The sequence below is a fragment of the Juglans regia genome, chromosome 12 (genome assembly GCF_001411555.2).
Source record: "Juglans regia cultivar Chandler chromosome 12, Walnut 2.0, whole genome shotgun sequence".
Taxonomy (NCBI): domain Eukaryota; kingdom Viridiplantae; phylum Streptophyta; class Magnoliopsida; order Fagales; family Juglandaceae; genus Juglans; species Juglans regia.
In genome coordinates, this window is record NC_049912.1 from 21,916,589 (window position 1) to 22,059,179 (window position 142,591).

At 34.5% G+C, this 142,591-nt stretch overlaps 14 protein-coding genes and 2 pseudogenes across 20 annotated transcripts; 10 read left to right on the forward strand and 6 right to left on the reverse strand.

Annotated features, from left to right (window-relative positions):
* Nucleotides 1-13,720: 13,720 nt before the first annotated feature.
* Nucleotides 13,721-15,980, reverse strand: LOC109005780 (annotated as a pseudogene).
* A 4,799-nt stretch (nt 15,981-20,779) lies between these two features.
* LOC109005885 (signal peptidase complex subunit 3B-like) lies at nt 20,780-25,784 on the forward strand. Its single transcript, XM_018984971.2, has 6 exons — nt 20,780-21,170; nt 21,287-21,334; nt 21,675-21,737; nt 22,799-22,852; nt 24,998-25,084; nt 25,562-25,784. Exons 1-6 carry the CDS (start codon nt 21,045-21,047, stop codon nt 25,685-25,687), a joined length of 504 nt encoding a protein of 167 aa, XP_018840516.1. The 5' UTR covers nt 20,780-21,044; the 3' UTR covers nt 25,688-25,784.
* A 6,198-nt stretch (nt 25,785-31,982) lies between these two features.
* LOC109005884 (stem-specific protein TSJT1-like) lies at nt 31,983-37,175 on the forward strand. The gene is made up of 5 exons (XM_018984970.2): nt 31,983-32,282; nt 35,747-35,987; nt 36,098-36,218; nt 36,550-36,659; nt 36,801-37,175. Exons 1-5 carry the CDS (start codon nt 32,080-32,082, stop codon nt 36,834-36,836), a joined length of 711 nt encoding a protein of 236 aa, XP_018840515.1. The 5' UTR covers nt 31,983-32,079; the 3' UTR covers nt 36,837-37,175.
* A 1,502-nt stretch (nt 37,176-38,677) lies between these two features.
* Nucleotides 38,678-41,198, forward strand: LOC109005883 (nuclear transcription factor Y subunit C-3-like). Its single transcript, XM_018984969.2, has 2 exons — nt 38,678-38,872; nt 40,134-41,198. The coding sequence occupies exon 2, from the start codon at nt 40,184-40,186 to the stop codon at nt 40,964-40,966; it is 783 nt and encodes a 260-aa protein (XP_018840514.1). The 5' UTR covers nt 38,678-38,872; nt 40,134-40,183; the 3' UTR covers nt 40,967-41,198.
* Nucleotides 41,199-42,489: 1,291 nt separating this feature from the next.
* Nucleotides 42,490-50,293, reverse strand: LOC109005882 (ATP-dependent (S)-NAD(P)H-hydrate dehydratase). Of its 4 annotated transcripts, XM_018984968.2 has the most exons (13): nt 50,184-50,272; nt 49,530-49,638; nt 49,164-49,445; nt 48,302-48,378; nt 48,012-48,121; nt 47,797-47,911; nt 47,435-47,497; nt 47,144-47,307; nt 46,445-46,506; nt 43,622-43,688; nt 43,092-43,157; nt 42,830-42,958; nt 42,490-42,753 (listed from the first exon to the last, which is right to left on the reverse strand). In XM_018984968.2, exons 3-13 carry the CDS (start codon nt 49,417-49,419, stop codon nt 42,726-42,728), a joined length of 1,137 nt encoding a protein of 378 aa, XP_018840513.1. In that variant the 5' UTR covers nt 49,420-49,445; nt 49,530-49,638; nt 50,184-50,272; the 3' UTR covers nt 42,490-42,725. The 4 variants fall into 4 exon arrangements, with proteins under 4 accessions (XP_018840513.1, XP_035539322.1, XP_035539321.1 ...); XM_035683429.1 differs by lacking the exon at nt 49,530-49,638 and having other exon boundaries at nt 49,164-49,333; nt 50,184-50,293; XM_035683428.1 differs by having other exon boundaries at nt 49,164-49,638; nt 50,184-50,293.
* A 3,419-nt stretch (nt 50,294-53,712) lies between these two features.
* On the forward strand, nt 53,713-58,380 carry LOC109005881 (protein trichome birefringence-like 10). Its single transcript, XM_018984966.2, has 4 exons — nt 53,713-54,613; nt 55,719-56,108; nt 57,242-57,400; nt 57,536-58,380. Exons 1-4 carry the CDS (start codon nt 54,174-54,176, stop codon nt 57,891-57,893), a joined length of 1,347 nt encoding a protein of 448 aa, XP_018840511.1. The 5' UTR covers nt 53,713-54,173; the 3' UTR covers nt 57,894-58,380.
* Nucleotides 58,381-59,227: 847 nt separating this feature from the next.
* On the forward strand, nt 59,228-61,700 carry LOC109005779 (annotated as a pseudogene).
* A 1,917-nt stretch (nt 61,701-63,617) lies between these two features.
* LOC109005880 lies at nt 63,618-65,081 on the forward strand. The gene is made up of 2 exons (XM_035683430.1): nt 63,618-64,122; nt 64,234-65,081. The coding sequence occupies exons 1-2, from the start codon at nt 64,000-64,002 to the stop codon at nt 64,477-64,479; spliced, it is 369 nt and encodes a 122-aa protein (XP_035539323.1). The 5' UTR covers nt 63,618-63,999; the 3' UTR covers nt 64,480-65,081.
* A 1,439-nt stretch (nt 65,082-66,520) lies between these two features.
* LOC109005878 (3-dehydrosphinganine reductase TSC10A-like) lies at nt 66,521-69,533 on the forward strand. The gene is made up of 4 exons (XM_018984961.2): nt 66,521-67,182; nt 67,302-67,449; nt 67,928-68,215; nt 69,217-69,533. The coding sequence occupies exons 1-4, from the start codon at nt 66,646-66,648 to the stop codon at nt 69,222-69,224; spliced, it is 981 nt and encodes a 326-aa protein (XP_018840506.1). The 5' UTR covers nt 66,521-66,645; the 3' UTR covers nt 69,225-69,533.
* Nucleotides 69,534-70,056: 523 nt separating this feature from the next.
* On the forward strand, nt 70,057-73,255 carry LOC109005879 (peroxiredoxin-2F, mitochondrial-like). Its single transcript, XM_018984962.2, has 5 exons — nt 70,057-70,397; nt 70,592-70,621; nt 71,631-71,789; nt 72,354-72,448; nt 72,815-73,255. Exons 1-5 carry the CDS (start codon nt 70,176-70,178, stop codon nt 72,918-72,920), a joined length of 612 nt encoding a protein of 203 aa, XP_018840507.1. The 5' UTR covers nt 70,057-70,175; the 3' UTR covers nt 72,921-73,255.
* A 1,012-nt stretch (nt 73,256-74,267) lies between these two features.
* Nucleotides 74,268-78,254, reverse strand: LOC109005876 (E3 ubiquitin-protein ligase RHF1A-like). Of its 4 annotated transcripts, none has more exons than XM_018984957.2 (9): nt 77,845-77,960; nt 77,379-77,744; nt 76,872-76,918; nt 76,699-76,761; nt 76,480-76,591; nt 76,027-76,364; nt 75,821-75,928; nt 75,221-75,578; nt 74,268-74,736 (listed from the first exon to the last, which is right to left on the reverse strand). In XM_018984957.2, exons 2-9 carry the CDS (start codon nt 77,409-77,411, stop codon nt 74,725-74,727), a joined length of 1,071 nt encoding a protein of 356 aa, XP_018840502.1. In that variant the 5' UTR covers nt 77,412-77,744; nt 77,845-77,960; the 3' UTR covers nt 74,268-74,724. The 4 variants fall into 4 exon arrangements, with proteins under 4 accessions (XP_018840502.1, XP_018840503.1, XP_018840504.1 ...); XM_018984958.2 differs by having other exon boundaries at nt 77,379-77,481; nt 77,845-77,955; XM_018984959.2 differs by having other exon boundaries at nt 77,379-77,455; nt 77,845-77,927.
* A 1,982-nt stretch (nt 78,255-80,236) lies between these two features.
* LOC109005875 (probable RNA-binding protein EIF1AD) lies at nt 80,237-83,303 on the reverse strand. The gene is made up of 4 exons (XM_018984955.2): nt 83,003-83,303; nt 82,221-82,296; nt 81,269-81,395; nt 80,237-80,596 (listed from the first exon to the last, which is right to left on the reverse strand). Exons 1-4 carry the CDS (start codon nt 83,114-83,116, stop codon nt 80,398-80,400), a joined length of 516 nt encoding a protein of 171 aa, XP_018840500.1. The 5' UTR covers nt 83,117-83,303; the 3' UTR covers nt 80,237-80,397.
* A 7,024-nt stretch (nt 83,304-90,327) lies between these two features.
* LOC109005874 (uncharacterized GPI-anchored protein At3g06035-like) lies at nt 90,328-93,605 on the forward strand. Its single transcript, XM_018984954.2, has 2 exons — nt 90,328-90,642; nt 92,817-93,605. Exons 1-2 carry the CDS (start codon nt 90,552-90,554, stop codon nt 93,320-93,322), a joined length of 597 nt encoding a protein of 198 aa, XP_018840499.1. The 5' UTR covers nt 90,328-90,551; the 3' UTR covers nt 93,323-93,605.
* Nucleotides 93,606-93,833: 228 nt separating this feature from the next.
* On the reverse strand, nt 93,834-98,607 carry LOC109005873 (peroxisomal adenine nucleotide carrier 1-like). Its single transcript, XM_018984953.2, has 5 exons — nt 98,242-98,607; nt 95,507-95,738; nt 94,950-95,096; nt 94,497-94,657; nt 93,834-94,294 (listed from the first exon to the last, which is right to left on the reverse strand). The coding sequence occupies exons 1-5, from the start codon at nt 98,382-98,384 to the stop codon at nt 94,015-94,017; spliced, it is 963 nt and encodes a 320-aa protein (XP_018840498.1). The 5' UTR covers nt 98,385-98,607; the 3' UTR covers nt 93,834-94,014.
* Nucleotides 98,608-100,170: 1,563 nt separating this feature from the next.
* Nucleotides 100,171-105,677, forward strand: LOC109005872 (mitogen-activated protein kinase kinase kinase NPK1). The gene is made up of 17 exons (XM_018984952.2): nt 100,171-100,654; nt 100,752-100,793; nt 101,053-101,118; nt 101,199-101,309; nt 101,431-101,511; nt 101,594-101,671; nt 101,763-101,845; nt 102,377-102,458; nt 102,576-102,676; nt 102,862-102,901; nt 103,103-103,159; nt 103,245-103,291; nt 103,373-103,598; nt 103,693-103,932; nt 104,078-104,415; nt 104,508-104,569; nt 105,201-105,677. The coding sequence occupies exons 1-17, from the start codon at nt 100,370-100,372 to the stop codon at nt 105,302-105,304; spliced, it is 2,043 nt and encodes a 680-aa protein (XP_018840497.1). The 5' UTR covers nt 100,171-100,369; the 3' UTR covers nt 105,305-105,677.
* Nucleotides 105,678-133,710: 28,033 nt separating this feature from the next.
* Nucleotides 133,711-135,325, reverse strand: LOC109005871 (protein FANTASTIC FOUR 3-like). The gene has a single exon (XM_018984950.2). The coding sequence runs from the start codon at nt 135,023-135,025 to the stop codon at nt 133,970-133,972; it is 1,056 nt and encodes a 351-aa protein (XP_018840495.1). The 5' UTR covers nt 135,026-135,325; the 3' UTR covers nt 133,711-133,969.
* Between the last annotated feature and the right edge of the window lie 7,266 nt (nt 135,326-142,591).

Sequence of the window (142,591 nt, forward strand, 5' to 3'; positions counted from 1 at the left end):
GTTCCTTCTGAGTTAATTTGAGGGAAGAGGCATGGAGAGATCGGTGAAGCTACTAGCTAGCAGGTTAATCATGAGGAAGAGAACAGAAACTGGTCCTTGTGTTTCACTTTTTTCTTTCTTTTTTTGGGGCCCTACACTTGCCCTAATGTTTTCGGCTCCGCTTCATCGAGCTGCCCTGGACCTGGAATTCGCATCCCTCCACTGCCATGCATGAATGTCGAGCTGAAAAGGATGCATGCGCGCATACCATCTAATTCTGATGTCACGTTAATTTGGACACACTCATATATTATAGGTTTCTGTTTTGATGTTTTCAGGCATGCATCGTTGAAGGCTAGCTAGGAGTACACAAGTCTCATGTTGAAAAGATAAAAGGTTTCTCCCAACCATCCTAAATTTAGGTGGGCGGTTTTAGTCTCCCATGCATAAATCCAGTTGGGTTAAAAGCTTGATGATGATCATCAGGATGCCATATAATTTGGCACTTTTCTCCACCGAATGAAAATCTTGTAAATATTCCATATTGAAAAAATTTTAAAACTTCAAACTACATTCATATTAGTCAGCTCTTGTCGGGTCAAAGATATGGACACTCCACATCCACTAACTTAAATAGCTTATAATTATAAAAATTTGAATCTTGACTTTCGAAAGCTAGTTAGACATTTTTTCTTAAATATTAAATAAATAATAATAATAAATCTATCTTCTTTTTATTAGTTTAAATTTTTTAAACAAGTAATGATTTCAGCATGCAAAGGTTTTAAATTTAAATTTTGACTCTATACTTTACTCTATTTAGTTAAATATACTACGTTTGCATTTAACCTACTTATTGAGTGAGTCTAATCCATGTGAGCAGGGTGTTAAGATATAAATAAATAATTAAATCTATCATGTAAAATTATCAGTTATCTCAAAAACTTAAACGGATAAGAATATATAAATAGATTTAATTATTTGTGCCGTACGCTTAACAACTAATATCATGAGCAAGAGACTGGTGGTGTCCCCTTAATGGGGGATTAAAAATGTTATTCCTAACATGATTTTTTAACATCTCAATCTTAATCAAGAGCATGCATTAACAAAGTTGATTAAGAAAACGAGAATATAAATTGTATATTATGAAGTACTTTACCAGCTGGTTCATCAAGATAATATTAATGCAAAATCCATCTAATGCAGCGCTAGACTTTGGAAGAAGTTTGAGTTCCCGGCCTTGATGTCGTACGTTTTATTCATGATCTTCTAAACATTTAAATATTTCATCATCAATTAAATCCATATATATATATATATATATATATATGTGCTAGTAAGCTTATATTCTCCACAAATACCAATGATGGAATCGTCCTGATCATAACTCAAAACAAATTGAAATGCGCAGATCCATGCAAATTGGTCAGAAATTTGAAGGTTTTGAAGCGCCAAAAACATATAAAGAGACAAATATGCTGTAATCATGTATATAGTAACAGCTAGCTATCCGCAACTTGAAATATTCTACCTACTTAAAAAATTCACATATCAATGATACAATTATTTCGAAAATCTTGATTTTTTTTTTTTTTTCCAAAGTCCGCTCCAATATTGAGAGATTTTAAGCATCGAGTACTGGGGATCTGTATTTCAATTTAAAATTTTTTATACATCAGTTACTATTTATATTATATTTTATACGTTTTTTTTTTAATGAGATGTGAAGTGTGAGTAATAAATAGTAATCGACAACTTTCAAATTTAATTGCTAAAAATCCTTCGAATATTTTATACTAAATTATATTATTCATAATTTCTATCGATATTCTTTATTTATCACCTCGCAATAATTATTAGATGATGTCTATAATTTAATTTTAATAATAATAATAATAGAGGTGCCGAGAAAAGTTAAAAGAAATAATGCAAAATCACGGGGATTATTCAGCAATTTGAGGTCTTGCTATAATGGCTCCAAATAATATGCGATGGCCGAGGTTTAGTAGGTCCCACTTTTTCTTTTGTTCGGCTTGCTGACCAGAACGATCCATCCGGTCGGATGGGACCCATTTAATTGTCTGAGAAATATTTATTTATTATTTTTTAAAGACAGACAAGTGAACCGTCAACAAAGACAGCAAACGGCGTTAACTCCGATGGATGAGTCGATGAAATTAGGCGGTAGCCGTAATGATTACGGGGTTAGGACGGAAAGGGCGTAAGGAACGTGGAGTCGTATAGGTCGTACCATCGAACGATTAAAATAAATCCTACACCACACATCGAACGGCGGGAAGGAGATGATTCTTCTCTGTTCCCACGCCCACGGGTTTTGCTTTGTCCCCTTTTCCCTCCAATTTTGTCCTCTGCATGTATGGTGGTACTTTGCTAGGAATTAAGAAGATCGAGAAACATTATATTTTCCAAAAAATTTAATTAAATCTCTTTTTTAGATGGATGAATAAAAATGGGTTCCATTTTTTAAAAAAATTAAAATTGGTGAAAGGATGAAAATTAAATGACTTATCATTTAGGGACCTTTTTGAGAAATGAATGGTAATTGTTTTCCCTATTTACGTGAGGTATTGGGGATGTGATCATGACGTGGGTCTCTCAGGTGGGAGATTTTTTCCCTGTTTTAGTATAAATCCTATATAAATAGAGAAATGATACTTGCAGTCGTGAGCGTGCAGTCACCGTGCAGTCGTTTTGAAAAAAGTGAATAAATAAGAGACCCACCTGAAAAGAAATTAATTTTTTAATAGTGGACTCCACTCTTTTTCAAAGCGACTGCACGGCATTTGCGCATTCCACGACTGTATGTAGCATTGCTCATATAAATATATCTATCTATATATGCACTACGTTGCTTTCAAAATTCAACTTAATTTGTTTTTGAAAAGTGACACTACCCCCCTACTTAATACGAGATTCCTCCTGCAGAATTAAACCATTGTTGGTATGTTTACCCTTTGGTGTTTTAGACTTTTGGAAACATTTGGTTCATATATCATTCTAGAAATCATTTAAGACACAGCGAGAAAAATAAGTATTTATAATAAAATTAACTACTTATAGTTATAAAAATAAAAGTAATATTAGATACGATTGATATATATAGTTTGCAAGTCTACCATACTTCTTTCGAAAAAGATGGAGATTTTATTATTCAAAAAATGATTTTAAACGGATCTCAGATTTATTCACTTTTTATGGAAATTAATTGCACATCTATAACTATAAATATTATTTCTTTAAAAATAAACTCATTTTAATAATAAATTAATATTTTCCGTAACAAATAATTGGCCATTATTCTTGTAAAGACCCGAAGAGGAAGAGAGAGCTGATGGATGAGAGAGTCGTAGACAAGAGAGAGAAAGGTGGATGAGGCCTGGTGAGTTTTGCATATAATAATAATAATAATAATAATAAAGGGATTGCCACTTAAGGTGTGTAAAATGCTACAATGGTTTATCCATATCAAAACTCGAATTGGAAATACTACTAGAGTTATGAGAGAGAGAGAGAGAGACCCAAGGAGCGAGAGTGAGAGATCTGATGAGAGAGAGAGAGGGGTGATGAGAGAGAGAGAACATTTGAAAGAAATAAAAAATAAAATACATTTAGAGAGAAAAAAATAATGCCAGCTAAGGTGTTCTACGAATCAACCATAAACAATAATTGATTTGTAGCAACACTCTCTACTTTTGGAAACATTTGGTTGATATATCATTCTAAGAATCTTTTAAGGCACGGCAAGAAAATGATTATTTATAATAAAATTAACTATTTATAATTATAAAAATAAAAGTAATGTTAGATACATCTAATTTATGGTTTGCAAGTCTACCATACTTATTTTGAAAAAAAAGTGAAGTTCATTATTCAAAAAATAATTTTAAGCGGATCTTAGATTTACCCACTTATTTCAAAAAAGAGTGCGTGAAAACTAATTAAAAACTCTATAACTATAAATATTATTTCTCTAAAAATAAACTTATTTTAATAAAAAATTATTATTTTCATAACAAATAATTGACCATTATTCTTGTAGCCCACATGGGCTATTAATTATCATAATGCTTGGGATATTAGTAGTATAGTACAACTTTTCGTAAAATTCGTTTGAGTACTGTTTATTTTATTTTTAGGAAAAATATTTGCATCAGCCCCACACCAGTACACACTCAACCTATTGAGTGTAAAAAAAAAAAAAGTGATGTGAAGTGTGTGCTGGTGTGAGACTGATGCATAGCATTTCCCTTATTTTTAACGTTGAATTTGATGATTTCATGGGGGCAATAGCAACCTTAGTGGCGAGAGCGCATTGAGGTTGAAACATACACTTTGGTTGTCACTTGTCAGATATATATGAAATCACATTATATATCCAAAACAATATGTTCCCCACCAAAAAAAATAGTAACACTGTATATCATGTGGGCCATTAGTACCATAAGGTTAGGTATTAATAATGCAAAGCTGGCTAGCAGATAAATTATAGTTGACTGTGGGCACAGTTGATGTCAATTATGTTGCAAAAAATATGGCAATATGTCTGCAGTCGACTGACATTTGAGAGTCAGTCCAGTCCAATATTATTGAAGATCATGAAATTAATATATATATATTCTATATATGATCACTTAGTTTTTAATATATATATATATATAGAAAAAAGATATTTGTAACTGTGAATTATGCAACAGCTGCGTACTCATTTTGAAAAAAATGAATAAAACATAGGACATACATGAAAAAAATAAATTTTTAATAATAGATTATATTATTTTTTAAAGTGATTATGCGACGTTTATATATTTCATGATTATATATAAAATTACTCATATATATATATATATATATATATATAGCATATAGTATAATAGCCATTTATTATTCTATTCATCCACCCCATCAAATGCATGAATGATGCTCTTAGTACTGCAGAAATGTTGATGTTGTTGATGTGGACGGACCTTGGAGAAACATTTGTATATATATATATCTTCTTGTGTTTGGACTTTTCAAGAAAGAAAAAAGGGTTATTTAATTATTGGTACCAAATTAATATGATGGTGATGCCGTGGATCACGGACCCAGAATTCTCGATCCGTACAGTGAGATCGACTGACATTGAGAATCTGAGATATTAAAACGAATAAACTATTTGTACCGCTCAATTTAGAGCTTGATAATTTTATTTATTTTTATTTAATTATTAAAAAAAGAGAAAATATATTTAAAGTTGTGAATTATATTTTAATAGTGGATTCTATTTTTTTTTAAATGATATGTTGTGTTTATGAATTTTATGATTGTATGTAGAATTATTTTTAAAAAAATAATTTTAAGTGTATTGAAGTATTTTTTTATTTTTTAAATATTTATATATTAAAAAATGTGAAAATAATAAAAAAAAAACCAAAAAACAAACGTCAACTTGAGGGATTTTTAGTTTTTATTTTTTTTTCCCATTGGATAAATAATATTCATTCCCCGAGGATCTCAGCTGTTAATAATTAAGGGCTTAGATTTGCATAATGTCCTTCTGCTGCTTTATAGCAACAAGACATGCAGACTCTTTTTTTTTTTTTTTAAATCTAATTGCAATTGATTTTACGTATTAAGATGTCTATTCGTTTAATATGATTAATCAGAAAATAAATTTTATTAAATATAATGTTAATTTAAATTTAAAATACGAAGATAATAATATTAATATGCAGATTGATATGCAAACTTATTTATACATAATAAAACTCTTTTTTATTTTTAATTATTGATCAACATGTGCTAATTTTTTAATAGGGATAGCTTGGATTTTACTCAAAGGAAGGGCTTTTCAAGACTTGACATTATATTATAAAATTATTTTTATTATAAAATAAATGTAACGCTATCTTTAGACTGTATAAAACGGCAAAAGTAGTTTAAACTTTAGTGATAAAGTGAAGAATTAGGAGACGGCGAACAAGCTTACCAGAGGCTCTATCAGAAAAAGGTGATGATCAGGTGATGCGCTGCTAAACATGCAGCCTTATAATTATTATTATGATTATTATCAATATTCAAAGGGAAGATTTGTAGCGAATCCATTCCCTTTATTAGATTTCATGTCTCAAGACTTTGATTAATCTCGAAGGAAAACAAATCACAAAAGCTAGCTAGCTTATGATTATAATCAAGCTGTTCATTTCCTGACTTTTTTTTTTTTTTTTTGCTTTTAATCTCTCTGTAATCTGGGGTGAATGTTTATTCACGTGCCTTTGGATTTTGGGAGATACCATATAATCTTAAAACACATAATCATTGCTTGCTTTGATAAAGCAGCTCACTGCCAACTAAAAACTCTAATCAACAAGAATGGAATCATCATTCATGTCTACTTTTTCTTTCTTTATTTTTGCTTTTTCTTCTTTTTTTCTTCCGTTGCAGAGGAATTAAGCAACTCATGAATAGTTACTCCTTCCCATAAAATCATGAAACAAACGATCGACTACTGCCTTGATCTTTTGTTTTTGATCGACTACTTCCCAGAAAAGCTTAGATCACGCACTTCCATCTAACTGACATTTTATTTATTATTTTTGTCATTATATTTAAATACATACATACATATTTAAATATTAAAATAGAAATATAAAAATGACAAATTATGTATTAATTAAATATTAGAAATATATGGTATAAGACTTTATTATAACATTTATGATCATATCATATACTTACAAAAAACCAATATTTTAGGTTTTGCAACTATATCACATGAAGTCGAAATTACCCATCGAACGGAAGGATATCAATGGCATGTTCATGACTTCATGCCTATATTTCACGGAAGAAAAAAATTAATACGCTGTCTCAAAGTTATCGCTTCATTTGATTGTTGAGTAAAATTATTATTTTTTTTTCAATGATGAAGAAATTAATTTAAAATGTATTAATGTAATTTTTTTTATTTTTTTAAAATATTTAAAAAATATAAATAATAAAAAAAATTTACAAAATCAATTATCGGTAACGGAAAAGTAAGCTCTTGGCAATCATGCAAAGAGCTCTATGTATGATGTTGATATGTGATCACTCTTCAAAGATGTTGATTGACATGACTATCCAATCATGCACCCTTATAATTTGCGATAGAACCAATTTAAATAGTTGAAAAGTAGTATATTCGTAAATATATTTTATAAAAATAAATTTATAAATTAACATAATTTTATATTACATATTAAATATATTTTTTAATAAAAATAAATTTATAATCTAATATTTTATATCAAATTATTTAATTTATGAATTTATTTTTATAATGTTAATAATTTAATGTACGTTAAGCTAGCAAACAGGCTCAGAAAAAAATAAAAAAATAAAAAAGATGAAGGAAATGTTAAGAAGAAAATAGGAGTGCGCATTTAGGATAGAGATTTGCTACACAACCTCCACCACACTCCACACTCCACACTTTTTTAAATTTTTTAAATTTTTAATATTTTTTTAAAATTTTTTTTTGAGTTTATTTTTTTAAAATTATTTTAAATTTTTTATTCATTATTTATATAATAAATATTTAATAAAAAAAATAATAAAAATTAAAAATAATGTGGAGTGTGGAGGTTGTATGAATAGTAGGAGGTTGAGTAGATTTTTTGTTTAGGATAAGGTCAAGTTTGATAAACTAAGCACCACACATTAAAAAGTTCGTATATAAATGCATGTTGTCTTTGTTGGACATGCGTACAGATCAGTTCACTCCGAGAAGCTTGTCGTCTCTCGTGATATTTTTGCTTTTGGGGGTACCCTATTTGGTTTACCGACACTGGAAGTGAATAAATTAAAATGACATCCATCCTTAAACCTTAATTAATGGAATGCTACACAACCTCCCATCCTCTATACATCATATTTTTAAAATTTTTTTTTTTGAATTTTTTTTTTAAACTAATTTAATTTTTTTATTCATTATTCATATATTAAATATTTGATTAAAGAAAAAACTAATAAAAATTAAAAAAAGTGTGATGTGTAAAAATTATGTGAATAGTAAGAAGTTGTGTAGATTTTTTGATAATTAATTATCGGGAAGAAATCGGAGTATTAATTTTATAATGTTCCTTAATATAATTTTCGTATAATTACAAGAGTTAGTCTATATACAATTTTCAAATAAAGGCGGTTTATGTAAATCTATATAGTTATATTTAAAAAAAATTTAAAATTATAATAATATCTTTTTTAAAATGATATTTTTTTTTTCTTTAGACTTACATAGGATTGTAAATAAAATTTTTCTAATTTTATAATATATATATAGTTTATTATATATACTTTTGATTCAAAGAAAAATGAACGAATATTTTATTTTTTTTAAAATTAAATAAAATAAAAATTATCATGTTTTTTTGAATATATAACAATATATAGTCAAATTTAATTGAGAAATTAAAACTATCATTAACTATTTCATTTCTCGACCTTAAAATCTATTTTATATTGAAAATTAACAAAGCTTAATTCACATTTTAAAGATGATAGAACAGTTTTTTTTCTTTTTGCTTTTTTTTTTTTTTTTTAAGTTATGTGATAAACACAAAAGAAAAGGTAAAGTCAATACATATAGGATCAAGAATGTAGGGCTGCGTGCATATATGCATGCCATTTTGAGGTTCAGTTTTTCAACTTTTATTTTACTGACTCATACGACCTACTTCCTATTAATTACTAAATAAGTAAATATTCTACAGCTTAAGAACCCAGATGTTCTTTTTTTTTGTGTGTGTGTGTAGATTAAAGAGTAATAAAATATAAATATTAAGGTAGAAAGTCAAAGCGAGGAATGCATGCATGCGAGTTTCAAAGCTCTGGAAACAAGGAATATTAGCAGTAAAATCACATGGGAGGCCATGCATGCTAGCTAGGTAGCAGCAGACCACTGGCTAATCCAGTGCACCCAACCCCAAACCAAAAACGTACCCAAACAATCCAGGACATGTTCACACGTTATCTTTGGTCTTGGATTTCGGTCGCCAGTGTTGGGCATGCATGCTGCAATGGCATGGCCGCGAGCTCGGTTTTATAATTATGCTCCCTAATAATTATATATATATATATATATATATTCCTATGTAATATTCTGACAATTAATTCCCTCTGTTTGGTTTGCTTCCCAAGGCGTCGCGTACTATATTAAAAAACAAATAAAAGAAAAAGTCATTCATGGATTAAGAATTTTCTGAGATTAGGTTCAGTCATGAGATGCAGCTATAAATTAGAAAATCTTTTTTTCTTTTCACTATTTATAGAAAATCTATATCTTCGTAAGGATGTATGTGTATATATATATATATATATATATATATATATGAAATAATATTGTGAGCATTTTGAGTCATCCGATTCACACCTTACGTGTCCTCAAGTAAAATGACCAAAAATACTCCATAAGAAAATTCACTTATCTCTCATTTCACACATTTGATTTTTCTCTATCTCTATGTGTTGCTCGAGCCCCTCATCCCTGTCCCCACCCCTCGCCCATCCTCTCCCCTCACCACCACCACCCGCCTGCGTTGGCATCCTCATCCCCACCCTGCATCGGTATCCTCTCCCCCACCCGCAACCCGCATCGCCATCCTCTCCCCCAACCGTATCCGCCGTAGGCCAAATGAGAGGCAAGACTGAGCATGGAGGGCTAAGGGAGGTGTGATGGAGCTGGTGGTGGCTGAGAGAGGCTCGAGGTGGCAGCTGGAACCGTGTGTGGCGACGTACGGCTCGGTAAGGGGCAGAACCCGTATGGGTGAAACCCATTTCGAGAATGAGAGGGAGAGGGATAGGGCTGCCGTGCTCAACGGGGCTAGAGGGAGGTGCTCGATGGTGGGGATTAGTCATAAACAGGGACTGATTTGTAGCATTACTATATATATATACACACACACACATTAATGTTCATCCATAAACTTTACACAGAGAATATACATGACTGATACAGCTCTAGCTAGGAAGCAGCCGGCCAGCTAGTTGCGATCGAGCCGAAACGGGGGGAAAAACGAGAAAAGTAAAGTCGGGGAGGCAAAATTATAAGGGTGGTTTAGTTTTTAGATTTTTTTCTTAACGGCTAAATCGTGTCTTAACAGGTTAATCCATTTTGATCCGAATCTATTTATATCAAATCTAAATCCATTAATTTAATGTCGTATTCGTATTACATATTGACACCAAGCATCTAATACACAGAACATTAAGTGGTTGTGTTTGGTTGTTGAACCAAATTCAACTTATCTCAACTCATCCTAAATTAATCATTGATGCGACTTACTAATTTTTTAACTTCCTAATTTTAACTTCCTATAAAAAAAAATTAAACTTATCTCAACCTAAAGAAATTTAAACTCATCCAAATGCGATCCACAAAATACTAGTATTCACAACTCAACCCATCTCAACATCGAAACATAGTCTAAACGTGTTTGTCCGTGATAGGACACGGATATGATATATATTCATAGTAGCTGGTTACTGCTTATTTGGCTTTCCAACGCTAAAAAAAACAAGGGAAATGATATTCCCACCGAGAGTCTCCACAAATTAAATTTTTTTTTTTACTTAATTAAGTATTTTGTAATGGGTTTACGATTTTTTTTCAAAAAGTACTTAAATACTTCAAAAAATATTTTTAAAAAAATTAGTCGTCGGTGTAAACTCTCGGTGGGTGTAGCAACACCCAAAAAACAATACCCATTAAAGAGATAACATCTCCCTTCTCTCTAAAACTCTTCCAAAGACAAAAACTGCTAAAGTGGATGGGAGCTTCGACTCCTCCTCCCACCCTCCCTCCCTTCACTTATGCCTAACTCTTGCTTTCTATTTAGTGTTTTATTTTTTTATTTTATTTTTTTTAAGGTCAAACAAGGGAAATGATATTTCCACCGAAAGTCTCCACCGATTGGTTTTTTTTATTTAATAGTTAATTAAGTATTTTTAATGAGTTTACGATTTTTTTTTCAAAAAATACTTAAATGCTTGAAAAAATATTTAAAAAAAAATTAGCCGTCGATGTAAATTCTCGGTGAGTGTTGCAGCACTCAAAAAAAATACCCAAAACATTTCATTTCTCTCTAAAACTCTCCTAAAGAGAGAGAGGGGGGGGAGGGGGGGAGAGCTTCAGCTCCTCCTCCCACCTTCCCTCCCTTCACTCCTGCCCAACTTTTGCTTTCTATGTTGTGCTATGTTTTGTATTTTTCTCAGGTCAAATAAGGGTGAAATGCCGATCTGGGATTTTTTGGCGACCAAAAGCCTACATGCACCTCATCCTGGTATTCCCCAGCCACCGATCTTCAAGACTACCGAACGCAGCACCAAACAGAGCTGCATGTAGCAAGCACGTGCAAGTTGAAGGTGAGAGCGCGTGGCTCTCACGTGCCACTGTGAGAAGCTTTCTGCCAACACCACTCGCGGCATTTCTGAGGCCAGTGACTCCAGTACTTTCAAGATAGATCGTTGGGCATACTTCCAGAGTGGCGCGTGTCCTTCACACGCTACTACAACTAGGGGTGTAACCGATCCGATCTGGTCCGGTTTTGGATAAAATTTAGGACCGAGCCGATATGTACCGGTTTTGTATTTTTCAAAACCGATTACGCACCCGTTACCCTCCTAAACCGGTACTTCTAGTTTTACCGATTTTCGATCCGGTCTGGTCCGATTTTTCAGTTTTTTTAAAATGTAAGTTTCACAATTTGTCATTAAAAATTTGTTTATAAAAAAATTTTTTGATTTAAAAAAAACTGTTTTATACTTTTATTAATATATTAGACTATATAATAGTATTTATATTAGACTATTGGTATATTTATAAGTTATATATTAGTATTAGTTATAAACTTTTAGTGATTTAATATTAACATTTTATGTAATAATTTATAAATTATAATAAGAAATTATTTCATATATGAATATATATATTATATATAAAATTTAACATAAAAATTTATAATTATACATTATATATAAAACTTATATATATTAATATTAAATATATATAAAATATTTTGTATAAAACTTATATATAAAAATATTATTTTTTATTTTTTTTAATCAACTGTTCCGGTCTGGTTCAGTCCGAGCCAAAAAATTCCAAAACCGGAACCGGCCGGTTTTTACATTTTAAAAACCGGTTCCGGACCGGACCGGTTCAAAATCGGTATAACTGGTCCGGTCCGGTCTGGACCGGTTTTCCGATTTGAGTTTACACCCCTAACTACAACCCATTTCGCAGTGTTGTTTTAAGTCCAAGTGTTTCTTTTGTTCGTAGATCTTGGATAAATTTCTATGTATTTGCGGTTTTGTTTTAGGTGAAAAAAATAGGTAGGTTATTTAAGTTGGTGTCCATAATAGAAGAATCCCGCTCCTCCAAAGGAGGATGATGGGTGATAGTACCCCTCCTCCTTAGGAGAACGGAGTGTGATAATACTTCTCTTTCTTTAAAAGAATGATTGTTTAGTTCTATTTTTATAAAACGCTTTCTCAGTGTTAAGAGAGAGTTTATATAAGTTAAACTCTATAGTCACAACTAAAAAAAAAAAAAAATAATAATAAAGACAACGTTTGGATTCGAAGATAAATTGAGATTAGTTGAGATAGATTGTGAATAGTAATGAGATGAGTTGTGAATAGTAGTGAGATTTATGAGTTAAAGTTGCTGAAAAGTAATGAATAATAGTGAGATGAGCTAAGATAAACTGAGATGTCCTGCAAATCCAAACGTCTCCTAATTTTTCTAAGATTACCATCCAAAACTTACAAAAAAACAACGTGTGATCACGTGGATATGTTATTTATAGATTTTTAGATAACTCGTGGATTTAAAATTTAAATCCCATTTCCTACACGAAAATTAAGAAAAAAAGAGGCGGGAATTAATAGTTGTACTATCAGATATTATGGATAGATAGAGATCATTGAAAATGAAAAGCTGTTTGCCACCAAACTTCCTTTAAAATGAAATTAAAAACTCCGGTGGGGGGGAGAGAAGGAGATTGATCTTGAGTTCGTGTAATTATGAGTACTCACAGGTAATAATGGCATGTGAGATATATTTTATAAGGAAAATTATAAACAACGCTAGCTTCTGTTGCAGTATGAAATTTTCATTAGGGAATGAGGAATGATGGGAGGGATGGATGATCTGGATCCCCATAACTTTCCAAAAATGGGCCAGACTCCAAAATAATGCTGGCAAAGGGAAGACAGAGTCACAGATAATATGTATTAATATGATGATATGTGGGTGCTATGCTACCACCTTTTTTTAATATGTATAATATGTGGTCAAAAAGGCAACCAATTGCGGCTGTGTTTTCCTGATCCTTAAAAGAAGAAAAATCGGATGTGGAGTTTTCAAGGCAGGAATAAATGAAGAAAATGTTGGGCTCTCTTACCTTTAATAATGGTGGATCCTTTCATGTGCATCTCCTAATTGGGCCAATGTTAGGCATTGATTTTCATCCTCCGCTACAAATGAAGGCCAATGTTAGGCCCATGTAGTTTCTACTGGGTTTTTGCTTCTCCTAATTGGGTGACCAACATTTCCAAGGGCAAACAACTAGAATTATGTAAATCATTTGTGTACAACCAGCCTATCTTGCATCAAGTCGTTTCGATTTGCATTTTATTTCAAATTTTAATCAATAACTGACACAATTCTCTACAAAGAAGATTACATCTCATTCAGTTCAACCACCAAAAAGCAGTCTATCTTGCTTGGCCTCTTATGCATTTCATCATGTATTCTTTGAATCTTCATTTGACGCATTATAAAGGTCATGCAAAACAGATATAATTTGAAGTAAATTCAAAATATAAACAAGAAAAAGAAAACAAAAAGATGTTTGCTTCAGACAAAGACTCAAGTGAACCATCCACTAAATGCAAACATAAATTACTCACCATTCTTCTTTTTAAGTAAGAAATCTTCACCATTCTTACAGACTACTTCTCAAAAAACGATATTACTTTCCATTATACTTTTATGGCATGCTTCTAACAACATACACCGATTTGCAAGTAATTAGAGGATATACCAATTTGCAAGAAATTAGAGGGTGTGTTAAGTATAGCATATTATAAACCGAGAAATACTCTAGCCACAAAGTGATTACATAAAAATAATCCCACAAACTAATGTGTCTTGATGTGATCTGTCAAATTGTAAAGTTACTTTTATTGTATTGCAGATCAAGAACCAGATCTCCATATAACCCCATTGAAATTAGAGAATAATTCATCCTTTATAAGTAATAATTTATCCTTCACTAAAAAGCGCAAGGTTTTTTAAATGATAAAACAACAATCTATGTTTGGTTTTAAAAGGTTCAACGGGTTAAGGACAAACTTCTTGAGAAAAATAAAAGTATTCTCAGAAAGTTCCACAGCTAAACTACATTGTTTACCTTGATCTCTTCAAAACTTCGTGCACGTGCCAAGCAAGATGAGGTTCTAATTAAGATATGCAAATAAATCCAAATTCTTATACAAAACAAACAACACACCTTGAAGAGATTTTTCGAATTTCCTTAGTTGTGAAATAAAACCAAAATTAGGAGCTGCCTGTGGCCGTCTGCTCTTCACATGCTCCAGAGCTTGAAATAGGCTCATTCCATGCTTTTTCATCAGATAGGCAACGACAATAGTCACACTGAAACCCAAATATGCAAAATAAGAAGTTCAAATATTACCCATTTTTGGAGGAAGGCAAAAGTTCAAACATGATCAAAGACTGAGTACAGCTGTACAGGCCAATTCAATGCATACACGATATTCTTCAAAAGTCCACTTATTTTGTGAAGCAATATATGTTTCCTTTTGAAGCATCGAGTTTCTTTCTGAAAAGTGGACTTTAAGACAAGAGATAAGGCTTCAATTAAGAAAAAAGTTATTCTGTAATCACTAAAACTAGCTACGCATATGAAAAACTGTAAAATCGGAAAAGAAGAGCATATAACGAATAGAAAAGAGCAAAATCATGACACAATTGCAATTCTGTGTGTTTTTTTATGAGAGGAGAAGCCTTATAATCCAAAGAACATTGGCAAGAAGAAGATCCTAGAAAGCATATAACCTAGATGGGGAAGGAAAAATCAACCTTCTGGATTTTCCCACAAAGCAATGAACCAAAACGCCACCGCCCAATCCTTTAGCTTCATCAATAAAATTGAAACACTCATTGAAGTGCTGTTTCATGTCCGTGTCTTTTCTGTCAGTGACTACCTCGAATTGCAAAAATGGTGAAATATTATAATTTCAGTTCTAGAAGCTCAACAAGGTCAAAACCAATGATAAGCATCATCATACTCATATATTCAAGGCATTAAAAACATATTAGGTGTTAGCAAAACAAATGTAACACGGCACTGTGAGATAAATCCACAGAAAAAGAGAGATTAGTGAAATTAATTCATTTGAGAAACTATTACCAGGGTGTATGAATTTATGATTAGACATGACAAACACAAATGGAAATCACCTTAAATAAAAAAAATAGAGTTAAAAGATAATTTTAGCTGACCCAAAACAGTTAAGTTAGATGCAAGAAGCAGATAATGGAGTGCTGTGGTCAAAGAACTCTAGATTAAAGGAGAAACATAAGATATAGAAACAGAGGAATAAACTCTAGAACCTGAAGGAAATCTTCATTACTGTGCGCGTGGCTACACACACACACATATATATACTTGAAGATTTTGAAAATTACATATTCCACAAGAATGAAGTTTCATACCATTGATGACTTTATATACAAAATCATTTGGATGTGCGAGTGGCAATGAACTAGCCACAGTCAGTACGTGTAACATTCAAGCTTTTCAGTGCGGTCTTGTTCTTTGCAGCTCCAATGGAAAGAGTATATAGTATGATAAACCAAAGAGTCCTATTCAATCAACACCACCAAGAATGTAATAGCAGACTGACGTGTTCTTCGTCCTTTGATGCATGATGCTGAAAATAATCCACTTCCGTAAAATTGTTCGATTAAGCCAAATAATAGATATACATCTAAACGTCGCGTGATTGCACACAAAAGATTGCAAAAGATTGACAGCACATTGAATTACCATGGAGAATTGATATCTTCTTAAGATTTAGATTCAAGAAAAAAAAAAATGACACCAGAAAATAACCCAGAAAATCCAAAACGAAGTTTTACTTTACCACTACTGTATACCTAGGATAGGATTCATCAAATACCTAACAAGAATCAACAGATTACGAAAATATAATTGAGAAGGAAAACAGGGGAAAGAAAAGAAAGACAACAGACATACAGAAGAAGCTTTAAATCAAAGCGGGATCGGGGTCTGAGAAAGTCTGAACGTTTATCGCGGGAATTCTAAGATATTTATAGGGACTTTTGTTTTTTGCCTCCACAAAAATATTTAGAGTTAGGAGTTTTAAATAGCTTTAAAAGGTGAAAAAATAAAATTGTTTTGGTGTTATATTAAAGCACTTTTTAATTTTAAATTAAGTTAAAAAATTCGTTTGAAGATGCTTTTCAAACGTGCATTTTTAAATAATATGAAATATAATTTAAATTTTAAAAAATTATCAATGTGTGAAAATGTCCATATAACTTTTAAATAGTTATAACTTTTAAACTTTTAAAAATATGATCATAACTTTTAAAAATAATTAAATAATCATCATTTTTATCTCTAAATTATTTTTTTAATTTGTTTCCAATAAATGTAATATGTTTGAAATTCTTTTAAATATATAATTACTAAACAATAAATAAATTTTTAATAGTAAAACTTATTACTTAAGTTATAAGCTATAACTCTTAAAATTATAAGTTATATTTTTCACTTCAATTAGTGCGGATTCCAAATTTATTATTGAGCTTAACCTCCTCACCAAAGACCAGTTTTTTTCCCTTTTTTTTTAGAGAAATTTATTAAAAAAAATGTGCGCGCCCTTGCAAATAAAAAATACATTTTAAAATTATAAAATAATTTTATAGTACTTTTTTGTCATTCTTTTTATAGATATAATATATATATCAGTTAAGTGGTTAAGGAATTGTAGATCAGTTGATTAGGAAAAAAAAAAGTAATTTTTAGATCAGTTGGCAGAGTATCATTATTCATCTTCCAATTGATAAATAGTTATACTAAGATTGGTGTCAATATTACTGCTTTTCTTTTATTTTTTTCTGAACAAGTGGTGTGTTCCAAACTTCCAAATTATTTTTGTGGAATACGTACGGAGATGAAGTACTTTACGTACTATTGAGTTTTTTAGAATATGAATAAAGATGAAGATGAGAATTTAGTTAGGGACCTAACTATGATTGGTGCGTGGAGAACAATTAGCAAAATGTGTCGCATGAATAGTAATCGACATTTAAGATAACAAAGTGTTATCGATATTTAATATTAATCATATAAGATTACTATGTAGGGATAAATTAAATTATTAAAGCTATTAATCTAAATCTCTCACTTGAGTTCTATCGGACCCAAATGAACAATACAAATTACAATAGAAATAATCATATAAGATTTTTTGAAGTAAATGATAAAAATTAAATAAAATAATTTTTTTTTTTAATCTAAGATTGAATATTTTAAAATCTCTATAATATAGATAGAAATAGTGAAATTTGTTACATTCACTCATAGTTGTTAACTCGATAGTAGTATATATGTACTTACTAACAAAAGTAATCCAAACAAGTTAGTTAGTGGAAGACTTGAAATTAAAAGTATAAATAAATGAAAAAAATGAGGTTGTAAATTTAACAAATAACTTATAAAAAGAGACCGAAATATTTTATTACCTTTTATGAGATGTAAAAAAAAAAAAAAGATTTTATTAATGATAAAAAATAGGGGTAAGTATGAAAAAATTATTAAAAAAACTAAAAAAAATCTAGACAACTAAGTATTCAATGAGATTTTTGAAAATGTTTTAGGAGGTAAATTATCTTTATATTATGATATTTTAAAAAAAATCATATCCTAAAGTAAGTTTTTGAAAATTTTTGGGGGGCCAATCCATTTCCAACGTAGGTCGGCCCCCAAATTTAAGTATTATTGAGTTTTAATTTACCCTACAAATCAAATTCGCACCCTTCACACCAACTTGCAAAAAGGATTTTTCCGCTCAAATGTATGCCAGTTTTGTAGAACGAAGATGTGACAGATGTCTCAACATTTGTTAAATCAATATTTTGATTAATTTCCAGTTGGTTTTTTTGGTATAATGGATTTCTAGAAGTGTATTTTGAAAGTAAGAGAAATGTTGTATGAGTTGTAATTAGTTATTGTATTTAATATTGAAATTCACCCACTATGAATAATATTGTACAGTATGTATATATGTCTCTTCAAATTAAAAATAGAGAAAATGTCAGAACCGATCTGGTGTGTAGCACTCTTTTATACCAACCAATAAGATCTCAATAAATATGAAACTTATGTGATTTATAATGTGCGTCAGTGTGCTGAATTAATCATCTTTCATTTCTCTCTCATCTCCCCATCTCCTCTCCCCACTTTTCTTATCTTTCTCTCCAATGCCATCTATTTATTAATGGTGATGCAGGTTCTGTTTCTTGAATTTACTAGTCTGATGATACTTTTTCTAAAAAGTTTACATGTATGGTGCATGCTTTCCAAATTTGTGAATTAGAGGTGAGTTTTTTCTATTCTACTAACATGACTCCAATTGATGAGTTTTTTGCCCAAGTTTGACGGAAAGCTTTTTTATTTTTTATTTTTGCCTTATTTTTATTTGTTTGGTTTTATTTTTCTACTTATGTTGTTTTCAAAATTCCTTCAACGCCAAGTTTTTTCTTTAAACATGTTGTCCTACTTCTTTCTTCTTCGCTCGCAGATCTCTCTATCCCATCAATTTCAACTTTAATGGCAAAATCAAAGGGGTACATTTCTCAGGAAGAGCTTCGGAAACACGACCATGCAGAAGATATGTGGATCTCAATCCAAGGCAAGATTTACGATGTTTCAGTTTGGCTTAAGGACTACCCAGGTGGTGAGCTTCCATTGCTCAGTCTCACTGGCCGAGATGCCACGGACGCGTTCGTTGCATACCATCCGAGTACTACATGGCAGTATCTTCACAAGTTCTTTTTTGGGTATTACGTCCGTGACTACTATGTTTCAAAAGCTTCTAAATATTACAACAAACTTGTCTCGGAATTCTCCAAGATGGGTCTATTTGAAAAGAAGGGACACGGGGTGTTCTTTACGCTTTGCTTGATGACAATATTGTTTGTTGCGAGTAGGGATGACAATATGTGACGCGACACGATAAAAGCATGTTATGGTTTAGTCTTAACGAGTTCGGGTCAAAACATATTGGTCCGTTAAGACATGATTGTTTAACGGGTTACTAACGAGTCAATACGTTATGATTCGTTAAAAAAATTAAATTTACATTTATACTCTTAGACCTAAAGGGCAATGAGGATGCTTAACTTCCTTATTCAATTTCTAAATTTGTTTAGGTCCTGTGTTTTTTGTTTTTTATTATATTTGAGATTATAACATTAATATATTTATATTGTATGTTTTGTTTATTATATTTGAGATGTAATTTTAATAATGAATATTATTAGAAATTGTGTGGATCCTATTTGTTTGGATTGTAATTTTAGATTTGTAGTTAGTTTTTTTTTTTATAGATATTATTTATATTTAAATATTTATATAAAATTAATAAAGTCAAACGGGTCGTGCCGTGTCTTATCGTGTATGTTCAACCCATTAACGTAAACGAGTTGAAACGGAACGAGTCGTGTCATATTATGTCAATTTATTTCTTATTCATTAACGAGTCATAATAGGTCGTGTCATGTCAATCCGTTATCTTACCGCGTCGTGTTCGAGTTTGAAACTTTGACACGAAATTTTTAACGGGTCTTATTCGTGTTGACCCATTACGTATAATATACATATCTTGACACGACCTGTTAACACGATTTGACACTCTTAATTGCAAGTGTTATAGTATTTTGTACTCTTATAACATGTTAGAGAGTATTTTAGAGAGTGGGGGTGAAGAAGAGAACATAAGGAGAAAAAAAAAAAAAAAATAGATGCAATCATCTGCATGCGAGTGTAAACTCGATTTTGCTGCAACTCTTACATAGCATCTCCTCATTCACGGTGTAAAAGAAGATTACACACTCAATCGAATGTGAGCTTCACCCTTAAAAAATAAAATAAAATTAGTAGTCTAATTGTGCAATATATGGGAATAATTAAAGTAGAATAATAAAAAAGTGGGGAAGCCAAAGATGTAAATAACGAAAAGTTAGAAGATACAACCAGATGGATAGCTTTTTTCTTTATAATAAAAATAAAAAATAAGTGATGGAAGAACCAAAGAGACAAGTACGGAGAAATCAGTAAACACTAGAAGATGAAGTCATTTATTTTCCTCTCTATTAAATTAGTAATCATAATTGATTAGAAACTTTTCGGTATGTTTGATAATAAGCGTTTCATCTCATTTAATTATAATAATTTTTTTAAATATAATAATAATAATAATAATAAATAATATTCTTATAATTTTTTATTCAATTTTAATTTTTATCTCAACTCATCTCATTATTTAAAATTTCAAATGGCACCACGATCAGCTCAATAGAATACAAAAATATTACTCAAGAAATTAGATAATTAATAGATATTAAATAAAAAAATGCAAAAAGATATTCAAAATATGTATGTAACGTGTAGATTTAAAAGACTATAGAATAGAGACGAAACAAAACAAAACTGAAAAAAGAAGAAGAAAGAAATGGGAAAAACGACGTAGTGTTGTTGAAATCGCAACCCACAGGCACAGAAGTACCTGTGCTCCCAGCTCTGGAATGGTGGATGTGGCCAAAACGTCCTATTGTCAAAACTCTTGAGTTGTCGGAGAAGATTCAATTCTCCGACCTAATCATAGGCGCAGGCAGAGAGAGAGAGAGAGAGAGAGGTTTTGTTTTGTGTTTATTCAAGTAAGGTTGATAGATTAAAAAAAAAATGCACTCATTAGGGTTCAGAGTGAACGCTCTGCTCACGTTGGGGGTAACAGTACTGGCCCTAATGTGCGTCATGGCCTCTCTCTCTGATAACCTCAGTGTCCCCTCTCCCTCTGCTAATGTCCAGGTCAACTCCTTTCTCTCGCATCCATCGATTTCTTTTTTCTTTTTTTTTTTGGGGGGGGTGGGGGGGCGATTTCTGAAATTATGTCTGATCCTCCACATTTTACGTGTAAATTTTAGGTGCTAAACTTTAACTGGTTTCAGAAGCAATCCGAGGGAAACGAAGAGGTATTATTTTAACATTTCTACATAATTTTATTGTGTGTCATGCATAACTTAATTTTTATCGCTATTTCTGGATAGACTAGTTGAATGGTGAAATGATGTTACGATTTATTTGCAGTAATTTCACTGTTCTTTACTCATTAAAAAAATTTAATTTCACTGCTTCGAAGCTGCACATAGTCAGTAACCATTCCGGATGAGTACATATTGCTTCTAGTAATGCTGTATCTATTACTTCTGTTATTACGTTGGAATTTTACATAAGTGTGTATCCTGTGAGAACCATGGTGGGTGGGTGTATTTGTTATCTTTATGACCAACTCTGATCTTTCATCTGTTACAGGTCAGCTTGACATTTAAAATTTCAGCTGACTTGCAATCAATGTTCACTTGGAACACGAAACAGGTTTTTCTATGAACTATTATCTATTCTTGCTGGTTATTTTTTTACTACTTCTAGTTTGAATTGAAATTTTGAGTGTAGTTATTTCCATGCAGCTTATATAAGCTCCATTGTTAGTATTTGAGGTGCTGTTGGAAATTACCCTTTTTTTAATTATTATTTTTTGGCATCATGCTCTTCACCCGTAGCCATGGGTAACTCAATGCGAGAATGACAGTGATTCCATGTTAGATGGCCCATTTAACAACATTATTTCACTGGCTGTAGACAAAAAAAATATGTTTTGAATGTTCCTCCTAATATAGTCCACTCTCCAGAAAGCTTTTACTATTGAAGGTTTCTTTAACAAGTCCTAAACAGTAGATTCTCCTACTGTACGCTTGATACTCTTGTGCATGTTGATTTGCACCAATTCACTTTTCTTATCTGTTGCTCAATATTCCTCCCGTTTCTCATGGATTTACTTACTGCCATCCATCTTTGTTGGACAACTAATGCCGGTAGAACTCTCTACTGGCTTTATTGCAATGTAGGTCTAAATCATCCCATTTTCAAATTCTACATTATTCTATCAGACTTTCTATGTGGCAAATACGATATAATATTTAAATACAATGTCTATGCCTTTGCTGCAATTTTTCCAAGCAAAACCATTATAACCGTTTAAGTGTGAGTTTTCATCATAAATAAATTTTGGACTAAAATTAATAAAGAAATAAATTTTAGACTCTAACCGAGAAGATACGTTACGTGTTCTTTTTTTCTTGCTAACTGTTAATCAAGTTAAACATATACTTATTGTTTGTGGAATACGCATTATATTGATTCTAGATTCCCTGATATGCAGTTGATTTTCAGTGCATTACGTATAGAATTTTTTTTTCCGCTAATGCTTAAGTAACGATTCAGTGTCCTATATACTTTAATTGATCATGCTGGTCATATCACACCACTTCTTCTCAATGTTTCTATTTTGCTGCAAGTCTTTTTTTCATGCTACTGCTCAATACCTGGTGAGTTTGAATCCATGCCAGTCACATCTTACGTTTACTTATAAACTTCAGGTATTTGTCTTCCTAGCAGCTGAGTATGAAACCCCAAAAAATTCTCTGAATCAGGTATGCACTAGTGCATTGTAATGAATGCAAACACAGAGCGTATTTTAACTGAGTCAGTATTACTTACCAAAAAATAAAGTGTTGTATAGATTAGGTCAAAATGATACTTCAGATAGTATTATTCTGTTGCTATTATTGCACTTTTTAATCATATCTTTTGAAAATTTGTTTATTATGTCCACTTTCTGAAAATCCTGTCTCCCCACTGGATGCATGCAGCTACAATAGCACCATTTTTATATTCTGAGCTTATTTTCTTAGCATGTATATTGGGGCTAGGCAACTGGGGCCCGTTCCCTGACCTGCCCAGCCCAATCTGCCTGCCCGTAAGGGTAACAAGTGAAAAATCCACCCGTTAATCCGGGTGGGCAGATACATTCATTATATTTCTTAAAGATGAATGCTATGCATCAGCCACTATTCACTCTCACACCCCACACTTATACCTTTTTCACAGGGAGTGGGGTGGTGAAAAGTGGCTGATGAGAAGAATTTTTCATTTCTTACAATTGGCGGGTGACGGATTGGTTAAAAATCTGCTCGCCTGCCCATATTATAACCTCAAGTCCCTACGTATATAAACATATATTCTAAAGTCTAAACCCTAATTTGGCGCCCCACGTTTTATCTTCTCCTTCTTTTATCTTCTTTCTTTTTCTCTTTTTCTTCCTTTTCTTTCAACTGGCGCAGCTTCCTTTTTCTCTTGTTTTATTTTCTTCCTTCTTTTTTATTCTTTCAGTCATCCCACTCTTTCTTTTTTCTTTCTTTCTTTCTTCTCTCTTCTTCGTTTTCTTTTCTTCTCCGTATTATCTCTCCTCCCCCTCTCTTCTTCTCTTTTACAGAAAGATCTTTGTTTCAAGAAAACAGAGACCCTGAATTTCTGGATGTTGATTTTTTTAAAAAAAAAATTAGGTGACTTTTGAGTTTTTTTGGTTTTGATGTTGATTTTGGATGAATATGGGGATGGTAGGATGAAAAATCCATCCACCAGGTCAACGAGGACGAATGGAGTGTGCAAAAGACGGGGATGGATGGCGGGGGGCTAAATGGCCTCCCCTCCCAAGCGGGGCCGGGGTGCAGGGAGGGCAGACCCGCCTGTATTAGGCGGGTACAGCCCTAATGTATTATCTCCTGATAAATATCACTAGGAAAACACTAGAACAGATTTATGAATTAATTTTATATTTATCCATGTCATCTTTATTTGGATCGGGTTTTTGTACTTGTTTGGTTCTGCTAGTATTTACTAATTTGGGTTTTGAATGGAGACTTATAGCAGTATTCTGTAGGGTACTTTTTCTGGCAATTACTTTTGCCCTGGTTTTGCAAAATCAGCTGATGTTAACATGAGCACTGAATTCCAAGTTGCCTAAGAGATTTTCAGTTGAATATGGGATTTTGGATGGCTCCCACGGGAGGAAAACTTCCCTACTGATTTTGCATCTATTTGCTGGCGTCACATCCTCTGCAAGTCTTACATTTCCTTCTGATCAAGTGATCTGCCATGGACGCTGGTCTATAAGTCTTGCATGTCCTCCTGATCAAGTGATATGTGGCTAAATATTAATCGATAAATGCAGGTCCAGAGGGAAGTTTCACTTGGGCTGGAGAAACCCAAACTCCCCCTACCAAAGAGAGTGTGAAACCTTGTTGTTGACCAGAGAAGGTTTTGACAGTTTGCGGTCTAATTCATCCCTCCTTTCTGCCCATTCCCCTTAGATCTTCACCAGTGGGTCTCAGTCACAATATTTTCTTGCTTCCAGTGCTCACTCTTCATAGCCTTCTTTGCACGCTTTAATATATCACAACTTTCCACTGACACCATTCAAGTGGTATTGCACCCTGCCATGGGGTGCGTTTTCATCTCCAAATCTAGACAATTTTCCACTCAAAAAAGCTTAACTCTATCAGTTGTACCTGTAAGCAATGACTGTAGTAATAAGTCTTAACGGGCAAAATGGTTCCTGTCCTCGTACGAATGCAACATATAGGACTGGACTGGATATATATAATACACACACACGCACACACGCACACACAATGCTTTGAAATGATTTATTGTCCATACTTCGTTGACAATTGGCTGAAAACCTAGCCCCTGGGACAAATTTGACAGATTAACTAGATTTAATTGTTGTGGAACAGGTTTCCCTTTGGGATGGCATTATACCATCTAAAGAACATGCAAAATTTTCGATTCATACCACGAACAAGTACCGCTTTGTTGATCAGGTGGGCCTTCTCTCTGAAATAGATCTGCATCGTTTCCTGGTATATAGTAGTACTCACACGTATAGACTAACTGGCCAATGGCCTTAGGGCCGAATGGCACCCTACCCCTAGTACTTAGGGACCATGGGGTTCATGGTTGGGGGGGTCCGATCCCCCAACTACTAGGGCTGTTGCCTAGCAAAAAAAAATGTATAGACTAACTAGCCTACGTACTAGCATGCTTTGACTCTCCTTGTATACATGCCAAATACTCATTTCTGAATTCATTGTAACTGTGCATTTGGTTTGGTGGCAGCATTGATTGTACATATGGTCCATTTTTGCCAATGAACTTCTTGTCCAAATGTCCCCCATATAACCCCCAACCCTCTTCTACATATAGTACATTTTTGCACCTGTTGTTAATATAAAAATTCTGGCATTGGGTCTTAAAGGGCATGACAAGTGATGTTGTCTTCTTTGTTCTTTTACTTTCAGGGAAGCAATCTCAGGGGTAAAGAGTTTAACTTGACCATGCACTGGCATGTCATGCCCAAAACTGGCAAGATGTTTGCTGACAAAATAGTTATGACAGGATACCGAATGCCAAAGGAATATAGATAAGGATGTCATTCTCAATAGTTTTTATGTAACTTTAATATCATCAAGGATGCTTGTGGTTGGCTTAACTGAAGATGATGAAGGACGAAGAGTTGTGATTTTTTTTTTTTTTTCCCTTCGAGGGACTTATTCTTAGGCCTATTAGTTGAGATAAAAGATATTTGCAACAGCGAATTGTGCAACTGTCGCGTAATCGTTTTGAAAAAAATAAAAAATATATATACATAAGATTCATATGAAAAAAATTAATTTTTTAATAATAAATCTTATTTTTTTTAAAATAATTACATGACGATTATGTATTTCACGTATATAGAATTAATTAAATAGTTAATGGGTCTACAATGTTGAGAGATTCATTTTCAAGAAGAATAAATATAGATAGAAGTCACTATTGGGAGTATCTATTTTGCACACATGATGTGGCATTATTTAGACTATACATTTCTCCAAATAAGTGTTGGAAACAATCAACTAGAAGTAGCCACACAGTGAGTATAAAATGTACACTGTTATAGTAGTTTCTTTCTAGCATTACTCTTCTAAGAAAGGAACTTCTCGTGTTTTAAGGGGAGATTTTATCAGATGCCGAAGAGTGCAATGACTTGCTATGGACCATCGGGTAGTTTATCCAACAATGCTGATGAATGATGGATTTATCACGTGGCCTAAGAAAAGAGATGAGGGGCCTCGTGTTACTAATTTAACAAGCCAACTTTTTATCCCATGAAGCATCCTCGCTAATTTCATATGTTCAAACATCAATGCATATTTATCTTACTCCAAAACAAAAATGCACATTTATCTTACAATGTTGACATGGCATTAGTAATCAAGCATCCAAGTGAATTAAATAGAGAACGAAATCCATGATTTCCATGTCAGATAAGTCAATTAAGCGGGCTTCCTCCTTGTACAATCAGACTTCCATGATAAACATATCCTATTTATTTATTTTTTTTTTTTTGTGAAATATATTACTCTCAATAATACGTACAGTTGTGAAATGTGCAAGCGTTGCATAATTATTTTAATTTTTTTTTTCATGCAGATTTCGTATTTATTCATTTTTTTCAAAAGAATTGTACGGCACATAAACATTTTAAGATTACAAATATCATTTCTCATTACACACTCATCTCATTATTTAAAATATAGCATTTTTTATTACATTTAAACAATTATTTATTTTTAAAAAAAGAAAAACTAAAAAATTGATGGATAAAGCCACCTTATCATAATAGGATACGAGTGTGGTTCATCTGAGTCTTTTAAACAAAGTCGAAAGTTTTTCTATGATAAACTTGGGTTTCAAAGGAATTTACACCAAACACAAACACACCCAAGACAAGGAACACTCCATCCATTTTCCTCCGTACACCTTGAGTCCTCTCTACTTGATTTCTTTTATCTTGCTATCATCTTCTCTATCTACTATCTGATTAATAAAAGTTAAAGCGGTGATGAAAAAATCACAGGTTTAAATGATTTTATTTTCCCTCAGAAATATTAAAGAAATAGTTATTTCAAATCTATCCCCCATCCCAAAGAAAAAGAAAAAAAAGAAGTGGATAATGGACATATCAAATGCACAGCAATGATAGGGACTCATCCAATAGAATCAAATAAATCCATATGGGTATTGATGTTTACAGGGGCCCCATTAAATTCACTAAATAATAATGGCGTCGCTAACACAACAATAGGCCAAAGTTGGTGTGTGTGTGTGAGAAGAATAATGTTATTAGATACGAGTTTTAAATGTATAAGTTTTGTATAAATATTTTGTAAAAAGACGTTGCTAGAGGAATCAGTGAAGGATCGATAAAATCTGATCGATAAGTTTAAATGCATTATTTGTTATTTTTTTTATTTCAATTATTTTTTTTATATATTTAAATATTTTTAAAAAATAAAAAATATTATTTTCTTAATTATTATTTTCTTAATCATTAAATAAAAAAATAAAAAAATCAATCGGTTACTTTTAGCATATTCTTTTATAAAAATGTGGCCCCAACTATTATATTTAGCAATTCCCTTGGTGAAATGGCTTCTTCCTCGTCGAATTCAAACACGAAACTTTCCTTTTCTATCTTTGCAATAAGGCATCTTCGCACAATGCCATCTGGTCCCATACCTCATCCAACCACCAGTCCACTCCTTTTGTTCTGCGTCTCAACTATTTTTCTTTTTCTTTTTCTTTTTCTTTTTCTTTGGTTTTGGTTTCATTTCTAGCCCTTCCAAATGCAAATTTTAATGGCTTATTCAGTGGCGAGACAAAGTTTGATGTGATTGTCATCTTGGTTTCAAATCCCATCATTCTTCCGGGAATCTGGCTGTCTGAACAGTACACACAACAGTCGCATCACGTTCAATGCTCTGATTCATTCATTCATTGCTTGATTCCCAAATCTTATTGTAATGATTTTATAAATTATTTCTGTGCAAAATTTGCTGCACAAATCGCCCTGAAATCACAAAGAAGGCTGCGTTTGTTTTTATAAAATATATTATTTTATTTCATCATTATAATTTTTTTTATTTTTTAATATAAAATAAAATAAATAATTCTAAATTTTAAAATTTTAAAATAAAAATAATATTAAAAAATATATTCTAACAATATTTTATTTAACTTTTTAACTTTAATCTTAACTCATCTCATCTCATCTACACAAACAGACAAGTCTATTTTTACTGAAAAAATCTTGAGAGTAGCCACTATTTGAAGAGCAACTGGATCACACTCAATGTTACTTAAGTAAAATGATAAAATACTCAAGTAACAAAATTACATTCTGCACATTCATTTTCTTAGATTTCACTAAATCCACATTCGATTTCTCTCCCATCCCTAGCCCACATTTCCGTTTGCTCTCCCCTCACCCCTACACGTTTGATTTCCTCCTCCTCCATTCCCTTTCCACTGAATCGCACCCCCTCCCCCCTTCCCACTGAATCGCTGCCCCTTCCTCGTGCATCTCATTAGGCAATGGCAAAAAAGGGTCATTCGAGGCGAAAACTCCACCATTCGCGGTGGACTCGAAGGGAGACATAAAGTCCGAGTTGGCCTGCGCAGGGATACTGTAAACGTCGTTGTTGTAGCCGTAGTGGTGGTCGACGATAAGGTCATTTGATGGAGTGGTTGGTGACGAGCCGGGGTGTGGCTACTCGAATCTTAGCATGAGCGGCTTGGATTGGCAAGTGGGATGCATGGTGACGCAGCTCTATAGCAAATCTCATCTTTAAAAGAGCATCTCAATAGATTAGCTATAGTTAAAAGATAATTTTGATGAATATAAGATAAATTTAACCTTTGACTATTTTATTCACATAAGTTTTCACATTAGAATATCTATTTTTTCATTATGTAATAATAAAATAATATAAGATGAATTTAATTTTAACTATTCACTTCAAATCTCTACATTGGATTATTCATTATATAGTAATGAGTAATTAATAATTAAAAAAATATTTAATTTTTTTTAATTATTAATTATTTAAATTTTATCATATTAGTGAAACCTACAATAATGTTAAAGCTCCACATTGTGGAAGAACTTTATGGTTTATTGAGAGGGAAGTGATAGTTGTGAAAAAGAGAGAGAGGAAAAAATGATAAAACATATATTTGATGTATTTACAGTCACCTTCAAGTTTGAAAATAGTTTTGGAAGTCACTATAACTAAATTTCAATTATTTGTTTAAAATTTAGCTAATCCAATGTGGGTTGAATATTATCCCACTAGCTCTCAACATCTATTTTTTTGGCATTTGGCTAATCTATTAAGACTGCCATTAGAGAAAAAGCGAAGTCTACCAAGATCCATCCCAAAATTTTTATTTATTTATATAATGATTAAGAAAATATTTTTTTAATGATATTATAATTTTTTAAAAATATATAAAGATATAAAATAATGAATAGATAAAAATAAAAAAAATCAATTGATCCATTATTGTGGCTCATATTATCATTAGAAACTATGATAAAATAAGTAAAATATTATTTATATTTGTAATTTTATTTATATAATTACGTGTGCTTATATTCATTTACTAAAATTTATAAATAATATTTTAAAAAAGAAATATTGATAAAATAAGATTGACACTTAATACGTATAATATTAAATATAAGATTATTAATATGTTTAACACTTGAAGAAGGTTTGAATAATGAGTTGAAATGAAAATTGAATAAAATATTATTAGAATACTATTTTTTAAATATTATTATTATTTTAAAATTTAAAAAATAGAATTGTTTACTATATATTATCCTTCTATATGCTTTTAACAAAAAAAAAAAGAAAATTGCAGATGAAGCAGGTTATCAGAATCAACGGTGACGATCTTTGAATCGATTATGAAATCCGGATTGTTCCAAAACAGTGGGCCACTGTGGCAAAACCATGGGAATGGGGCCTCCTCCTCGTCTTTGGAGCCTATCCACAATGAATCGTTTACACGTAATTTCCCTACTTTTTCTTCTTTCCTTTCATTCCCTTCTTCTTACACAAGACTTTTAAATATTCACGACTCTCTCTCTCACTCGGTTCTCTCTTCCATCCCTTTCAGCTTATACATCATCTTTACCAAAATGTCTAAATAATTATAGAGCTTTGAAATATAGTTTACCCTTCTCATGGTAAGTAACCAACACTGTTGTACAGTTACTGTTCATCAATGCTTTCCATTTTTAATAAACTTTCATTCATTTAATATTAGACTTAAAATATCATACTATTCTTTTTTGGACGGTCAAATCCTAATAACATGTGAATATAAATATATATATATATATATACACACACCAAGTGGCATATGTGCAAGTGGCCGGGTTGCTCCGATTATGACTCACCAAGACACCATCATTGTGGTCCATAATTGTACCTTATCCAGTCTCACTCTACTAAAGCTAATTTCTGCCAAATTTGATGGCTCTTCCACCCTTTTTTTTTTTTTTTTAGGAGAAATAATATCACAAAAAGATCTTTTATTAAAGTTTTCTATATAATCAATATATAATTTATCATTTTATTTAAATATACACTTATTTAAATACAAAGTTAAAATAACAAATTATATATTGATTAAATAAAAATATATGGTGTAAAAGTCTCGTTTACATTCAAAATCCATCTCAATTCATCTCATCTCATAATTATAATTTTTATAAATTTTAACATAAAATATAATAAATAATTTAACTTTTTCAAATTTTTATATAAAATATAATAAATAATTTAATTTTTATTTTATTATTTATAAACCATCTCAACTCTGAATTCAAACCACTCATTAATGTAATAACTTGATAATTAAAAATGTAAAAAAAATACTTTTTCCACATAATTTTCCTTTTAGAGCAATCATGCGTGCATTTAATCACGTGACGTGTACGAAATGCGTCAGGAAATTTTTTCTTTCACTTATAAAGACTAAAGATTATACAAAATAAACTAATTACAAATAAATTATATAAAAAAAAATCTTCATAAAGTTTAGGTACTAAATTGGGAATTAATATTAACATGTAAGGCATATGTTTAATGAAATAATACGAATTAAAAATAAAAATAATTTTTATGAGATAGAAAATCTTTATTTTTCTCAAAATTTTTTTTTAAATAAAAAAAATATGTCAATATCAATACGCGATTTGATATGTCAAACTGCTTGTATCTATTAAGACTCAATAAATAATATCATAAATTGATATGATATGATCTATTTTATCAAATTATAAAATTATTTTTATTATAAAATAAATATATTAAATTACATAAAATCGTATTAATTTTTAAAATTAATTTTATATAATATCTTTGTAAGTATAGAGTACTCTCCGTAGTAGCCACAGGAAATTGCGGCTTACGCAAGTTGCTCGACACATCTGAGAAACAAGCGCCCAGAAAATAGAAAAAAAAGAAATATTAGAGAGAAATCGTTATAGTAATGACACATTTTATATTTATTACGTGTTATTTTTAATTGATTATTCTTAATATTTATTTAAAAAATATGTGATTTATATGATATTACATTATATACAAAATAGATACTCTTAATAATAATTTCTATTTATATTTATTTAAAAAAAAAATTACCCTTCGGTAGGCCCCACCGCAGCGTCAAATAGGTCCTCTCCGGTCCTCATCTACGGTTCCTCAAGAATCATCGCCCAAAGTGGGCCACACACACCATCCACGGGGCCTAAAAGTCATGGGGATGTTAAAGTTACTGGAATGCCCTCGATTCTCTTCCTATAAATGGCTACCCGCCTTCCCTGCTCTGCTATAATGATCTCATTGTTGGAGCTTGAACTTTGTTAAAAGAGAAGAGTACTTTCTGGCGAGTTAGAGAGAGAATTTTGTAGTCGGAGATGTTGGGGGTTTTCAGTAGCTCGATCGTTTCTCCGCCGGAAGAACTTGTGGCCGCCGGCTGCCGGACTCCTTCTCCGAAGATAACGTCGGCAGCGCTTCTGAACCGGTTCGAACAGACCAATGCCTCCGCGGTTTCCGTACACGTCGGAGACCACGTCCAGCTGGCCTACACTCACCACAAGGAGTCACCTTTGCTGCCCAGGTAATTTTTTTCTTTTAAATAACTTCCAAAAAGAAAGGAAACGAAAACGAAAACTAGAAGGGAAGAATTGGGCTGAGTGCGTGGGGACGTCGTTTCGTATTACGGTGTTAGATCACGCCGGTACCGTACTCTGAGTTGAGAAAAAATGGAAGAGAAATGCTCCACCAGGAGGAGAACTTAACTCAGAGAGATCAATGCCTTGCTCTTGGGTATCACTCCCTGTATAAGTTTCAAACAGGTCTAATAATCTTTTGGAGTCCATCTATGCTGAAAAATTAGCGATCTAACTGATTTTGTGTGGAAAATTTGTTGAGGGTGCGATACACAAGATTGAGATATACTCTTCAGAAGTGAATCAAAATCCTAACTTAAAAAAGTTACCCGACATAAAAAAATAAAAAAATTATCATGACCAAGTGATCCTGACTGTATTTGATAATTGATGAAACCAGGAGCCGATGGTCCGGAAGATTTAGGGATACTTGATGAATGAGATAGTTTGAGAATTTTGTAAATGGTCTCGTTTAGGAATAGAAACAGATTCATCTCATAATTATAATATTTTTAAATTTTTATGTAAAATATAATAAATAATTTAATTTTTTTAAATATTAAAATAATATTAATATTTTAATAATATTTTATTTAAAATTATCTTATTTGATTTTACTATCTAAATCTCAGAAAAAGTTTATATAAAAATATTATAAAGATAATATAATTTTTTTAAAGTTGTAAAAATTGTATTAATTTTTATATTTAAATAATAATTAAATTAAAAAATTAAAAAGTTAAAAATTAAGATTGGATTATGTATTGAATAATGTTTAAAAATAAAATTATGAAAGTTTTGAAATTTTTGATGTCTAATCTACACGTCCCGTAACTCAGGTGGCATGGCATTAGTTGGCAGATTTGGTAATTAAAATAAAATATAAAATTTTTATCTCATCTCATCATTATATTTTTTTAAATTTTTATATAAAATATAATAAATAATTTAATTTTTTTAAATTTTAATATATTTTTTTAAAAATTTTAAAATAATAATAATATTAAAATATAATATTTAAATTTTAAAATAAAACATATAATTTTTATCTCACCTTTTAAATTTATCCTTAAGGAAATGATACAGTGGTAGCTAGCAATAAGCTAAGATGTTATGTTATTTTTTGATAAAATAATTTTTATAATTTGAAAATATATACAGTACAAATAATCATGCAAATTCTCATATAGAATTTGTTTTTACAAAATTCTAAGTCCAATTTTTTTAGACGTCAGGGCTCGCAGATAATATGTCAAACGGAATTTAAATTTATTAAAAATTTCAATACTGTATAGACTAAGGATAGATGTGGATATTGGGTTGATACGAGAATAGTTGAAATGAAAATTAAAAGTTGAATAAAATATTATTTTTTTATATTATTATTATTTTAATATTTAAGAAAAATTAAAATATTTATTATATTTTATATAAAAATTTTAAAAATTTATAATAATGAGATAAGATTAAATATTTTTTATATATGAAATTAGTTTATACTATAAAAGAAAAGATATTTGTAACTAAGGGTGTAAATCGATCCATCTGGTCTGGTCTAGTGATGATCAAATATTTTTAATCTATCATTTTTTGGTCAGATCGGCTATCGATCCGATCCGATTGATTCATTTGGTATGACTTAATTATTTTTTTAAATTAATTAATAAATTTTTTTATGTAAAATATTAAATTAAAATTAAGTGATTTATTAATGTGGATTATATAATTAATTTAATAAAAAAATATTTTATATAATTAATGATAATAAATTAGATAAAAATATTATTATTAATTTATATAATCATTATATAATTAATTAATTGATAGAATATTAATAACTGTCAATAATATATTTAAAATTTTATATTATTAATAGTGATAGATTAAATAAAAATTATATAATAAATTATATAATTATTATATAAAATATATATATATATTTTTTATTATTCATTCGGTCTAGTCTGATTTGGAGTGAAAATATCTTGAATTGTGGATTGAACTGAAATTTGTTGATCTTCTAAAAGATGGATTGAGATCGATCGGTCTTAGTTTTGATCTAGATTGAAATGGTAGGTTTGTTCGGTCTGGACTGATCGTTTATTACTTTTATTTATAATAATAAATTATGTAATTGCTACGTAGTTATTTTGAAAATAATAAATAAAAAATGAGATTTATATGATAAAAATTATTATATAATATAATAGTAAATTTATATAATAGAAGTTCTAAGGATTAGTCGACCAGTAATACTTGACACGTGCTTGATTCGCGCGTCGACGTCATTCAGGGAGTTGGTGCTTATCCCTATGGCCTAGGGATGGGTGATAGTGCACAACGCAAAGTTGCCAGGTGTTAAGTAAAAATATTATTTTGTCTGTGAGCATGCCAGATTAGGTGATTATTGTCCAACAGTGGATGGTTGGATGATTGTTAACGTGTCGTGACGGTGTATGCATGGATGTGATTGTGGTCCCCAAGCTCACTTTTGGGTAAGGTGGGGGTGGAATATTGAATGTTGAGGGTAATTGAGATGATAAAATATTATTTTTTAATATTATTATTATTTTAAAATTTGAAAAAATTAAATTTTTTATTATATTTTATATTGAAATTTAAAAAAATTGTAATAATGAGTTGAGATGAGTTTGAGATATAAATAAAAAAATTTAATTGTAAGCGATTTTATGTATTAATATGTATATTTATTTAATATAATTAATCAAAAAATAAATTTTATTAAAAATAATATTAATTTAAATTTAAAATATAAAAATAATAATATTAATATATAAATTAATATGTAAATTTATTTGTATATAATAAAACTCTTTACAAATTCCACTTGTTCACAGAAGATCAGATATACGGCGACCGATAGAAATCTTTTTTAGCAAATCATTTTTTTTATATAGGAAATTACTCTGTCCATAAAGATTATGCGAGATGTTAGATACTAAATTTGTACTTTTTTTATTTTTATTTATTTTATTTTTTTATAATATAAAGTAGATACGACATACTTGTAATATAAAAGTTTTCAAATCTTTTATTTGTTGGGGAATTATTGGGTGGGGTCCATCTAGATACTAGAGTTTATTGGTTAACTTGGGGGTAGGGTGGAGTTGGGTGGACTCTACTGGATAAAGTAGCTGAGAAACAGATAAGGATTGCCAAAACTGGAGATGCCGCCCCGAAATGGGATTACTTGTGTACATGAATGAAAGAAAATTAATTTTTAATAATAAATTAATTTTTTCAAATGATTAGACGATGTTTATGCGAGATGTTGGTCAATGAAGCTCAAGGCCTAGTTGAGCAAATTGTCTCATTGGTTTATTGAAGGTTCATGCCAAACTTGATTGAAATCTTAGTACTATATGTATCTAATATGGATGGATGATTGCAGGTCATTTGCTGTTAAGGATGATATATTCTGCTTGTTCAAGGGAGCCCTTGATAATTTGGGAAGTTTGAGGCAGCAATATGGGCTTGCCAAGTCTGCGAACGAGGTGATTTTGGTCATTGAGGCTTACAAGGCACTCCGCGACCGTGCACCCTATCCTCCAAGCCATGTTGTTGGCCACCTTAGCGGAAGTTTCGCTTTCGTAGTCTTTGACAAGTCTACCTCCACCCTCTTTGTTGCCTCTGTAAGTTTAGCCTACCTACCCCAAACTGCCTCAAGAAAAGGCTAATTAATGCTGTGATTTGTTTCTAACAGCACTTGTTCATGTGTTGGTGTCATTGTACGTACGTACAGGACCAATATGGTAAGGTTACTCTGTATTGGGGAATCACTGCTGATGGATACGTGGCCTTTGCTGACGATGCAGAATTGCTTAAAGGTGCTTGTGGCAAGTCACTTGCTTCTTTCCCTCAAGGTGGGTACTGAAAACTGTATATTGTAGAGATCATGAGTGTTTGTATATTTAAAATTCATTATATATAGATGACCAACTTTACTGGCATTGGCTTCAGTACTCCAAAGCTAATAATCCATCGGATGTGAGACATGTGTCCCGTAATAGAACACATGAGACACTTGTTCCACATTAAAAAAAAAACAGGAACTAGAGCCAAACCTGAACCCTCTTTATTATTTGAGATGATATATATATATATATATAGAGAGAGAGAGAGAGAGATAATCCTAGTAGGCTTATTGTAGTTTACTACTTCATTTCGTTGAGAATTCTTCGTGGGATTGTATAGGATGTTTCTTCTCCACCACAATAGGAGAACTGAGGAGCTTTGAGAACCCTAAGAACAAGATCACTGCGGTACCTGCCACTGATGAAGAGATATGGGGTGCAACATTCAAGGTATAAAATTACTACTCTACTCCAATGAATTTATTCTCCACCATTGGTTTGTTTCTTGGTTGATATGGAATTAAGTACCAAAAGGATACTGTTTGTCAGCCATGAAATTTCAGTCAATTTGGTGGTATGCTGTAATTTCAGGTGGAAGGGCCAGCAGTTCTTGCATCCACAGAGTAGAAGATGTTCCTTTGTCCGAGGGACAGACAATATCTACATCCATTTGGGGTTGGGAGATGGATTTTACAGGGCAAAGCATCCATCATGAGGATGAGTGGCCATGTAAAAAAAATATTACCTACCTGAAAGAGTGAGTGATATGCGGTGGGAATGGCTCTGTTTTTTTTTTTTTTTGGGTTTGGGTCTTTTGCTGTGTACTGTACTCTCTGTAGGTCCTAATCTCAATCAATGTACAGCTGTGCTTTCTAGTCCCATGTAATGTAATGTAATGATTTGTCTGTCTGTCTGTCTGTCTGTGGTTGGTTGATGGATGTCATTCAGAGAGCATTTATTTTTGTATCTTTGTGTCGTAAACGACAAAGTACTCCATAAACAATATCCAGCCAACATGCTCGTAATATTTGGATTGGGGTTTACCAGGCCCATGATGCGGCCCAATTTTTGAGCCTAGCTTGGAAGGCCCAGCAGCCAATATCAAACAAAAATCAGCATACAAGAACATTGACAAACATCTCTCAATTCATTTCAACTCATCATTATAATTTTTTCAAATCTCAACATAAAATATAATAAAAAATTTAATTTTTTTAAATTTTAAAATAATAATAATATTAAAAAATAATATTCTAATAATATTTTATCATCTCAACTCAATTCAACTTATTTTAACATCCAAACGCAACCTTAACCTCATTCTCCAACACCTCAAACCAATCAATCATCTATTATAATAATTTATTTTTTATTTCAATTGTTTTCAGCTGTCTTTTTGACGAGTTGACTATTGAAAACCCTCAACATTGCTTGACTCACATCTTGTTTTATGTCCACTCTATTTTAATCCAAATTAAAGACCCATTTAAAGCCAAACACGTTACTATTTGAGGAAATTCAACTGAGCCTCTAGGCACCGTTAATCTATAAACCATATTTTATCCATTAACTAGGTGGTTTTAAGCCACTTCAACAGCACAAAAAAAGCTTTATAAAAATAAACTGGTCATCACTATTGTTAAATAATGATAATAACTGATAAATGATAGTTACAATCTTGAGTGTGCAAATATTATGCAATCATTTTGATAAAAATAAATAAATACAAGATTAATATGAAAATAAATTAATTTTTTAATAGTAGACATAATTATTTTTCAAAACGACTGTATGTCGCTTGCACATTCCACGGTTATATGTAGTATTATTCTATTTTTATGATTTATTTTATATAAATGCTCTTATACTAGAACATCCTCGGGTTAATCATTTTCTATGGTTCAATTGTCAATAGCTTGGTAAACGTAGATAACCTTTCTGTTAATAATATATAAGGAATTAGAAAGAAACGATATAAAAAGGGAGAGGGATAGAGAAAATAATATATATATATATATGTATAAAATACATGCATTTATGAATATTTTCAATTTATATTTGGGTTGGTATTGTAGTACAAATATATTTTTTAATTATTTTTACATATAAAGATGATTTTTTGAAAAAAACTTCACTTATTTTATTTAGATATTTAAAATACAGAACTCATTGAGAATGCGTCGTTCTTGATCACAAGCAAATAAGACGACAATAATAGGAAGTATTTTATTTTCAAAAAATCATACGTAAAAGATTAATGCCAGACACTTCTACTGAATTAATATGTGAAGGTAAGGTTTTTTCGTAATATTTCTCTTCTATTCCTCGAATCTGTGATATATCTGCAACGGGAATGGTGGAGTGGTCAATTATTTAAATGGAGGGGGCAAAATAGTCAGATTGGAAAAAGGTCAAACGGAACGGTAAGTTATAGTTGGAGGAGGAATCGAACTCGCGCTTTTTATAATTATATATATCTATATATAGAGAGAGAGAGAGAGAGAGTGCGGAGAAGAATCGGGAATCGGGACCTCTCAGAGACAGCAGTACCTAAAGTCAATCTTCTTCCACTACCTCAACTCCACTTCTCTTTTGGGGTTTCAGCTGCCATTGAGAAGACCCGGAGCCGGTGAAACCTGGACCAATAAAACGCAGCGACTCAGGTGTACCCTTTTTTTTATTCTCAGATATTTAGTTTTGTTTGTTTGCGCTACCTATTTGTCGGGTGATAGATCATCGTGTTTTATTTTCGATGATCGAGTATGATTTGTGTATAATCTCTTCGTTTAAATTTGTCTGCCCAGTTTCGGTCAGGCTTGGTGTTGTAGATAGTAGTTGGATTGTAAGTTAGGGTTTCGGAAAAACCATGAACTCACTTTTTTAACGGTTTAGTACGATGATGTTCTTGTCGTTGTCGTAACAAGCTTGCTACGATATCCTGTTGTGGTTTTCTAGTTGATGTTTTTATTGTTGTTGGTTCGATTCTTCTTCTTCTTCTTCTTAAGAAAAATAATTTCCTCAGGACAGCTATACTCTCAAATTTCTACTTTCGTTATCCATTTAGATTGTTCACAGATGTCGATGTAAAAGTTTCATGCTAGTGTTATTTCCCACTTCAGACTGAACTTAATCTCATAGAGCTTCGGTATGGGAACTTATCTATTTGTGGCTGTCAGCTATCTGGGTGAGATCTATGGCTATTTGGAATAAAGGTGTTAGGAATGAAGATCGGAGAGAGCATAACTTACTTGATTCAAATGGCTTGTGCTGGTCTCCTGTTTCTCAGCAATTCCCAGGGCACAACTAGTTTTAGATCTCGGATGAGAAAGTAGTTTTGGTGGCTGGGTTCGTGTATTGGGATTTATGCCTTAGTGTGCATCTTAAGGGTCTGCCTTGGCGAGGTTCCACATCATCAGAGAGAGAGAGAGAGAGAGAGAGAGATTATAAGTATAGTTCCAAAGGCTTTACAGATTTCTTTTGCATTGATTTGTTTTAAGAGTAATTCAAGGGGATAACCCCTAGGGGTTGGCTTAAATGGTAAAGATCTTGGTCTTGGAGGTATGATCCCCTCAGGTGTAAGGTTTAGATCCTTGTGTGCAAACAATTTCTAGAGTCACGTTTCATCGGTGAAAAGCCAATGATTTACTTGGATCCATGTGATGTGGGCACATAATACGGGTCCAGGGTTTAACCAGATAAAAGACATGTTGCATTTGTACGGTTTCAAGGTTCCTTGTCATTAAAAAAAAAATGTAATGCATGGCTGGAGTACCAGAGGTTTTGTTCAATAACGATTTGGAGTGTCGACAGCTTATGCTGTTTTTCTCAAGTTTACATTTTTTGTGTGGCAACTTTGGACAGAAAATTATTAATTGACTTATATCTTTCTAATTCTGTCTTTTCTGGGTTCTTATTTATACTTAGCATCAGAAGTGGTAGCATAAAGAATTTCCTCCAGGCAAACCTAAGCTAGTATGGATCAGTTAGGGCATGGACAACCCCCAGCAATTGGGGTGGTTGGTAGTGCAGCTCAAGTGTCATATGCCCTCAATCCATATGAATCTAACCAAATGATTGGGGCCTCCCAACCGGGATCGGTGGGATCCATGCAGTCTCCTAGTCAGACAGCAGGTCTCTCTGCCTCTTCAGCTCAGCTTGCACAAAACCAACTTGCTTATCAGCATATCCACCACCAACAGCAACAGCAACTGCAGCAACAACTCCAAAATTTTTGGGCAACTCAGTATCAAGAGATTGAGCAGGCCTCTGATTTCAAAAACCATAGCCTGCCATTGGCCAGAATTAAGAAGATTATGAAGGCCGATGAGGATGTAAGGATGATATCAGCTGAAGCTCCTGTCATATTTGCCAGGGCCTGTGAAATGTTCATTCTGGAGTTGACGCTGCGCTCTTGGAATCATACAGAGGAGAACAAAAGAAGGACACTCCAGAAAAATGACATTGCAGCAGCAATTACAAGGACTGACATATTTGATTTTTTGGTTGATATTGTCCCAAGGGAGGATTTAAAAGATGAAGTGCTTGCATCCATCCCTAGAGGCAATGCTGCTGTTGGAGGCGATGGTCTTCCCTGCTATTATGTGCCACCTCAGCATGCCCAACCGGTTGGTGCTCCAGGGATGATCATGGGCAAGCCTGTAATGGATCAAGCTCTTTACGGCCAACAGATGCGCCCTTACATGACTCAGACAATGTGGCCACATCTGCAACAGGAGCAGCCGCCTTCAGATTCTTGAATTTGAGGAATAGGTGACTGATACTTTGTGTGTCTAATTTGAAAATCGCTTTCGTGCAGTACAAGTTAATTGTATGCTTTTTTTAATATGTAGCTATTACAGCTAAAAACTAAAAAGTGCTTGTTTTTGGTTATTTGACACATCTTTCCTCTTCGTGTAATAGCACCTTGGATAATTGGATTCCATAGATTTTCTCATTTAGTATGTGAAATATGGAAGTTATTCTCGAGCATGACATAATCTATATGCTCTTTACATCCTTTTCTTCAACATGGTATTGGTTCCCCATCTTAATTGAATTACAATGTTTATTCTCTTCAAAGGGTTTTTCTTTGAAGAGGTTAAACATTGTAATTCAATTGAGATGTCCCCGTTGACTTGAGAGATTGCACCAACAAGACTACTCTCAAAACCTGCAACCGACAATCAAATCAGATGCTAAGAACATGCGAATTTCTTGGCCTTATCTGCAGTCGGAGCTGCAGCACAAACCTATATATTAATGGATCAGATGATGGTTCCCCATTTCAAACTACGTTTATATATGCTATTTGGCATCAAGCTAATAACTACGTTTGCTTCAAAGTCACCTGTTTTAACAATTGAATTTGTTTTTTCAGCACTTTGGTGTGTTTGAGTCCGCACAAGATGCCATCAGTTGTTCGATATTTGCTTCATCAAAGCCATTTCCGAAATTTGATGAGAAGTACATATTTTTTATAAATTCAAAACCTCTATAGCCATAACCCCACTTTGGATCCACCATTGGATTAGTCAAAATAATAATATAATATTATTTTTTTCATATTTTGTAATTATACTAATCATATATTAATTAATAATTTAATTTAATACTTAAATTATTGTTTTCCAATTAATTTTTTATCTCAACCTAATTAATCCTGATTAATACTTAAACTGTGGTGGCATTAATCTGAAATCCATCTATGGTGATTTTATAATAAAATAATGGGAATAGACCATGAACAGTGGAGGAAGTGATTTTGTATTGAAATGATGGAAATATTGTAATAAAATTTACTTTCATATTTGAAGATGAAAGTAAATATATTACAACTCAAAGTTAGAGTTTTGATTGTTCACCGAATCCAATGCAGCGTTTTTAACTCCAAACTATTTAAATGCCAGTTAGTGCACTTTATACTAAAAGCTTAGGAGAATATGGCCTAATCGTCTTGCTTGAATGATATCTTTCGTCACTTTTTTGCGAGTTAAATAAGGCCTGTTTAGATGGTCAAGACAGTTTCCTCAAAATTATGTGTATTTACATATGAAGAAGAGATCATGAGAATGACTATTGCATTAATAAAATGGACCGACCTAAGGAGAAAAGTAAAGTATGTGACTCGTTTGTTTTTACAGATGAAATAAAATGAGTTAAAATTAAAATTAAAAAATTGAATAAAGTATTGTTAAAATATATTTTTTAATATTATTTTTATTTTTGAATTTAAAAAAATTGAATTGTTTATTTTATTTTGTATTGAAAGTTGAGAAAGTTGTAATGATGAGATGAAATGAGATAGATGTTTTCTGAAAACAAACGAGACCTCAATCTTCTATACAGTACGATACCTCTTCAACACTGCTTTTACTGCTCCTCTTATTAATTGAAGTGTACACAGTAGGAGCGAGAGAGAGACAAAAAGGGGAGGGAGAATAGAAAGTAGGTTCAGCCAAGGAATCTCTCTCCTAGGTGCCAGCCACCCTGTGAACTCCGGACTATGAAACAACAGCATCAACAGGCAGGACATATATCCTCCAAACTGCAAGAAAAAGATAAAGCTTAGATTCGAATCTTGGTTTCCACTTAAAAATCATAATTCTCAGAGGAGCCAATACCTTGTCCCCAAGAACTCGATGATATCACTAGTGAGGGTAGACCTTTTCTTATTCTGAAAAGCAAGTGATGCCGCCTTCCTCATCAAAGCAGACCCAGCAATGCAACCCAATATTGTTGGATTAATTTTGCTGAAACAATTCACATATTTAAGGAAAAAGCCAAATTCAAATGAGGTAAAGACTAACAAGAACTGAGAATTAATAACTGTAAGCAACTATATTGTAGCAATATATATATATATATATATATTAAACTGCAAACCTGATACTCGTATCCCCTTCTGCAGCTGAAAGATGTTGACGGGCCCATGATAAAAATACTGCCACACTGGACCAACATAAAGGAAATATCTGTTATTAAAAGCTGACTCGGTCTTTGTCACCTCTCAAAGTATGACTACTACATACAGATGCAAAAGTATGTCTCATTCGTAATCTCATGAATCAGCTTCAGTTTTCTTTACAAGACCCAAACAGGGTGTTTGGAAAGGCATAATGTTAAATAGTTTTAAGTGTGGAAGTTGAAAGAACATTAAGGAGCCAAAAAACACAAACACGGGGGCCATGATCGTGCTATTGGGAACCACTTGGAGTTGAAAAACATCAGAGGTCAATATGACAGCAAACTTTGCACACTCATTGGTGTGAAAATATGTGACTCCGTTTGGCATGGGGACGGGAAGCCATATAAAACACTCCACTCGACTACACGTCCCAACATTGGAAAAAATCCACCATCATCAAAAATTTTCTCTAGTAGAATATTTGTTGAGATTATAGATAGTCACTTGCCTTCCAGAAAGTATATCACCCTGGCCACCACAGCGTCTTGGAGAACCATAGATGCTAACTGATTTTACTGCAACAATCGTCAATTAGTATAATCAATCAAATTCGCACTATTTTAATCACATAAAGTAGTAGCAATGTGTCAATAACCAAAGTTGCCTGACAAAGGACGTTAGAATACTTCACTTTGGTTCACAAAGTGGGCCCAAGTCACGTGACTCGCAAATTTCTCAAATTTATACCTAAAGTGATGCCATATGCAAAAGTTCGAATAAAGATGAAACAGTTGTTAGACAATATTCTCCAAAAGATATTTAAAAATATCAAAACTGTGAAATCACCACTTGTCTCAAAAGCTTAAACTGATGGGAAGGGATAGATTTTATTATTTATTTTATATCTTACACTCCCCCTCATTTGTGGGCCAGAATTTCCCTCAATGAGTAGACTCAACAAGTGGAATATTTAATTAAATGGAATAGAGTGTAAAGTCAAAGTTCGACCTCAGGACCTCTGCTCTGATACCATGTGAAATTACCACTTGTCCCAAAAGCTTAAGCTGATGAGAAGAGATAAATTTTAATATTTATTTTATATCTTAACAAAAATTACCTAACCCAATGGTCCTCATGCTTGCTCTTTTTTTTCTTTTTTTTTTATAGGTAATAAGAGATTTTATTCCAAGTAAATAGGCATAACTCAAGTACACATGGAGTATACATGACAATACACCTAGATACAAACTAAAGCAAAATAAAAATAAAAAAGCATTACGAGATATTCATGTCCTTCACTAGATTATTCACCCAAAAATTTGAAGTGCTAAAGAAAAAATCCCTAAAGTCCCCCATTGTGCATTCACAATATTCGAAGCACCTCCCATTTCTCTCCAGCCATAGGCACCAGAACAAACACAAAGGAATCATCCTCCATTCAACTTTATTGCCTCCACATCCCGTAGAGCCTTGCCAACTAGCCAAGAAATCCACCACTTGAAAATGCATCACCCAAATAATGCCTACCCTTGCAAATAACTCATTCCATAAAGCAGTCACCATTTCGCAATGAAGAAACAGGTGATTAACTGATTCGCCATCTTTTTTGCACAAAGCACCAATCCATCACATATAAACCCCTTTTCCTCAAATTATCAGTTGTTAAAACTTTCTCCAACGACACCAACCAGCAGAAAAATGCAACTTTACTGGACACTCTAGCTTTCCAAATAAATTTCCAGGGGTATGTATTATTATCATAGCTATTTAATACCTTGTAATAGGAATTCACCGAGAATCTAGACTTACTATCATGAACCCACTGCATCCTGTCCTCCCTGATCAGATCAATCTTCGGATCATAAAGTTTTACAAAGAAATCAGCAGCTTCACTCACTTCCCAGTCCTGTAAATCTCTAGTAAATTCCACATTCCAATTCAGCATGTTATTAGAGAATAAATATGAATCAGCCACAGCAGCCCCTTTGTTTTTAGCAATCCTGAAAAGACTAGGAAATGCTAATTTAAGAGGTAAATCACCACACCAAACATCGTGCCAAAAGAGAATATTTGTCCCGCTTCCCACTTTGAAATTAATATTTTTAACAAAATACCCCCATCCCAACCATATGGACTTCCATAAACCCACCCCAAATACCCCTTTTATATCATTAGAACACCAATTCCCCCACATCCTTCCATATTTAACATCTACAATCTATCTCCACAATGCATTTCTCTCATTGATGTATCTCCAAAGCCACTTACCAAGAAGAGCTTTATTAAAAAGCTTTAGATTCCGCACACCTAAACCTTCACAAGACACCGGAGTACAAACCTTATTCCAACTCATCAAATGAAATCTTCGTTCCTCCCCAATGCCATCCCATAAGTTACTTTCTTACTAGGGTTCTTCTGAAACATTTTCCCCCTAGTTAGTTTGCCTTTTTTTTTTTTCAAAGATTTCCTCATGGCATGCCCTCTTTTCAATGAGCTAGGGTTCTATAGGTGGGTTCCTCTTGCTTTTACTTGGCCATCTTTTCTTAACAATTTGCAACCAATAAAACAGAGGGATTAACATTTCTTACTTCAGTCTTATTTAGATTAGGTTTCTTCTCTTTCTCCGTTTTCTTGGTAATTGATTATAGGTTGGTGCACACCAAGCAAACTAAAACCTTCAATTTTTCCACATGTATTTACTATGGTTGGCCCTAGTTGACCAATTAGACTGTTGGCTAAACCCGGGTTTTTAAAATTGAGATTTAGGCCTCATTCACTTTCACAAAACTTTTCATTTCATCTAATCATTACAACTTTTCCAAATTCCCATACAAAATAAAATAAACAATTCAACATTTTCAAATCCCAAAATAAAAATAATATTAAAAATATATATTCTAAGAATATTTTATTCAACTTTTAACTTTTATCTCAACTCATCTCATCTCATCTCATCTCATATACGAAAACAAATGAGGCCTTAATATAAACTTACATGATGGGCATGTATCTGGATTACAAGACCAATGCTGCTAGGAACTAATCACGGGAAGAACTATAATCACTAAATCCATAAACTTGAAAATTGTACCATCACAGTCCCTATCCTACATTGCAAGGTTTGCAGGCAATTAATATATTTGTGGTTTCACATCTACTGCACTGCCATTGTTGACCATCTATGATTCCCAAAGGATTAAACAACATTCAAACCCATGCGTAGTATGATGTACTTCACAAAAAGTACCATATACTATTTAAGAATAAAGTTTGCAAATTAATATACCAAACAAATGAAAATACAATATCACAAAATCATCTAATTCAGTACCTGTCTCACCATCACTAATGAGGTCAGATTTTCCTTTCTGTAGGATGGTTACACCACCAACCCTGACAAAGAAGGCACAAAATTTAGCAAGCTTTCTTAGACTAATGAATTCAGACAGAAGAAAAATGTATATACCACCCACCCGAATAAAATTTCAAGGTTATATGTAGTTCCCAAGAGAGGTAAAAGTAGTTAGCATGAAGTGGAAAGGAAATTGTGAAAAGGGTGCACTATAAATGGTGCTAAGTGACACTAGCCTACATCCATTTTTAATCCATTTTTTCTATTAAACAGATGGTTTGAGATGATGGAACAATAACTCTCGGCTGTCCACAACGTTCTAACTTCTAAGTTCCATAGATGCAGAAATACTGAGATAAGACCAAACAAAAGTTCAATTCAATCAACAGAATTGATCTGCTGATGCAACCTATGCATGGTAATCATCCAAGGAGTGCAGCTGTGCTGCTAATGAATCTATGAGGAGGCAACCCCTTGTCCACCTACTTCCATTCATTTAACTTGCATGAACAGTCGCAAGGAATGGAAGCTTTCCATGTTGCAAAAAGCCCTATTGGCATCCCCCAACCTCTCTGTATGTGAATGCGTGTATGAGTGAGTGTAAGACTTTGTATGTCATGCAGGAGAAAAACATCTCTATACCTCCATAGCAAAAAAGAATTCAGAAGATAACTTTACCCTTTGGCTAGAGCTAGTAATTGCTCATGAGCGTCTTGCTCATTAACTTCACAATTCAGCACTTTCTGAATGAGGCGCTTATATTCATTTACATTTGGGGTAAGGACAGCCAAGGGATAACCACTAACAAGATCGAGACTGTTCGTAACAAGAAAAAGTCCATCCTGGAAAAGACCCATATTTTCAGGTGAAAGGCCAAACACATGCCATGCTGTAAAAGATAGAAGTAGAAAATAGAATTATGAAGTATAATTCTGAATGAGACTGTTTATGCAGCCGTAAATTACATACCCCATCTATAACAATTGGGACGTTGGACTGTCTTGCATGCTTCAAGATTTTGCTAACACAGTCCTGGAAATAATGAGTCAGAGAAGATTTTAGGATGGCATTTGACAGAGAGCACTGTATATTAAGAAGGTTGGTAATGTACAACTGAATGCGAGAAAGAAAGTAAATGTGAAAAGTCTTTCCCGTCACAATCCTGAGGATATTGTATAAAAATCAAAGAAATGTGCCCCACACTGAATCAAAAGAGATGTGGTAACACATCTATGTCATAAGTTAATGCTGTGCAACTTCATAGCTTAAGTTGATGTTCTCAAGTGAACTTTAGACTCAACAAACCACATCCAGATTCAATTAAAACACACCAGAAGAAATGGGTCCCTTCCAAGGCCTGGACCAACAACAAGGCAGTCGAATCTTTCCATCCACTTATCGACCTCAGCAAGAATCTTGCCGGATATGGAGAGCTTGTCCTCATCCCTGAAAACATCCTTTTAAGAAAATCATTATCCTACACAATGAAAAAGTTTGCAGGTTCCAAGGGAGAAGCAGACTTGAATATAAAAGTGCAAAAACTCGCCTAACACTGTAGGATTCTTCTAGAACAGGATGCACAATCAACTCAGGACTGTAGCTTTTTATGACTGGAGCGGCATCTTTTGTACAGAAAACATGAGACAAATCAGCACCCTGAAAGGAAAGAAGGTAACTAAAACCATTCAACTGATAGATCCTTAATAAATAAAAATGACAAAGCCCTTTGAAAAAAAGAAAAGAAAAAGAAACGGGAATTTTAATACGTTGTACGCTTGAATTGAAACTAGCTAGAGATAAAGAAAAAAATCAAGAAAAATAAGGCAGAGCACTAACAATTTTTAAAGCAGAAATAGCTGCAAAATATGGAGCACCTGTGTATTCACGACACCCGCCAATAACAGCTATCTTTCCTGATAGGACACCAAGAGTGATTGAAGGGATGAGATTTTCATTGTCTTATACAACGACAAAAACGGATAAATACACTTTCTACCCTTCAACTAACATGTGTTTTACAATTTGCTCTCTAAACTACCAAAACTGACACATTGCATTTAATTATCAACCTCCATTGGCTATCAAATAGTACTTTCTGTCCAAGTCTGACAATTAATATGATGAAAAATACTTAACATGCCACTTTGTGATTGTTGAATCTTATCGAAAGGTGTACAATGAACTATCAAGATCGTGAAAAATAGGTAACATAAGACATTGACATCATGACAGTCGGATCTTAATGAATAGTGCTAGTTAAATGATAGTTGGAGGGTGCAATGTATCGGTTTTGATAATTCTGGGGGCAAAGACACCTATTAATTGTTAAATGGAAAGTGCATTTTTTCAAAAAAGGAACAAACAGATCATATTGGGTAACATAAACATGGCAAAAAGAAGCCTCCCTTCATTTCAATTATTGCCTTTATTATAAAATGTCACCATTCAACAACAATAATGATCATTTTCAAGTAAAATAAACCTTCTGGAATCACAAATGTGGCTGCATGCTCAGCCACATTGGGGGATAAATTCTAGACATATTTTTATGGGACTTATAGGATTACCACAGTTTTCAGTTATCAATCACCGAATAAATTTAGCAGGTAGAGTTAACCTACCCATAAGATGTAGAATTAAAAAGAAAGAACACAAAAAGAGGAAGAGAAACTAAGAAAACTGGATCAGGCTATCTCACCAGCCTGGCCTTTATGTTTATTGAGATCAAGGGTTGGAGTAATTGCTCGCAAAATATGCTCAGCATCGGCTTCCAAGGAAGTCCCCCTCAGTGCCTTAGTTTCTTGCATTCTTTTCTGATGGGTTTGATTGGTGCAACCCCCAAGAGACCTTATCAAGAACTGTTGTCTTCTGAAAATAGCCGAGGAAGCCAACATAAAATCTTTTTTGCTTCCCAAAAAGGCAAATTGACAGTTCATGCCATGTTTAACAATCATGAGCCACTCGGCACAACTTTCTTCAACTGACAACAGAGAAACACGATGAAATCTAGAGAAGTTTGCACAATACAAAAAAAAAATATATATCTCAGCATTGTCGAGTTCACCGCATCATTGCATAACACACTATCATTATTATTGGAGAAATGATATTTGCAATCGTGGAGTGAGCAAGTGCCACGCAATCCCTTTGTAAAAAGTGAGTAAATACGAGACCTACATGAAACAAAATTAATTTTTTAATAGTGAATTCCACTCTTTTTCAAAACGATTGTACGACACTTGTGCACTCGACGACTGTACGTCACTGTGACTTTTACTCACTTGAATAAATTATCACTTTGAGAACAAATTGGAAGCCAAGAAGAGCACTTACATTGGAAATGTGTGAAAATGTAATGCAATTCACAGAGAACATAGAAAAGAATTTGGAACAATGCAAAATTAATCTTCAACAAGAAAAACAAAGGAAAAACATATGTAGTCGTATCAGACTCCCCATTACCAATTTTCCCCGGTGATGTTTGGCTAGCCACTCGGAATTCCTTTTACTAAAACACAGACTAAAGGATGCTTAACGCAATATATGAACCGAAAAGTGAACAGGAATTAAAGTTAGCAAAATTTAGCTGAGTTTTATTTGTGCTGAATAATTAACGCAGTACCCGAGCTGGGCTAAGATTATTGGAGCTATGAATTATAATCTAGACGGAAATACTATAACGAAAATTTTCAGAAGAATTAGATCGAATTGTGCGCACCTTTACGGATACGATACCGCGGTCCGCAGACGAAGAAGAAGAAGAAAATGAGATGGTTTTCGGCTGTGAGAGTCAGTAACAGTGATAGCCGTAGCCCATTGAACATTCGTACGTAAGTTATTCTATGATGAGATCATAAGCCGAAGTCGAACTGGGCCTCGTAACTGAGCCCATTACCGAAGGCGTACGTCTACTTTTTTATTTTATTTTTTAAATCTATCATTATTCTATTAAAATATTAATTTTAATATTTTTATTTATTTTAATTATAATTATAATTTAAATATTTATTATTTATTAAAAAAATATACATTAATTTTTTAATATTTATATTATTCCTAACAGATAAATAATGAATTTTTTATCTTGTAAGTATAGTTTACCAAATCAAATTTAACTCTATAAACTATATGGAAGGTGTAGTTTACCAACCGTTTACTAATATAATTTTTTTTACTTCTATTATTTATTCAATAATGTATCGATTTTTTTAAAAAAAAAAAAAATGCAACGACTGTGATCTTACGTTGCCAATAACAAGAAAAAAATAATAATAATAAATTTTTCTTTATCTTTTCTTCTTATGCGGGAAGAACAACAAACAGCAGGAAGATAATTATTTATAATAAAAATAATATTTTTATCAAACCAGCAGCTCTAATATTTTTGTGAGTTTATCTTAAATTAATCATATCTCAAATTATTATATATATATATATATATTTATTTATCTTAAATTATTTTATATATTTAAATATATTTAAATTTAATTTATAAAATATTATTATTCATATATCAAATCAAATCATATAAAACACCTCAATAATATCATACTGTTCTTTGTCACGGAAATCATGAGTACTTTATGATCCTATTTATTTATTTATTTGGTTCGTTCAATAAATGTTTGATGTGAACAATAACTGTGGCAGCTAGTGTCAGTTCCCATTGTCATCTAGTCTGTCGAATTTCTAGCTCAAAACATTATTGTCTATTAATTTAGAGATTTTTTTTTTAGTCATAGCCTTGTTTATTTATTACTCTATTTTATTATTTCCTACTCGATATTTTAGGGGCTTCATGCATTCAACTCAAATTGTTCTGCTAATTATGCCTTTATTAATCTTATGCCCCATAGACAAATTAAACATGTGATTTTAACTCTCCTAGATATGATGTATTAAGTTCAAGTCAGCAGATCCTATAGAAATTTTTGAATTTGCAGTTCCCATTTACGTTCTCTGAATAATAGTAATATGCTATATTAGGAAAGAAATGGATTTGCTATGTGGGCCAGGGGTCCAAAAATCTGAGAGAAGTTTTTTCAGTATTTTCTTTAAAATTTATGTATTTTTTATACATTTTATTGATGTGATTAATTAAAATAATTATGTTATATTAAAAAAAAGTAAAACAATCAATCACATCAGTGAATTATACAAATGAGTATGTAAAAAAGATTGTACATAGGAAATTTTTTTTTATTTAATATTTTTTAAAACGGAAATTCTAAGAGTATTTCTTTATAATTTTATTAACAAAGTTGATTCCTAAAACATTTATAAACCAACTTGAACCATGAGCTTAAAAAAGAAGAAGAAAAAGAAAAATGTGCGACAAATCAATTCCATATCTTACGAGATTACAAGTTACGTAGGTGTAGGTCACAGCAAAGCAGCAAGCGTCATAGTCATGGCTAGGTTGTGTGGTCCATGAGTCGTGTTATTATTGTCGGCTGAGCCGTAAGGAAAGGTGGGTCGTTATGGAGTACTACCATCATTTGATTGAGATATTTCTCTTATTATCTAAAAATATAATATAATATTAAGAATTTGAAAATGTTTGGATGTTCGATAATATTGATTTATAATAGTGACCGATATTTTGTTTTATTTTTTTAATGTAGAAAAAAAAAATTATTGGTCACTTTGTCGGTCACTGCTGTCGGGTTACGTAGCAGCACCCATAAAAATTACATTATCGTTAGAAATTGTTGATGTATTTTTCAATTTTTTTGAAAACATGCATCATCAAAATATAATGTTTATTAAACATATAGCATTATTTAAGATATATATTTATATCGTAAAGCTACCTGCAGCACAGACCAAGTCTAAAGACAGATTGGTATGGAAATATACTAATAATGGTTGCTTCTCAATCAAAAGTGTCTATCACCTATGTAAACAGAAGCATCATCTTAATAAAGGAGAAACTTCAACAAAGGAAGAGCATAGAGAATTGTGGAAGCAGATTTGGCAAATAGTAACTACAAATTCAATCAAAGTGTTTATGTGTCGTGCATGTCAAGATGCTTTCTAAACTTATGCAAGAGGAAACTCCATTTGCACATGATGCATGGATGCTAAGAAGCATGAAGTTTCAAAAAGCTGCAATGGCACGGGAAGACTTTGGAGCCATCTTCATGCAAATGCTTCAAAGAATAGGTACAACAAAGATCAGCATCTTTGTAAAGATAGCCATATCACTGTGGACAAGAAGGAATGAGCTGTTATTTGAGGATAGTTTTTTAACCCTCTCAATCTTGGTTACTAGAGCTAAATAGGCATATTAGGACTTTTAACAAATATTGATTAAGCAGATCAAGTTGAGACCCAATTCAAATCAACAGAGTACTATTCATTGGAAACCTCCATCTGCAAATTGGATAAAAATGAATTGGGATGTAGCAGTAAGAGAAATAGACAATATGATAGAAGTTGGGGTGGTAATTCGAGACAGTTAGGGAGACTTATTGGCTTTCTTAATGCAACCCTTACTTTTTTATTCACATTCTATGATGGCAGAAGCTAGATGTTTAGTTTCAGTAGTAATTTTCTGTAAAGATCTTAGTTTAGAAAATATGGTTTTTGAAGGGGACTCAACTTAGATTGTGAATGTAATAAAACAACATACACAACAAAATAATTTGCTTAGCTGCCTTGTGAAAAATGTACACACTATCTTGGATGATACAAACTGGAAAATCCACCATGTCAAGAAGAATGCAAATCAAGTGGCTCACCAATTAGCACAACTAGCAATTTATGCATGTAATGAGGTTATAGAGATTGATCATATCAATCCTTGTATCATATCTCATGCAATGGCTGAATGACATAGATCAAGTTCTCTGTTTAATGTAGTAATGGCCATAGAACGGTGTGATGCAATGAAGGTCTATATATTTATATAATAATAAATATTATTCAATCTAGTTTATATACTTAGAAAAATGTAAGGATCGAAAAGGAGTGATGGTTTGGATGGGTCAATTGCCATATTCAGAAGGGTAGTGTAGGAATTATATTAATTTTGTTTGAGAAATGGCTTTACAGCCGCACCCCATTGGATTACAGAAAGTCCCGTTATATATTCGGCGTGTCAAAAAGGACAGAAATTAAATAAATTAAAATCCCACTCGACCGAATAATTAAAGATCTTTCTTCCACGTTCTCTCGTGGGACAAACCTATCCTAGCCGTTATCCACCTAACCTTTTGTTTTCACCGCTTTGATTTGAGCCACTCTCCACTAAACTCAACTCCCCAACCCCTACACTATTCTCAGTTCCACACCTCTCTCTCCCCTCTTCTACTCTACTCTACTCTCTACCAAAACCGTTCTCTTTTCCCCACTCTCGCTCGCTATATCTCTCTGCATATGAATTTGAATATGAATGGTAAAGTAACCGAAAAAGGCGGAAGAAGGAAAAGTAAAATTAATTCCGCCATGAATGCTTCCTTGCTTACTTGACACCCATCCCTTTTTCTCTTTTTGAGTTGGCATTTATAGCGTAAACGATACTGACCGAACAAGCAAGCCAGTTGAAGACATGGTTCAACTCCACTATCAATGACTTCTTATATTGCTTTCATCCAACTCTTTTGGCCCAATTCGTCCCACAAAATTTGTCCTTTTTTGTCATCCGAATTTTATTTTTCCCACCAAGGAACAATACCCAGATTTGGAAATCTGCTCTTGAGCTCAAATGTCAGAGAAACCATCTGTACCGGACCTCGAAGCCATGCCAGTTTCTGAACTTTTCAATAAATTTAAGCGCTTGAGGCTGTTTGAGCCGTCCGTGGGTGTTCTGGGATTTGTCTGTATTACTGTCTTTGTGATTTGTTGCTTCTTCTACTTGGATCACAGAACTGTAGCGAAAGGGTTACTGTTTCCCGGCCAGTCGGGGAGGTTCAAGTGGTTGCAGAATAAAGGGTCCGGTAAGGGCCCGAGCGTTGAGTTTCTTGATAAAAGGGGCGACGGCTGTGATGTATTTGTGGGGGATTGGGTGTGGGATGAGGACTATCCTTTGTATCAGTCCAAAGATTGCAGATTTCTAGATGAAGGATTCCGGTGCTCTGAGAATGGGAGACCTGATTTGTTTTACACCAAGTGGAGATGGCAGCCCAAATATTGTAACTTGCCCAGGTTCTTATCAAAATGTTACTTTACTTTTGCTTTCAGTACTGTAGCTACTGTTTGGTTGCTGAGAAAATAGGGAAAAGGGGGAAGAATTTTATTTTTCGGTGCTAAGACGGGAAAGATATTCTGTTCGATAAGTTTAAATATTTAGGACTTAAGAGAACGAGGAATTCACACTCTCAGCAACTAGACGGTCGAATCATTCTTGTTGGATTTTTCAAATTGTATACTCCGTGAGGCTTGTGAAAAGGTTTTTGGATGATTTGAACTAAGCCTTTCGTAAGTCGTAAAAAAGAACTGAAACTACCAAACTTTGAATCCGTCTTCTCTATTAGCTTCCTCTATTTTCTTAACAACAGAAGGATTCGATTATTTTACTGTCTGACTTCTCCGTCAGGGTCGGGCTAATTGTCAAACTTCTGTCACTGAAAGTGAATTTTCCGGCAATGGACATTAGACGTTACGAAAATACTTAAAAATGTACTTTAATATTTTAATCGCAAAGCAAGCGTTTAAGACTATTGCATTTGATATTTTGATTGGCTATTGATAAATTGCCACTTATACCAAAAACTTGAGCTTATGTCATGTGGGGAATTTAATCATTTTATTAGTTCTAAACTTACTTTTGGCTTGGTTTGTATTGCAGTTGTAGTGGACATATTTATCATCCAGAAGTAATCTAATGCTCTATGAAAGGGCAATATATTTAGTTTCACCATGGAAGTAAATTTCTTCTATAAGTGGATGTTCTTTTTTTTTATAAGTTTCTATAAGTGGATATTCTGACAATGAACAAAAATGCTAAATGGTTGAACTTCTTATGCCATTTTAGCCTATACTGTTCAATGTAGCTTTCCTAGATTTGGAGCATTTCCTCTGTGTTGTAGCTTTGCCCCATGAGCCTTTGGATGGTGATAGTACCGTAGGCAACAAAGATAAATTCCATTACTTTTTTTAGATTGAATTTTTTTGCTCTATCTTGCTGTACAGCATTTCTTTATGTTCATTCATTAATGCTTTACAAATTGTGATGCTACATAGTTAACTGTACGATACTCATTACCTTTTCATTTCTAATTCAGATGTCATTTTATTGTCTCTAAAACAGGTTTAATGCAAAATTGATGTTGGAAAAACTGCGAAACAAAAGGCTGGTGTTTGTTGGCGACTCAATTGGGAGAAACCAATGGGAGTCTCTCCTCTGCATGCTCTCATCTGCAGTTCTTAACAAGGATTCAATATATGAAGTAAATGGCAGCCCGATTACAAAGCACAAGGGATTCCTAGTGTTCAAGTTTAAGGACTTCAACTGCACCGTGGAGTATTACAGGTCTCCATTTCTTGTACTGCAGAGCAGGCCCCCTGCCAGAGCTCCCCAACAGGTAAGGACAACATTGAAATTGGATCAAATGGATTGGAACTATGTGACATGGAGAGAAGCGGATGTGCTGGTGTTAAACACAGGGCATTGGTGGAATTATGAGAAGACCACAAGAGGGTAACTTTAATCCTCTCTCTCTCTCTCTCTATATATATATATATATATCTCTCTCTTTTTCTGCTTACAATATGTTGTTCGCATGAGGAATGGCCTTTCCCCCCTTCTTTATTTCTTTTATTGTTTTTACTAAATTAGTTATGAACATACAGTGGGCTGGTTTTGAACACAAGAAAAATTCATTGACGGATTTATAAAGGGCCAAGAAGCTTTTGAAAGTTAAATGGACGGCCTACTCGTTTCTTTTGAACTTTCTTTCCAAATAAGATAATGAGGTGAAATCCATACCTAATCAAAAGTTAATAGATGTTCTATGACAATGACCGGTGACAAACTCCATGATCACATGGCCTTCTGATTGGATTAAATATAGGCCATATCAATGAACCTTCAGTGATAGTCTTGAAATCTGGATAATTGATTCCCTTTTTGTGGATGCTTTAGAATAATGTGAAATTTTGGATACTAAATTAATTGTAGAGAAACAAAGGAACTAGGTGATGAATGGGATAATGAATGCTTATAAATTTATTACTTCTGAGAGAAAGCTCTTTTCTTTTCCTCGAGGGAGGGAGATTGACCCGTTTCTTAGTTTCTAGTGATATCTCCTATCCAAATTGGATGTTTATGAGTGGCTTTTCTTTTCTTCTCCATGAGTTTAACCTTTTTGTTATGTTTGATACCACAATGAAAAAGTCGAGTTCTTGCTACACTTTCAAATAAAGTAATGTTCTTGTTGAACGAACAGCTGGGCCTTCATTATAAAATTTAAGCTAAAAAAATAAGGTTTCAATCTTAGTATAATTCAATGGCAAAATGGACCCAAAATCCTATCATCTTAATTTTAATTGGAATGAGATTTTCCTATGTATGAGTTCACTCAATAGATCTCCGATGTGACTTTTGCACTTTATTAATTGTGAATGTGGGATTGAATACATTGTATGAAGGAGAAAGCTAATTGTTAGGTAGTGTGGCAGAGTCAGTGGATGTTACTAGTGAGACAAGACATGTCTTTAATCATGTTGTAGTTTTGAGCACCATCGGAACTCACTGAACTCATAATTTCTTTTTTCTTTTTTTGTTCCTTTTTAGCTAGAGAAAAGATTAAAAAGTCCACATATTTTGTTCAGGGGCTGTTACTTTCAGGACGGTGCGGATGTGAAGATGGATATGGAAGTAGAACATGCATATCAGAGGTCCATAGAGACTGTGTTGCACTGGATACACACTGAATTAAATTCAAGCAAGACCCAGGTTTTCTTTCGCACATATGCTCCTGTACATTTCAGGTTTGTTTCGTTACTTAAAACAGTTTAATCTCTCTAAAATTCTACATGTATTCTGTGTCTTTTTCATTTTTCTTGTGAAGTAATTTGTTATGCATCCTATTTGGGAGGTAAATTGCTCTATTATGCATTATACAGAGGAGGGGATTGGAGGACTGGGGGAAACTGTCACTTGGAGACACTTCCAGAGCTGGGATCCTCATTGGTTCCTTCTGATACTTGGGCACATTTCAAACTAGCCAATGATATATTATCAGCTCACTTGAACACATCACGAGTTATGAGATTTGAGGTATTGAATGTAACTCATATGACTGCACGTAGAAAAGATGGGCATTCATCTTTATATTATCTGGGTCCGGATATAGGCCCTGCACCTGTCCATCGCCAGGATTGCAGTCATTGGTGTCTACCTGGAGTCCCTGATACATGGAATGAGCTACTCTATGCACTCCTCCTTAAGAATGAGGCTAATCGCTCCTGGAACTCAACATAGTATCAGATGCGTGTATGACTGGTGAAGAAAGCTTCTTATTTATATGTAAAAAGGTGGAGGTTTTATGCAATGGTAACTCAAGTTTCCAGAAAGAAACAAAAGAACTAAAGAAAACAGACACTTCGACGGTTACAAGAGTTTTGTGGGTCTAAGATTTTGATGTTGATACGGAGATCAGATTACGAGGATATCAGAATTTTAGTTGGATAAAAAAGTTCCAATTTAGGGCTCAGATGGTTGAGCAATGATTTCTTCAAAGACTTCACACTGTAAAGAAACATTCAGGGTATTTTGTTTTGCTTATCTCAGGTGGCATAATTCTTTGGGGGAAAGAGATGTAATTTACAAAAAATTTGTTCATATGTTATTTACTTGTACCAATGACAAAATGTTTGTCCCTTTTTTTTTTTGCCAAATGAATCCATACAGTTGCAGTTCTGCTATCAGTTGAGATAGAGGGGCAATGCACTGCATTGATGAAATGTGTCCTTTAATGTTAGGTTAGTACCCGTTTAACACCACTTTAATTTTGCATGATGTGTAGCTTAAACTAGTATTACTGGTTTTGCAAGAAGCATTCACCCTGGAGTTTATCACAAATTGACAATGGCAATCTGTTTAGTGGCCAACCTGACTCTTCCAGGGCATGTCCAAAGAACATCCACAAAAATTTCTTGGTTTGGATTGAAAATTCAGCTCAATTCATCATTATAACTTTATCAAATTCACATACAAAATATAATAAATAATTTAATTTTTTCAAATCTCAAAATAATAATAATATTAAAAATAATATTCTAATAATATTTTATTCAATTCATCTAAAATCATTTCAACTCATCTCTAAATCCAAACCAAAATATAAAAGTTAATAGAAAATGTTATATACTACATTTTCATCCTATTTATATTCTATTTTGTTGACACGACATTGACCATAATCGTTCTATAACTCTTAATTTTATTTATTTTTTCAATATCACATAAATGGCACATCTCAAATGAAGAGTTACTCCAATGGAATTATTTGACTAATCTTTCTAAAGAATCTCTAATAATAATAACAATAATAATAATTTTTTTTTTTTTTCAAAAGTGTTTCTCAATTTTGAGTTTTATAATCTTATTTATTTTTATTGATACAAATATATACAATTCTGTATCCAATGGCATTAAGTTGGGTGTGTGCAAGTTTGTTCCCATCTATAAATTGCTTAAAATTGAAGCGTAAAAGCCATGCTGCCACTGGTGCACGACACAACACTGAATGTTTATGTACAAATTGGACCTTCGGTGCCTGACAGAATCCGTCTCAGAGAGGAAGAGTTACCGTGATGGCGGACGCCCTGGCGCAACTATACCGATCGAGGGACCTCGACAAGCTACTTCTCTGCCCCAGCAATCTCCTCGGCGCTAACTTTGAATCCGGCGAAGATGTAAAACCTTCTCTCTCTCTTGACATTGTCTCTAACATTTGGATTACAAACTCGTTTACAAAAATTATATTTTCAAGTCGGTGTTGAGCAATTTAATCAAGTGGTAATTTGATTTGGAAATAAATTTTTAAATTTTACCAATCAAATCTTAATAGTTATATGGATAGACACCGGCTCGATAATGAACTTTTCATTATTTTTTCGTGTGTTTCTGGTCAAATTGCTTTATTAGGGACGGGGTCACTGCGTCACGGTTTTCAACCAATGGATCTTACTCTTAAAAAGAATCTAAAACGAGGTACTGAAAACATTTAGAGGTGAATCCCTGATATCTCGTTTAAGAATGATTTTGATTTTAATATGTGAAAAATTCTAGACATAAGCCTCACACCCAGCACACCCATTTAAAAACATGTTATTTTACTTTTTTACCCATGTAATGAAAATGATTCCAGACATGTTTGTAAGTAAAATAGGATAAAAATGTAAAATGACATTTAAGTGAGTGTGTAAGGTGTAAGGTTTAAGTGACATGTTTTTAATATGTACTTTTGTCTCCCATTCTTTAGTACTTGTCAATGATTATGAGCCCAAGTAACTTGCAATGTATTTGTTGTGGCATCACCTTATTGGATGTTTACTAGGTATACTGCAATGCAACAATGACTCCAACAATTTCGTTTGGTTTATGCATGTGTTATATGCCGCATTGGCTCTGAAGTTTCTAGTTCGGTAGCGTTTTCTTTAATATTGGCTTTTCCTTCTACTAGAAGATGTCAGCAAGCCGAAATCAGAGGTTGCTATAAAGCATGTCATGGAAAGAGTCTGTGGTGTCAATATCAAACCCCATTATTATCGAATTGAGACAAAGACATTGATTTTTTCAGTGATTCAGTATTATGGCTCTTGGTCTTGATTCGATTGAGGCTTGGAGCTACATCAATGCTGTAGCTTGTGGTTTTCTTGGTATGCATCTATAACCCATCTCATTCGTGTTGCTATAATCAGCACTACTCACTTCTGGGCATCTCAATTGCTACAGTCTGTTATGGAGTTTTCTTGTAAAAGGCTATGTAAAAGCAAATGCTGAAAGGCTTACATGAGCCTTGGTACTGATCGGCAGCCTCCTTAAACTTTCAGGCTGGATTCATTACGTATCATTCTCAAAGTAACTAGTTGTCACAAAACTCTGTTTGTGCTAATCTGCTGTCTCATTGTCGTTTGGGAAATCTAGAGTATGATTCTGATGATAACCCATGAGAAGCAACGACTAAACCTATGGTAGATGGTGGGACTGAAGGTTTCAAGGGCCGCTCTAGTGTTATTGTGTCAGGGGTCACACCATGCTTTGAGTGCACCATTTGGCTTTCCCCGTATGCACCCTTGCTGAAACTCCTAGAACTGCTGCTCATTGTATTGAATATGCCCACTTAATCAAGTGGGATGAGGTAATTAATTGCTCATCATTTGTTATTTTCCTTTTCCTTTTCCTGAATTGTTGGTTTTGAACTGATTTCTGGTTCTCTAAACATGCATCTTATTTCTAGGTTCATAGAGGAAAGGCTTTTGATCCAGATGATCCAGAACATATGAGGTGGATCTATAATGAGGTTGATAAAATACTGTTATTGAGTGTTTTGTTTTAATATTGCTTTCACTATTGGTCATCCTGTTTATGCTACCTTATCTTATAGGCTGTCAAGAGAGCTGAGCTTTTTGGCAGGCATTCCTGGAGTCACATATTGTCTTACTCAGGTATATTTCTTGTCTAGGATGTAATTTCTTAAAAGCTTAATTTTTATTATATTTTCTGTGTAATTACCCTGTGGTTTGGCTCTGGTGTTGTTTGGCTATCCCATGTCTTAAGAATCTATTTATAATTACTTTGCTATTTGGCGCCCTCTGTACCTGTTTGTTATTAGAACTATTGCCGTTAAGAATATAATATAAATAGTTAAATATACATTTCCCATCAATTTAAATTTATAGGACAAGTGGTGATTTCTCATGGTTTGAGAGCAGATGTACTGAGTTCGAACTCTGACTCTACATTTCACCCCATTAATTAAATATTCCACGCGAGGAGGAGTTTGGTCCTACTTATTAAGGCGGAGTTTGGCCAACACGCGAGGGGGGAGTGTTAAGGATATAATATTAGTAATTAAATCTATCTCGTCCTATTAGATTAACCTTTTGAGATAAGTGGTGATTTCTGAAGTGCGAAAAATGTTTTTTTAATATCTTTTACAGTGTTCTCAAGAACTCTTTGGGGGGTGTTGTGAAGAATATTATTCCAGCTATTGCTTCCACCAATGCAATTATATCAGCTGCATGTGCACTTGAAACATTGAAGCTTGCATCAAGATGCTGAAAAACTATATCAAACTATTTAACGTGGGTCCAACAAGAAGACCTCTGCTCTGAGAAAATTACGCATTGTTTTTTAGGGAGTTGATGGGGTTACAGACATGGAAAAATGGCTGTTGGTGTCGTTCACTTGAAAATTTTGTGCAATGAAAGGTCAACTGGTGAGGCCTAGGTTTAGTTCCATTTGATTCTATAAAATTTTCTTCCATAGATGACTGTTCTATAGAATAGAAGCCACGGATTCCTTATGAAGAGAGCAATAAAAATTGCACAGTTCTTGATCATCATGCATAACTTGCTCAGATTAGATCAAGCATGCACGAGTAATGCTTCCCATAATGCTCACTTGGATTTCTTGTCTCTCACTTGTATGTGTTAAAAGTTTCTCTCCCGGATATTTTTAGACTCTAAACTATCTAATATCAATGCATCTGATGTGTCTGTGTCCGCGTGCTTTGCATCAAACCTTAGAATCATGTCTACATATGCCATAGATATATCCACCGTTTCAGATGCAATAGATCTGCGTTTAGATGCTGAGATGATCTTAGATTATCTGAGTTGATCTGTAAATAGTAGTATTTTATGGGTCCCATTGCGATGTGTTTGAAAGTAAATATGTTGAGATATGTTTTTAAATATATAAAATAAGTTGAGATAGGTTGAACTTTTTTATGAGATGTTAAAAAAAGTAGTGGATTCTATCAATTATTGGTTTGAGATGGGTTGAGGTGAGTCTGTGTTCCAAACATAAAACCTCTCAGCTATACAGATATTAATACTTGTGTCCCATAAGAGAACTGATTAGAAATTGACCATACAATATACATGTTGGCAGCTCATAACATTCTGTCATCAAATTGTCAACTGCAAACAGGAATCCCCCTCCAACATCAAAGGAAGAACCCGAATATGATTAATAGCGCATGCAAAATTCACAACTGCAATCTAGCATTGCAATCCAATAAATGATGAAACACGTGATAGATAATGCTCATTTTATGGTATGATTAAGAATAACAAATATCATATAGAGGTTCACGACCCATGCATCTGCACCATTATGTTAGGAATGGGCGGGTCCCATAGCCAGCCAGAAAACAGTATGGAATGTGGTCCACACTGACAGCCATATTATCAAGTGTTTGCTTTCCGGAGGAGCGAAGTAGCTGCCACTGAGGTATGATGTTTAAGAGAACGAGTGGAGAAGAGTAATTGATGCTACATGTTAAATAAATGCTTGGAACTGAACCAGCAGGCCAGATACCCTAGCAATTTGCACTCTTTTTCTTTTTTGTGAGTTAGAAAATTGTATTCTAATTTCTTACAACTCTAGGTTGATGGTCCATGACCTTTCAAGTTCATGCTGAGCTGTGCCGACAGTATCCATCTTCTTAATTTATGGGTATTGGCCCACGCTATAAGGCCTTCACTGCTCGACAACGATGCCCTGTGGCAAATGACTCTGCTTGGCCTGGTCATCGTACAGATTGGAGAATTTAAGAAAGATACATGAAATCACGTAGAACATTTATTGTTGAAAAAATTTATTCATCGTATTTTTATCATTTTATAATGTGACATTTGATGATAAATTTATAAATTAAATATAATAAATAGTCTTCAATCATCTAACGCCATGTCATAGAATGATGAGTAGCATTACTCCTCTCAAATTCGGAATAAGTTAGAAAAACCTTGATCCGGATGATTAATCCAGTTTTCCCCCTTCTATGAGCAAGTGATTAGCCCTACTCTTGCAAGGTCCTTTTTTTTAAAAAAAAAAAATTTGTTTTCTTTTCATATTTGCATTAGTCTCTGTCATCAGTTTTGTATTTGATATCTTGTAATTGAGTTTTGCATAAGTAGTACTGAAATTTCCTTGTGGCATTTGGGAATTTCTGTTGTTTGGTCCCTTAAGCATTTTCCTTTGGGAAAAACGTTGGGAGAGATTGTGCTCCTTGACAGTCTGAGAGTGGTAGAGACGTCTATCTTGGATCAGATATCTGGTTAATGTGGGTTCATGCCGGCTGTTCTCATCTCTTTCTTGGAACTGGATTATATCGTAAAAAGTGGGACTTAGCCAGTTCGGCCAACTACATCCAAGGCCCCACCACACCACATGCACAGCCCCTACCCTACTACTACGCCATCTACTGCATGCCCCCACTCCCCCCACCTTTTTCCTATTTAAACCTACTTATCCCATTGCATTGGAGAAAAGCCCAAGAGAAGATATTACTGAAAAAAGTTGAGAGAATAAAAAGATTATTTCTTTTTTGGCCTTGTACCAATTACACAACATGGAAGTGACTATGGAAGTAGAAGATGATCTGTTCTTCGCAGATTTAAGCAAGCAAATCTCTCTTCTAATTATGGACGAGGAGGAGGAGGACCCAGTTGCAAACTTTCCAGTTTCTCTTCAGGTTCTTCATCGTCTCCATCTCGATCTTGAAATGTTTAGGAGGTATATATGAGTTTTCGTATACGTATGTACACATGTATATAGTAATTTCGAAGTGTGGTGAATTATACAGGAATTCTCTCGAGCAATCTATCCGCCAGAAAGATTACCTCCAATTCTATACGTGCAAACATGCCGGAGAGAAAGCAAAGGGACCGGAGTTTTCATTCCTCAGTCATCACTGCCGAGAAGGAAGAAGCACAGACAAGGAAGATTTGCTTCTTACAACGCAACAATATCCCGCAGAAAGCCTGATACTACAGGGATGGCCGTTTCCCAAGCGTCTTCCAACCATTCTTTTGGGCCAAAAAAAGGTTGACTACTAGAGATCCGGCCTTTGAGTTTATATAAAAATAATATATAATCCTTAACATATATACATGGAAAATATATAAAGTTGTTCACTGTTGAGGTGGAGATCAGGGTTCGCCCAAGGTTTCCAACCCACCAATAACATGTATGGATGTTATTTAGTTTGATACAGGACAAGCTTTTCATGTAGTGTTCGAGCTAGCTAGCTAGTAAGGCTATTAATGCAAATCTAATTAAATTGTGGACCTTGTGAAAATGACCATTTTGACAGATAACAATGAGCAAATTATTTAAGAAGACAGATGGCCGCCACTTGTACAATATTTCCCGTATGGAGAATCTTCTGTGTGTTGATGGGGGAAGTCATGAGTACTCATACGCACGCTCTCCTCCTTCAGATAAAAGATTTCAAAACAAAAACTCGATTGGCTTTTATTTAGGAGCCGTCTTTTTTCGTCTGCTGCTTTCTTTTTTCTCTCTCGTATTATTATTTCAACAAACACCAAAATACCCAAAGCAGCCACCCTAAAAAAACCCAGATCAGAGGGTTTGGAGCTTCGGCTCCTCATCCCTCATTCATTTTCTCTTTAATTTTTTCTTTCATATATATATTTTTTAATTTTGTATATTTTTCTTTTAAAGTAGGGTGAAATGTCGATCTATTGTTCTTTGAAGCCCCGTGACCACCATGCGCCACACCGTAAGATTCCCAAGATGATGATCTTTCAGACGGACGAAGAATCTCGTTGAATGGATCGGCGTGTGAGCCACACGTATGGTCTAAAGTGTACGCGTGACATCTACGCGCCATCGTAAGAGGAGCTCTATTGCTGCCATGCACACCATTTCTGAGATCAGGGCCATTAGTTTCTTTAGACTCGACTACCCGCTGTACTTTCAGGATGGCGCGTGTCTCTCATACACCACCACAATCCCTGTGTTTGCTTTTTTTATTTTCTTTAAAGTTGAAAATACGGATCTACAACTTTCTAAGCTGTATTTCACTATTTTCCTATGTATCATTTACGTTTTCTGTTATTTCTTATGTTTTAGGTTAATTATAAAAAAGAAATAGTCTATTGGATATTTTATCTATAGAGCAAAAATCCTCTCCTCCTCTGGAGGTGGGGTTTGAAATATTTACTTTAGGCAATGTGTGGTCTCTCAGACGGTTTGCCTGTAGAGAGTTCTAGAAATTAATATCATACCAATCATAAAAGAATTTGTATATTGGTGGAGTCTCAATCGTGAGTAGTTAGTTTGTAATATAATTTTTTTTTGTATGTATCAGTCATAACTGTAATTTTGCTTTTACAAATGAATGCAATCTATTTCTAAAAATAATTAATATAAAAAATGATAAGAAGAAGAATAATTCATGTTTTTCCCCGGACAAAAGGGAGAGTAAAAGGCTTCTGAAAGAAAAAGACACTAATGATATTCTATCTCATTCTTATCGCATTGTGTTAATGTATGATCTTGCGGTTGATTAAAACGCCACGTCAATCCAGTATGATGAGTATAGGATAATAATATGGTATACGGTATAACTCGGACAAAAAAATATTATGTACTAAAAAGTATGGTACATGAACAACTTTATGATGCATCATTTGACCTGACTTGGAAAGAATCTCATCACCTTAAAATGGAGTTGATCAGTTTATAACATCTGTTTGGACGGTCGAAATAGACTAGAGATTAATTAATGGGAAAAAAATATAAGAAAATGAAAATCAGTGTGATAAAGTCTATACCCTTGACAAAACAGAAGACAAAATCTTTACTTGTTAAACGGCTTGTCGTTTTGTGGGACTATCAGGGCGGGCAACTCAACCTTCCTCCTCCCGTAAAAGAGAGGGTGAGGAAGATAAATTTTAGATATAAGCTTTACATTCTGCAATTCTCGTGTATTTTATTTAAAAATATATTATCTTATTTTTTTATTACATAATAAAAATAATTTTAGATATGTTTATAAATAAAATAAAATAAAATAAAATAATAAAATAATAAATTTTTGAATGGATATACAGGATATATGAGGTTTATGAGCAGCACTCTCGGGCGAGAGAACTAAACACCAACTAAACAGTAAACACCAACTACTGTAACGCAGATACGATCAAAGTCAAATGCTTTGAGTTTGGAGTACTTGTTCGCAGCTCCATCAATGGCTGATCCCAACCTCGCCTATCTAGCTCTCCTCCTTCTTCTCCCTCTATCTATCCTCTTCTTCCTCTACCTCATAGTCCGGCCACGCCCCGTCAGGATCCCAATCAAGAACCGCCATGTGTTCATCACCGGCGGATCCAGTGGGATCGGCCTCGCCCTGGCTCAACAGGCCGCTTCAGAGGGAGCGCGCGTCTCCATCCTCGCCCGGTCCCTCGACAAGCTTGAGGACGCGAAGCAGGCGATCCGGCTCGCCACCGGCGTTGACGTGGCTGTGTTCGCGGCAGACGTGCGCGACTACGACGCCGTCACGAAGGCCGTGGAGGAGGCGGGGCCCATCGACGTGTTGATCGTGAATCAGGGGGTGTTCGTGCCTCAGGAGCTGGAAAGGCAGGGATTGGATGAGGTGAAGTTCATGGTGGACGTGAATCTGATTGGAGCTTTCAATATGATCAAAGCCGCTTTGCCTGCAATGAAGCTTAACCGAAGCGACCGTGGGCCCGCCTCCATCGCTCTCATGTCGTCCCAGGCCGGCCAGGTATGATTAACCAGAGCCAGAAGTTCAGAACCGGAACCTTAATTCAATTCAATACTGAGCGAATTAATGCTATCATATAGTACTAGTTTTTTTAATTTGTTTTTCTGGTTCTATATTAGGTGGGTATATACGGTTACACAGCTTATTCAGCCAGCAAGTTTGGGCTTCGGGGTTTGGCAGAGGCTTTGCAACAGGAGGTTATTGCGGATGACATCCATGTCTCTCTTATATTCCCTCCGGACACCGACACTCCCGGTCTAGTCGAAGGTATGCATATGAAGCAGAAATGTTCCTAGTACAAACATATTGGGATCACAATGTACTACTGCAAGTGATGGACTTTATTAGGATTAGGAATTGGTAAAAGAACATATATCTGGCTCTGGTTAATCATACCTGGCCTGCCTGAGTGGTAAAAGAACTTTTTGCCTTTGCACATTTCAAACAGATATTACGAGAAATCATCCCAACTCATTCGTTTTAGATGTGAAACTACACAGCTTTTAAGAGTCTGGGTTACTTGTTTATTTATAAAGTTTATGGCTTTTACGTTATAAAATCTCTTGCATGATAATTATGAAGTTTATAGTTTTTAGATTAAAAATCTCTCCATGTTTTTGTTGGGAATGCATCGGGTTTTGTAACTCTGCTCGTTAAGTATGTTTCGTCTGCCGACTTTGCAGGACTATACTGTTGTGTTGTATTTTACAAAATTCAAGTTTTGTAATTTGCCCTCCGATTGCAGAAAACAAGAGAAGACCACAGCTCACCGCTATCATTGCAGCCTCCTCTGGTGCAATGAAAGCTGATGAAGTTGCCATGAAAGCTTTAAGTGGCATCAAATCTAGTAGCTTTATTGTTCCCTGCAACTTCGATGGTCTGTTACTGTCTATAGCAACTGCCGGTTTATCGCCCCAGAGATCATTCCTGATGGCATTTGTCGAAGTTGTTGCCACTGGTATAATACGTTTTGTAGCTCTATGCTACCAGTGGAACTGGTGTCGAAGTATAGAAAAGTGGACGCTCAAAAATAGTAAGTATTCTTCAAAATGATCCCTCAAACATCAAGAAGTTTGATAATTTGATACCCCTCATCTTGTTTATTTTCTTTTACCACTCGGAAATATCTGTTTGAAATGTGCAAAGGCAAAAAGTTTGGAAAGGCTCAGATTGTATAATGTAATATTGACAATCCATAAAATTACTAAGCAAAAATGGCACCCGTGAACAGTTTCTGGATTATAAAATTATTTTAATCTTATGGCATGCCCATATTTCATTTTTGTTGTTAAGGGTTCAAATTCATCGAATTGTTTCTATAGGGCAACCTCAGAAACCAGTCCTTTGTTTTTGGTAGGATTTCAAACTAGTCTTTTGTGGCATAAAATCTGCTCTAAATGTGCTGGCTATGGTATATATATATATTTTTTATCTATTTTACTTTTGATGAACGAAATTAGCTTAGACTATTTAGGTTGATGTCTGAAGTTTCCTCTTTTTATTTGTTTGCCTTGAATCTACTGAAGATTGTATGCCGATCGTTTTACTTTGTTATTATTATGTTCACAATAGAGTTGATCCATCATCATATGGGAAGTAAACACATACCAAAGGAAACATGCTTGTTAGACAACATTTATTATGCTAATCAGGCTTGATGTAGCACTGGTAAATTCCGAAGTGAATGTATGCAGAGCTTCAAAGTGAACTAAAAAATGTTAATATATATAGTTCTTTCCATTCAAAGTAGATGAAGTGCGCTCATGTATCATATTCACAATGAACCAGAGTAAGGTTGAAACCTCTGTTTTAAATAAATTATGGTTGTTAATCTAACCGTAGGATTTTGAGTTATTGCTTTTTTAATTTCAATGTGTTCAACGGGATTTTGGAACTTCAATCCAAAGACCGATTGGTTTAATCTCAAATACTGTTTTGGTGCACATCTGTACACGTCTATATGAATGTTACAGAATGTAGGCAATTTGTGCTGGCTCATATGATTATACCAAAAATTTATATGATCTTTTCCAGGGACCTAAAAGTTCGTGCTGCTTTCCGTGGATATGAATACCTTGGGTGTTGGGACGGCGCCTGTCAGTTCAGTTCTGCTGATTACCATCAAAGTTATTACCTCATTGATTCTTTTCCACCTTTGCACGCAGCTATGACCTTCCAGCTATAACATATCGGTCATGTTCTTTTACTTCCCATTTTGCAGCAGATTTTGAACTTTTTGTAGCCTCAATTATCTATTGGCCGAATCATTTCACTCTGGTTTTTTTTTTTTCAAAAAGCGTTACAGATATAAAGAAATTACACAAAAATAAATTTACATCTACTTTACAATCTGACGTACGGTATTAAACTATATCAGTTTGTGAATTTAATTTTGTATAATTTATTTATGGTTAAAGAATTTTTCTTTCCTGTTTCTTTATTGATGAGAATGAAAATACATTCTTTTTTATGTCCCACTTTAGCTGCTTACGATCTACACCTGCTACTGAGCTGTTTTAGCCTTTAGGACAGCATTGCAATAAGATTATATATATCATGAGTGCTCGATCTTCTTTTAAAGAGTATTCGGAAAAGATCACCAAGTAATCGCTATTCAATCTTGCATTCATAAACTGCTAAAGGGGAAAGAGGGAGGAAAAAAAAGAAGAGGAGAGATAAATGCTATTATTCATGATAATTTATTATTTATTGTCAACAGATATGAATTTATAACAAAATTAGTCAGCCCAGTAGTCAACAACCTCACAATTGCAAGCCCAATGGAAATCTCATGTAGATCGGGCTCTCAGACCAGCTGTGGGCACAGGCCGTTACGACCATTTCCCATAAAAACACCATCGTTGATTCGTTGCCATCCTGAGCATTCTCGCACGCTGCTTCTGAACATCTTCCAAGTTTCAACTTTCCAACTATCCTGAGAGAGTCGAGGTAAGTCTGTGAACAACCGAGTTGTCCCTCTCAATCCAATCCCCATGGCGTCCACAATTCTGAAGCGGACAAGCTGCTCCGCCATGAAGTCAATGGCGGGAGGTCTCCGAATCGGAGCGACGCCTTTTAGGGCCTTCGCGGCGAAGGTGGAGGCTGGGACTGACATAGTCGCGGCCGCACCGGATGTTTCTCTGCAGAAGGCTCGGAGTTGGGACGACGGCGTGGCCTCCAAGTTCTCCACTACTCCTCTCAAGGACATTTTCAGGGTTTGTTGTTAAAATTATCCGCTTACATTTTTTCTCATTTCGTCCCATTTTATTTTGCAGAACTGTAGAATGATTTCTATTTTACTTACCGTCAAATATTAAAATATTATTTTTTTATTATATTTACAATTTCGAGAGCTAAATTCATTTAATGTTTTATTTTACTTATGAGTCTCTCTATCATGATCTTTCAGGATAGAAGAGTGGTCATCTTTGGGCTCCCTGTAAGTCTCCCGATTTTTTTAATGGATACTCTCAATTTGTATATAATATATATTTTTTTCAATTGGATATTCCTCCTTTGATGATTTTTTTTCCAGCACCAATTAAGCCAGTTTTGCTTTTAAAACAATGCGCGCAAAGGATGACATAAATTTTGGTAGGAGTTAGTTTACTACGTTTTGATAAGAGTATATATTATAAAAGGAAATTGATAACTGTGACAGAGGTGTGTAAGAGTCACATCACAGAGGATTCTTATATAAACAAAGGGCGAGTAGTCTGGTACACAGAGCGGTCACACACATTCATATTCCTTGTCTGTTGTTGCGATAGGTGTAGTTTGGTATACTTGATCTTGAGGATTGCAGGAACTTTATTCAGAAAGCTGAAGCTTAACATTGTGTGTAGCATATGGTTTGATGAGACAGAGATAACGAAGCCTCTGTGTGGTATCTTATATAAAATAACAATGGCAGTCATTAGAATCGGAATTTTTTCTTGAATGAATTATATATTCACACTTAACTTTAAACCTCTGCAACTTTGTACCACAGAAGTTTGTCATTAATCAGGAAGCTATTTGACGGCCAAAGTCATTTATAAAGGGTGAGGTGACCAAAACCAGTTTTGCAATCATCACAAAGCAATGTTATTATACCAAAGCTTAAATTTCATAGAAAGGCAAATTAAAAACAGTTCTCTTGATTCAAGCAATTTCTTTGCTTTCTTTTTGGAAATTTTTCCCAATGACTATTAATTTTTACCTCATTGGTGGAATGGCTCTTGGTTTTTGTGAAAAAACCAACTACGTGTTCCTTGGAGTCTGAGAATTTCTTGGGAGGCAGGCAATGGCTAATTTTAGATTCTAATGATATGGAATTGTGGGAAAGATTCTTAATTTTATTTTCTCCAGGACAGAGATGAACCCGCTTCGATATCTGCAATATATTCTACTTTGATTCTTTGATTAGATGGATTATGGATATATGGTCTGAATTTACCATATTACAGGGTGCATACACAGGAGTTTGTTCCCAGCAGCATGTGCCTAGTTACAAGAATAACATTGATAAATTCAGGGATGAAAAGGTTGATTCTGTAATTTGTGTGGCTGTTAATGATCCATATGTGTTGAATGCCTGGGCAGAAAAACTTGAAGCGAAAGATGCTGTAAGTTTACCCCTCAATTCTTATCTCCTTGCATTCAAAATAATCGACTTTAATGTGTTTCAAATTGCTTGTTTCTGCTGAGTATTTTATTTTCCTCTTTCTTTTATTTTTGAACTAGAATTTGAATTGCACTATGTAGTTAAGTTCCTTGTCTCCAGCTTTCTTATTGATTTCTTTCATGAGGAGAGGATTAAAATCAACTGGTGTATGTGTTGATTTGTGGTTTTCAAGTATACTTATGCTTCAGATACTGGTCACATGGCTTAGGAATTATAAATTCTCCTAAGCTCATTTCTAATTGTAGCTTATGTAGACCCCTTTTGCTAAGCAGTGGTATCAACTTACTAATACGGCCTGAGTTTAACTGGCTATAAGAACGCTTGAATTTTTTTCATATTCCGTGTTCAGCAGTCTAACTAATAGAATAATACAGTTGGTGCTACTCTGTAAAAATGGCCGTATTGTGGTTTATGTATTTCTTTTATTTAATCCAATAATAATTAGCTGTGCTCATACACTTTAAAGCAACATAACTTATTTTTCTTAAATGTTTTATTTTGATAGATTGAATTTTATGGGGACTTTGATGGAAGCTTCCATAAGAGCTTGGGATTGGAAAAAGATCTATCTGCTGCTTTGCTCGGACCCCGCTCTCACAGGTATAATCCGTGTATGATTTTCTTCTTGTTGGAAACTTTTTTTTCAGGCATAAATATTTTTTTTGTTGGAAACTTGAATGGACTTAAAGATCTTAGGTAACATTCTAGTTGGCCTTTGGAAAATGGGTTGGACCTAGTTGAATCAATTGAACATTGGGGCTTTTATCATACATATAAAATTATACCCCCCGTGTACTTGACTATGCCTATTTTCAATCACCAATAAAGTTATTATTTACCAATTAAAAAATCATATATGTGACATTGGTTGTTTCTTTGTTAGTCACTAAATACCATTCAACTTAGGTAAGAATGGCTAGCTGCTGGTGTTTTTCAAACTTTTAAGATGTTGCTGCTTTGGTGTAGATGGTCTGCATTTGTGGTTGATGGGAAGGTTAAGGTTCTCAACGTTGAGGAAAATCCATCTGACTTCAAAGTATCTAGTGCGGAGCACATCTTGAAGCAGATATGAAGCTGCTCTTTTTCTTTTTGCAATCTGTATGAGTGCTCAATCTTTTGAGTAGAGTTATTATATCCGGTACTCCAGCAGCACACCAGGAGGACCTGTTTAACTCATAGGCATATCTGGTGTTTCATATGTTAATTCCAGAGTTATCGTGGATGCATTATCTTCTCTCTTTTGTTCTTTTCTATAGGATCTAAAGTGGGTTCTCTTACATTTTTCTTAGTTTTTCTCTGCAAAAATCAAATAAGTTTACCAGTTACGAGAACTGAATTTTAAGCCTGCAGCATGTAACTGATTCTTGTTGTGACTTTGGTTTGATATATACATTTGGTTTGCAATGATGTTGGTGGTTTTGGTTGCGTTCCAGTGAAGAGTGCCTCTGAAGTCTCAGGACATGTTCTGAGATGTCCCAGCAGTTGTGTTTAATTTAATTCAAGACATGTCCCAGTAGTTGTACCCTCATGCCTGATTCCGAAGTCTCTGGAGCTCATTTAATTGCATGAAAGGTTTGGCAGCTTTCTATATTAGTCCCACACACCCACTACACCTGCTAAGACAGTCGGATTTCTCTGGTGAGGTTTTAAAGGTTTAATAGCCATCATAGATTTGCAGGTATTTTGCCCACTTGTTTTGTTTTCTTTTCATGATGCATGGCATCTCAAAAAGTGAGGCTTATGAATCGGACAAAGATGAGAATCAGCTTTCCCCTTCTAATCACTTTGAGATGTCGATTGTTAGGTAAGCCAATAGCTACGCCAACTCATTCCTTAGGCCTTCTTTTTCTTATGCCTTTTTTTTCATATTTGAATCTAAAGTACCCATGTGGTTAATGGATGCCATTACCTTTTTTATCAGTAAATAAGAACTTCATAAATGAGAAAAGTAGGTATAGTCGAAATACACAGGAAGCATATATACAAAGATTTAATGTTAATATGGAATTCAAAAAATCCGAATATCTCATAAACATAAGTAAGATACACACACACACATACATATATATATATATATGTGGTACTGTTCTCTGCTCAAAGTCGGATCAGCTGATCCAGATAGAGAATTTGAATATTTTTTATGCATTCACGATATGCCTAACAAATAGTCTGGCATATATATTGTTCATATAAAAAAACAAGGAGCACTCTCAACGGTTAATTTGCCCCATTCCCTTCTCTCTATTTAAGATACTTTAAAAAACTCAATGCTTCCCTACATTTAGTGTAGCACACCTCTTTATTCACATTCATGATCTATTTCTTTATTGTAAATTTTTTTTTAATAAGTCTTTTTTTTTAAACGAGGAGTGCAACACAAGGACTTTCTAGGAGGTCACCCATCCTAGCACTACTCTCATCCGAGCATGCTTAACTGCTTAGGAACCTATCTTTATTGTAAATTTAAGATAGGTTACCAAGCATATTAACGATTTCAAGTTCTAAAGAGACGAGGACTGCTTTGTAGAAAAGAGTCTCAAAGTTATTCATTCACTGCTTTACAAATGACTCACTGCTCCCACATGAAAGAAAGCAATTAAAACTTCAAAAAAAAACATTGCAAATGGGAGATAATAGGAAGTCGGAATTATCTGCTGTCTATTTAAAACTTACTTACGAAGAAAGGAGAACACTATAGGGCAGAACAACATATGATCCGATCAATAAAGGTTTCCACTTCGCATGTATAGACTATAGGTAGGCAATGCAGGACGCTTACGAACCAGCGGATTGGTTTAAACACATTTCGTCGCTTGCACCATATGCCTTGCAGTGAGCTCATATAACAGAGTTCAGTTGAAGAGCCAGTACCAGCATCAATATCCACTCTACAAGGAATGAGATAAAATAGGAATTTGATTAGCTATGTCTCAAATAGAGTATCTATCTATTTAGTATTATTCAACTTTCACACAAATAGGCACTTGGATGCACTAAACTTAATCTGCCCATTGCATTTTTAAGACCAGTTCCCCCTTTTCCCTTTTGCTTATTTTAGATTTCTCCACTTTTTATATATATTTGTGTAATTTTAAGTTCTGTAGCGGCCAGCCCCAACTCCATGCCCTTCCACCTGAGCTGGTCCCTGGGGAACTCAGCATGTTGTTGAAAATTTTTAAAGCAGCGCAGTTGTCCTTGTCCATGCTTCTAAATAACATAGTTTCAGGCTCCAACATACAGCTTTTATATCCAGAAACTCCAGTAGTGTCTCCTTGTAACATCACCCGCTTATGTTTTCTGATGGTACATTATAAGGTAAGTTTCCAACAATGAGTTGTGTGAGAGCAACATCTAAAGGTAAAATTTTAAAACCTGTGGGTGAGGATTTCCTGATTGTCCATGTATAGCACCAGAGTTGAAGGTTGCATTTGGACTTAAATCACAAGCAATTTTCCCAGAGATTTTGTCAAGTGACCGTGCATCAACATTTCCTTCCACACCCTTCCCTTTGAAGGAGAGGTTTGAAGTGCCTCCAGTACAACTGAAAACAGGAACAGATGATCCAGATTGCTTTGAATTAAGATCCAGGCGTTCAATCATTCGTGCAAGACCAACAATTCCTGCATTCAGCTCACGCTGAACTTCTTTGCCTAGCTCCTTTACTGAGTCATTATGAGCAAGCAGCTTCTCCTTAAAGCCTCGGGTACTTTTTGAGATTGATTCCTTGTATCTGTTCCAAGACGTCCACACTCATAAAGAAGTGACAAAACGAGGAAACATCATTTACAAAAGAAAAAATATATTCATCATCCCAACTCCCATCATCCCATCATGTGGCATTAGATGATAGGTTCACAAGTGAAATGTAATAAATAATTTTCAATCACCTAATGTCACATCATAGGATGATGAAAGTTAGGATGATGAGTAACATTACTCTTTACAAAATAAACCAAAAGGCAAGATATCAACCTAGATGAAGCAGCAGACAGTTTAGATTTGAGAGTCTCTGGAAAGGATAACATCTCAGATGCACTTGGTCTTCTTGGACTATCAGATGGTGGCTGGCAATAAAGAATGCTGAATGATGACGCAAACAGTCGTAAGATACATGGAGAATTACCAAAAAGGTAAATGCATGCAATAATCCTACAAGACTAGAAGCCTGTGGCACATACCTGGGATTAAAAGGGATATCTCTGTTGAGAGGAGTACTGGAGACCAAATTAACATCCACAGATGCAGGAGGTTCAAAGTTGTCAGCAGAAGGTATGTCCAAAGATGCTGATCGACCCCCAGTTGATCTGTAACTTAAATTTGGGCAATCTTCTGGTGAACCGGCATATGGTTGCCGTGACATATTTGTGGGAGAGGTGAAAGCAAGAACTTGGGAAGGACCATTCCCAGTATACCTCTGCCTTTCCCTTCTACAAACATATTGAGCTCTACTAGTAGCAGCAGTCAGATGCTGCATTATACGCTCATCAAAATCAGAGACATCTGAATTAGGTATGTCCTGGAAATTTCAGTTTCACCTCTTATCAATAAGCAGTCCTTTTTCACCATGCCAACCATTAATTAAGCATATGGATTCTTGATACTAGCGATTCATATTGAATACAATAACTTACATGCCCGACATCAAAGTCCTTGCAGAAACTATGAAGAGATGTAGGAGCAGCAGAATAACTGTTTCTTGACCTTGAGTGCCTGTCAATACCAACTGCAGCTAGAAGCTCTTGGCTACAATTGCAGAATGAACCATGGTTTTCAAAAACAGAGGAGAACATGGATCTTTACATGAGAACATTTTGTTTTTTACAAGTATCTCTTCACAAGGAATTATATACCTGGCAGAGTCCCTTAAGACAAGTAACTGGCAACATATTGGGCACTCTTTGCTTCTTTGAGACCTAAAAGAATAAAAAGGTTCATTAAAAAGGAACCAACGGAATTCATATGTGCCCATGCCCGCATGGGTCCCAAGAAAATATAGAAAATTGAATAAAAAGTGATAATGTACCATTCAAGGATACAATGAAGATGGTATTCATGTTTGCAACTGGTAATCTGAAACAGAAACAAGGTCCAAGGAGTTAAATATCCCATTTGACAGTTTAATCTAGGTGTCACTCTCTCTAGACATGCAATTCCTTAAGAGTTTAAATTTGATCAGATATATTTTTTTATTGGAATTCTTTAGATTTTAGAGGAAACACATATTTGGAAATTTCATAACTGGAGAACCGATCTTCCAGAGCAAATAGAAGAAAATCTAATTGATGAAATAACAAATTTCAGTTGTTTGTAATCAGGGTCTCAAGTCGGCCTCTTTACCCGTACTGAAATATGTTTTGGAAAAAGTAAATTATCGGGTAGGTTGTTTCCGTAAACCCCACAAAAAGCAAATATAGTTCAGTATAAAAGGTAAAAGTATTTAAGTTTCAAGGGATCCATTCTCCTGATCCTGATAAATGGAAAACGTTCCTAGATTTCACTATAATAACCAAATTGAATTGGATAAAGGTACCTTTGTCCAAATTTTCAACGATCTGCATTCCATGGGTACACAAATGGAGCCTTAATACACAAATCAGTAGCTCCAAACTAAGATAAGAGCACATATTTTATAACTGATTCAGAAAGCCAAAACAGGGCAACTAGAAATTAGAGGATTGATCTGAATAACATATCACACCACTTATCAGATGAATTTAAGCCTAAAGAGTGATAATCAGGACCACTGTTACCAAGTCGCATTCAAAAGCTCAAGCTGCTCAACACCGATTAAAAGGAACGGAGCATAAATGAATACACATGATATCTAATAGCCCATGTCCAAGTCTATTAGTTTATCTAATAGCACTTGCTTGAAATTCTGAAGCCACTTTCCTCGCTTTTATAGCAAACCAGCAAACAACCAAACAAACAAATTAAAATAAAACGAAAAAAAAAAAAGAGTAAATTTGATGATGATTGTAGTGTGAGGATCATACAGTGGACGGGTCGGCCGTAGTGAAGGGCTCAAGGCATATACTGCAGGCGTCTTCGAAAACGTCTTCGGGGACCCCAGAGGATGAGGATGCAGCTGAAACCGCTGGATTCTCCGACGAAGAAGAAGAAGAAGAAGAAGAATAGGGAGTGACGTTTGCCATTGTGGGTGGGGGTGTGAGTGAGTTGGAGGAGTGAAGGATTGCAGAGAATGGACAAGACGGAGCTGGGTCCTTTTACAAAAGGGGAATTAGAAATGGGCTGGGCACCAGAGGTGAAGAAGAAGAAGAAGAAGAAGAAATGAGCTTATAAAGGAAAACGCAGGAGAGAGAGAGAGAGAGAGAGAGTAAATGGTCAAAGAAAATAATTGTGGAAGGGGAAGACTAAAATGGCAGAAAACGCAGGAAAACCCCGATTCACACGGTTGATTTTGATGGAAACCATCAATCTCGACTTTTTTTTTTCTCGGCAAAAAATCAACCTCAACTATTTATTTATTTATGAGAAATACAAATAATAAAAAAAAAAACTGAAATCTCATTATTATGATCACTATTACACTGACTGCACTAATTACCAAATTGGAGTATGGAGAGAAGGCAAACCATTGATTTTAATCGCCAATATACATATCGAGTTTGGATATTGCTTTGGAAATGTTGCACCTCTTAATTGATTAGATTAGAAAGCACGACAACCTTAAATATTTGAGGTACACAAATTCTCTAAGTTTCAATTTGGTGAGCGAGTATAGATATAGAAGATTAAACGTAAATATTTGAGTACAAGTAGAACAAATGTTGGACGGACCCTCCAAAGGTCAGCGCACGAGTTTAGACTAATCGGGGCAGTTACGCGTGGGTCCATTAGAGTGATAGTGGTGGTAGAAAACATCATCCATTTTGGTTATTTTCTCTTTGTTTTCCATCCTAACCAATCAAAACACAAAAAACCAAGAAGATCTATCAGCCTCTTTCTTACATGGCCTGCAATTCCACATCATAAACAGAAACTATGTGCAGGCTGTAAAGCTACAATATCATAAGCCGTAGGCTACATTTAGTTAGTGATATAATATAAGATGATATGTAAATAATAGTAAAAAAATAATGATAAAAAAAAATATTGGTTGCAACCGGCGTGCCAAGTCAAATCTGTTTTTTGTCTACTTTTTTATACTAGATGAAATACACCGTTTCATTTTTTGTTTCTCCCCTCTTTATTTCGTTCGCGCTCTCTCTCCCTCGAAATTTCGTCAATTGTAATCCCTCCCTCTCCGACTCATCTCCTGACCTCGATCCCTCTCCAATCTCACTCCCTCTCATTTCTCCTCCAACCGACCTCTCTCTCTCCCTCTCCCTCTCCCTCTCCATACACACTGAACCAACATCACATGATGAGAAGAATGAATAAGAAAAAAGATAGCTCTTCATCAAAATGATTTGAAAAATCAAAAAACATATTAAGACCATAATTAAAAGCAAGAAAAAAAAAAAAACAGATTTCACACTCATATAAAAAAAAATCCAAAAACATGAAAGAGATGTCAAACGGAGATGTCAATGGCAGTTCCATCAAAAGGGAAGTCCAAAAATAATCTCATCTCCGTCATGTGACGAATCAGATGGATCTATTCAAAAATCCATAAATAAAAGGGAAATCCTAAAAAAAAAAACTTACCCAGCAGATTGCTAGATGGATCTATTCAAAAACCACAGAACTAGCCTAGACAAGAATATGCAGGAGGTGAAGATGGAAAGAAAGGGATTACACATTAATCGGAAGGTAGGAAAAAAAAAACCAGGAAAGTAAACCAAACTCAGGAAGGTAGAATTGGTAGAAGAAAGAGCAAGAGAGAGGTCTTTTTCTTTATTTGTTTTTTCCTTTTTGACCTTTTTCCTTTTTTTTTTTTTTTTTTTTACTTCAGCATAAACTCCTACGTACAATGGTTACCCTTGATTGCACATCCCGGTTCTTCCTAACAAAACTGAATGATAAAATATTAAATAGTAGTACATAATAATAAAAAATAAGTGAAAAATAATGATAAAATATTAAATAATTTAGATCACTCTACTACCCAAACACAACCAGCTGTAGAGTTATCCCTGGAGTACTCGTCACCTACTCTAAATGGTGTAAAGAATCCTACCTCTCAATTTGCAACAACATCGTTCGTACTCTAGGGCTGGTTTGGATAGAGAAATAATCTCATCTCAGCTCATCCCATTCCATTGTTACAATTTTTTTAAATTCTTACACAACATATAATAAACAATTCAATTTTTTCAAATTCTAAAACAATAATAATATTAAAAAATAATATTCTAATAATATTTTATTCAACTTATCTAAAATTATCTCATCTCACTATTCAAACGAACCCTTGAGGGAAGGTTTGGATACAAAAATCTAAATGGTGTCAAGATTCAACAAAAATGTCATCGTGCAAATTGTACAAGAATATGGGGTGTTAATGCAAAAATCTTTCCCATCCTCATATTTAGTGATGCAAGTTCAACTCTTACAAGGATGCCTTTTGTCTCACATTTAATAACTTAAGAATCTCTATCCGAACCCGAATCTGATTCTGCATCTGATAGAAGTTCAACGGGTTTGATTCTGTTAGTATTGACCTCTATTGGGGGAAGTCCCTCCTCATCACTAGATTCAAGCTCATTCTCTTCTTGCTGGGAGGTCTGCCCACGCAAACTTCCATTAGAATCCTCCAAATGTGTAGATTTGAAGATTTCAGGCCTGCGTTGAGGGAAGCAAAATACAAGCAACATAAACATGGCGAACATGAAATTATTAAGTGAAACTTGCATGCTTTTGTTTCCCAATTAGAACATTGAAAAAATAAACAGCTATGGCTAGTATTATTTAACTTGTAATGATAGCCTTGCATTTCCTTTACCACTGCTTTGCTACCCAACCTTTTTTTTTTTCCTTTTGTTATTTGAATCTAGATTGAAAATCTCATAAAATGACCTTCTTGCATAATCTACTAGAAGAAAATAAATTCAATCAACCAACATAATCATGTAATTTAATTAAAAATAAATTCAATTTTATAAAAATTAACATTCTTTTAGTTTTTGAGTCAATTTTTATAAAATTGAATTTATTTTTAATTAAATTACATGATTACGTTGATTGATTGAATTTGTTTGCTTCTAGATTATGCAAAAAGTCATGTTTTGAGATTTTTAATCCAGATTCAAATAACATAAAGAGAGAGAAAAAATAATTAGGTAGTAAAGCAGTAGTAAATGAGGTGTAAGTGTATAATTTCCCTTATTTATTTAACTGATTCAGTTGCATCAAACTTCCACAATCCAATCACGTCATCCTCATGAGTTTTGCATAATTGGTTAAACAAAGTAAAATTTTATCAGTTGCAGTCGTTAAGATGTGAAGAAAATTCACCATTCTGGAGATTTCTGAAGAGGCCGGACTTGTTCATAAAAGAGAACTTGGGACACAAGGCATGCCACCTTGCTACCCGATTCAAGAGCCTTTTCCTTTCCACTTATGTCAACCACAACAAAACTACCTGCACATTGAAAGAGATACTCTATTTTGTTATTTAGTCACTTATAAGATGCTACAAGAATAACACTTCAAAAAATAATAAATCATCTGAACGCTCCCCCACCCCTCCACCATCTTGTATATATGCAATCACTTCGGACCATCTTAGTAACAAAGACAAAGAAGGGGAATTTGCTAATCTTTTCTTTTATATACAAGTATGGATATGTGATATCTAGATACTCTTTAGAAATAAAGTCCTGATTCATTTTTGAGAGTTCCTTGCAATCAATAATGAATGGTCAAAAGGCCTGAACATACTTTTAAATAGGAAGAAACACTCAAGGCATTCATGCAGGTATGAGTCCAGCACCCATGGAGAAAATACAGACCCAGTGAACTATCTTTATTTCTGATTGCTACTTTTTGATTGCCCAGTTCCCCTCAAGAAAAAACTGGTAGTTACCAATACCATGATAGACACTAAGGTCCATCGATGAGTTAACACAATGATAGAAAGGCCTTATCTTTTTTCATAAGTATGGTTATGAAAGTTAAAAAAAAAATGCAGTACAATGATTGATCCACCACATGCACGTAATAATAACCAACTAATGTAGAAGTTTGACAGATTTCTAGGAGGGAACATGACTTAACCCTCAGATTCCATACAATGGCAAGTAATTTTCTTGGTAAATGTAATCTGGAGTTTACATTCGGGTTCACTGCGCCCTGCCTTGGTGAGATTCCATGTCATCAAAATATTTTTGGTAAATGTATTTGGAATAAAGCTCAACTAGTTGGATTCAAGAATTTTCTCATTTGGAGGTTTTAATGTGAAGTAAACCTCGTCTTATCCACATGCTTTTTTGAAACTTAGCCGGAAACAATGCCAGTGATTTGTCGCCTTGCCCATCCATTACCTTGAGAGAGATATAGACATAAAAGGTATTAGGATTAAAACTTGGAGTAGGAAACATATTGTGTATAGAGAGAAACAAAACTATCTCAAAAAGAGGGCAAGAAATAAGAATTACAAGTAGAGAAACAACATTACAACTTTTTTGGCAAAATACCTGCTCAATATTCACCCAAGCTGATCACTTTTATGTAGTATATGAGTCTTGCTTGAATCCACTTAACTTATAATTATTACAAGTCTAAGGTAGACAGTCGTCATAATGTAGAATGTAATTATCAAACAAAAAAATATACATTTATTTTTTCCTTCTTTTTCTCGGTGCCACTTAATCAATCCTAGGTATAGATAGATATGGGTGTGTGTGTGTGTGTGAAGCATGGTAAAATAAAATAGAAAATCATGAATTTATGAGGCTTGGGATCTTCAAACCGATAGGATCTTTGCACCAAGGCATTTTGGAGTAGCTTTCCTAGAAAGATTCAAGGACCTTGCTAAACCCATTTCAAACTTGTAACTTGAAAGCCCGGTGACTCCCAAATTCCCATAAACGTGTTTGCAATGAAGATAAAATGATCAAATAAATAACTAACATCATTCGCAAAAATCTAAGAACTTTGTCGGGTCAGTGCTAATTCCTCACACGCACACACAGAGAGGCAACTGTAAAAGTAACAGTTGAGGAAAAAAATTAAGGGAAAAAAGATTACCTCAATGAGATTAGAACCTCGAAGAGACAGCACTTGCATGATGGTTTGACCATCCTGGAGATTGAACTTCTCGTCCTCTGCTGCCCTCTTCAGATTCTTCCTCCCTCCTTTCATGTGTCCTCACTGCTACTACACTGTTTCACTTCCACACCTTTCACAAAAGACAGCAACCAAGCTAGGAGGAAAGCATGTAATGAATGAATTTACCCAGCACGGATCATCGGAAAGGACCCTATCGTTTTGCCCGAAATTGCAAAGAATGAGGATTCTGAACCTAAACCTACCAAGGCCGTGATAAATAAAAGAGAGTCGATTTTGCACGTCTCTTTAATAAATTATTATTTTTAAATTTAAATAAAATTTTATTAATTGTGAAAATTATGCAATAGCAATAATTACATCCACAAGCACGACACAAAACTTCTTATAGATATGCGCCTTCTCAATTCTCTCTCAGCATCACGCATTGTTGCGATGATAAATGATGCGGTTTGAATAAGTTGGGGATTCTGGGTTGATATAACTGTCGGAGTGTTATCAGTCCGGCCTGATTTGGTTTTGGATAAAATTTAGGATTGAACTGATATGTACTAGTTTTATATTTTTAAAAACTAATTACGCACCGACTATCTCCCTAAACCGATACATCCAATTTTATTGATTACGGTCTTGTTCGGTTCGATTTTTCAGTTTTAATTTAATAAATGCATGAGATTTGTGAGAGAGAGAAGCATTGAAAGTATCTAGCAATCTAGAACTTGGAACAAATATATGTGCGAGAGAGAGACCAATAGCTAAAGACAAATGCATGAAATCTGAAATTGCATAAAAAAGATACCTAATTAGAATATTATTACAGATCAGATTCATCACTATACATGAAAACAAGTACTCTGGGGGAATAATATTGTTTATGGATGAGAGCTCAATACAATGCTTGGGAATGTATCCTATCTTAAGAGATAAAAGGCTGCTCTTTGCCCCCACGTTTGCATAAACCTTTTGAAAAAAATGATATGTTTAGTAAATTTATAAAAAATGATTTAAGAAATGAATAATAATAGTAAATTTAAGAAACACAAAATTTTACAAAATTTATAATACAAATTCCTAGAAAAAATATAATACATTTAGTAAGTTTATAAATAATAATGATCTTCACTACTGGCGTTAGACAAATAAAGATCTTCAAGAAGATGGTTTTAATTGTTTTTTTTTTTTTTTACTTTTAATATCTTAACTCCATCTATGTATGAGAGCAAATAAATCTTTCAAAAGGGCATCCAAACTGTTAGGTAGGTTTTTTTTACAATTCAGTAGATGTTTTATTTTTTATTTTTGACTTAGTAAAAATGGGAGATTTCATCTTTGGAAGTCATACAAGAGATATGAGACTGAAGGCAATGGAGCAAAGCCACTTAAAAGCTTTCATTCAACTCAAATGCTTAATCAAACAAAACAAACAGATCTTTAGACTAATGTGGTCCTTAGAAAAAAAAACTAAGACTAATGTGGTCCTTAGAAAAAAAAACTAAGAAGTCTGCAACCCAGCCATATCATTGCAGACGTAAGAGTATCACTCAACTTGGAAGTATTAGACTTTCTTTGTTGTGTTTGAAATTGACAACCCAAAGTAAAATAGTTTCTCTGGTCTGCTTTCTTTTAACAACCAGGAGCATATGTCTAAACAATCCTAACCTCAAAGAAAGATGCACAAAATCCTGACCTCCAATCTCCAGTCCTTAGGGTTTGGGAGACTGGAGGTGCAACGGTGCCGTTTAGTAATAATATCAAAATTATTATTGATAGTCTAATTAGACTAAACTCTTATATAAGTCTATAACTATATTAGTAATTTAGTATAAGTGTATAACTATAGTCTATATTAGACTATTAGTATTAGAATAAATATTAGTATTAGTTATAGCTATATAATATATTAAACAATATAATAGTATTAATATTAGACTATTAGTATAGCTATATATTAGTATTAGTTATAGTTATATAATATACTAGACTATAAAGTAGTATCAATATTAGGCTATTAGTGTAACTATATATTAGTATTAGTTATAGTGATTTAGTATAACTATACTAGTATAACTATAACTATAGTCTATATATAATAGTATATAGCTTATATATTAGTATCAGTTATAGTGATTTAGTATACCTATATTAGACTATTAGTATAAGTATAACTATTGTCTATATTAGATTATTAGTATTAATATATATATATATATATCAGTGTTAGTTATAGTGATTATAATAACTATATATTAATATTTGTTATAGTGAGTTTAATTTATTATAACTATATTATTGATAGACTATAGTGATATTATTAGTATTACTATATCATTATTTCATATGTAATTATTTAGTATGGTGATTTATATATTAATTTATATATAAACTTAAAGTATATTACTAATAGTAATATAGTATTAGACTATTAGTATTAGGCCATAAAATGTAAATTATAGTTAATATAAATTATATACTAATGTATATTAATATTACTAATGTATTATGTACTTATCAAAAAGAATATATTGAGAATTTATTAGGTCATAAAAATTTGGTAATAATATTTGAGTGATTTTTTTTCTTTTTTGGTAAATAATATTTTAGCGATCTTATTTACAACTTTGGTCTATAATTTCAAATCTTTTGATATTTAGGATTTTGTTTTTCAATTTTAAACTGATTTTAAGTGATAAAAAAATATATTTATGTGATTTATCAATTTCAGTTTATTTTTAAAATAATTTATATTATTATATATAAATATTATATATAATATAAAATATATTATATATTATATATAATATTAAAAAATAATTTAGAAAATATATTATATAGAACCGGTCCGGTCCTATCCTAAAGAGCCTAAAATTGGAACAGGACCGGTTCCGGCCGGTTTGGCTATTACCAAAATGGGTTCCAGACCGATTTTCCAGTTTATTTTTATACCCATACTCCTCATCACTAGATTCAAGCTCATTCTCTTTTTGCTGGAGGTCTGCCCACGCAAACTTCCATTAGAATCCTCCAAATGTGTAGATTTGAATATTTCAAGCCTGCGTAGAGGGAAGCAAAATACAAGCAACATAAACATAGCGAACATGAAATTATTAAGTGAAACTTGCATGCTTTTGTTTCCCAATTTGAACATTGAAAAAATAAATTGCTATGGCAACTATTATTTAACGGGTAATGATAGCCTTACATTTCCTTTACCACTACTTTACTATCCAATTCTTTTCTTTTTTTCTTTTTTTTCTTTTGTTCTTTGAATCTGGACTGAAAATCTTATAAAATGACCTTCTTACATAATCTGGAAGAAAATAAATTTAATCAACCAACATAATCATATAATTTAATTAAAAATAAATCCAATTTTATAATCATCTTGACTTGGTTCCCTCTCTTAAGTATTTTATCAAACACTTGCAAACCGCAAGGCTTAAGCAATTCTTTCCCACATAGATCTGCATAATTTGGTGCTCTACAATACAGCCAAAAGAAGAGAAGTATGCATTCAACTCATCACCAGTCAAAGATATTGGTATTCCACCAACAAAAATCTTTATTGTTTTTTATGCCTTCTTAACTTCCATATTTTCCCTAGGGCATGTTCCCTTTTCTTCACTCATTCTACTAACTACAACATGGTTTTCCTTCAAAACCTTATCAACAACAGTTGGGTCAGCAAATGTTAAAAATTCAAACCCTTGTGGCCTTCTCAAATGGCTATTGATCACTATTACAAAATCTAATATGTCTCCGTACTTTCTGAAGTAATTAGCAAAAGTCCCTTTAGGCATTTCGTCAAATAGCTTAGGCGCCATTCCCTCCCTCCACACCTGATCAAAAAACCCATTCAAGTAACTAGGGTCATATCCTCTCATTTCCAATGATTGCTCGATTATTTTTCCCCCAGGGGAATTCCATAAATCTTACCAGCATCACTCCAAACACCTAAAGGCTTTCCTATACCTAAACACCAAAACCACAAAACACAAGCAAAATGAATACACTGTGAGACAACAGGATGAAGACATATATACTCAGTACAACCTTGTTACCATCTATCACAAACTGCTTCAGTTGATGGTTAAGAATGCCTTCAACAATTTGGCAGTCATAAGCAACAACAAGCTTGTGTTCATATATTGCATTAGAAAATACCAAAAGCTAAGGACGACTTTGTACAACTTGAGCCATCTCTTCCATAAGTCTTTTGGAGATAACAGGTCCTTGAGGCAACAAGATATCCAAGTGCTTTTACCATAAGTGAGCTTAGATACGAGAAAGGAAGAGCCACCTAGCTTCAGTTGAGCAGAGAGAGTGCCCTGAAGCTCTAAATTGGCTTCAAGTATGGTTCGGTCACCACCAGGTGCTGGTTCGAGTGTCAGCTTCACACCCTCTCTAGAGTTCTCTAAGGCTTTTAACCAATAAATCCTGTCTCTTCTAGAATGCGGTGTCCTCCTTCCTCTCTAGTTATTCCCCACACTGCCCATAGTCATTTTCTCCAGCAATGGGTGTCACACCAGCATCAAATTTAATGATCATAGAAGAGGCATAAAGTACCTCCATCATGTAATCCACAATTGGACTACATGCCACATGCAAGCTATCGTCATTGATGCAGACGCAAACAGCCCTAGGCAACAACCTCATGATGGCAGCAGTGACATCTTCTGTCCTGGCCGGAATAGCAGTTCTACCCTTTCTTTACAACTGGCTCACCTACCACAACCTCATATGGAACCCAACTTGGAGATTGAAATCGATGATGGCCGAGGTTCCTACGGATGTGACTCTATACATCAGTAATCTCAAAGAGAAAATCAAGCTCGAAGAGTCAGAGAAGTCACTGCACGTTGGGTTCACGCAATTCGGAAAGACTTTAGAGGTGCTGATTCATAGCCAATAGTGGCTCCACCATGTATTGCTGCACCACGGCTAGGGTTTGGCCTTCCTCGAGCTTCCTTTCGACGAAGATGAGGTGCTTCTGGTCGGAGGATTGAACCTCAAGGGTAATGGTCTTCTCGGTTAGGGTATTCATGAAGATCTGCAGTGGCCAGTTGTTCTGGGCACAGAAGAGCAACGCCGCCTACAGTAGGAGAATGAGGCTTAGGAGGGATACTGGTGGCTAGGCCTTCTCCTTTTACGGTCAGTGTGTAGTTATTGCTAGGGATGACCTAAGGAAAGGAAGGAAAGAGAAAATAATTTTTGAAAAGAAAGGAAGGAAATGAAAGTCAGAGAGGGCGATCTGAGACTTCAGAAAATAATTTCTGATTTCAAAAGAGATTTATGGGAACAGAAGGAAGAGTAATCTCGTCGGGATAATCCTTGGCTCATTCTTCATCTTCCCACATCGCACGAAGCTGATGCTCTAGATAATTAATTTTTTTCTTCAAAATCTTTCCTGCTATCAATTACATGCAAATGGAGAGTTTTGAGATTTTCTTGTATTCGTCCACTCCACTGACTCTATGATTTTGTCGAGGGAAACAAGGATTTATTCCATGATAGCAAGATGTCTCTTTGATACTAATTTGTAACACTCCCAAGGGATGAAAGGATAATCTCACTTCGAGACGAGAACCTCCAAGAAAAACAGAAAAATCAAGAAGCTGAAAAAGAACTTTGTATTACTTTCTGGTTGAAGAAGAACGATACAATCCTTGCAGGTTTTTAAGCAATAATTTTGGAATACCCACATCTACTCGGCCTAGTGGGCCTTCGTCTAACAAACTAGGTTCCCCCTCCAGTCCAGTGGCCCTGCTTGGAAGCTATAGGCGTAATCGATCCGGTTCGGGAGAGGTCACAGACAGAAAATTTTAATTCATCATTTTTGCCGAACAAGATCGTTAGCTATTAGTCCGGTTGGTCCATAAATTTTTTTTTTCCTCCTTTTCCTTTTTTGATAGAAAAATTAATACAAAAAAAATAACTTAATTAGTAAAATTAATATTAAGTGATATCTTTAACATTTTATATATGGTTAATAAATATTAAATAATTTTATTATATATATAGTCAATAGTGATCTCTTAGATAAAAATTATATAATTAACTTGTACAATTACTATATAAATAATATATTATATATAAAAATATTTAAATATATATATATACATTCGGTCGGTTTCGACTCGATCCAAAAAAACTACTCTCCGGACTAGACTGATAGTCTTACACCCCTATTAGAAGCACAAGCGCATAGCCTACTTCCTTCCTTACTTCCATTCTTTAACTCAGTTTCCCTTCTTCGGGCTTTACCCTCCCATTTGAAACAAAATATGACCGACGAGTTCAAGGTCCATGAATTGTTACAAAAGTGGTGATAGCATAGAGACCGACGTTTTTCTGATACCAATTTGTAACACACTCCCAATGGATGAAAAGATAATCTCACTTCAAGGGTGAGAACCTCCAACAAAAAAAAAAAAAAAAGAAGGGAGAAATGAGAAAGAAGATGAAAGAGGATTTTCTATTACTTTCTGGTTGAAGAAGAACAATACAATCCCTACAATTTTTTAAGCAAGAATTTCGGAATATCCCCATCTACTTAGCCTCGTGGGCCTTCGTGTAACAAACTAACATAAAGCAACAAAAAAGAAATTAAATAGGTCAATTACATCTTTAAGCTACTAGGGCCTAAGCCCATTACATTAATTAATTATACTAGGTTCCATCTCTAGTCCAGCGACACTGCTTGGAAGCACAAGCCCGTGGGCTGTAGCCCACTTACTTCCTTACTTCCGTTCTTCATCAGTTTTCCTTCTTCGGGCTTTACCTTACCGTTTGAGACAAAAATACGGCCCACGAGTTCAAGGCCCATGAATTGTTACAAAAGTGTGACACATAACGAGTCGCGTAAGAACAATGCTAAGGGTGTGTTTGAATGTTGAACTGAATTGAGATGATAAAATATTGTTAGAATATTATTTATTATTATTATTATTATTATTTTGGGATTTGAAAAAATTAAATTATTTATTATATTTTGCGTTGGAATTTAAAAAAGTTGTAATAATGAGTTTAGATGAATTTACTTTCCAAACGAAACCTAATTCTTTTGATCTTTCACTTCATTTTTCTAAATTCTTAATTCTTTGGCCTTTCGCCAAATCCATAATTAAGGTTGCGTTTGGATAATAAGGTGATCTTAAATATTCTGTTAATAATAATAATAAAATAATAAAATAATATTAAATAATAATAATAAAATAATAAATAACAGTGGTACCCAAACTAGCCCTAAAAATGTAGTCATTAACTTAAAATAGAGTCGTTGAGGAAATATTGAAAAGTGACCTTCCAACTCTCGAGAGTGCACCAACACGTCGTCGTCTCATTCAGTTAGTGCGTCTGCATCGACGACTGCTCGTCTGTCCGTAGCTAGCTTCTGCTTAAAGAAACGGCAAGGAAATCACACTATACAAAAACTATACTTTCTACTGCTTGCTTTGCTACTTGTTCGAAATCGAAACCCCCCACCCTCTCCAACCACCCGCTTTCTGCCACAATGCCAATGGCGTCCTCACGTCTTTGCCTCCTATTCCTCCCTCTGCTTCTTTCCTCCATTCTCTTGCTGAATCACCCTGTCAAATGTGATGGTAAGCACCACTTTTATCAATATTAATCTGTTTCTGTAAACTTCCATAGATGGGTTTCGTTCTATTATGCATTTATTATTTGTATAACATCTTCTCATTCGAGGCTACTGACTAAAACTGTGGTCCCTCATGTTGTCATGTTGAATCAGTTCCATGATATGAGATTTGGGATTCAGGAGCTTTAAATATTTTGTTATGAAAGCTTTCATTGTCTTGAGAACCCAATGCCCATGAGATCTGATTATTACCGATTGATCTAGGTTTAGATCCTGGTTTTATGTTATTTTGGTTTTTGCAAATTGGTGTTGGTAATTTGTACGCTTTGCTTGTTTTTTTTTTGTTTTTGTTTTTGTTTTTTTTGTTTGTTTTTGTGAAAGCTATGTCTTATATGCTTCGATATTTATATGCAATAGTAGAACCGGTTCATGGAGGCTTATGCTCACTTGTGCCAGAGATCTGAGGTGATGTAGATTAATGTTGTTTTAGTCATGTTAGAGATACATTTGATTTACTGATGGATTGTGTCCTTTAAGACCACGGGAAAATGCACACTCTGACCCTTTTCAGATGATTTTTCTATTGTTATCCGATTAACTGCATCTCAAAAATTAATTAACATATGGGTTATCTCCACTTTATTTTTATTTTTTGGAAAATATATCGTCAGTCTGTACTTTGTGGAATTAAATCTTAGGTCATCACGTTTGTTTTTTATATGTTACCTATTCCTTTCTTGCCTCACAGTATCCATTGGCCGTTATACTCAATGGAAAGTGGTAGTTTAGAGCGTTGGAATTGCTGAAATCATAAAATTAGATGCCAAGGCCCTAGGAAGGCAAAAGGAGAAACTTAACGTATGTGATTGTGACAATGGAAGGCCTCACAGGATTAATGCATGGGACTTGCTTCCTATATTCTGGAAATGCCCCATTCACAGTGTTGTGAGATATTGACATCAACTTTCTTTCATAACTGGAATCTCGTCGTATGATTACTCCATAGCACTATTTTCCCTCTTACCATTTTTTTTTTATAGGTAAAAGAACTATTTTCCCTCTTACCATTTAAATTATCAGTTTTCGAAAGCAATGCTTCTGCCTTTTCCCCCCATTTTGATGGGGAAGTGGGGAGGGAATGATGATAGTGCATCCCTTGCTTGGGTGTGATAATGTCGATTGTAACTTGTGAATTACCACAATGAAATGGACTGGTACCAATAGTCAAAAGGCAAGCTGCCAGTCCAAGTAACATCTCTCAATAGCCTAAGAACAGGGTGAGAAATAGGGTCTGAGTTGCTCGTTTAGATATGCCATATCACAATCTATTGGAATGCAAAATTCAAATGGTTTTGTGTTTTTTGAAAAATCTTGGATTTTCAAGTTGTAACAAAATATATAGAATATGATTTTTCATACTTCACCACCTCAACCTGTATGGAAAAGGAAAAAGTTCTACCATGCAAAGATTACAAAATACTTTATTCAAAATGTGTTTCCTTGCTCTCTGGAAACACATTTCCAGTGCTAATCTAATGTGAAACTGCTTCTATAAAGGACAAAATGGAATAGGCTGTTTAGTACACTTCTTGCCTGACACAGGAAATAATTGGTTTAGATGCAATTACGCCCTGGTTGGAGGACTTGAAATTCTATCAAAACTTATGTTGGTCAAAGTGCTGCTCGATCAACTTATTAAAAAAAACTGTTGCTTGATCTTGCAGCAAAGGTGCGTTTTCATGGAAGCACAGCCTTGTGGAAAAAATGTTAATAAGTTAAATTGGTTTCCAGCTGAGCTTACTTAAGCTTGCCGTTCTCATTATTATTGTGCTTTAGAGACCTATGATCGTTTTGGTTTAGCTCCTCCTTTAGGCATATTGGTCATCACTCTACATTGCTTCCAGTTCACAGTATGCCACATCATTACACACCCCAAAAAAATGCCAAACATTTATAATAGATTTGTTTCTCCAAAAGAAATGCATGAGTAGCAGAGAACTGCAGTTGAGAAGTTTTCAATGCAACTAATGTTATAGATATGAAGACAGTAAATTCTAACAGCGCTTTTGCTTGAAAAATACATAATTGACTGGCCATAGAGTGTCATAATCACGGATCTCTCTATCTCTCTCTCTCCCTCTGGACACTGAACTTCCTATCCTCACCATTTTCCTGCAGATGAGGAAGATAATCTTTTCCAAGGCATCAACAGCTATCGAGCATCCTTGAACCTGACAGTTCTATCCATTAACGATAATGCAGAGTGCCTTGCTGAAGAAATAGCTGACCAATTCAGGAATCAACCCTGTACAAACACCACAGGCTCCAACACTGTACCAGGCACTGAACCTCAATTCTCTGACTACCCTGTACTTTTAGCCAAATGCCATTTGAATGTCTCCAACACACAGGACGGGGCTATAATGCCTTCTTGCGTACCCAACTTAGAGCCAAGTCTTGTCCTGTCTAACTTCACTAAGTCTCAGTACTCAGGGAATCTCAATGACACTAAGTATACAGGAGCCGGGATTGGCTCTAAAAGTAATTGGATCGTTGTTGTGCTGACAACAAGCACATCCGCAGGAAGCTTTGCCCCTTCAACTAGTGCAGCCAGTTTGGTTTCCAGAATTGGTTTGATCTACCACTTGCTGTTTTTCCTGATGGGTTCTATTTTGCTGTTGTAAACTACGCTGAGTCTTTCACTTTTCCAATATAGAGAAAATGGGATGGGGGGTTACTGAATACAACCTATTTGGTGGGGAAAATATGAATCCATTCCTTCATTCGTTGACTTGCCTTCCTGTGATAGATAGTAGAATGTTTGGCAGGACTATTTGAAGGGAGCAGATTTGTTATTTGTCGTGGTTGTTGTTGAGTCATGCACTTCTCGGTTTTATGAGATGAGACTTGGAGAATCTACAACTTATTCATTTATCAATGGAATTTGGCGTTATGGCTTTTGATCCATTTTTTGAGAACTTTTGAGTTAAGCTTATTTTTTCTTGGCTTCTACTGATCTAATTCCTTAATGCTTTACTGGCCACAGAGTTGAACCCAATACTTAATTATCTTCATGACGGACTATATTTCTCACTATTGACAATCCCATTCCCAGTTTTCCTTCATTTATTTCCCCCAAATTGAATCTGTCAATTAGTTATTTTCTCAATCCCAATAGACAAAACCACATGAATATGGTACTTCGATTAAGACGCCCTTAAACATGATAACATTATTGAACGGTATAGTTAGAGGAGAGATAGAAAATCCCCCTGTTCTACAAATTTATATTGGACCATTAAAAAATCCACTGGATCCTCTTCACTTATGAGGCTTCCATGCATATAGCCTTGTAGGTTTCACTCTCGTGACTGATCTAAGTGTTATTTAGTCTGGCGCGGGTGACAAACAGATACCTTCTAAGTGCAAACATTAGGACCCATGTTGTCTTTGTGATCTTCTCCTTTATCATCAAAAGCAACGCCGAGCTTAGCACAGTCTTAAGTATTTGGGCATTTAATCCTTTGAAGAAACCCAGTATGCCTTCTCTTTTCCAAATGGCATAGAGTGCACCTGAAACTGTCTTCTGGGTTTTTTGGTCAGCTTCTTGGTTTTCATCTTCATCTGACTCTGCAGCCTGAATCATGACCTTACACCTGTTGGCAGTTAAAAAGGTTTTAATGAAGTAGTGAAGAGGTGCACATAAGTGTAATGCATATTCTTGTCAGATCTGCCGTTTCTTCTTGTAAAAATTTATGAAATGTTGAGTTTGTTAAGTGAAACTTTTGTTAAAAAATAAAAATGATCAGCATGAGGTGTACAAACTGTCAAGAAACAATGAGCGAATTGATCATCCACCTGATAGCCGGGTAAGTCAAGCAGGTAGCGACACACTTTGAAACTGCACCCAGCACAAAAGCAGAAAAGGCAGAAAGAGCTTCTGGGGATGACTCTGTTCCTGTTTTAGGGCTCGGCTTCCCCATTAGCAGCCTCTGTTTCAGCTGGTCAAATACGGTGTACTGTACAACAAACATGTTCTAGTTTCAGCTTAATTTGTCATATCTTGAGACTCAAATAAAATATTCCTAGTACTCAAGATCACATCAAAACTTAAATCATATGGCTAGGAATAGGTGTCACGGTCATCGGTCTATCCCCATCAAAACTCTCAGAAAGAAACAAATATTATACTTGTCATAACCAATAATTCACACGAGACAGTGAAACCAACCATAATTCACGAAAGCCATAACCATAATTCACACGAGAGCCATGCATCCGACCTTTATACTGGACTGCACACTCAATTACTTGGATAGACGGGTTTGATGTCAAAAGAAGAGATATGCCAAGACCATCAAATGCCTCGCTCCAAGTGGTCTCTGAAAGAGTCTTCCAAAGTCCTTTGGCTTTTCCAAACTCACTTGTCTGCATCCTCGAGGATGCTGTATCCAAGGGCTGTAAGGTAAAACCAGAGATTAGAACATCTAACCATTGAGGATTGGAACTACAGCAAAGATGTATTTTGTCATTAATAGCTTTGTATTTTTATCAAATCTTTTAATAGGTGAGGATCACAGACTTGCAATTACTCCCCTTCATAGTATATTCAGTCACCCAATTTTAGGGAAAATCACAAAAGAAATCTTCTTCTTTCCATGTAGTGTTTGACGGCCCCATGTCAATATAGCCGCCCAACATGCATGGCATATGTCTGCGACATTGATCTGACTCACTTTGAGAGCTCAGTGAACAAAGTTCAAGCACCAGTTAACTTATAAGAACCCCCCCTCAACAGGAAACTTAATCAGAAAATACAACTAAAGATGTTTTCTTATGAAAAGAAAAGGGGTCAATATGTAATTCACCTGTGACACTATTACCGTACAAGCCCCAGCAGCAGCAGCAATAATCAAGTTTGCTCTTGTTCCGATGGTTTTGTTTCCACTTTTCTCCAAGTACAACCTTTTGAAGAAGCTGTATCCATAGAAGTAAACGAACTGTGAAACAAAGGACTGCAGGTTCTTTGTCCCAAGGCCCTGGTATAATGAAAGCACCCGTCGGGTAGAAATTGCTTCCCATAAAACATCAGAAATATTCCTGCACACGCCAGAGCATTTACATGAATACTTTTATTTGACGTATGGGCTATATGGATTAGCCATTGAATACTGCTACTGAATACACTGTTGAAAAGTTTAAACTGAGAAGACAGAAGTTCATATATGATGAGACAATGGATGCACAAACTCATTGCAAAAGTCAACTATGCCTCTTTTCTATTGTTTAAGATGACAAGTTCAATCTGATTCTTTGTTTCTTTTTTATTAAAGGCCGAACCATTAATCTAAAATCCCTAAAACTATTGAATACTAATTTGGTTTAAGTCTTTAACTCTTGTGATTATAACATTCTACCACACTTTTAAATCCGATATCCACAACGGCCCATTCTATTGACATTGACCTAATGGTAGTGTAACGCCCCAAAGAAGGCCCAAGCTATCTAGACCTATACTCCAAAATAACTAGTCAATGATATACTTGGAGTCCTATTGGAACCATTATAAAGGGTAATAACTTCTCATTCTCAAGTAATATAAAATCCAATACACCATCTACCTTTATCATGCATATGTGGTATCACAATCTCCCCCCTTTAAACTCTAGATGTCCTCGTCGAGCAAGTTCGTTGTAGGTGACACAACTCAAGTCCCACAGAAACATTTTTGGTTGAGATAAACTCTAATACCATTTGTAACGCCCCAAAGAAAGTCCAAATAATTTGGATCTATACTCCAAAAGGACTAATTAATAATACAATTAAAGTTTCATTGGAACCATTATGAAGGGTAAGTACTTCTCATTTTCAATCGATATGAGATCACATACACTGCCTACCCTTGTCACTCGTAGGAGATATTACAAGTAACCATTTTTCTTTTAACGGCTTCACTCATCTATCAGTATTCAATAACTTAATACCATGTTTATACATAGTATCAAGAAATTTTAATTTAGCCATAAGTCGCCCCCTCTGTAAATTGAACTCGTAATGTGATCCTTGTTCTGATACCAATTATAGGTCCCAATCAAAGATTACTAACAAGGAAATGGATTTCACTGAACTACTACTTTTTGGGGAAGTCAAACCTCAGTACAAATAAAAACTCTTCCTCCCTAATAAATTAAAAGCCGCCTCCATTTACAGAATGCCAATTAACAACATTTTGCATCTGTACTCCTACAGATCGACGCATTTACCAAACATAAGACATGTTACATGATAAGATAACAATATTTACGTGTCCCACCACTGCTAAACTGCTCCACATTGAACTAATTCTGGATGGAGATCGCTATCGTGCAGCTTCAATCACTTAGAGCTCCCCTTCCCTTTCGGTAACTGCCTTCCTATTGCAATTTCTTCACCATGCGTGCCTTCCGTGTTCAAACTTCAAACTCAAATTCTTGCATGTGATAGCAACCACATCAGCTCCTTCTTTTGTACTTTGGATTGGGCCTACGCAGTCATCGTGGCCTAACATTATAATTACCCCTTAGTATCTTTTATTTGGATGACCATTGTCCCCACAGTTATTATAAATGAGACAAACATACTCTCATTTGAATTACATACGACTAGATTGAGATCTGTAGGGTGGCGGGGACTTCGACCGCCTTGTATCAGGTGAAGAGAAGGGGGTGGTAGGCTGTGCTTTAACCTACAATATGACCGTTATGAGCTGTAGGTTTCAACCAATTAAACTATAAGCCCCTGCAGATCGGTTCGCTCAAATTTAGATTCTCTATATTAATGTATACAAGTAACAACAATGCAGCAAATATTTTTGCTTCCAGGGTATGCTAATGTGCTTTAAGGTTCTTTTAATGAATTACACGCGTCTTTGACAAACCAACCCAACTTGAAATCGTTCAGTTTCTTTTCCCCTATGTTTAACTCCAACTAAGAAACTGGCAATGCTGTGGACTTCTTCGCCCCAGGGAACCCTCCCTCACACTCTTTCTCACTCTCTGAAAAGAAGAAGGGATTATGCAAACAATTCCAACAATAACAAACAAACAAATGCTCAACCGTTCACATTTATAGCATAATAATCAGCATGAATCAACAAAAATACCACCACAAAAACTACTAAAAGTAGGAACCGATGCTAAGAAGCATATTGATCATAGTAACACAACAGATTTTACCACTTCCCTTGGATCATTGTCACTCTGCACCGTGTCATCCCTATATTAATCTTATCAAGATTTAAGTCAGTTTAACCTCCATCCCCCCACAGACCATAGTTTCAAAAATATCTAATGAGTATGAATTGCCATCACATGCCCAGTAGATATTTGAGGAACAAAGTCCTGAACTGCTGGGAAATCAATCACAGATAAGTGAAAAATAATTAAGCAAAGAGGCCTAGTACAGGGGGAAAAAAGAAAGAAAGAAAATTCCGCAAACAGGTGCAAGGAAACTAATCACATAAAACGAAAACATGAAAATAAGCAAAACCAAATATGAAACAAATAAACATATACCTAGATGACCCAGAGGACAAAAGGAAAACAGAAAAGGGAAAAGAATCGACCTGTACTTCTGCTGATGGTGAGTTCGAACTTCGGCTTGATACTTCGTCTTACAGGTATCGAGAGGGTACAAGACGGTGGTGCTAACCAGAGCTCCAATGGCCCCCGATGTGGCCTCCGACAAAGACTCCAGATCAAAGCCCATCTTTAAGGCACAGATAATCAGAGGAAAGAAAAACGAAGCTAGGAGATCGAGGAGGCGGACGGATCAATGAAGTTGAGAGCTGGGCATGCTATAATAATTGTAATCTGCAGAGCAGAAGAAGAAGGAGCAACTGACGCAGCCGCATACGAAATTGGTTGGATTCACTGTTGCGTATCTCTTTGGGAATCGGAAACTTTAAACGGGATGGCACTTCCTCTCTTCCCGATCGTTTTAACGGCTTTTAACAGCTGATACTCCAGTCCATGTCATGTATAAACGATTTTAATAGCGTACGAAAAATGCAAACGTTAGTTTATAAAATTATTTTTATTTTAAAATAGATTTAACATATTATATAAAATTATTTTTATTTTAAAATAGATTTAACATATTATATAAAATTATTTTAATTTATAAATTTAATTTTATAATTTTTTTTATGACTATAATACATGTATATATTCTCTTGTGACAAGAAGAAATCTAAGTTAGATTTTAAACCTATCTATTAATTCAATTAACCTTAGCAAGTTTGTAACGATAATTATATATTTATAATTCTTTTACATTTTATTTTAAATTAATTAATATGGTAATAGTATTTTATTAAAAATAATTTCAATTTTATATAACTAACCTTTATTTTAAACAAAGTTGTAAAATATTCATAGAATAGTTATAAATTTATCATTTTACCTATAAGTGAGTGTATACTTGGTCTTTTTAAAAGAAAATAGTCTAGTGAAAAAATATAAAGATAAATGCACAAAAGCCTCTGTCAATTTATCATATAATAGAAATGACTCCAAATTTATTAATTTCGTCTATTACTTTTAAATTATTAAAAATTATAATCCTATTCCTTTCAATTTTCATAGAATTAGATGGAACAAGACTATTTTGAAGCAAAAATGTTCTGTGTACGCATAATGCTTGAATTAGCAATGCGTGCCATGTTGTTGACGACTAGTTAACAACAATGTTTTAAATCCATTTAGATGATTATTCTCGTCTAAGCATTAAAATAGAATATTTCGGTATCGCTACGTTATGATGTGTCAAGATATAGAAGAATTTATTGTTTATAAAATAAATATACATTGAAAATATTAAAAAAGGTATAGATGTTGGTATTAAAAAAATTGCAAACTTAAGTTGAAATAAAGAAAAAAAAAATCAAGAGAAATTATAAAAAATAATAATATTTAAAAAAGGGAGAATGCTAGATATATTTAAAGTTACAAAAAAATAAAAATATATAAATACCTTTTAAATTTTAGAATTATGAAAATGTCATCCAAACTTTAAAAAAATTATAAAACTGCCATTAAAACAGTTTGAAAACAAGTCAAAATAGATCAGAATTTGAAACAAACTTAGACGACGAATTATAATTTTTTTAAATTCTCACAAAAAAATATAATAAATAATTTAAATTTTTTAAATTTTAAAACAATAATAATATTAAAAAGTAATATTATAATAATATTTTATTTATCTCATCTCATCTTATTATCTAAACGAAACCTATCAAGTAAATTTATATATTATAATATAATACAATTCTAAATTAGAATATAATATAATAATAACTAATTATAATAATAAGAATAAACTAATAATAAAAATAATTAATAAATAATCTAAATTAAAAAATGAATAAAAAAAAAAGAGTATCTGGCCTACTAGTTCGTTCAAGGAAACCAAGGTCCAACACACAAAAAATACAAAAGAGGAAAAAAAAACCTTACGGGAAATTTCATTTTAGTATTTATTTATTTTTGAAAACTGATCCTCGTTGCCTTTTCCCTCCTTCAAATTTCCACTCTCACTCGTCTGTCTCTTGATCTCTGTCTCTGTTCCTGTCTCACACACCGAATATAAACGTTACTGAACCCTAGCCTCAGCCTCTCTCCGAACTCCGAACTCCGAACGTCTCCTCCAACTAATCCCACAAAACCTCGGGAACCGGGACGCTTAAACCAATGCAGGACATCCTCGGATCGGTTCGTCGGTCCATGGTGTTCCGAACCCCAGGCGGGGACGATCGAGGGTTCGGTAGTGGCCTGGTCGAGAAGATCGGCTCCAGCCTCCGGAAATCTCGAATCGGTCTGTTCTCGAAGCCGCCGGTCCGGGCACTACCTCCAGTTCCTAAAGACGACGCGCCTCCGATCCGGTGGCGCAAGGGCGAGTTGATAGGGTGTGGTGCGTTCGGTCGGGTCTATATGGGAATGAACCTCGACTCTGGAGAGTTGATCGCCGTGAAACAGGTCAATCATATCCTATGCTAAATGTAAATTATTCAAGTGGTTTTTGTGGCGTGGTTTATGGATTTGACGTTGAAGTTTTGGTCGTTCTCTTTAATAGGTCTCGATTGCGGCGAACAATGCTTCAAAGGAGAAAACACAGGTATTGATCTGGTATACATAGATTTTATGTTTTTGCAGTAAGTGGCGTTATTCTGTCTCTCTCTGAAAAAAAAAAAAAAAAAAAATTCATTTCCAAATGCCAAGCTATAACTATATCGTACCTTTGTGAAGATTTTTTGTTTAATTTTCCAAACGAGAGTATTTGATTTGAAGTATATTGGATTCTAAGACAATCGATTTCCACTTCACAATTGACTAATTTGGTTTTTTTTTTTTTTTTTTTAAATCTCATTAAATAGGCTCACATTCGAGAATTGGAGGAGGAAGTGAAACTGCTGAAGAATCTGTCTCATCCAAATATTGTTGTGAGTATGCTGTTCCGTGCTTTTGGTGCGATTGATCTAGTTTCTTGTTTTGCAAGTGTTTTCTGATTTTGTTCTCTTAGAGATACTTGGGAACTGCTAGAGAGGAAGAATCGTTGAATATCCTGTTGGAATTTGTTCCGGGTGGATCTATATCATCACTCTTAGGGAAATTCGGATCCTTCCCTGAGTCTGTAAGTAACTGTTACCATGTCATTTAGAGGTTTATGGTGTGTGCGTGCTTGTGTTTTTCTGAGCAGAGGTTTCTGGTGTTTAAATCGTCAACACTGCTTCTTGAAATTGTTTTCCAAACAGGTTATAAGAATGTATACGAAACAACTGTTGTTAGGCCTTGAATACCTTCACAAGAATGGAATTATGCATCGGGACATCAAGGTACCTCCCATTTCCTTTTAAAAGGTTTGAAGCTTGTTCTCTCTGTGTTTTTCTCAGCTTATAATTGGCATGTTTCATGTAGGGTGCAAACATTCTCGTCGATAATAAGGGCTGCATTAAACTTGCGGACTTTGGTGCATCCAAGAAAGTTGTTGAGTTGGTATGCCATTGTTTTCAAACTCCACATCATATATTCACTCTTTCAATTGATTTAATTTTCACATAACTAAAGAGTTTGTATAACCTTACAGGCTACTATAAATGGTGCTAAGTCAATGAAGGGTACACCATATTGGATGGCTCCTGAAGTCATTCTACAGACTGGGCACAGCTTGTAAGAGATACACAACTATTTTCTAAATTATATTAATATTTTTTGTCATGAAACTCCTAGATTAAAAAGGCTTAGTTCACAATCAATATACCTTTCCAAAATAGATATTAAGAACCCTTTTAACCATCTGAAAAAACAGAACAGGGTTTGTTAATTTGGACACGTGGTAATTGGAACAAAATATGCACATATTGTTGTTGATCACCATGCTATTTTTAACATTGAAAATATAGCACACTGCTGAAATTAGTTGGTTTTGTTTGAATTTTTTGAATTATTTTTTATCTATTATTTTACTTTTTAAAAAGTGTCTTGATATTAAAGTTTATTAGAATCTAAGAAGCATGAGAAGAATTCTTTGCAAACCTTCTTTTTCTAAACTTCATTTTGGAAAAAATATCTGTGCTCTAATGCAGTATAGGCTCTTCATTGCCAGTTTTCTGTAAAAACGGAGGAAGAAAAAAAAAAGTATGCATGTAGTCCTTAATTATGATATTTGGACCTCATTAGCTTTGAAACATGTTTTCTTAGCTCTGCTGATATATGGAGTGTTGGATGTACTGTAATTGAGATGGCTACAGGAAAGCCTCCATGGAGCCAACAGTATCAGGAGGTATACACTTGATGCTAAATAAACTTACTGCCTCAGTTTATGCAAGTTTGACTGTACTTTCATGAGTCAACGTTTGTTCTCCCAAGAATTTTCAGACAAAGATTTTATGTTTCTCAGGTTGCTGCTCTTTTCCATATTGGGACAACTAAATCTCATCCACCCATCCCTGAGCATCTCTCTGCTGAGGCAAAGGATTTTCTGTTAAAATGTTTACAGAAGTATGTCCATTGTTTCCGCTTTTCCCCCATTTTTATGTTCTAATCAATCCCCTCACACTCACGTTGTATCAGTAGCTGAGACTGAGTCTAGTTTTAGCTGTAAATTTAATTGTCCATACCTTCTGATTTCTGCCAGTCAACTTTTCCGCTTAGTAACTCATGCACAAATCAAATTGTGATGGCAGGGAACCTAACTTAAGGCTCGCTGCATCAGACTTGTTGCAGGTAATCTCTAGATAATGTTCTGTATCAAGTGTTCATAGATTAAGCAGCAATGATACTAACGTCATAATTACATGCCAAAGTATATAAGTACGCATGTGTGAACTATCCACTTTGAATCTTAATATTACTGTTGTCAATATATATACATTCACATAGACAGAGTAGTAGTTTCCTTATAATGATGTTTATGCTAATTTGCAGCATCCCTTCGTCACTGGGGAGTACTGGGAATCTCAGCCAGTTTGCACTTCAGTTGTGGTTGGTATATTTGCAGTAAGCTAAATAAGTTTGAATTCTTGTTCTTTTGATAAACTTATACCATACTTAATTCTCATTATGTCAGGAATCTGGAAGCCAGATGGTAACACCCGGGATGAATCTTAAGAACTCGTAAGATGTTTAATTTGATGTTTGTGGAACATTTTATTATTGCTGTAAATGTTGACAATGAAAACAATACTGCCGTTACAGCATGAATACTGTGATCAGAAGGTCAATGTGCACAGGCTTAAAGGATGTCTGTGAAATGGGTAGCCTGAGTTGCTCAACTGTGTATCCGCTGAAGTCCTTAAGAATGGGATCATGGGGAGCAAATAATGGTGATGACGACATGTGCCAAATAGATTATGAAGATGATCTTGTGGTTGATGCATCGGTAAAGCTCAAATCCATTTTAGCGTCTGATGATTTAAATAAGGTAATGAACTGTTCTCATGTCCTTGACTCCTTGTGGTTACGATGCTTATAATTAGTTTCACTAATCACGGGCGGATCTCTTTCATTTAAACTAGAGTTTCAATCCCATGTGTGAGCCTACTGATGACTGGCCCTGCAAGCTTGGTGGAAGTATAGACCTACAGAGAAGTGGAATGGACTTATCCCCTAATCAAACTACCCCTAAGGCTACTGGCAGCCCTGGAGTATCATCAGTTAAGGCGGAGAATGACTTCACATTTCCACGTGGGCCAATTCCTGCTGAGGATGATGATGAAGTTACAGAGTCGAAAATTAGAGCCTTCCTGGATGAAAAGGTGCCTTGTCCTCAGAGATCTTTCTTTTGTGAAGGGCTGATGATATCTTTCTGTTATAATCTCTCATTCTTCATTATGTTGTGTGTTGTTACGTTTACATGGATAGCAATATGATACGGTAACTTGCTTTGTAAAACAACATTAGGCTTTAGATCTGAAGAAGCTGCAGACGCCTTTATATGAACAGTTCTACAGCACAATGAATGTGGCTGGTCCTCCTGGTGCGGTTCAAATGGCAAATGGTGAAAATGCTTTGAATATGTTGACTTTACCTCCTAAAAGCAGATCACCAAATTGGGCACCCAGCAGACGGCTCTCATCAGTTGTTGATGCTACCAATGATGCAAGACTTGGGAGCCAAACCAAAAATATACTAAATGCTAGTGGTGTGCACGATCGAGCCCTACAGGAAATTCAGACACCTCAGCCTAGTGAACGGAAAGAGCTGCTTCTTGATGCTCAGCAGGAATCAATTATTCAAAGGTTCAGTATATGATAATTGATGCATATTTTAGCTCATGTTTTCTACTTGTGTTCATCATTTAACCAGAGATTGGAAATGTCTGCAATGGCAGCTTCTCTGAGAGACAAAGGAAGTGGAAAGAAGAGCTTGATGAAGAGCTTGAGAGGAAGCGAGGCAAGTTCACATTTTCTTCATATGATTATAATCTTTAACTGCTCTTCTGTTGAGTTTTTGCTGGATCCACTTGAGTAGGAGAAGGGTTGTGATAACAAATCTGTTAAGGAAAGCGCAGAGAGGATTTTTATGGAAGCCAACAGTATCCTCCTGACTAGTGTCTCACCATGACAGTAGTAGCGTGATCATAACATATCATTGTTTTGGCTGTTTTGTGATCGTTGGCAGGGGTTTTAAATATTGGGATTCTAGAGAAGGAATGGGTTCTAGTCTTTTTTTCTTGGCTGGATTTTGACCGAAAATTGATAGAAAATTCCAAGAGAACTAGAAAGGAGAAAGGATGGACACCTAAAATACGATTCTAGGTGAAACATTCTTATAAAACGGCTTCTTCATTTAATAGAAACCATTACAACCATATATGTGTGTATATATATATATATATATATATATATATACACACATACACACATACTGACACTGTAATATAGTTTTGGAACAATTATTTGTGGGCAAAACTAGCCTGAACTCTGGAGACTGCTGAGACTAAGTCGGTTTTTTCATCTCGAACGTGATTTTTTTTTTTCAACTAACCTCGGATAAAGTTAACAATGGAAAGTGCATATTGCAGAAATTTTGCGCCAGGCAGGCGCAGGAGGGAAGACATCGTCTCCAAATGATCGGATTCTTAATCGACAGAGGGAGCGGCTACGTTTTGCATTCTCAGGCAAATGATAGCATATACCTCTCACCTGTATCTATACTGCTGTTCAATGGAAAAAGAAATGTGATTTTTTTTCGTTGGGAGTGGTCATGTATGTAGTAGTATTATTACCGGTGCAATGGTGTCTGGTAATACATGGTGGTCGCATTGCCAAATCTGCGTTAATGGCAGGCACTGCGCGCAACCTTCCAGCGCTGTCCCAGTCATTCAGCACAAAATGTCACATAAACAGGATCTCATCTTTATATGATCCTTTTTTTTTTTTCCTTTTCATTTTCATTACCCCCCCATCTCCGAATTAAGGTTGTGTATTATTATTATTATTATTTTTAAAGGTTGTGTATGTTATTGCGGGATATGGAGCACACTAACTTTTTGAGTTTATTCCCATATATAATATATATGATGTTTACTATTTATTATAGACAAGCGACCAATGGTGTTATTAATCACTGTAATTGTCTGTCACTCTTGCAAGACAGTTTTGCGGTTTCTCCTCCCTTGTAAAATTATTATTTTTATTTAATTTAGGGGTTGTTCGGATTTGAAGGTGACTTCAGGAAATGTGAAATTGAGTTCGTACGAAAAAGTGGTCTGTCAAACCACACTTCATCTCAGCTTTCTCTCCTATAAGACAAATTTTGGAATGACCGTTGTTTTTCACCTTTTGACTGTTTCCAACTTTCCATTACACGGGTATAATGGCTCCGAAGGCTCTCTCACCCACCCCTTCACCCATTCAGTTCATGCACCCATCAACTCCACGCAAAGCTTGAAGGCCCTCACCGAAGCTCGAGTGCACCATTCATCTCTGCGCAAAGCTCCTCACTCTGGGTAGCTCCATCGCCTGCCATCATCAACGCCAGACCGAACGATTTGAGCCCACTTCACGGCATGGGCGATTTTGCATCTCATCTGCAATCTCTCGAATTCACTACTTTGAAGGCAACTCGAGGTTGAGAAGCATCTCAAGACCCATGGCATGAGGCAACCTGTAACACTTCCAAACAGAATTTAACACACACACAGGTAAAAGAGTTCACTTCGAGGGTGAACACCTCCAGAAAAGGGGATGAGAAACAGATAAGAAATTAAGAAAGCTAGGTTTTCATTCAGAATGCCGATGACTGCATACACAGCTACAGTAATTTAAATACTAGGGTTTCCAAATAAAAGGCCTCAGCCTCAATACAGACCCAACGTAAATGACTAAAGTAAAATAAAGGCCCAATAAACTACGGGCTCCCAACAGCAATTAACTAATTTAACAAAAGCAGTAACATACGGCCCAAACCCGGCCCATGGTCTTCACTTGAACACTTCAGAAGGTAAGCACACGACTACACGGAACTGAAGTGGAACACTTCTCTTCCCCGACAATCCTTATCCTCTGTAGGCTTGCACGTGGGTTAGGGTTTCATCCCTAACCCTTCCCATCATCTCCTTCCTCTAAGCTCTCGGCTCCACCACTTATGGATGCTCCACGCCGGACTCGTTACATACCCCCCTTCTTAGAACACCTTGCCCGCAAGGTGAGGGAAGTCCTCTTTCAGCCGTGCGTACGTCTCCCAAGTAGCGTCGGAAGCCTCCTGGCCGTGCCAACGGGTAAGCAGTTCGACTCTTCCCTTGTTTCCCACTTTTCGCATCCTTCGATTGATGATTTCTTCCGGTTCTGGGTAAATGACTCCGTTTCTATCGAGTGGTGGTAACGATTGAACTGCTGTGATTTTTGACCCAAGTTTCTTTTTGATCTGAGATACATGCACGGTGGGGTGAATCCGTGAAGATGGTGGTAGATCCAGTGTGTATGCGACACTCCCAACTTGCTTCAAAATTTCGAACGGTCCATAGAATCTTGGGGCGAGCTTGAGATTCCTTCGTTGGGCTACACTGGTCTGACGGTAAGGCTGTAGTCTGAGGTATACTGAATCTCCCACTTGAAACTTTTGTTCTTTTCTCTTTAGATCTGCATACTTCTTCATTCGGTTTTGAGCTTGCTGAATGTTTTGTTTGAGGAGCTTAGTGACTTGATCCCTGTTGCGGAGGGTATGATCTACTGTGTCCACTCTAGCTGTCCCGGGAATGTAGTCTAGGATTCGGGGTGGGGTATAACCATATAGTGCTTCGAAGGGAGTCAGTTTCGTAGATATGTGTTGAGTGGAGTTATACCACCACTCAGCAAGAGGAATCCAGAGTACCCAATCCTTGGGTCTGTCCGAAGTGAAACACCTTAGATAATTCTCCACGGTCTTGTTGACAGCCTCAGTCTGGCCATCCGTTTGCGGGTGGTAGGCTGTACTTAAGTGCATTTGAACACCCTGAAGTGAAAAAAGTTCCTGCCAAAATTTACTTGTAAAAGTGGTATCCCTGTCCGACACAATTGATGTTGGTAGTCCATGTAGCTTGAAAATGTGCTTGAGGAACAATTCAGCTACTGTTTTGGCAGTGTATGGGTGTTTTAATGGAACAAAGTGGCTGTATTTTGTCAAGCGGTCTACTACAATCCAAAGGCTATTGTAGCCTTGAGAGTTTGGGAGGCCATCTATAAAGTCCATTGTTATGTTTGTCCATGGCTGGGAAGGGATGGGTAATGGCTGTAGTAAGCCGCTGGGCAGTGTGTTATCTGATTTTACCCTTTGGCACATGTCACAAGCTCTAATGAATTTCTTCAAATCCTTCTTCATGCCGGGCCAAAAGAAATCCCTTCGCATGCGATGGGCTGATTTGTCGTACCCCGAGTGCCCTCCCCAGGGGCTGCTGTGTGAGAGTTCCATTAACTTTTGCTTGAATTCCTCATTGTTAGGAATGTACAGCCTATTTTTATATAGAAGAAGTCCCTCTCTCATGGTGTATCGAGGATTCAAGTTGCCCTTGTTGTAGCTTTCTAACAGGGCCTGCAAGTGTGCATCCGAACCATAGGCTAGTTTCAACTCGTCCACCCATTCCACACTAGGGAAAGTAATCAACATCAGTGTCTCTTCCTCAGCCTTTTCCATTCTGGACAGAGCATCAGCAGCTCTGTTTTCAGACCCCTTCTTATACTCCACTACAAAATTATAGCCAAGGAGCTTAGTAATCCATCTTTGCTGCATTGGTGTCCCAATTTTCTGATCAAGCAAGTGTTTAAGACTCTGCTGGTCTGTTCTCACTATAAATTTCCTTCCTAGTAAGTATGGTCGCCATTTTAACACCGCTGATACAAGTGCAAAAAATTCCTTCTCGTATGTCGAAAGTGAGAGTGCCCTGCCCTTTAAGGCATAGCTGTAAAATGCTAGTGGTCTGCCTTGCTGCATTAAGACAGCCCCTACAGCAGTGCCGGATGCATCGCATTCAATCATGAATGGAATGGTGAAATCGGGTAAGGCCAAAACCGGGGGTTGGGTGACCGCTTCCTTCAACATATGGAATGCCATCTTGCCCTCTTCACTCCAAGAAAAACCATCTTTCTTTAGCATTCTTGTAAGAGGAGCTGCAATAGCCCCATACCCTCTAATGAATCTTCGATAATAACCTGTTAATCCCAAGAATCCCCTTAGTGCTTTTAGGGATTTTGGGAGGGGCCATTCGATCATAGCTTTGAGTTTTTCGGGATCCGCCTTCACACCTTCCGCTGAAATCAAGTGGCCTAAGTAGGCGATTTCCTTGCAACCAAAGTTGCACTTAGAGTGTTTTGCAAACAATGAGTGCTGTCTAAGTATCTCAAGAGTGAGCTTTAGGTGTGTAACATGGTCTATTTCAGATATGCTATAGACAAGAATATCATCAAAAAACACAAGTATAAATTTCCTTAGAAAGGGGCGGAATACCTCATTCATTAGGCTTTGAAATGTGGAAGGAGCGTTAGTAAGCCCAAAGGGCATTACTAGGAACTCGTAGTGCCCTTCATGAGTTCTAAACGCTGTTTTTGGAACATCATCGGGCTTAACTCTGATTTGGTGGTAGCCGGACCTCAAATCCAGCTTTGAAAATATCATTGACCCTTGCAGCTCATCCATTAATTCTTCTACCACCGGAATAGGGAACTTATCCTTGATGGTAACACTGTTCAGCCCACGGTAATCCACACATAAACGCCAAGTTCCATCGGCTTTTCGAACCAGCAGGACGGGGGAGGAGTAAGGACTTTGACTTGGTTGAATTACCCCCGTCTTTAAGAGTTCCTGGACAATCTTTTCAATCTCATCTTTTTGATAATAAGGGTAACGGTAGGGTCTGATGGAGATGGGTTTAGTGTTTGGTATGGTGTTTATGGCGTGGTCATGGGTTCTTGGGGGTGGTAGTCCTTTTGGTTCAGCAAATATATCTTTGAAGTGAGTCAACAGGTTCTGAATTGTGGCTGGAATGGGTATTTTTGCTTGCTGGACAGATTCAATTTCCCCCTCTAAAATCTGTAAAATAACTCCTTTATTTTGGAACTTGTCATTGCTGTAGAATGAACCTTCTTCTATCATGTGTGCTGCTGTAAGGCCCTGTAAAATCACTTGTTTTCCATTATAACAGAATTTCATTGACAGCTTTTTAAAATCCCACAAAATTGAGTCCAAGTCCCTTAACCACTTGATACCTAGCACCATGTCACAACCTGCTAATACCAGAATCTGAACTTCCAACATAAAAACAGTGCCCTGGATGAAAAGTCTCACATCTTGGCATTTTCCCTCACTTGGGATGAGATCCCCATTAGCAACTCTTACCTTTACTTTTTCAGTGTCATCAATGACTAAGTGGGATTTCTTAATGATAGCCGGGTCCACAAAGTTATGGGTGGATCCGCTGTCAATTAAGATAGTGAGCCACTGATTTCCCACTCTACCTTTTACCCTCATAGTCCTTGGGTTATGAGATCCTGTGATAGCATGTAATGATATTTCTGGATTAGGTGGGGTAATGGTGGTTTCAAAGGTAGTTTGGGTTGTATCATTTTGGTCACACAGCTCCTCCCCAATGGTATCACTGTAATCACTGTCCAGCAGTACCTCCTCTAGTAAATAGAGCTTAGGATTTTTACATTTATGGCCTGGCACCCACTTGGCATCACAATTGTAACACAATCCTTTGTCCCTGCGTTCTTTCATCTGAGTTTGGGAGATTTTGTGGATTGGAAAGTGTGGCTTGGTGTGGTTGGTTGTGGAGTAATCTGTTGGGTGGGTGGGAGGGTTTTTTAAAATACCTGGATCGGGTGAGTATGGTGAGCTGAATCTGGTATATCTTTTGGGTAGGTTAACCTTTTCCTCTTGAAGTTTAGCTAGGCTATATGCTGTGGTAAGGCTAGTGGGATTGAACATTCGAACGGCTAACCGGATCTCATCTTTTAAGCCACTTAAAAAACAACTCAACTTGTAAGTGTCCGACAAGCCCTTTAATCGGTTAGATAAGGTCTCAAACCTTGCTTGGTAGTCCTCAACAGATCCGACTTGTCTCAATCTAGTGAGGGCTTCCATTGGGTCATCATAAGCATTAGGCCCGAATCTAATCAACAAGGCCCTAGTGAATGTGTCCCAATCCCTAAACTGGGCAGTGTCCTCCATTTCTTGAAACCAAATAAGGGCTTTTCCCACCATGTGGAATGATGTAAGCCTCAGTTTTTGATGTGGTATTGTATTGTGAAAATGGAAAAATTGATTAACTCTATAAAGCCAACTTGCAGGATCTTCTCCATTAAAAATGGGGAAATCTAACCTTACTGTGCGAGCTTGCACATCTCCCATATTTTGATATTGAAATTGCTGGTTGTGAGGAACTTGGTGCTGCTGGTACGGCTGCTGTTGTTGCTGGAACGGGGGAGGCAGATTGTGTTGCAGCTGCATTTGCTCAAAGTCCTTCCCAGGTTGCTCACTAGAGGATGAGTCCCTGTAGCTAACATGGGGCTGCTTGTTCTTCATTCCCGCTGCTAACAATGCCAGCTGTTGTACGATGATCTCATTTTGTTGTTTGAGAGTAGCCATTTCATTCTCTAAGTTTAAAAACTTAGCATCAGATGATTTTTTTATTTCAGTGTATTGATTTTCGGAAGCTGTTTTTAAGGCATTGAGCCCCTCTTGTAGTTGATTGATTCTTGTTCCTTCAGCCATTGTAAAATAGTGCCAGAATTCGGTGGCTCTTGATACCACTTGTAACACTTCCAAACAGAATTTAACACACACACAGGTAAAAGAGTTCACTTCGAGGGTGAACACCTCCAGAAAAGGGGATGAGAAACAGATAAGAAATTAAGAAAGCTAGGTTTTCATTCAGAATGCCGATGACTGCATACGCAGCTACAGTAATTTAAATACTAGGGTTTCCAAATAAAAGGCCTCAGCCTCAATACAGACCCAACGTAAATGACTAAAGTAAAATAAAGGCCCAATAAACTACGGGCTCCCAACAGCAATTAACTAATTTAACAAAAGCAGTAACATACGGCCCAAACCCGGCCCATGGTCTTCACTTGAACACTTCAGAAGGTAAGCACACGACTACACGGAACTGAAGTGGAACACTTCTCTTCCCCGACAATCCTTATCCTCTGTAGGCTTGCACGTGGGTTAGGGTTTCATCCCTAACCCTTCCCATCATCTCCTTCCTCTAAGCTCTCGGCTCCACCACTTATGGATGCTCCACGCCGGACTCGTTACACAACCCAGGGAGCTCAGTCGCGTATTCATACCATCCCCACCAACCGATTTGTCATCTTCCATATGTCTGGTAACCGTACACAGTCACGTCCCCCTTCCATTACAGAGATTCCCTTGCCCCCTGACCCAAACGCTGCGAGCACACGTCTAGGGTTTTATTGATAGATTCGCATCAAATAGTGTTGATTTAGGGAATATTTCCGTAGCCCCTTACATGAGAAATTCTTTCTTTCCCCTTCACAAATGAAGCTCACAATTCCAAAAATCTCCAAACATCCCACCCCAAGAACTCGATTCCACCATAAGCACCTTCGGGTTATTTTTATCACCACCACGGCTCCAAGAACACGATCCTTCCAAGTATGTGTATCTCATCTCAAATCATTTTAAGCCGTGTTCCTTATCAAACAGTGTAAATTTCAGTGGGCATTACTCTAGTGTGGACATGAATTTCACCTTAATTTTTTTTTTTTTTTTGTGGTTATTGACCGAGATTAATGTGTATCCATATTATAATTTAAGTGGTCATGAGCACGACAGTTAGGGCTTTCATGTTATTATAATTTCCAGTGTTGTATGGTAAGCTGTTTAGAACATTTTTATCTGTCGATTACCCATGTCATTTCTTAAGATGATTTTATAATTTGCATGATGATGATGCAAACTTGAATGTGGATAACAATGCATAATAATTTGACTTGTTTTTGGTTGCCCGTGCTTGTGGTTGCCCTTTTGGTTTTGCATACTTGAATTTGGTGTGAGGTTGGGGCCTCATTTCATAGGACTTAAAATTATTATGGCTTGTAGGGCTTGCTCAACTTATGGTTCTTCTATCATAAGTTGTTTTTGATGAATAATGAGTTGTGGGTTACCATATATTTCATGCTATCATGGTATAACACATCGAATGTTACAGGTAATTTGAAGACTTTTGAATTGAATTTTATTGGTTATGATTTTTTGAGTGATGTTGATACCATGACTCAAGTATACATGTGGAGATCTATTAGATTGTGGAAGAATTTATCCCCCTAAACTTCAAGCTTAAATGTTTACTGTTTCAATGTAATTACAGCGCCAATATGGGTGTTTGATGTGCCATAATGTATTTTAAAGTCCTTCAATGTACATGTCCGGGATTATCATCCCCAATGGGATTATCTTGACTTGTATATACCACAAGATTTTCTGCTATGGTGTCTCTGGCTACTGTTTTGCCATATCTGTCACTTCACATTAGGCCTAGGTCTCCCTCATGTTTCAATTTCAGTTACTAAAGAAGGTTTAGAAATTTCTTTGCCAAATTAGATTGAGGTCACATGGAGAGATTATAAAGCACAGAAATTTAAAGTCAAAATATCTCATGTGTATGTCAATTTTTTTCTTTTTCCATAAACAACTAATTTGATCGAATGACTGCTTTACTTTTGCTTTCAAATATGGATATGTTGCATTGGAATGCATAATAGATATGTATTCCCCAACTATTCATTAAATTTTATTTGAAAATTTTAATTGGAAACCATTGCCATGTAATGTTTTTGATGGGTAGAATCCAATATGTGTTGCTTGTTTGTCATGCACGACACAAGGAATTAGACCATACCCATTGTTTTTTTCTATCACGACCCCTTTGTCCAATTTGATCACTCGTCTGCCATTTATAATGTTAAATACCCATTGTTTTAAATCATGCCTATTGTTTCTTTTAATTCTTGATTCCACTATGCTTCTATCAGCTTTTTTTTTTTTTTTTTTTTGGGAGGTGGCTACTTGGTTGCCTGTGTTATTTAACCTTGCCTGTTATTTGTTAACTGGATTTGACCAGCTCTTTACATTTTTGTTGCATAGTTTTACAATTTTGATGCCGTATGTAATTTAATTATCTCCACAACTCATAAATTAGTTGTAAAATTGATTAATGTTATGTTTTTGGGGTTTTTGTTATTGCGGGATGCATGTGGTTGAATGTGGTAGTGATGTGTTTTGATTTTTGTTTTTCTCCTTCTATTGTTGTGTATTTATATATAACAAAGTTTGATGGGGATTAATAAACTTCCGTCATCCATGTTCCCATAGCGATACTCCTTACGCTTATCTGCTAGACATTAACCATATCAACAGGTATGACTCATTTTTAATTCCGGGTCATTACTCATATTAACGCATATTGAATTGTAACGTAGCGTGGTTGACATTAAACATATTTTTTGTCTTATATTACCATTTTAGCTATTCCAAATGGATGATCCGGAAGACACGAACCGGGATAATGTGCTTTGGGGCGATGCCATGGAGGAGATATTCATCGACATGCTCTACAAGGATGCCCTTCACGGTAGATTAAAGGGCGGAAAGATCACGTTTGGAGAGCATGAAGTTTATGCTCAGCGACTCACCTCTATTGGGAAGAAAGTGTTTGACGTGAACCAGGTTCGTGGAAAACTGACGAGGTTGAAGGGGATGCAGTGCTTGTTTACTGATTTGTTGAGCTAAATTGGGATGGGTTGGGATCCCGACACGAAGACAGTAGTCGCGAGCGACGAGTGTTGGGAAAATGCCATTAGGGTAAAATTAAACTTATTAACCATCTTTATTGCATCAAAAACTAAGTTTGGGCACTCGATGTCTGATTATTAACTGGGTATGTTTCTTCTGTAATTGTTAGGTTAAATCGAAATGGGGGAAGTTTCGTACTTTTGGCTGCCCAAAGTATGAGAAGCTGTGCACCATATTTGACGCTTCAGTTGCATACGGGACTATGCAACACGCGTCAACACAGCTGCCCGCAGATAGCGACGAGGAGTGGCGCCTTGATGAGGAGATGCGAGCTCGATGCCCTCCCGCATTTGGCAATCGACCGGGATTGCCCATTGACAATGATGACTTTATTGACTTGATAGAGATCGGGTCACCTTCAGTCGATGCAGTGACACAATCATCAAGTAGGCTGAAGACAAAAAAAAAAGGAGCGATTTTGAGGTACAGCTTTCTGAGGCCATGGAGGAGGTGAAACTCACGTAGAGAGTGCATCGTAAGCAATATGAGGATCGGGAAGCTGTGGAATCATCAAAGCGCAACAAAGAGTCACAACCTAGTGATGGGACCAATGGGGATTACGATCCGATTAATCATTGTGCGACGTTGCTCAACGAGCTTTCCCCGAGGCTGGAGCCATCCCAACTTGTTCGTGCAATTAAGGAATTACTAAACCCAGATATGCGACAGTTCTTATTGTCATTAGATGCTGCAAGGAGGGACGATTGGGCCCGTAATTGTTAAAGTAGCATGTATGCGTTGTGGTTTTATTCTTGATGGCATTGTCTGCCTTTATTTTTCATGAGACCATTTGTTTTTCTTTGATGAGTTTATGTACTGCTACTTTTTCAACCATCGTTGTCTGTTTCATTTGTTATAATGAAGTACATGGGGACGGATTATGGCGAGTTTATGTTTACTGTTTGGATTATGCATGATTATTCACCATAATGTTTCATTATTATATGGTTACAGTAATGCATGATTATTTTGTTAACTTGAGAGAGATTATTTACAACTGTGGTAAAGATAAAATTACGAATTAACCCAATGTGCATCATGCGAATTGGTCAGCAGGAAGCTACTCGATAAACGTGAATCGAGATGCAGATGACATGTTCCCTAATGTGGGTTCGACTGATAGTAGTGAAGATGACCTTGCAACTGATGATCTTGAGACACTCGCATTTCTTGTGAGGGCTGATAGACAAGCACAACAACATCTTAGACAGCCACAACATAATATCGGATTGCGGGGACATCAATATATTTTGGAAGTTTTGAATGGGAATCCAAGGAATTCTCGCGAGTTATTCCGAATGGAGGTTGATGCCTTTCGCGCATTATGCAGCTTGTTACATTCAAATAGATTTTTGAAGGATACTAGAAAAGGGCTGATCGTCGAGGAACAAATAGGCATGTTCACATCGGTAGTGGTGGCTGGAGACGAACAACGGATTGTGGGGCAGCGATTTCAACATTCAACGGAAACTGTTAATGCCCACGTAACGAACGTTATGCAAGCCCTGTGTAGGCTTGGGACACATCTTATTTACCCAACTCACACATCCGGGGTGCACCCAACAATCGCAGGCAATCCGAGAAATTATCCTTGATTTGAGGTAAGTTGTTTATGGTAGATAATAAATTATAATTCTGATTATATTGGGTCATTGTTTAGTAAATTATTTGAACCGTATGCAATCATATCTTCATCCGGTTCTTCGTTTGCAGGGATGCATTGGTGCAATTGATGGGATCATGATAGACGCCGTTGTACCTGCAGAGGTGCGCAAGGCATATCGCAACCGGCACGGGAAAGTTGCCCAAAACGTATTGTGTGTATGTGACTTGGACATGAAGTTCACATTCCTGTACACTGGTTGAGAGGGAAGCTCGCATGATGCACGCGTATTCATCGATGCATTGAGTCAGGGTCGCAACCAATTTCCAATGCCTCTCGATGGTAAATATTTAATATTATATAATTATTTTTGTCTTCCAAATCTTTATCTTTATATGTATTTTGTTACATCTGTGAGATTCGTTGCTTGGGGTCTGATTATATCAGAATGTTAATGGGTAACAGGTCATTATTATCTAGTCAATTAGGCGTACCCATGTACTCGAGGATTTATGTCCCCTATCTCAGAGAGAGATATCATAGAAGTGACCGTCAGGGTCAGCGGGGATTTGGGGGGTATAAGGATTATTTTAATCATCGTCATTCATGCATTCATAACGTAATAGAACGTACATTTGGGATCTTGAAATCACAATTTAGAATTTTAAGACTCATGCTTGGTTATAAAGTTGGGAGGCAATGGGATCTGATCATTGCATGTTGTACGTTACACAATTTTATTAGAATGACGACCTCGAATGACTGGTTGTTCGAGGGCTGGAGAAATATGGAGCTCAGTCCAAGCGGTCGTGCATATAGTGACGCCACAGCTTCAGGACATCATCCTGACATGACCGTCGAATCAGCCCGAGCTATGGCTGCAATTAGGGATGATATTACCATTCGTGTGTGGAAAGCTAGGAGTGGTCATTGATATCTATGTAATAAATGTTGACATTATTATAAATATAAGGGTGTAGTTAGAGATTCAAATGTATTACAAATTTGATTTTGGTATGGCAATATATTACTTATCTACATAGATGAGGAAGTTTGTAGCAAATTTATTTAGAAAATATGGTTGCTAATATTATAAGCTATATACGTAAATTTAGTTTAATAAATGATTGGTCGATATGTAAATTTTATCGTACTAAAATTGAAAAAAAAATGATTTTATAATTTAATGATGTTATTTTTCTAATTTATTATCATTGACTATAATTGAAAACTAGAGCTAGGCAAAATGACCATTACTACTTGAATATGGGAAACGAATTTAAGCACAATTATTTGTAAAAAAATATTTTATATATATTAGTCTTATTTAACGTTTTTGGAAACAATTAAAAATCATTTTTGAAACATTTATTATTATTATTATTATTTATATTTTACAACAAAATTTCGTTAGGAAAGAATATTGTAATCTGGAAAATATTTTTATTCACTTTATTAAAAAGAAAAAAAAATTAACTGGGTAATTTATAATTTATTATTACTTCTTTATGAATGTATTTATAAATAACATTTATCTCATTTCGAAAAAAGTTAAAACCATATCAACTCATAACTCATATTACTACTATTTACAAATTATCTTAACTCATCTCACTACTATTTATAATTCATCTCAACTCATTTCATTACTATTCACAACTCATTTCAAGTCATCTTAAGTCATCTCAACTCATATTCGAATCCAAACGATACCTTAGTTTTTTCATGGTAAGTATTTACGGGGAATCAAAAAAAATTATAATATGAAAGTGGGTTGTTTAGAAGAAATATTATTTTTCTTCTTGAAGTTTAGCAGATTGATGTAGCATAAATAAAAAATAGTAGTGTTGGGTCAAGGAGCAATGCCCAAAAGTTTAGATGAGATATTTTGAGTAGTAATGAGATTTTTTTAATTAAGATTACGTGAGATAGTTTGTAAAAAAATATATGCTTGAATAGTGAGATGAGATGAGATGATTTTGACTTTTTGAGATTTGACAGAGGAAAATACTAAAACCACAACTAGGTAATCTCAATTGGGATCCCAATTGGCTTTTTTTTTACTTAATGATTAAGTAAATATTTTTTTATTGATGTTATGATTTTTTTAAAAATATATTTAAAAATGATAAAAAAATGAATGAAAAAAGTGAAAAAAAAGAAAAAGGAAACGCACTGGCTTGGACCCCCCATGTGTGGGTGTAGAAGCACTATTTGATAAAGGGGTGGGTCCTAATAATGATTAAATAATAGTTATGAATATATTAATAAAAATCATATTTATGAGGAATTAAAAAATCTATCATAAATAAATTTAAACCCCAAAATAGATTGGGAAGTTGTAGGCTGAAATTACTCTATAATTCCAAAAAATAATTTTTCTTTCTTAAAAGATATTTTCTTAAAGATATTATTATTCTAAAAAACAATTTAAATCCCAAAATGTATTGGGAAGTTGTTGGCAGAAATTTATAATTTCTATTTTTTAAAATATATTTTTATCTATTTATTTTTCTATATATAAGAAACTTGTCATTTTTTATTCTAATTATAAATTATAATAATCTTGATTGTTGTAATAAATAAGTATATGAATTATGTTGTAGATTTGTTTTAAATAATTTATTAATTTCGAATTTTCTAATAAAATCTTAAAATGCACTTTCATTCAATACTCACAAAATTATCAATTTTTTTTTGTGAAAATATATTATCCTAATAATGACTTATTGATTATCCTATTTTAATCATAATGAAGTTTTTTTTTTTACCATGTGGGATTCTATTTACTGTTTATGTTAGAAAGTAATGAGATGTGTTTAAAAACTCATAGATAAAATAGAAATGTGAAATTAATCATTTAGATAGACAAAACTATCTCATTCGTATAGACAAAATGAGATAGTTTCATTTTATTTGGCAAATCAAATCGGGCCTTATTCTCTGACGGGCCGATTATTCTTTGCAAGAGGCCCCAACTATCATGTCCAGTGAAAATCGTCTTCAATGGTAGTCCTAAGAAAGGCCATGAGCAACAGGAAAGCGAAGCTATGATGTTTAAGCCAAAAATAATAATTCTTTTTATTATTATTATTATTATTAGATAAATAAATAAAGCATCGATCCATGATGTTTTTGTTAGATTTGATACGCATGTACCTTGACTGACGGCTAAAGCGTGTTTGTCTGTTTTTCTGTTCGAAATGTTTTAATTACAAATTAAAGATTATTGTATAAAAATTGATAAATTAAATTATAAATAAATTTTTATTATAAAATAAAACTAATATATATATATATAACATAAGAATTTATAGATTAAATTTTATAGAATCTCTCTTCCAAAAGCAAAAAACTTGTTAAAAAATTGTGGAAGGGCACCGACTGATGATGATCAATATGTTATTATGTTTGTTGAAGTCAAAGAAACCATGAGTTATGGATGTAGAATATGATTGATGTGGGTAGCCCAGGAGCATTGAGCCGTACCAGTCACCTAAAAATGGCTCCTGGGCCGCCTTATACTTTCTCACTTGTCTGCTTCTGCACACCTACAGAACCGACAATTGGATCCTGCCTGATCAGCTTCGTTTCACTATCCAAATAAAAGAGTTTTGCTTATTTAATTATCAAAAATAAAATAATTATTACTTTTTATCATTATAGATCCACTTCAATAATGTGCACTACAACAGATTTTATTTATTGTAATGGATGAAATCGTCATAAAAAATAAATAAATCGTTGCAGAAATTTTTTGATGACAGTTTGAAACTGTCACCAAAAAGGCTTCACAGAAAGCATCATTGTAGATCCATTTCAATAGTGTGTTAGTTTTGTAAGATTGAAATTCATTTTTTGTTTGTTTTAAAGTATACATTAGTTGATTTTAAAATGTACTGTAAAAAAAAGTTATAAGCGATTCATAACCCATGATCAGAAACTAATTTGCATATATATATATATATATATTTTATATGACAAACAAAATCTCCTGAAATCCGTCGTGTTCCCCCAATTAATACAACTTTGACGTAACCTATAAGCATTCTTAGGTAGCTGGCTAGCTTGTTTGGTCTCATGTCTCTGTTGAGGTCAAAGAAAGCAAAAGGCTAATGATCCTTGTTTAATCTTGCCTGATTTTTTAAAACATATTTGCATGGCAGAAAGAAAGTTGTGGGAAATAATTATAAACAGAAAGAGAATGAGATTTTAATATTGAATCATGAGAGTGCTGAACTTTGAATGATAAGAAGGCCGACTAAAGTGCACCCATGGTATGGAAAAGATGTTTGGGTGGCTGGCATGTCTGTCTCGCTTTATTTCTAGTGACAGCATGCAGAACTTGTTGACGTGAAATATCTGGATTCCGGGAGATCCGAGATGATCAAAAAGTTTGAGAGAGAGAGAGAGATTCCAACTTCAACTCCGTCGTTATTCATGTGTTTTCAGACCCATAATGTCCCATCATGTCCACGAAGTTATGTGAGAATTCGATCCATACATACACATGATTATATATATGTTTGGTTTTTTTGATCTGTTATGTTTAAAGAAGTAGCAGGAGGATCAGGTGATCATAATTAACACTTGAACAATATCAGGTTCATGGTCAGATCAGCCTTTGAATGTATCATGTGATCGATCGAGTTCATGCTTTTTGTCGATTGATGTATGATCTTTCATGTACAAACCTTCCAAGTAATTTTGCCAACTTGGTCCTTCCGGGCATAAAAGCATGCATGCTGTAGTTATTAAAAGCTGGTAGGACGTTCTCTTTTACGTCCTATCCATCACACGTGGCAGTACGTATCCTTCCAACTTCCAATCATCACACGACACAACAGTACGTACATGACGATCATATTTAATTGGAAAAAAAAAAAAAACTCATCGATCACACACACACATATATATATTTTTCATTTTTATTCTAATTTTGATAATATATCTTTAGTCGATGGAATTTTTGATTGGGACCTTGAATTTAATCAGGAAATAAGATGGTTAATTCTATGGGTGATTGATGATCATGGCCTGCCATTTACAAAAGTATCAAAGAGGATTTGAGTTCCATAATGATGATCAATGGCTTGTCGATATTAATGTTCGTGGAGTGCATGCGTCATCCTCACCACATATTAGATATATATTTGATCAATTTCATGATCAACTGGCAACCACAAGATCAATTGTGAGATCATTTTGATCCGCCAGTCGATTAATGCATTATGATTAATGTTCCAGTGATATATATATATATATATATAATATATATGATGCCGAAAATAAATGAATGTCCTAGCTAGTTATAACTTATACTCTTGATCAAGATCGTGTTTAAATATTTGAGTACTCATGAAGTTTGAACATTATAGGTCTTTATGTCTCCTCTATAAATGAACCGTGTTAGAGGGTTTCCTTGATGGCTACCATATAGGAATTTTATTTGTGTACGTAATTTGAAATGGACTGTACATTAATATATAGTTGTACATATGAATACCAATAGAAAAAAATATAAATGAAATGGACTAAATCCTAATCAGTCAACCCATCGAGTTAAGGGTATAAGTCATGCTACCTTAATTAGCTTATCCATACACGCATGCAAGTGTATCATGATAGATCAGATCAACAAGAGGCCGCTATCACAAATTCATAAGCCATAGTTTATAATTAGATTGGCTTCATTATTGCTTGTTTGCTATAAATCATGAGATCCTCATGATCTGTTCTCTCTCTCTCTCTCTCTCTCTCTTCCCTTTAAAGTCCTAATTGACTAAAATCTACATTTTTTCTCATATTATTAATGTAGCACATTTTTGTTCACACGACTATATATATATATATAGATATATGTGTGTGTGTGTCCTCCAAGATTAGGTGGATGTGGTGGCATGGGGTATTAAGAGTATGATGGGTACGTATATATAATAGCTTTATGTACCAAAGGAGGTTCCTTTTGCTAGTGACGTCATAGGTTATACCCACCAAGACTAATTAAAACCCACCAAGATAATTAACAACAAAAACAAGCCAATTTATGATGCATATATAAATTTTTAAAAAAATTAAAAACAAAAAAAAAAAAAAAAAAAAAAAAAAAAAAAAGAAGAAGAAGAAGAAGAAGAAACAAATAGAAAGAATGAAAGTAAAAAAAAAAGACAAAAATTAAGAATCAAAACAAAAAAAACCCATCAAAGAAAGATTTAAACAAAAAAGAGGAAAAGCTAGCCCTCCACGACTATCACCATGACTAGAAGATATCTTCACTAAGTTATATTATATACAGTTACTTTTACGTAATTTTTATACATTGTATTGATGTGATTGATCAAAACAGTTATTTTATATTAAAAATAAGTAATACAGTTAATCACATTAATAAAATACACAAAAAATATATAAAAATAACTATACACAAAATTTTTTTTATTTCCACTTACTTGCAATGTAGGGAAATAATTTCACCTTGCATGTAATGATGGCCCCCGGATGGGTGATAATTGGCTTTCCATGCTGCATGCATCGTGCAAAAGATAAACCTTTCCTAATTAATATGCATAGTACTGTTTGATATTATTGATTATATAATATTTTTATTATTGCCTTTATATATATTTATATTTTTCTATGTTTTAAAACACTTTTATTTTTTTGAACTTTCTGCTTTATCTATTAGAAATAACATTTGGTGTTTTAAAACCATGCACACCTATGTTTTCCTCCAAGTACGTCATCGATGGCATGGATAATGATCTGAGGTTTGTATTTATTTATTTTTTGGTCTTAATTCCAATTGTATATTCGGAAAAAAATAATGGAGGAGTAAAAAGTTATGAGTAATGTTATATATTATATTCTTATTTTATTTTGATCATATTAAATGGTATGTAATATATTTATTATCATTAGATAATAAAGAAATATATAATAAATAATTATTTAATAATAATAAATATACTACTTCATATTTAATATGATAAAAATAATATAATAAACGTATAATGCATAAAATTTAACAAAAGGTACACATATGAGATCATCGTAAAAGGGTTGAAAAAGTTGAGAAAATGTGTTGCCATGTGTTCAAGTACGATTGGCGTTCCAAAGCTTTTACGAGGCTTTAGACTTTTCAAGTCCTTAACGACCAAGAAAGCCACGCCCAAATATTGACAACAAACAAAAATAGAAGGAAAAAAAAAATTCCAATCGAGATAATCAATGATAAAGTATATATGTAGATACAAAATAACAGATTGAGGATCGAATCTAATTCACTTTATATAGAAAAAGAGGGTTTGAAAAAGAAATAATAATAATAATAATAATAATAATAATAATTCCAAGTTTAAAAGAAATGCGAACAAGTGATCATTTATCATTTCTTTTTATTACTTAATTAATTAGAAATGATATTTGGTATGCAACTTCTGCATAGTCTGTTTAAGAAAAGTTGATAAACGTGGAACATATAAAATATTTTTTTTAATAATAGATTTTATTATTAAAAAAATTGAAATGCTCAGAATTTGCACACCATAAATTTATATCTAGCATTACTTTTAGAGGAGGTTTGAATAGTGAGTAGAGATGAGATGAGTTGAGATGAAAGTTGAATAAAATATTATATTTTAATATTATTATTATTGTGAGATTTAAAAAAATTGAATTGTTTATTATATTTTATATAAAAATTTAAAAATATTGTAATGATTAGATAAAATAAATTTTATATTCAAACTGTGATCTCTTACTTTTTGAGGTATAGGGGCAAAAAAGACTGCCCTATACTTTAGAGAGAAAAAAGAAATAAGACTTAAAAAGAATTGAAAAGTTATCTCTTATAACTTAGTACTTACATTAAGGGCATGTTTGGAGTCGTGTTAGCAGTTTAAAAAGTGCTTAAATCGCATTAAAAGTTTTTTAATGAAAAAATTAAGTTGTTTGGGTGTTACATATAATTAAAATACTTTTTAATCTCAAATAAGTTAAAAAGTATGTTTGAGGAAAAACATCATTTTTGTGCTTTTTCGGATAATGCGGAACGTAAGTCAAATTTTAAAAAAATTGTCAATGAGTGAAAATACCTATACAACTTTAAGATAATTACAACTTTTAAACTTTCAAAGATATAGTTATAATCTTTAAAAAGTCAAATGATCATTTTTTATATATCATAAAACACTTTTTTAGTTTGTTTCCAAATGAATATAACATGTTTAAATGTTCTTTAAACACGTGGTTACCAAACAACAAATAGTTTTTTAATAGTTGAACTTATTATTTAAGCTATAAGCTATAAGCCCTAAAGTTATAAGTTATATTTCCTACCACAATTTCAAACATGCATTAAATTTACTACATTTTCTTCTATATCTTTTTTCTAAAAGGGAAATTAATTAAACCATATACAAACTTTCTAATAAAAAGCACCATTTTGGAAGAGTCCATAACTCCCAATAGAAATTCACGATACTGATCCTTTACAATTGTCTCGATCTGATAGACTTTTAAAAAAAATGTATTTCTGAATTCTAATTGATAATTAAAACAGATGAATACAAGGTGATATATATAGAGATACAAAAGGAATTTTTCCTAGACATTTTACAAATAGAAATCGTGCACTGTCAAATACATTGCATTACAACAGAGTTTGTTGAATTCATTTGTCAAGACCGTTACAACAGTGTCCAGAGGACACGCACCAACCTAGCTACATGATTCCTGAAAAATCTGGAGCTGTGTCTGATGTGTTGGAGCCTTGTGATGTGAAGGCCAACGTGGATGGCTCAATATGCCCCCTCGAGCCTAACAGGGTGTAAACAACACAATTTCTGTATGTTTTGTGTGGGAGTGAAGAATTGGATTAATAGACAGGTAGGTTGCACCGAGCTTATCACACCTATGGGTGTAACCGGTTCGGTCTGATCCGGTTTTGGACAAAATCTAAGATCGAACCGGTATGTACTGCTTTTGCATTTTTCAAAACCGATTACGTCTTGGTTATCCTCTTAAATCGGTTGCTCTGGTTTTACCAGTTTTTGGTTTGATTTTTCAATTTTTTTAAAATGTAAAAAAAAATATAATAAAGTGTTACTTCTTATGATAAAATGTTATTAATAATTTAATATATATATATATATATGTATATATATATTATGTTTAAAGCATATGATCAATTAAATTTTTATCTTTAAGATTAAACTTTTATTTTATAAATTATAATAACATTTTCTTATATATAATTATATTAGTAACATATGATCAAACAAATTACAAATATTCATATTTAAAATTAACATTTTATATTATAATTTATAAATTATAATATGAAATTATTTCACATATGATATATAATTATATATAAAAATTTAATATATAATTATATATTATATATAAAATTGAGATATATATATTTTGTATAATATATAAAATAATTTTATATATATATATATATTTTCCAACCGGTCCAGTTCGGTTCGGTCCGATCTCGAAAACTGCAGAACCGAAACCGGACCGGATCCGGCCGGTTTTCATAATATAGGAACCGGTTTGGACCAATTTCTGGTTTCCCGATTTAAATTTACACCCCTAATCATACCATAGAATAGTTGTTTTACGAAGAAAAATGTGCAGTTCTTTTAAAATATTTTGAATCCAAAGTAACTCTGCAGTTGTATTTGCAAGAGCCTTATATTCAGCCTCTGTTCTTGAGTGAGCAACAGTACGTTGCTTGCGAGAACACCAAGAAATTAGATTTTTACCCAGAAAAATATAAAAACCACTCATAGAGCGGCAATTATCCAGGCAAACAGCCCAGTCCGCATGAAAAAGCTTGAAGTTGAAGGGAGGAAGACTTATGAATGAAGAGGCCAAAGTTTAGTGTTTTTTTTAGGTTTCTTAGATGACGCTTAACAGCCTGCCAATATGTTTCGGATTATGCATAAACTGATAGATTTTGTTAACGGTGAAAACAATGAATGGCCGAGTGAGGGATATGTATTGAAAACTCCCAGCAATGCTTTGATAGAGTGTAGGGTCAGAAATAGTGAAAATATATGAAACTGAGAGACGACAAGATGCAGCCATTGGAGAAGTAACTCCATTAGCAGAAAGCATGTTGACTCGAGAAAGCATGTCACAGATATATTTTCTTTGAGACAGTAAAATTCCAATATCCAGATAGCAAATTTTAATTCCAAGGAAATATGATAAGTGTCCTAAATCTTTAATGGGAAAAGCAGATGCTAGAAATGAAATAAGGTGATCAATTTGAGATCGATGAGAGCTTGTCACAACTATGTCATCAACATAGACTAATATATAGATAAGAATCGACTGACAATAATAAATGAACAAGGATGGGTCAGCTTTAGAAGGAAGAAAACCATACTCACAGAGGCGAGAGCTCATCTATGCAAACCAAGCACGAGGTGCTTGTTTAAGGCCATAAATGACCTTGTGCAAGTGGCATACCTACTCGGGGTGTTCGAGATGAACAAAATCAATTGGTTGTGACATGTAAACAGCTTCGGTAAGGTCACTCTAGAAAAACATATTTTGGATATCAAGTTGCCGGAGGGGCCATCCGTGAGACACAACAAGAGAGAGAATCCCTCGGCGACGAGTCTCGCCTTGCGTCGTTCGATTGACCCTTCAGCATGATGCTTTGTGCGGAATACCCACTTGAACCAACAATGTTAGAAGAAAGGGGAGGGGGAAAAAGTGACCAAGTTTTACTCTGAATGAGAGCTTGAAACTCTCTGTTCATGGCGTCACACTATTAAAAAAAAAAGGATGCATTGGTGTAAGATGATGGTTCTTCAGGAACATCAACAGTGAGAGTAAGGCAATGATGAAAAGACGAGTAAGGGATTTGGCCGTGGGTGAAGTTTTTGGGATGTGCATTGTTGGTTTTGGATCGCGTAATGATTAATGATAGTGGGGGTGGAAGGGGTGGGATGAGAAGAATTTCAGAGTTAGGGTTATTTTGATTCTGGTGTGAAGCAAAGGAAGGGGGAGAATTGGTTTGAGAGGATGAAGGTGATGATGGGCCGAGCATAGTTGGGCTGGAAATGAGAGTTGGTGGATTGAGGTTGTCCGATAGCATAGGGCCTAAAATAGGAGGCATGAAATTGGCAGGGCTGTGTGTGTTGGTTGAGAGGAACTGAGGCCCAAATCAGAATGAGAGGGATAGGGAAAAGAGTTTTGATTAAAAAGAACATCACGAGACATGTATAATCGATTAGAGGGAATATGTAAACATTTATAGCCTTTGTGTAAGACTATATATGAGAAAAAGACAATAGAGAGAACGAAAATGAATTTTGTGGTTGTTGTAGGGCCGAAGATTGGGCCAAGATTCGGATCCAAAAACTTTGAGAAATGAGTAATCCGAATCTTTGTTAAAGAGAAGAAAATGTGGTGATTTGTTGTGAAGAGATGGTGAGGGGAGAAAATTTATAAGGTAAGCTGCAGTGTGAAATGCATCAGACCAAAATTTGTATGGGAGGGATGCCGTTGCTAGAAGAGCAAGAACAATCTCAACAATATGGCGATGCTTTTTCTCCACCACACCATTTTGTTCGTGGGTGTGAGGACATGAGAGTCGATGTGTAATGCCTTGAGATTTAAGAACATTAGTTAGGGTTCGAACTTCACTGCCCCAATCACTTTGAACAATTTTTATTTTGGCATTGAATAGTCTTTCAACATTTTTCTAAAAAAGTACGAAAGTAGATGTTGCATCACCCTTAAAGGCAAGTGGATAGAACCAAGTATATTGGCTATAGTCATCGATAAAGGAAATGTCATACCGAAAACCATCATCATGTGAAATATAAAGGGATGGACCCCAAACATCTACAAAGATTAAGTGTAAAGGTTCTGGGGACCAATTAACAGTAAGATTAAAGGGTAATTGCCTGCATTTGGCAAGTAGACAAATTGAACAAAAAAAAGAAGCCTGAACAGGGATAAATGGCAAACACTTGGTGCGCAAGATGTGAGATACAAGCCGAAGTGATGGATGACCAAGTTTATGATGCCATTGAGCTGTGTTAGTTCTTTCACCAACAAAGGCAGCATGAGACGGTTTGGAGATGACTGGAGGAGGAAATAGATAAAGCCCATTATGTGTTGGTTCTTGGATTAGGGGAGTCCCTGTTTGCTTGTCCTTCACAGAAAAAATGGGAATCATGAAACTCAAAGAAAACACAATTATCTCTACAAAATTGATGGACATAGACTAAGTTTTTTGTAATTTGAGGCACATGCAATAAATTATGAAGAACAAATTTGGAAAAGGAGGAAGAGATTTGAGAATTACCAATATGAGTGATGGGGAGATTAGTGCCATCACCAACAATGATCTACACGGGGCCATGATATGGTTCAGAAGGGATGTTTAAGTTGTGAATATCAGAGGTTATGTGGTTTGTTGCCGCTGAGTCAGAGTACCATTGTTGATTGGTGAGGGATTGAGAAGTGGTTTAGTGAGCTGAAAGAGATCGAGGAGGATCATACTGGTGGGCTTGGTCAAATCTGTGGTAACATTATAGAGCAACATGATCAACTTTATTGCAAACTTGATTGGTGGGTTTGTTGGAAGGCTAGGAAGATGATGGAAAAGGGGAGGGTGTTTGACCACCACGGTTTTGAGGACCACATCCTCCATTTCAACCACCACGAAAACCACTTCGCCCACCATGAGAGAAAGATGGAACAATGATGTTATCAGATGGAGTTGGTAAAAGACCTTATTGGATTGAGTTGAGGGAAATGCAGCTTTCAAAGGTTCAGAGGAGATTGAACAGTTCAGCTGAACTTATTGGAGTGGTTTGTGTGGTGACTAAGATAACAAAAGACTTAAACTCGGAGTTGAGGCCATTTAGGAGATAAGAAACGACATCAGAATCACGAAAAGGTTCTCCTATAGCTGTCATTGTATCAGAGAGGAGATAAACTTTTCGGTAATAATAGGTCACAAAGAGGGAGCCTTTTTTCAGGTTAGTGAGTTGATGACGAATTTGGAATATTTTGGCTTGAGATTGAGAAGTAAAAATGGTTTCAAGTGTGACCCAGAGTTTATGGGAGGTGTGGGAGGAGATTACTTGGACAAGTATTGGTTCGGTAAGAGAGGAAAGAAGTGCATTGAGGAGAAGTTGGTCTGTTCAATGTCATTGAAGATATGCAGGACTGGTTTGAGGGATGGAAGAGATAGACGGGGAAGATGAAGCAGGTGGGAGAATTGGAGAAGGAGGACGGGAGGAACCATTGATAAAGTGAAAAAGCTTTTGGCCATGGAGGTATGGAATAATCTGAGCACGCCAAATGAGGTAGTTGTCGAAGCTGAGTTTGACGGAGACAATATGAGTGAAATTATTAAGAAGTTGGAAGTTGTTTGGGAGAGAAGCTTCTTTTTCAGAAGAAGAACCATCACCGACCATGGTGGACAAAAAAAAAAAAAAAAGAAGGGAAGGAGACGTAGTCATTTGTTGGCTTTTGACACCATGATAGACTTTTGAAAGAAATGTATTTCTGAATTCTCATTGATAATTAAAACAGATGAATACAAGGTGATATATATAGAGATACAAAAGGAATCTTTCCTAGACATTTTACAAACATGAATCGTGCGCTGCAAATACACTGCATTACAACAGAGTTTGTTGAATTCCTTTGTCAAGATCGTTATATCAATATCCAAAGGACACGCACCAACCTAGCTACATGATTCCGGAAGATTCTGGAATTGTGGCTGATGTGTTGGAGCCTTGTGATGTGGAGGCCAACATGGATGGCTCAAAACGACATATCATACTTTTATTTATTTATTTTTAACACATGGATCAATGATAACGGGTCTTCGTCACCCATGAATTATGAGTAATATTTTGTACATATATCAAGTATACAAATTTTGATCAAAATTTTTAGAAAAAAATAAACAACATTATGAAAAAAATGTAAACCTAGATAAGATCATTTTTTTTTAACATACCTAAAACTTGTATGTAGAATTACTTATGAAATATTTTAATATATGGACCATTAATTACAAATTGAATGGTTTCGAAAATAAAAAAAATAATGGCATATATACTTTGCCATAAATTGAATGGCAAAAATAATCGGAAATTAATACGATCGAGGAAGCTTCAGCAATAATTTATTTATTTATTTTAATTGTCTACCCATACAAGCACGAGCCACGAGTACTAGTTTTGGTGCATTTATTTTGTATTGTCATCTGTCAAGAGTGATGAGCATGTGCTTTTCGTTTGGAAATTTGTAGAGATTTTATGATATATATATGGATGGTGAGATGCGTCGATACGTTAATGTACTTCAAAATCCAAGCCATACATTCATATTAGCATTAATGTGTTATGTACGTGCCAACTTGTGTTTCTTGCTCTATTATTGCAAAAAAAAGTGTTTTTTCTTGATTTGTCTTTTTTAAGTAGCCAGCCAACTTGGACAAGATTAATTTATGCACATGGCCCGGGTTTCATCATTTTTTTACAAATTACTATTATTGTTTTATTTTTTCCCTATTTTTATCATTTTTTTTAAGCATTCAATTCATCAATTGCATGCAATATGAGCTGTTAATTTCATAGCCTTGTCTTTTTAATTTCAAAATAGAAAGAAAGAGTAATGATATATATATATATAATCTTTTTTTTTTTATATATAATTTATTTTATGATTTATTTCAAAAGTAAAAGAGGTTTATGTACAATAAGTAAGTTGTGATGATTTTAATTATAACATGACACTATTACATTAAGAGAAGTGCCTCGTGAGTCGTGACAGATTACAATTAACTCCATTAATTAAATAAATTCCAACTAGCTGACATAGTGTGTATATATATATATACAGTAATGTTAGATTAAAGTCTAATGCATGCAAGTCTTTTGAATTTTTTTTTAAATAAAAAGATTAGAATTTTTATAATAAATTATATATTTTTTAAAAGGACTTACCGGAGACATACACTATGAGCCTGGATGAGATTGTGTTAGGAATATTAGATAATTATAACTTTTAAATTTTTAAAGATATGTTTATACTCTTCAAAAATTAAATGAGCTTCATTTCTCTATCTGAAAGTATATTTTTAATTGATTTCTAAGTAAATATAATATATTTAGAAGTGCTTTAAATATACTATTATTAAACAGTAAATCAAATAGAAAAATGGTGGCTCTACAGCCACCGCTCCCAATCTCGTTAGGAGTCACACCTAGTGTAAAATATAATATTTTTTTATTTTATTTTTTTATATATGTATTTTTTTAATACTATAAAATATTTTTTAAAAAATAAAAAAATTATACTATCATTAAAAAATATTTATTTAATTATTAAATAAAAAAATATTAAAAAAATACGGCAGAATTAGGATTGAGATCGAAAGCGGTGAGAATAGCATTATTGGTGGTGGTAAAAGTAGCACGTAAGGAGGGTGTACGGAGGGGAGAAAGAGAAAGAGACATCGGGCTGCCACCGCGTACACACAGTAATCAAGTACCATTCTACATGTGGTGCAGTCAGTTTTGGTACTGCTCCTCCACTATATACCCAACTTGTGCAAGTTCTCTTTCTTCATGACCTGTTCTTCCCATCCATCCATCTCTTTATTGATCAGCATGCGGTAGTTGTGGACACTACATGTACAATACCTTCCCCATGAGAGGTACACTTGATGCTTAATTGCCTGCTCCCCATGAATCTTTGTTGATTTCGTTTCAAAGTTATGAATCTCTTGGTCTCGGAAGAAATTATGGTGTTGCTAGCTCTCTCTCTATATATAATAAAAAGAAAAAAAAATTAAGGCTAGTAAATTAATATATTTTGATATAATACGTTAAATTTATTCTCTAATAAAAAGTATAAATATTTACGTCTAAAAGTTTATAGAGCTAGTTTGGATAATGAAATATTTTTAAATTATTAATTATTATTTTTTACTTATTTTTTATTATTATTTAATTTTTTTTATTATTCATAAAATATCTAATATCATTACGACGCAACCTTAGTCATGATGGACCATTGGTATATAGAAATATCAAGGCAAAAGCTAGTAAACGTGGTCTTGGTGGGAATCTGACTCCTCTTCGTGTTGCCCTAAGAACTCATTGGGATCAACGGCGGACCTATGAAGGGGCAGGGGGGGCCCTTCCAAAGTTTGAAAAAAAAAAATATATATATATATATATATATATATATTAATTTTGACTCCATTTTAAAAAAAAATTATCTTGACTTCACCTCTATAAAATTATTTTGATTTTATATATTTTGAGTCTTTGACTTAAGAAATAAAATAAAAAATATTTTATTATAGTTTTAGTTTTATTCAACCTCTACTATAAATTTTTGGTTCACGCTGATTTGGATGAATGAAATAAGATTGTGGCTGCATGCATGGAATCATTATTGTGTTACTACATTAACGTATATAATCCTGGCCTATTAATATGTCTATAGTCTTCCTGCAGATCTTGATATCGATCAGCAGTATCGATAAGATTATAATAAGAACTTGGATCGCCCTCCCGGCCTTTTAAATGCAAAAATATTTTGGTGGAAAGACGGTTTCAATTCAATGGTTAAGTCGAAACCCTCAACACAGTTTCTTGGTGTTTTGGTTAAGTAATTGAATCGCCACCGCTTTTAAACGCAATAAATGCAGTGTACTTCCAACGACCACCGCTTTTAGCGGTGACATCACAGTTCGTACAATAAATTATAAAAACTTATCATTTAAGACGAGGCCATCTTTTCAGAAAATGGACGGATGGAGATCAGTTTTTTGATTTCAAAACTCGATTTATTTTTCACTTTTACATTGTATTTGTTATAATTGGATGTTTATTGAGAAATCTCACCTGCTCCTAATGTATCTTGATCTCTTTATGTTAATAATATTGGCTGATGGAGCAGATGTATAGTATTAATTTTAGTTAAGATATAGTAGATTTTTTCTATTTTGGGAGCTATCAAATACGAGGTCTTAGGCTGTAAATAGTTAGGCAACAATTCTGTGTCAAATTATGTTCATGTTGACTTATTTTATCCAAGTCAAAAGTTGACTGTTGTATGTACGTAGATCCACATGCAGATGTCTTGACCTAAAGGTAAAGCACAATAACCCATGCATCAAAGTTCATATTTTTATAATAGAAATACTTTGGATCTTAACTTCGAAACTTAAAAAATATCTTGAATAAGATTTTTTTTTTTAATAGAATGATTAAAAAAATATTTTTTAATGATGTTGTAATTTTTTTTAAAATGTTTATAATAATTAAAAAAATACATGAAAAAAAAAAGAAAAAAATTTATTCTTTTCAAAATAATTTTTGGATCCCAAATTTAAGACCAGTAGCAGGACTCTTTTTATAAAGAGTAATGGTATCACTTTTGTCTTTTTCTTTTTTATTAATATGATTGGTTAAAATAATTATTTTATATTAAAAAAAAACTATACAACTAATCATATTAATAGAATATGCGCAAAAGTTACTGCACGTCAAATTTTTGTTTTATAAATTCTGCTTGAGATTGTCTGTGGCCATCATGTATGATGTATGGGAATGGTCTAAAGATCCAATGGGTAATTGCAACTTACCAGATGCCATTGCTCTCACATAATTAGTCCGAATAACATTATTTGACTTTCATTTGTACGTGAGAGAGAGAGTAACGATAATAACTACCCTACTACCACAAGCTTAGATAAGGAGATTAGGGAATTCATGGAAGAGGAGGATAAAAAGGAAAGATAACAAACACAGAAATTGTGGAACATGGTTAGTGATCTAGAGATCCAAAATCCAAAAGAAGAAAAAAAGAAAAGAAAAGAAAGAGGTTTAGGAGGTAGCCACCCAGAAGGGCTCCCACTCTAACAATCTGTTTTTCCCATGCTGATCATCTTCTTTGCACCTTCTTGGCCTCTCAAACTTTTCCTTTCTCATTTCAACCTCACCATTTTTTATATAATTACCATCCATCCCCTCACCCACAACGTACACGTCCCTTTCTCCTTCGTCATCTAAATCCTCCTCCACCTCCACCTCCACCTCCTCCTCCTCCTCTTTTTCTTCTTCTTCTTCTTCCACTTGTTGTTTTTCTTCAATGGCATCACTGTCAAATCGTTCTTTTCCATTGCCCGCTTCATTGCTTGCTCCATTTTCGTCATTCTGATCATCAGCTTCCTCTGACTCGATACTGGGAGTAGTGCAAGTTTTCACAAAGCGCAGTACAAGGCGGCCATGACTGCGTTCAGCTTGAAGATAACTCTGCGTTGTAGGAGCCTTGACGGCTTCGATTATCAACCGCCCGTCTTCTCGGTGGGTCCGAACTCGTAGAGATTCCGAGCCGCTCATAGTTGTTAATGGAGGTGGAAAATTTTGAGTAAGTTGACGAGATTTCTTTTGCTCCCTTGTCGGAAAATTGCTCCTCTTGGAGTCCGATGAAGGCAGCGAAAAAAGATTGCCCTCGTTGATGTCTGTGCCCGTTTCGTTGCCCAGGTTTTCAGTGCACAATAGCAAGCTTTTCTCACTAAGCATGGACGAGGAGCGCTTCACAAGAGGATGGACATAGACTTTTTCTTTCTGATCCATTGTTTCTTTGGGACCTTCGGGGCCTGTGGAGATAGCTTGGAGGAAACTCCAGCCTCCCAAATCAGGGTTTGAGGAGCTGTGGCTGTTTAAGGAGTTACAGGGTTTGTTGCAAACCTCCTCAATGCGGCATTTTTGCCCAACTTCTTTGGTTTTGGAATCCGATAAACAAGATCTTAAGGCTAATTCGAGGGGTTGAGAGAAGTGTGGTGTTGGTGAAGAGAGTTTGAGCCACACTTTCTTTGGCTCGACAGTATGGGTGCTGTCTAGACATGACTGCAATCCTTGACACACAATCGTTGCCATAACAATCTCCTTTGCTTTGAAATTTCAAAAATGAAAATCAAAAAGATTTGCTTTGAAATTTAAAAGTGAAGAGGTGCTATTGCTTAATAAAGTGAGACAGAGAGATGCAGAGGAAGAACAGAGGAGTAACTCATCCAATAAAAGGAAAGAAGAAAGGAGTTGTGCTCTTGGATTGCAGTGAAAGGCTATGGTATTGCAGGGAGAGGGGATGAAGAAAGAAAGACTGAAGGAGGAGATTTGAATGAACAATATGAGGGAATAGGTGAGGGTTTGGGGTGTGAATTTGTAGTCCCAAAAAGTGCTAAGATGTTGATAGAGGTGGGTAGGGGTCCTTTTTCCACCACTTAATTATACAATTCTAAATACTGCCTCACACTCCAAAAACAGTATAAAGAAATGAAAAGGAGGGAGTAAAGGAAGATGCCATGCCACAACAATTTTTTTGAATTTCAGCATTCTTACAGAGAAAAAAATGGGAGACAAGGAATTTCCACATGATATCTATTACATCAATATCTCATGTGGCCAGAAACTGGATCTCTTGGAAAATGTCTTTATCTGGCCATGCATTGATGTAGTTGAAGGGAGAGACAGCGGAGATTACAGAGGAGCTATATAATTGCTGCAAATTAACAGCTTTCCAATTCCCTTCCAACAGAAAGCCAACAAAAGGCAGGAACCAAAAGGATTCTCTCAAATATTTCCTGATAATGATTGCTTCCTTCTCTATTTTTTTTTTAAATAGTATTTTGTAAATATGACAACCTTAATTAATGCATGGTTCATGTTTGATTGATTCATATGCCTTCAGAGCCAAAACCAAAGGTTGTAAGTTGTTTCAAAACAAAGAACATCAGCAGATTCAGCTCTCTCGATCTCCCTTCGAAATTTCTAGGAATTGAGTTGACTTAATTCCTGATTCCATCCAAGACTAGAACTGGAATCGACCCAATTCCCCGCACTTTACCCTCGAGGGTCTTTGATACCATAGTGCAAGTACATGCAGCAGCATAAACAGCAAAGAGAATGGTAATTCAGTCAAGATCTGAATTAGATCTTTTTCGAAATGTATGTTTGCTTTGATCAGCATGGAGACTACATACTGCATGTTGCATGGAATAAATGATTATGTTTGTAGACAATTTTCATGGCAAAGATCAGACAGAATCCAATGGCCATATTTTCTGCCATAGATTTCTGTTCTCTTTTCAGAACCATAGATTTCAAATAAAGAGGATGTCACACTAATGAGTCCCCACTCACCCCCTTTGCATTATCCTTGTGCCACCCTATTCAAATAAGTCATGATAATGTAGGACTTGCCAGTAAATAAAACTATTTGCTTATGCTGTAATTAAATTAACTAATCCAATTCACAAGAAAAACAACGGCTGCTAAGTCGATCATTTCTTTCTTCAAGGAACCCCCCCCCCCCCCTTTTTTTTTCCTTTTAGAAATTGAAGGACCATGCATATATATGTTGGCTTGGTTTTCTTTTCTAACACCAGTTGCTTTCAATGTGGCGTGGCCGTTCTTTTAACTCAAATTTTGTCTGGAGATTTTCCTGATCGTACGGAGCTAAAGGACACATGAAAAAGCCCTCTGAAAAAGGAAAGAACTACGTGATCCTCCACTTGGTCACCCCTTTTGCTTGTCGGCTAGTTGCTACTGCTAGCCTATGAGCTCTAAGTACTCGGCAATGGAGAAGACGTCTGAAACTACACGCACTTCCACACATTTACCACAACAACAAAAAAGTATTTCATCCATAAAATAATAATATCACATAAAATCTTTTATGATATTAAAATAATCTTTTAATGTAAAATAATCTAAGCATTACATCAAATTACACTAACTTATGAATTTATTTTTATGAAATCTATTTACGGATCTACCGCTTCTCTTTGCTCAATGGATGCCACAGCTCATTAGATCACCACAAAAGTTGTGGACGTACTTAAAAGATCTAAATATTGCTATTAGTTGAGGGCTTTATGGTTGTAATTTCCAACTTATTAGAATGGTTTCAACTTCCAACACCAGATCAGGAAAAAAGAGAGAGCAGATGGCATCAGAGAACTAGACAATATATATCCCCGTACTGTGCATGATTAGCTTTTGCACGTTGCCTTTTATCTGTGATTCCTACACATGCACGAATAAACGAGTAATTACTTGATTTTTTATTTATTTATTTTCTTACTTCTGTTTTTTTTTTTTTTTGGGTTAAATTAAAGGTGGGAGGCTGAGATAACTGGAAATTAATTTTAATTAACACCGACCAAGAATAAAGGAACCGAGATTGACCCTAGAAAACTGACAGGGGGCACCTTTAATATATGCTATATATGCATGTCAGATACATGCACCATGGTTGCAAAAACTTGCTTTCAACATGCAGAATTCGATCTTCATTTATTTTATTGGGGTTATTTCATCCCATTTTCAATAGATCATAGCAAATTAACATGGAAATTTCCTTATGATTTCAGATTTCACAAAAACAATTGATCATGAGTACTTGTACAGCCAAACTATTCTGGGACACTGATCAGAACGTGCATGATCAGATGCAATGCGTTAACATTTCCTATATAACTAAATAATACAAAAAAAATATGTTTATCAGAAGATTCTTCATCATCATCAATAAGTTGTCAGTCTGATCTCCACCTGTTTTCCATTTTTTATTGAAATCTAAACTAATGTTATTCATTGCCCTGCAGATCAAATTCTTTTGCCATGTGAGCGGATCAAGTACTGATACTTTCATATTGGAAAATGATTTATACATACAATCTTAAAGCATTTAAGTCTCTCGCATTCTTTTTTAAAAAATAAAGAAAAATCTTAATATTGTATAAAAAAAAGTCAGATTTTTTATGATAGACTCCACATTTTTTAAAGGGAGTGTATGAAATTTACACATCTTAATTAAATTGTATTTAACATTACTCTTTTATATTTTCTACCCGTAGATGATCTTCCTTCCCCTTATAAGATCATACGATGGAATCAAGGAAATGTAGAATAAAGGAGCATTTGGTATAAGGACTTTTAGGGTATGTTTGGGGGGTGAGATGAGAATTTTGTGTTTTGTTTTGAAGTTTAAAATATTAAGTTTTAATATTATTATTGTTTTGGAATTTGAAAAAGATGTATTGAGATTTGAAAAAGTTGAATTGTTTATTATATTTTGTATGGAGATTTGAAAAAGGTGTAATGATGAGATGAGATGAGATGAGAATTTTGTATTTTGTTTTTGCTCCAAATCTGCCCTTGTTTTGACATTCTTCAAATAATGAAAGTATCCTAGCTAGCTATAACATGGCAAAGGGAAAAATACAAGGAGAATCATGAAAGAATATTTCCATTTACTGAAAATATGACTGGCCATCTGCTGTTCGATTTGACCCTTGATCTGTTCAATTTACTTAGTTAATTAGGATAGTCAATATATAATGTGACCTGAGGAATTTCTGATGAGTATCTCGTTAGGTTAATATGTTCCCTACCAACCGAATCGAACCTCTGTCCCATCACGCTCTAATTGCATCTCATTCAATTACTTGCAATTTTGCAACTCTCTCTCTCTCTCTCTCTCTCTCTCTATATATATATATATATATATTCCTTCAGGCGTTATTCCAAAGAAATTAAAATATATTGCTGTTATTTAGTTTGTTTGTTTTAATTACGTGTTGACTTCAAAGAAACCAAATCCTAGCTTGCTTTTGCCCATGAGCACCGACTCACTTAATATATAGCCGCTAATTAATTATTAAATTAATTTATTATTTTCTATCTGCTTAAGTTTTTGGACGATTGTTTATTTAATATTATAGTATTATAGTAATAATTTTGAGTTTCAATCTTGATTCTAATCTTCGTATCAAAACTAATTTCCTAATAATTTGAATTTTTGTGACGATTGATGATTTAACATGACAGATATACCATTTTTTCAGGTTGTCAAGATCTTAAAAGAGGGTAGATAGTCCTCATAGCTGACGAGCAATCCCTACAGATCATATATATATATATATATTCAACCTTTGGTAGCTATAAAATCAGCATGCTTCCTTTATTCTATTATTGAAAAGCTTCTTTATCATATTATATATATATATATATATATATAGAGAGAGAGAGAGAGAGAGAGAGAGAAATTGAAAGTTGCATCAGAATCCATGATCGAGCTATAGGTTTCTTAGATAATTAAGTAATGGAGAATCTTTAACCCATGCAGAATACGTACGTCATGTCCCCTAGGCCTTAAGTAAAGCTAAAGTTTAGGCCTTATTTTCACTAATAAATTAATAATACATATTTTAATCAACAACTTTTATAGAAAAGCAGAATCTTGCTCCTGAAATTAATAATACCTGCACCTTTTCCTTCCACTGTGAATACCTTTTGCTTTTAAAATTAACAAAAGGAAAAAAAATATTAATAATTCATGAAGCCTACTTACGCCATGCAAATTTGTCTTTCATTGCAAAAATTTAAGGCCAGTCTCTGCTCGAGCGAGCCCATGATCAGTAAATAAATAAATAAACAAGGTTGCATGTAAATTATGTTGCAGTCTTTTTCAGGATGGAGCTCTCTCTGTGTGAGGCTAAACCTTGGAAGAGGTGAAGTTTGCAACTTTGTCAGCCTTTTTCTATTATTATCACTCATATCTTCGGAAGTTATAAATCAGTTGCTGATAAATGGGTTGGTAAATGATGGAACAAAAGGGGTTTCAGGGAAATACTTGGGGCATGATCAGTCTGCTCCAAGAGATCAGGTCTGGTTTTTTCTTCATTACTGTGTGTCACTGTTGATACAGATCCCTTCTATATTTGATAAAAGTAAACATGAGACAAAGAGAATAACTTCATTACTGAGTATAAAGATCAGCTTAGGGGAAAAAAAAAGGTATAGAAAGCTTATTCGGAAGTGTGACTAATTTGAAGGCAGTAAATCTATAATTTAAAAAGAGGATCGATGCTCGAGTGGAAGGATCTCTGATCTGAGGCTCTACTGTAGGCCTTTTTCACCTTCGACTTCTGCATGCACTGAGAAAGAGGATTTTAATTAAACCTGTGAAAGAAACACAAAAGTGGGCTTTTGAATATATATGCATTACTGAATCAAGTCTACTTGCAAGACCTTGCAAATGTTGTAGTGTCTGATTCTGAGATAATATCAGCGTGGCAGGCAATGGCAATTACTGTCAATACAAAGAAATGTTCAGAGGATGGTTACAGAGCTTTTTCTCACCTCACATGCATAACATGTCACGCTCTAAGACAACAATATATAACTAGTTCATCACACACTTTGCTTCTTACATTTACATGAGTTTAACCCCAAAAATCAAATAGACTTGTAAAATCTCTGTCTACAACTATGAATCCATTCAATGGATGTGCTGTACATTATGCATTTCTTTGTGTAATCTGAATGAAGCATTCCATTAAATTGGGGGCCGAATGGGGACCGTGAACTGCCAATCACTTAAAAATTAATTAGTCCTAGAGATTAGAGAAGACACGGTGACACGCACTCAATATTACATTCTGTAGGCCTACTTTTAGAGCGGTGATCGCTAAGAATGGTATTATGGTTGCTCCTTTGGGGATTGCTGACACCATGCATTAGTCATATTAATGTATTATCTTCTTTTAAACCCTACGTAGAAAACAAACAAGATTGCTGACTCTACCCAAGAGTGGTGGTACACATAGACAGTATCATGTCTCTTACCATAAAGAAAATTTCACATTCATTTTGATATAAGTAATTAGTTTATAGGGAACAACGATGTTTCAGTTAACATGCATGTCAAACATAATTATGAGAAGTACCAACAGACATATCTCACTGGAAGTAAAAAGGAGCAAATCAGAAGAGAGAGGAAATTCCTTGTGTTTCAATTCTTAAACTTTCTGTCATTAATCCTCTGTAAGATTAATTCTATTTCTACCCGAAACAGCCTCATTGGTTAAAGAAGTTTGTCTGATCCTTATGAAGTGAAAAAACATTGTCCCTTAACTTTGAAGCATAATCAATGCACCAGAGAAGTACTGGAATTACATGCAGGGGACAAACATGGATGCACAACCGCCCAAAGATGAATGATGTTTAATATATAGCATAAACTATCAGACACCCAGAATAGCTTTCCATGCCAGTCGTCATTACAGTTAGGACAAGTGAAAAAAGATGTTTTTGTGTGTGTCTGTGTGTGCATACCATCAGCACTAGCTAGAAAAGTTTTTAAGGGATCACAGGTCAGAACTGGAGAAAGTGGGAATTAATAAGTAACCAGCCGACCATAAGGAATTCCATTCACTTTTTTCTTTGGTAACTAGAATTTGACAAAAGTAGCGCATTTTCAGAGCAATGCAATAGTTGCTGCAGAAACAGGAAATAATTCAGTCCAATGTGAATCACTAAGCAGTATTTTAGCACAATAATGCAACAGTTCTTGGGTGTGAAGCCTTTGCTGTTGTGGTGGGCCCGATTTGATCACCCAACCCTCCAAGATTTTGTCACTGTTTTTGGTGGAGTTTCAACGAGACTTGGATCATGGAGCCAGCCTTGGGCTAAGGTTTTGACTCAGGAAGTGCCAGACAAAAGTTTGTGCAACAGGTCGCTCAAGCAAATAATCTAAAAATAGTGGAATTAGGACTTCTGCTGTGACAATATAAATATATATTTCATCAACAGTATAGTCATTCTAAGCTATGAAATTTTGTCTCAAAATATATTTTGTCATTTCTCATCATAATAATATTCTTTACAGGCTTACAGCTCTATAGACGTAGACACATTATCGAATCACTTTATATATTTCCTTTTACTTTTTTTGTCATCGTTTTCTCAACAATATATGCAACAAAAATATGATCAACTTATTTTAGTGGTTATTGGGTTTTTCACAGGGAATTAAGGAAATAATATCCCTCCCAGACGATATCATATTCTTATGATCTACCTTAAAATTAAATTATTAATGCAAAAAGTATGGCTAAACAGTACTAAAGATGATCTGGTGTCGATACAAACACAAAAATCATCCATGAAAATCGTTGACAAAATTGTTACCATTTCATGTGTTTCATACATCAGAGCTTATAAAAATTAGCAATATTTGTAGTTTAGTGCGATTTAGATCAAGGATGCTAACTATGTAGGAAATAATCCACCATTGTAGTACATGTGAAGATGATGTGTATTTAATTACGAGCAAGAAGCAATATGTTTGTTGTGTATATATGTGTGTGTCTATATATATATATATAATATAATATATCAGTTCTTCTTCTATCCGGAGTTGGTGTAAAGCTGGGTTTCACAACAATGAAAAGAAATTAACACGGCTACTTTCCTTTAGTTTCTCAAATAAAAGCACCTGCACAGGAATATTACGTACCCCTCTCTCTAAAATCTCGTTTATTTTTATAAATGAAATAAATTAAAATTAAATTTTAAAATTAAATAAAAAATTATTATAATATATTTTTTTAAATTATTTTTTTTTTAAATTTTAAAAAAATTAAATTGTTTATATTA

What these genes read in the sequence shown, in the direction of transcription:
- LOC109005885 (XM_018984971.2), top strand. Translation starts at nt 21,045, where the DNA reads ATGCACTCATTAGGGTTCAGAGTGAACGCTCTGCTCACGTTGGGGGTA. An exon ending in CTCCCTCTGCTAATGTCCAG is followed by an intron (nt 21,171 to 21,286) that starts GTCAACTCCTTT and finishes TGTAAATTTTAG; the next exon opens with GTGCTAAACTTTAACTGGTT. An exon ending in AATCCGAGGGAAACGAAGAG is followed by an intron (nt 21,335 to 21,674) that starts GTATTATTTTAA and finishes CATCTGTTACAG; the next exon opens with GTCAGCTTGACATTTAAAAT.
- LOC109005884 (XM_018984970.2), top strand. Translation starts at nt 32,080, where the DNA reads ATGTTGGGGGTTTTCAGTAGCTCGATCGTTTCTCCGCCGGAAGAACTT. An exon ending in GAGTCACCTTTGCTGCCCAG is followed by an intron (nt 32,283 to 35,746) that starts GTAATTTTTTTC and finishes GGATGATTGCAG; the next exon opens with GTCATTTGCTGTTAAGGATG. An exon ending in ACTTGCTTCTTTCCCTCAAG is followed by an intron (nt 36,219 to 36,549) that starts GTGGGTACTGAA and finishes GGGATTGTATAG; the next exon opens with GATGTTTCTTCTCCACCACA.
- LOC109005883 (XM_018984969.2), top strand. Translation starts at nt 40,184, where the DNA reads ATGGATCAGTTAGGGCATGGACAACCCCCAGCAATTGGGGTGGTTGGT.
- LOC109005882 (XM_035683428.1), bottom strand. Translation starts at nt 49,419, where the DNA reads ATGATTGTTAAACATGGCATGAACTGTCAATTTGCCTTTTTGGGAAGC. An exon ending in GAAGGGACCCATTTCTTCTG is followed by an intron (nt 47,498 to 47,796) that starts GTGTGTTTTAAT and finishes CATTATTTCCAG; the next exon opens with GACTGTGTTAGCAAAATCTT. An exon ending in GGTGATATACTTTCTGGAAG is followed by an intron (nt 43,158 to 43,621) that starts GCAAGTGACTAT and finishes ATGTTGGTCCAG; the next exon opens with TGTGGCAGTATTTTTATCAT.
- LOC109005881 (XM_018984966.2), top strand. Translation starts at nt 54,174, where the DNA reads ATGTCAGAGAAACCATCTGTACCGGACCTCGAAGCCATGCCAGTTTCT. An exon ending in TATGAGAAGACCACAAGAGG is followed by an intron (nt 56,109 to 57,241) that starts GTAACTTTAATC and finishes TATTTTGTTCAG; the next exon opens with GGGCTGTTACTTTCAGGACG. An exon ending in TATGCTCCTGTACATTTCAG is followed by an intron (nt 57,401 to 57,535) that starts GTTTGTTTCGTT and finishes TGCATTATACAG; the next exon opens with AGGAGGGGATTGGAGGACTG.
- LOC109005880 (XM_035683430.1), top strand. Translation starts at nt 64,000, where the DNA reads ATGGAAGTGACTATGGAAGTAGAAGATGATCTGTTCTTCGCAGATTTA. An exon ending in ACTTTCCAGTTTCTCTTCAG is followed by an intron (nt 64,123 to 64,233) that starts GTTCTTCATCGT and finishes TGAATTATACAG; the next exon opens with GAATTCTCTCGAGCAATCTA.
- LOC109005878 (XM_018984961.2), top strand. Translation starts at nt 66,646, where the DNA reads ATGGCTGATCCCAACCTCGCCTATCTAGCTCTCCTCCTTCTTCTCCCT. An exon ending in TGTCGTCCCAGGCCGGCCAG is followed by an intron (nt 67,183 to 67,301) that starts GTATGATTAACC and finishes GTTCTATATTAG; the next exon opens with GTGGGTATATACGGTTACAC. An exon ending in CACTCCCGGTCTAGTCGAAG is followed by an intron (nt 67,450 to 67,927) that starts GTATGCATATGA and finishes CTCCGATTGCAG; the next exon opens with AAAACAAGAGAAGACCACAG.
- LOC109005879 (XM_018984962.2), top strand. Translation starts at nt 70,176, where the DNA reads ATGGCGTCCACAATTCTGAAGCGGACAAGCTGCTCCGCCATGAAGTCA. An exon ending in TGGTCATCTTTGGGCTCCCT is followed by an intron (nt 70,622 to 71,630) that starts GTAAGTCTCCCG and finishes ACCATATTACAG; the next exon opens with GGTGCATACACAGGAGTTTG. An exon ending in AACTTGAAGCGAAAGATGCT is followed by an intron (nt 71,790 to 72,353) that starts GTAAGTTTACCC and finishes TTATTTTGATAG; the next exon opens with ATTGAATTTTATGGGGACTT.
- LOC109005876 (XM_018984956.2), bottom strand. Translation starts at nt 78,003, where the DNA reads ATGGCAAACGTCACTCCCTATTCTTCTTCTTCTTCTTCTTCTTCGTCG. An exon ending in CTACGGCCGACCCGTCCACT is followed by an intron (nt 76,919 to 77,844) that starts GTATGATCCTCA and finishes TTTCTGTTTCAG; the next exon opens with ATTACCAGTTGCAAACATGA. An exon ending in GATATCCCTTTTAATCCCAG is followed by an intron (nt 75,929 to 76,026) that starts GTATGTGCCACA and finishes GTCATCATTCAG; the next exon opens with CATTCTTTATTGCCAGCCAC.
- LOC109005875 (XM_018984955.2), bottom strand. Translation starts at nt 83,116, where the DNA reads ATGAAAGGAGGGAGGAAGAATCTGAAGAGGGCAGCAGAGGACGAGAAG. An exon ending in GAGGTTCTAATCTCATTGAG is followed by an intron (nt 82,297 to 83,002) that starts GTAATCTTTTTT and finishes ATCTCTCTCAAG; the next exon opens with GTAATGGATGGGCAAGGCGA. An exon ending in CTTCAGAAATCTCCAGAATG is followed by an intron (nt 80,597 to 81,268) that starts GTGAATTTTCTT and finishes CCCTCAACGCAG; the next exon opens with GCCTGAAATCTTCAAATCTA.
- LOC109005874 (XM_018984954.2), top strand. Translation starts at nt 90,552, where the DNA reads ATGCCAATGGCGTCCTCACGTCTTTGCCTCCTATTCCTCCCTCTGCTT. An exon ending in TCACCCTGTCAAATGTGATG is followed by an intron (nt 90,643 to 92,816) that starts GTAAGCACCACT and finishes ATTTTCCTGCAG; the next exon opens with ATGAGGAAGATAATCTTTTC.
- LOC109005873 (XM_018984953.2), bottom strand. Translation starts at nt 98,384, where the DNA reads ATGGGCTTTGATCTGGAGTCTTTGTCGGAGGCCACATCGGGGGCCATT. An exon ending in GTACGGTAATAGTGTCACAG is followed by an intron (nt 95,097 to 95,506) that starts GTGAATTACATA and finishes TTTACCTTACAG; the next exon opens with CCCTTGGATACAGCATCCTC. An exon ending in TTGACTTACCCGGCTATCAG is followed by an intron (nt 94,295 to 94,496) that starts GTGGATGATCAA and finishes AACTGCCAACAG; the next exon opens with GTGTAAGGTCATGATTCAGG.
- LOC109005872 (XM_018984952.2), top strand. Translation starts at nt 100,370, where the DNA reads ATGCAGGACATCCTCGGATCGGTTCGTCGGTCCATGGTGTTCCGAACC. An exon ending in TGTCTCATCCAAATATTGTT is followed by an intron (nt 101,119 to 101,198) that starts GTGAGTATGCTG and finishes TTGTTCTCTTAG; the next exon opens with AGATACTTGGGAACTGCTAG. An exon ending in AGAGCTTGAGAGGAAGCGAG is followed by an intron (nt 104,570 to 105,200) that starts GCAAGTTCACAT and finishes TGCATATTGCAG; the next exon opens with AAATTTTGCGCCAGGCAGGC.
- LOC109005871 (XM_018984950.2), bottom strand. Translation starts at nt 135,025, where the DNA reads ATGGCAACGATTGTGTGTCAAGGATTGCAGTCATGTCTAGACAGCACC.